Source organism: Triticum aestivum, chromosome 5A (assembly GCF_018294505.1).
Source record: "Triticum aestivum cultivar Chinese Spring chromosome 5A, IWGSC CS RefSeq v2.1, whole genome shotgun sequence".
In the NCBI taxonomy this organism is placed as follows: domain Eukaryota; kingdom Viridiplantae; phylum Streptophyta; class Magnoliopsida; order Poales; family Poaceae; genus Triticum; species Triticum aestivum.
In genome coordinates, this window is record NC_057806.1 from 55,585,946 (window position 1) to 55,730,124 (window position 144,179).

Sequence of the window (144,179 nt, forward strand, 5' to 3'; positions counted from 1 at the left end):
TGGTAAAACAAGTCCAGCAACACCACCCACTGTGCCGACAAATCCTGATAGGAGCTGCACATATCTCGTTCTCAGGGCACACCGGATAAGCTAAGCGTACGGGAGCCAACGTAACCCAAGTTGCCAAGGGACGGCCCCGCACGGTGCTCTAGGTTGGACCAACACTCAGCGGAGCACTGGCCCCGGGGGGGGGGGGGGGCTTAAAATAAGATGACCCTTGAGTCCGCGAAACCCAAGGGAAAAGGCTAGGTGGCAAATGGTAAAACCAAGGTTGGGCATTGCTGGAGGAGTTTTATTCAAGGCGGACTGTCAAGGGGTTCCCATTATAACCCAACCGCGTAAGGAACGCAAAATCCGGGAACATAACACCGATATGACGGAAACTAGGGCGGCAAGAGTGGAACAAAACACTAGGCGAGAGGCCGAGCCTTCCACCCTTTACCAAGTATATAGATGCATTAAGATAACAAGATAATATATGATATCCCAACAAGTAAATAATGTTCCAACAAGGAACGGCCTCCAATCTTCACCTGCAACTAGCAACGCTATAAGAGGGGCTGAGCAAAGCGGTAACATAGCCAATCAACGGTTTGCTAGGACATGGTGGGTTAGAGGTTTGACATGGCAATTTGGGAGGCTTGAAAGCAAGTGGTAGGCATCGTAGCATTGGCATAGCAAAAGAGCGAGCATCTAGCAAAGCAAAGAGAGTAGTGATTTCGAGGGTATGATCATCTTGCCTGCAAAGTTGTCAGCGTTGACTGGATCCTCGAAAGCAAACTCAACAGGCTCTTCGTTAGCGAACTCATCTCCCAGCTCTACCCAAACAAGACAAACAAGCAACAAGGACGCAATCAATCACGTGCACAACTCAAACAACATGATGCAAAGATGGTATGCTATGCGGGATGCGATGCGAGATGCATATGCAAGATTTGACAAGGTATGCATGAACCTGGCCTCAACTTGGGAATCCAAGTGTGCCACTGGAAAGATGAGATGAAATCGCTTGAAAACGATATAAAGAACGCCGGGATCGGAGTTACGGTTTGGAAATGGCAAGCAATTCAAATATGACCACGATCTGCGATTTACAGCAAGTAGCCATCTAAATGCAATGAGATGAACAAGCTACATCACCCAAAAATGGCAACAAAATATATGACAGGGATGCATTCATGATGCTTAACAAAAGTCTAGCACTGAGCTACGGCCAATTCATCCCTTAACAGGTTCAAACAAGCATGGCAAAAATGCATATGGCAAACAGATTTTAGACAGTGAAATTAACACTTGTCTGGGATTTCAGATCAGGTAGCACTCTTCGGAGCAACAAAACTACATGCTACATGACCTGAACATGACAAAGTAAAGCATGGAATGGAGCTACTCAAAGAGCTTAAAAAAAGTCCCTTAGTGACCTTGAGCCAAAAGGGATCAGAAAATACAATTGCAAGCATGTGAACATGGCAAAAACATAATCAGATCACAGACTTAGTGAAAACTGGAGCATGCTGAAAACATATATCAAGTAGGCATGTTTACGAGCTCGACGCACTCACTACGGAGCAAGTCATGATAATCTAAGCATAAACCCATCAAGAATACACAAAATTCAAGCTAGACATGGCAAGAACAATAGCATAGCATGCGTGGATCAACTACAACATTCTCGGCAAAATTGCTAACAAGTAGACAATCTGCCCAGATTCACGAAGTAGCAAAAGTAGAGCTCGACTGACTCAAGCTAGGGTGCTCCATAATTTCAAACAAAGACATGGATGGATAGAGCACTACAAGATTAACAAAACATCCTTACTGATCATCCTCAAAAGAGGCACGGATCACTAGGAAACAACATGAACATATGACCATATGAGATAAACAGGTCAAGGACTTGGTGGAATTGCTAAGTCCCTGAAATCAGCATTACCAAGTGCCTCACTTTGCAAGCTCGTGCTAGTCACCACACATATCACAAAAATACATGGGTTGCACCTCTGGAAAGATGGCAAAACCCTTAACAAAACATATGTAGAGCTCATGGGCATATCATGCACACAATAAACATGGAAAAAAAGACAAATATCTAAATAGAGTAGCAGATCTGACAATTATCTCAAGTAGCCTCCTTATAATAGCATTTCGGGCATCAAGATGAACTCAAATGAAAATGATGCAATGGAATGAAATGATGTGCTCTCTGAGATGAATATTTTGATATGCTATATGCCCAAAACGGAGTTACGGATGAGGAGTTATATCATGATGAAATATGCAAATTATTAAGGTTTCAGGGATAAAAGTCAACCCGAGAGGAAACTGGATGTGGATCAGCGCGGATTACGAGGTTGGCCGGAGAGGACGTCGGCGGACTTGTCGGGGCGGTGGTGGTGCGTCGGGATGACGCCGGGCGGTGGAGAGGCGGCGCTCGCCGGAGCTGCGCCGGCCGGTGGAGAGGCGGCGGGGCGCGGGCGGTCGCCGGAGCCGGCATGGAGGCAAGGTCCCGGCGAGGGCGCTTGCGCCGGAGGTCACCGGCAATGGAGTACGCGGCAGCCGCAGCAGGGCGGCTTGGGCGCGCTCGGCCCGCGCGGGAGGAAGACGAAGGCGGGCGGCGGCGCGGTTGACTGGGCCTTGGGGGCCGGATGCGGGCTCCCCGCGGGCCGCGGTGGAGGCGCGCGGTGGCGATGTGGGCGTGGGGCGCGGACCAACGGCGTGGTGACACGTGGCGGAAGGGGGTGGAGATTCGGACGTGTCCGTCGGTGGCGCTGTGTCCGGCGGCGCACGATGATGATTTGGATCTAGGTTTTTTTATCCGGGGGAAGGAGAAGGAGATTTTCGGGGGTGGTCTTTAAATAGGCATAGAGGGAGCTAGGAGAGTCCAAATGAGGTGCAGTTTTCGGCCACGCGATCATGATCGAACGCTCTAGATGATGGAGCAGGTTTTGGTGGGTTTTGGGCCAAATTGGAGGGGTGTTGAGCTGCAACACACACGAGGCCTTTTCGGTCCCTCGGTTAACCGTTGGAGTAACAAACGAGATCCAAATGGTACGAAACTTGACAGGCGGTCTACCGGTAGTAAACCAAGGCCGCTTGGCAAGTCTTGGTCCAATCCGGAAATGTTTAATCTCCACACACGAAAGAAAGGTAGAAATGACCACCGGAGGAGAACGAAGCGCCGGAATGCAAAACGGACAACGGGGAAAATGCTCGAATGCATGAGATGAACACGTATGCAAATGCAATGCACATGATGACATGATATGAGATGCATGACAACGACCACAACACACAGAGAAGAAAACCCGAACCCGAGAAAATAAAATAACTTAACGCCGGAAACGGCAAGAGTTGGAGTACAAATTGGGAAAGTTACATCCGGGGTGTAACAAGTATAGTGCCCCGCCCCCTACATTATGACAAATATTTAGACCTGAGCTGCAAAAGCCACACATTAGCCCAAATTATGATCAATGTTCTATATGTTATACGTAGTACTAGCAAGATGCCCATGCGTTCCACAGAACATCAACATGATCAAGGGGAGTCCTAATTTACAAATATGGAGAGGGGTGTGGGTATCTTTTCTGAAAATTGCCATAGTTTCCTTCCTATCCGTCAGATATAAATCAGACGGCCTATATTGCAGGATGGCACCATCATCAACAACTCCATTTTTTATAAGAGTAGAGATAAAATATAGTATATGTAGTATAACATGTTCATGACCACACCATGTGTATCATCGTTATATATATTCACACATTCGTCGGTTTAAAACACTATGATAAATTCTTAAAATATCCGAATTCGCCTTTTATAATGAAGTATGACCCTCTATTCGTCTTTTACGCCCACACAATCCTCTTATCTTTGTAGCTAGCTAGCGCTAACTTTCTCTCGTGCATGCAGACGCCCGCATCCCTCTAACCCCCCCTCAGCATTCTATAGCTCCATCGTGCAAAGTCGTCTTTTCACTTTAGGTCGTTCACCCACGGTGTGTGTAGGCCCCCCAGCTCCTTCTTTACGGCACACATCGATCGATATGCCTCTCTAGCCAGGTGTGCCTAGCACAAAACACAAGCTTTCCCTCTTATCTTATCACCGTCCATGCCTCACTCCCACCACTCTTTTCATCGATCTCGTACTCGCACACTTCTCCCCCCTCGATATAGTATGACTCTCGCACCACCTCCTAGATGCACCCCTCTCTCTCTATCCTTCTCCCCGTGCCTCATTTTCTTCTAACACACACATCCATGTATACCGACCGATCTCCCAACATATACCTAGGTCGACTATAACTATTCCCCCCCCCCCATCGATCGACGTACCTCACAAGTTATGTCTCTCCTTTCTCTAACAAAGGACGATTGATCTTCCTATGTAGTTATGTCTGCTTACCACATCCATATCGCCCCCACTCATCATTCATGCATGCCTCCTGGCCCGTCTCTCACACGCATGTGCACAGACAGACAGCCATCCCCTCTCTTATTGATATTGCAGGCGTGCCCTTCGGTTGTCTAGCAAGCCTATCCCACCATTTGTTAGAAGCAACTCCACTACCACCCCCTCCAACACTCTAGCTCTGTCTCTCTCCCAACCTTATTCCTCTCCTACACATATGCATGGATGCCGATCGATCTCCCTTAATACATGAGGTAGATCGATCTCCCTTAATACATGAGGTAGGCCTCTCTCCTCCTCCACAAAAGTACCAGCCATTGTACCTCTATAGTTAATTAGGCCTCCCTCCCCCCACCACACACCGATAGTCGAGTGCTGTAGGTAGGTATCCATGCCACAGAGACAAACTGCACCTGTCCCCTCTCACGTTCTAGTAGACCAGCCACTCTATATCTTTGACGTGGTCACACACAAATTCGATGGCACTCTTTATCGATCGCGCGCGCACACACACACACATCATCCCTCTCTTCGATTCTATGGACACCTCAAGCCGATGATACCTCCACTCTCTTCTCGTGGATCGCCCCCTATATATATGATATATCCAGGACTCTATTTCACACACATTGCATATGTTACATTTTTTGATTGACCCCACCCCCCCAAAAAAACTCTCACGAACCCACACACTATATCTCTCTACGTTTGTATCTGTCTCACACAACCCCACGTAGGTGGTGTACGTATACAAGAAGAGAGTAGGTGCATCGTGCATGTACTCACGCTTCGTGCCCAGCCACACCCGGGCGGGTACATGGTGGAGCTCATTTCTATTCGAAATGGCAGCCCACGTGCTAATTTGAACGCGTGTAGCGGTTGTTTACCTACAGAGGTCATGTACCACGCGTGGTTTGTCTCTCTTCAGAGTATCTCACAATGGAGCCTGCCTGCCTGGTTTGTCTCTCTTCAGTGTATCTCACACAAGGCTGGGTGGCCTCTCTCTCTCACCGTTGGTCACTGATCTGGCCACATCCCGTCCGCCAGCGGAAAGGGAGGACGTGCATCGTTTCTCTATTCGACGGTGCCGAGGCAGCACGTCCCGATCTACGGTACACGCCGTTCTCTCTGACCAAGCTCCGGCGTGGCAGGGCCTACGCCACCTGCTCACTGGCGCAGTATGGGCAGATTCCGCCCACCGCTGCTCACCTAGTTACATCCCGATGACCTCCAGGTATCCCCTCCGGCCTTGCTCCACTGCCCGTCTTCCCATGTCGCTACATGTGGATCTTCCATAGTTCTTTGCCCAAAACTTAGCTCGTCCGACGAACTTTCCATATTGCATTCTCGTCCTCACACCGTTTTAAGCAAACACAACCGTGTTGTTATCTTCCCTTAGGACAAGGAATATGCTTCTTTTTGTCGTCGCATGTGTCATCAACTGTTATTGGCCAGTAATTGTTTCCTTTCTACCTATTTTTTGCAAACAGGGCTATCCATTTCACCTCGTTGCTATTGCGACCTTTTGGTGAACTGCACAAATCACTTTTTTCTTAAGAGTGTTTTGTGCAGTTCTGCCAAAATGTCACATGGGCAATGTCTCTACATTTCATTGCGACTGCACAAAGGGAGATTGGTTTTGCTCTATCCTCCTCATCCAACTCCGAGCCTAATCTTCTCCAACTAGTTAGTCTTAAGAGAGACTGCAAAGTTGACCGGCTTCTATTTGTGTGTTTATTGTTTCATCAGCATTCCTCTATTATCGTAATCACACTTAATATCTTTGGAATAGGGACGCTCAGCTCTATTTTAGTGGAACTGCACAAAATGATCGGAATGTTGCATGCTCCAGACAGCTACTTTTTTCCCAACATGCCTTGTTGATTTAGATAGAGCTGGGGGGGCGTTGCTGCCAATGAAAGCATGGATCAATTTTAATTAAACACCTTCTCACAACTTTGTCTTCAGTTTTGATGTAAATATTAGCTCTGATTAGCAAGGAACTTAGTTTTTTATTATTTCCGAAAGAGCATCGATGGCAAGACACATGAAACAAAAGCTGGAAGCTCACACCATTGTACAGTTGCATGTCGCTGGAAAATTATTTGTATAGTACGTCAATTATGTAAACAAATGCGGGAAGCTTGATAGCATTGCCAGAAGCCTCTTCGTTATCCAGGTCCATGTGCCATGCACAAAATTATACTCCTTCATTCCTAAATATTTGTCTTTTTACAAATTTCAAATGGGCATATTTTAGAGTGTGGATTCACTCATTTTGCTTCGTATGTGTACTCCCTCCATTCCCAAATATTTGTCTTTCTAGAGATTTCAACAAGTGACTACATACGGAGCAAAATGAGTGAATCTACACTCTAAAATATGTCTATATACTTCCGTATGTAGAAGTCCATTTGAATCTCTAAAAAGACAAATATTTGAGTAGTCACTCGTTGAAATCTCTAGAAAGACAAATACTCTGGAGTATATTTAAGAACCGAGGGGGTAGTGCACAGCCGCATGGGAGACTCAGACCGGTCGTTGCGCCGCATTAATAGTGAATAATGAGCAGTCAAATCATAAGCCCCACCTTTCCCACTGTAAGTTGCTCGGAAGAAGCAACCATCAATACACTCTTCTTTGAATCGGCTCATACTACTCCATACGTCACTGTTTATAGAGTGCACTTCAGAAAAAGAGAAAATCTCTGGGACCAAGGCGACTAGCGATCGGCCTGAAAAATAGCATTGGTAGTTATAGCACGGCGTCTATTACTAGAGGAAATAATGCATACACACATGCATGCAGTGCTTCCACCCTGGGTACACACATGCATGCACGTACTCCACTCCGTAGTACTACATCGAGAGAAAATTTTGGTTACCACACCCTAATTAATTGAGCATTAAACCAAACGCGTCTAAAGTCTCTCTGGTGGTGTAAATGCATTGAGAGAAATGCATCATAATGAATCGCGCTCTGTAAACTGTGACAGAGGGAGGAGTAGTATGAAGGTGCAAAACCAAGTACGCGTATGGCCAGTCAATCAACACACCTCCTCTTGGCATATCATTGACACGTGGGACCGGAGTGTGAGCAAACCGATCTCAATTGACGGCAAAATGGCCAACCGGCCGTTCCTTGAGAGAGACGAGGAGCGAGAACACACAAACCGGCTAGCACGGAGGCCAAGATATATTCGAGCATGGTTGATCAATATCATCATTACATGTTGGGCTGCCATTTTCCGCCCTTCTCCGGAATAAATGTGTACTTTATCAGAATTAAAAAAAAGAGTATAGAGGCTCCACCATGCGGTTCTAGTAGTAGTACTACTTGTAGTACTAAACCTTGCGCTTGGTTCTTCGCCTCTTCATGAAGTTGAACAATGATGGTACTCTGCATGTTTAGTACTACAGTGTATGCCTCTAGCAATCTGACACCGAATGAACTAATGCATGTCCACCGCCTAGGCAAGGGTACGTTGCATTAGTCAAAACGCATAAGCAAGCTTCACCTCGTTCTGCGAGTTGACATGACACACCAACAAGTAGTACTAGTCCATACTCCCTCCTTTCCGTTTAATATGGCTTAATCTTTTTTGCGGGTAAATAAGAGAGCTCTATTCATATATAAGCATTCTTAGGACGATTAGCCAAGACACTGGTCACTAGGAAGCGAGGTACCCCACAAAAACAGAAGTAGGAAGCGAGGTGTTTCATCAAGCTAGCTCTCAGCCACATTCAAAGTGCAGCAAGCACGGTTCGCACAAAGATGCGCCACAAGGTTTGCTGACCTGTTTAGATGCTGAATAACAAAAACAGAGGAAATATTACTGAGCGCTCCTATTTGTAACAGGATATGAGCCAGAATTAAGCAAGAATTGTGGCAAGTGTTCCATGCAATCAACTTCCATTATCACATGGGAGAACCCTCAAAGAGAATTAAATGTGTTGAAGATTGCTTTATCACATTTTAAAAATACAATGAGAGTGCAGACGCTCCTCCATCCGGTTCCTAGTACTACCTCTATAGACTATAGTAGTAGTACTAGTACTAGTAAACTTTGCGCTTGGCTGTTCGCCTCTTCGGGAAGTGCAACAATAATAGTACTACTAGTATAGTGTATGCTTCTGGCAATCTGATACCGAATTAACTGTTGCACGTCCATCGCATGAGCAAAGGAAAACATGCATTAGTCAAAAGTTTCTCCTTGTACTACGAGCCACCGCGCGCAAGCTTCTCCCGTCCTGTAAGCTTCTCCTTGTTCGGCAAGTTGACGGGACACAACAAAGTAATGCTAGTCCATACTGCCTCCTCTCCAGTTAATATGGCTTAATTTCAAACAAGATAAATACTTTGTCTTGCTACCTCTTGAGCACTGTGTTGGTTTTCCCTTGAAGAGGAAAGGGTGATGCAGCAAAGTAGCGTAAGTATTTCCCTCAGTTTTTGAGAACCAAGAGGTATCAATACAGTAGGAGGCCACACACGAGTCCCTTGCACCTACACAAACAAATAAACTCCTCGCAACCAACACAATAAAGGGGTTGTCAATCCCTTCACGGTCACTTACAAAAGTGCGATCTGATAGATATGATAAGATAATATTTTTGGTATTTTTATGATAAAGATGCAAAGTAAAGAAAGCAAAATAAACAGAAAAAGAAATAGCTTGTTGATGGAAGATTAATATGATGGAAAATAAACCCGGGGGCCATAGGTTTCACTAGTGGCTTCTCTCGAGAGCATAAGTATTACGGTGGGTAAACAAATTACTATTGAGCAGTTGACAGAATTGAGCATAGTTATGAGAATATCTATGTATGATCATGTATATAGGCATCATGTCCGATTCAAGTAGACCGACTCCTGCCTGCATCTACTACTATTACTCCACACATTGACCGCTATCCAACATATCCAACATGCATCTAGAGTATTAAGTTCAAAAGAATAGAGTAACGCTTTAAGCAAGATGACATGATGTAGAGGGATAAACTCATGCAATATGAAATAAACCCCATCTTGTTATCCTCGATGGCAACAATACAATACGTGCCTTGCTGCCCCTACTGTCACTGGGAAAGGACACCGCAAGATTGAACCCAAAGCTAAGCATTTTTCGCATTGCAAGAAAGATCAATCTAGCTAGTAGGCCAAACCAAACTGATGATTCGAAGAGACTTGCAAAGATAACCAATCATACATAAAAGAATTCGGAGAAGATTCAAATATTGTTCATAGATAAACTTGATCATAAACCCACAATTCATCGGTCTCAACAAACACACTGCAAAATAAGATTAAATCGAATAGATCTCCACAAGAGAGGGGTAGAAATTTGTATTGATATCCAAAAAGAGAGAAGAAGCCATCTAGATAATAACTATGGACCCGAAGGTCTGAAGGAAACTACTCACACTTCATCGCAGAGGCTATGGTGTTGATGTATAAGCCCTCCATGATCGATTCCCCCTCCGGCGGAGCTCCGGAAAAGGCCTCAAGATGGGATCTCACGGATACAGAAAGTTACGGCGGTGGAATTAGGGTTTTGGCTCCGTATCTGGTAGTTTGGGGGTACGTAGGTATATATAGGAGGAAGAAGTACGTCGGTGGAGCAACATGGGCCCCACAAGTGTGGAGGGCATGCCCGGGGGGGGGGGGGGGGTAGGCGCGCCCCTACCTCGTGCCTTCCTGGTTCCAAAAATCACGTTCCCGTAGGTTTCATTCCGTTTGGACTCCGTTTGATATTCTTTTTCTGCGAAACTCTGAAATAGGCAAAAAACAGCAATTCTGGGCTGGGCCTCCGGTTAATAGGTTAGTCCCAAAAATAATATAAAAGTGTATAACTAATCCCAATAATGTACAAAACATGATATAATATAGCATGGAACAATCAAAAATTATAGATACGTTGGAGACGTATCAAGCATCCCCAAGCTTAATTCCTGCTCGTCCTCGAGTAGGTAAATGATAAAAACAGAATTTTTGATGTGGAATGCTACTTGGCATAATTTCAATGTAATTCTCTTAATTGTGGTATGAATATTCAGATCCGAAAGATTCAAGACAAAAGTTCAATATTGACATACAAATAATAATACTTCAAGCATACTAACTAAGCAATTATGTCTCTTTAAAATAACATGGCCAAAGAAAGTTATCCCTACAAAATCATATAGTCTGGCTATGCTCCATCTTCACCACACAAAATATTTAAATCATGCACAACCCCGATGACAAGCCAAGCAATTGTTTCATACTTTTGGTGTTCTCAATCTTTTTTAATCTTCACGCAATACATGAGCGTGAGCCATGGACATAGCACTATATGTGGAATAGAATGGTGGTTGTGGAGAATACAAAAAGGGAGAAGATAGTCTCACATCAACTAGGCATATCAACGGGCTATGGAGATGCCCATTAATAGATATCAATGTAAGTGAGTAGGGATTGCCATGCAACGGATGCACTAGAGCTATAAGTATATGAAAGCTCAACAAAAAGAACTAAGTGGGTGTGCATCCAACTTGCTTGCTCATGAAGACCTAGGGAATTTTGAGGAAGCCCATCATTGGAATATACAAGCCAAGTTATATAATGAAAAATTCCCACTAGTATATGAAAGTGATAACATAGGAGACTCTCTATCATGAAGATCGTGGTGCTACTTTAAAGCACAAGTGTGGTAAAAGGATAGTAGTATTGTCCCTTCTCTCTTTTTCTCTCATTTTTTTTATTTGTGCCTTTTCTCTCTGTTTTTTCTATGGCCTCTTTTTTTCGTCCGGAGTATCATCCCGACTTGTGGGGGAATCATAGTCTCCATCATCCTATACTCACTTGGGACAATGCTGTAATAATGATGATCATGACACTTTATTTACTTACAACTCAAGAATTACAACTCAATACTAAGAACAAGATATGACTCTATGTGAATGCTCCAACGCTGTACCGGGATATGCAATGAATCAAGAGTGACATGTATGAAAGAATTATGAACGGTGGCTTTGCCACAAATACAATGTAAACTACATGATCATGCAAAGCAATATGATCATGATGGAGCATGTCATAGTAAAAGGAATGGTGGAAAGTTTCATGGCAATATATCTCGGAATGGCTATGGAAATGCCATGATAGGTAGGTATGGTGGCTGTTTTGAGGAAGGTATATGGTGGGTGTATGATACCGGTGAAAGGTGCGCGGTATTAGAGAGGCTAGCAATGGTGGAAGGGTGAGAGTGCGTATAATCCATGGACTCAACATTAGTCATAAAGGAACCCACATACTTATTGCAAAAATCTATTAGTTATCGAAGCAAAGTACTATGCGCATGCTCCTAGGTGGATAGATTGGTAGAAAAGACCATCGCTCCTCCCCGACCGCCACTCATAAGTAATATAACCAATAAATAATTCATGCTCCAACTTCTTTACTTAACGGTTCACCATACACGCATGCTACGGGAATCACAAACTTCAACACAAGCATTTCTCAAACTCACAACTACTCAACTAGCACGACTCTAATATCACCATCTCCATATCTCAAAACAATTATCAAGTATCAAACTTCTCATAGTATTCAACACACTCATAAGAATTTTTTTATTAATCTTGAATGCCTAACATAATTAAAGCAAATTACCATGCTGTTTTGTAGGACTCTCAAAATAATCTAAGTGAAGCATGAGAGAACAATAGTTTCTATAAAACAAATCCACCACCGTGCCCTAAAAGATATAAGTGAAGCACTAGAGCAAAAACAATATAACTCAAAAGATATAAGTGAAGCACATAGAGTATTCTAACAATTTCTGAATCATGTGTGTATCTCTCAAAAGGTGTGTACAGCAAGGACGATTGTGGAAAACTAACAAATAAAGATTCAAATAATACAAGACGCTCCAAGCAAAACACATATCATGTGGTAAATAAAAATATAGCTCCAAGTAAAGTTACCGATGGAAGTAGACGAAAGAGGGGATGCCTTCCAGGGCATCCCCAAGATTGGGCTTTTAGGTGTCCTTAGATTATATTGGGGTGCCATGGGAATCCCCAAGCTTAGGCTCTTGCCACTCCTTGTTCCATAATCCATCAAATATTTCACCCAAAACTTGAAAACTTCACAACACAAAACTTAAAGTAGAAAATCTCGTGAGCTCCGTTAGCGAAAGAAAACAAAACACCACTTCAAGGTACTGTAATGAACTGAGTATTCATTTATATTGGTGTTAAACCTACTGTATTCCAACTTCTCTATGGTTTATAAACTATTTTACTAGCCATAGATTCATCAAAATAAGCAAACAACACACGAAGAACAGAATCTGTCAAAAACAGAATAGTGTGTAGTAATCTGTACCTAACGCAAATTCTGGAACTCCAAAAATTCTAAAATAAATTGATGGACGTGAGGAATTTGTCTATTAATCATCTTCAAAAATAATTAACTAAATAGCACTTTCCAAATAAAAATGGCAGCAATTCTCGTGAGCGCTAAAGTTTCTGTTTTTTTACAGCAAGATTAAAAAGATTTTCCCCAAGTCTTCCCAACTGTTCTACTTGGCACAAAAACTAATTGAACACAAAAGCCACAACCAAAACATAGGCTAGATAAATTATTTATTACTAAACAGGAGCAAAAGGCGAGGAATAAAAATAAAATTGGGTTTCCTCCCAACAAGCGCTATCGTTTAACGCCCCTAGCTAGGCATAATATTTCAATGATGCTCACATGAAAGACAAGAATTGAAGCACAAAGAGAGCATCATAGAACACGTGACAAAGACATCTAAGTCTAAGATACTTCCTATGCATAGGCATCTTATAGGCAAACAAATTATCAAGGAAAGCAAAAACTAGCATCTGCAAGAAAGCGGAAAGAAACAATAGCAATCTCAACATATTGTGAGGTAATCTAGTAACATGAAAATTTCTACAACCATATTTTCCTTCTCATAATAATTACATGTAGGATCATAAGCAAATTCAACAGTATAGCTATCACAAAACGTATTCTTAACAAGATCCACATGTATGCAAGGTTGACACTCTTCCAAAATAGTGGGATTAACATTAACTAAAGTCATGACCTCTCGAAACCCACTTTTATCAAAAACTTCATAAGATTGAACATTCTCCAAATATGTGGGATCTAAAGTTGACACTCTTCCAAACCAACTTTCAATAATATTGCAAACACTATTATCAATCTCATATTCATCATGGGGCTTAAATAAATTTTCAAGATCAAAAGAAGAATCACCCCAATCATGATCATTGCAACAAATAGTAGTCATAGAAAAACTAGCATCCCCAAGCTTAGGGTTTTGCATATCATTAACACAATTGACATTAAGAGAATTTATAATAACATCATTGCAATCATGCTTTTCATTGAAGGAACTATCAAATATGGGTGCAATAGCAACGATCTCATGTTTAACATAAGGAACTATAGCAAATTCATCTTCATAAATATTGGCATCATGGCCACAAGAATAGCAAGCATCATGTTCATCAAGGGATATTTCAATCAAATCATTGGAATCATAATTATCGATAGATTCATGCATATCATTATTTTCTTCCGAAGCAACGGTCATTCTTTCAATAAATTCTTTGACATAGACATTATGAGCATAGTTTTCATAGAAATATTTAAGTATGTCAAAATTTTCAGATTTGTAGAGAGTAATATCATAGTTTTCAATCAAAGAAGCAACTTCATAAGCACCCTTAAAAGCAACAAATTCTTTAGTTCGTTCAATATCGTAGTAACTATAAACAACCTTTGCATAAGAAGATAAGATTTCAATATCATTAAACTCACATATGTAGGGGAGGTGTTTTTTTGGGTTCTTAGAGCAACAAGTAAAATCACAAATTTCACAAAGATTCCAAGCATAACACAGTAATCTGTTTATTTGATTCCATAAGAGTCTCCCTTTTTCAGACAAACGGCGACGCACAAAATGAGCATGCTCATCTAAAGATTTCCCATCAACTAGGCTAGTTGGGGTATCAGCACGAGCGCATAAGGATCGAAGATGATCTAAGTAGAACACTTTAAGTGGATCCATATCAATAGATTTTTAGCAAGCAAAGATGCAAGCAAATAGAAGGCACATGGAAACACAAACAAGGATACATACGGGAAGAAGGCAAACAAAAGAAGAGGGAAATAGGGAAAGAGAAGGAGGACGAAGAGAGAGGGTGAATAAAACAGCAAGGGTGAAGTGGGGGAGAGGAAAATGAGAGGCAAATGGCAAATAATGTAATGCGGGAGATAAGGGTTTGTGATGGGTACTTGGTATGTTGATTTTTGCGTAGACTCCCCGGCAACGGCGCCAGAAATCCTTCTTGCTACCTCTTGAGCACTGCGTTGGTTTCCCTTGAAGAGGAAAGGGTGATGCAGCAAAGTAGCGTAAGTATTTCCCTCAGTTTTTGAGAACCAAGGTATCAATCTAGTAGGAGGCCACGCACGAGTCCCTTGCACCTACACAAACAAATAAACTCCTCGCAACCAACGCAATAAAGGGATTGTCAATCCCTTCACGGTCACTTACGAAAGTTTGATCTGATAGATATGATAAGATACATTTTTTGGTATTTTTATGATAAAGATGCAAAGTAAAGAAAGCAAAATAAACGGAAAAAGAAATAGCTTGTTGATGGAAGATTAATATGATGTAAAATAAACCCGGGGGACATAGGTTTCACTAGTGGCTTCTCTCGAGAGCATAAGTATTACGGTGGGTAAAAAAATTACTATTGAGCAATTGACAGAATTGAGCATAGTTATGAGAATATCTAGGTATGATCATGTATATAGGCATCACGTCCGAGACAAGTAGACTGACTCCTGCCTACATCTACTACTATTACTCCACACATCGATCGCTATCCAGCATGCATCTAGAGTATTAAGTTCAAAAGAACAGAGTAACGCTTTAAGCAAGATGACATGATGTAGAGGGATAAACTCATGCAATATGAAATAAACCCCATCCTGTTATCCTCGATGGCAACAATACAATACATGCCTTGCTGCCCCTACTATCACTGTGAAAGGACACCGCAAGATTGAACCCAAAGCTAAGCACTTCTCCTATTGCAAGAAAGATCAATCTAGTAGGCCAAACCAAACTGATAATTCGAAGAGACTTGCGAAGATAACCAATCATACATAAAACAATTCAGAGAAGATTCAAATATTGTTCATAGATAAACTTGATCATAAACCCACAATTCATCGGTCTCAACAAACACACCACAAAAGAATATTACATCGAATAGATCTCCACAAGAGAGGGTGGACTTTGTATTGAGATCCAAGTAGAGAGAAGAAGCCATCTAGCTAATAACTATGGACCTGAAGGTCTGAAGGAAACTACTCACACATCATCGGAGATGCTATGGTGTTGATGTAGAAGCCCTCCGTGATCGATGCCCCCTCCGACGGAGCTCCGGAAAAGGCCCCAAGATGGGATCTCACTGATAAAGAAAGTTACAGTGGTGGAATTAGGGTTTTGGCTCCGTATCTGGTAGTTTGGGGGTACGTAGGTATATATAGGAGGAAGAAGTATGTCGGTGGAGCAACATGGGCCCCACGAGGGTGGAGGGCGCGCCTGGGGGGGGGGGGTAGGCGCGCTCCCTACCTCGTGCCTTCCCGGTTGCTTTCTTGACGTAGGGTCCAAGTTCTCTGGATCACGTTCGTTCCGAAAATCACGTTCCCGAAGGTTTCATTCCGTTTGGACTCCATTTGATATTCTTTTTCTGGGAAACTCTGATAGGTTAGTCCCAACAATAATATAAAAATGTATAATAAAGCCCAATAATGTACAAAACAGGATATAATATAACATGGAACAATAAAAAATTATACGTATCATGTCTGTCACTATATATTTGTAAAAATACAGTCAGTGGACTTCATAATATGCTCATTGCGCTCAATATATACATTTTCCGGTGTTTATACGGTCACTAGCTCACCCTGGCTGAGTATGTGTGTGCATGCACATGTAGGTTGAGCACTTGACCGTGACCGTGTGTGTTCCGTCATGTGCTCGGACATGCATGCATTAGGGCATCACACGCGTTTTTGCATCCATGTGTACGTGTGACCGTTGCATACACGTAGGGGGAGTACGTGTAGGGGCCACTAAAGGAGCAGTCAAATCACACAGTAAGTTAGTCGGAAGAAGCAACCATCATTTCACTCTTCAATGACACGTACGCAATATAAAATGGTTGATATGGAGAGAAAAAGAAAACCACTATATATACACTAGCAGGAGCCTAAGTGATACGGGACGCCTCGGAAATGATCTTTCACAGTGCCAAAGAACTCACAAGGAGCAGCAACAAACTCACTCGAAACTTGTTTCAACAAACTTTTTTTCTCTCAAGTGGCAAGAACAAGAGGAAACATTCTCAGATAAATTGCAGCGGATAACTAGCTTGGTTTACAAGGATGCAACCCAAACCATGAAGCTTGTGAACCTATGAAGAATCACAAGTGGGAACCACAAGGATCCTATATGAATTGAGGACAAGCCCTCCAATCCACACACACGAGCTAACACTCAACGATACTAGTGCTCACAGCACAACACAACCTCACCGGCTGTCTACAAACATAAACTCAGAAATCTCATCCCCCCTTCACATGGAGCAGCTGGGGAGTATTTATACTAGAAGCACCCACTAGTTAGGTGTGAAAAAAACTCAAAATGAAGGGTAAATTCGTGAGCCCCAAGCTGTAGCGGGAGGAAACTTGTTGAGCCTCGCGCTGTAATAAATTCCTGGACAGCTTGCATGGAAACTTGCACAACTTTTGACTCAAGACCTCAAATGATGCACCATTTTTTTGAATGAAAGTTGTAACGCCCTCGATGCGTCTATATCTCCTACGTGTTGAAGCACGACTTAGAGGCATAATCGCATTGAAAGCAATGTCACAAGTAAGGTAATCTTCACAACATCCCATGTAAATAAATAAAAGGGGAAAGGATACATAGTTGGCTTACACTCGCCACGTCACACAAATACATGAATAACATTACAATCATCCAATACACTCATGGTCCGACTACGGTACCAAAATAAAGATCAACCCCCACATGCGGCAAAGTCCCCGATCGCCCCAACTGGGCACCACTACTGATCATCTGGGAAAGACACATAGTAACGGCGAGAGTCTTCATCGAACTCCCACTCGAGCTCAAGCGCATCGTCTGGAACTGTATCATCGGTCCCTGCATCTGGTTTTGGAAGTAAACTATGAGTCACGGGGACTCAGCAATCTCGCACCCTCGCGATCAAGACTATTTAAGCTTATAGGTAAGACAAGGTATGATGTGGAGCTGCAGTAAGCGACTAGCATATATGGTGGCTAACATACGCAAATGAGAGCGAGAAGAGAAGACAAAAGCACGGTCGAACAACTGTGATCAATAAGTGATACTAGAACAACCTACGTTAAACATTACTCCAACACCGTGTTCACTTCCCGGACTCCGCCGAGAAGAGACCATCACGGTTACACAAGCGGTTGATTCATTTTAATTAAGTTAAGATTCAAGTTATCTACAACCGGACATTAACAAATTCCCATCTGCCCATAACTGCGGGCACGACTTTCGAAAGTTCAAATACCTGCAGGGGAGTCCCAACTTAGCCCATCACAAGCTCTCACGGTCAACGGAGGATATTCCTTCTCCCGAGACATTCCGATCAGGCTCGGCATCCCGGTTACAAGACATCCTCGACAATGGTAAAGCAAGTCCAGCAACACCGCCCGAATGTGCCGACAAATCCCGATAGGAGCTGCACGTATCTCGTTCTCAGGGCACACTCAGATGAACACTATGTACAACTAAAACCAACCCTCAAGTTTCCCCGAGGTGGCACTGCAAGTGGCTCTGTTTGGACCAACACTCAGAGGAGCACTGGCCCGGGGGGGATGAGGTTAAATAAAGATGACCCTCGGGCTCCGGAAACCCAAGGGAAAAAGAGGCTAGGTGGTGAATGGTAAAACCAAGGTTGGGCATTACTGGAGGAGTTTTATTCAAGGAGAACTGTCAAGGGGTTCCCATTATAACCCAACCGCGTAAGGAATGCAAAATCCGGAAACATAACACCGATATGACGGAAACTAGGGCGGCAAGAGTGGAACAAAACACTAGGAAAAAGGCCGAGCCTTCCACCATTTACCAAGTATATAGGTGCATTAAGATAACAAGATAATAAGGTGATATCCCAACAATAAACAATGTTCCAACAAGGAATGATCTCCAATCTTCACCTGCAACTAGCAACGCTATAAGAGGGGCTGAGCAAAGCGGTAACATAGCCAATCAACGGTTTGCTAGGACATGGAGGGTTAGAGGTTTGACATGGCAATTTGAGAGGCATGATAAGCAAGTTGTAGGTATCGTAGCATAGGCATAGCAAAAGAGCGAGCATCTAGCAGGCAAAGATAGAAGTGATTTCGAGGGTATGATCATCTTGCCTGCAAAGTTGTCAGAGTTGACTTGATCCTCGTAAGCGAACTCAATGGGCTCCTTGTTCACGAACTCGTCTCCCGGCTCTACCTAAACAAGAACAACTAGCAAAAGGAACACAATCAACCATGTGCAATGCTCAAACAACATGATGCAAACATGGTATGATATGCGGGATGCGGTATGTGATGCATATGCAAGATTTGACAAAGAATGATTGAACCTGGCCTCAACTTGTAAATTCAAGAGTGCCACTGGAAATGTGAGGTGATTTCGGTTGAAATCGATATAAAGATCACCGGAATCGGATGCACGGTTTGAAATGGCAAGCAAAACAAATATGGCACCGGTCTGTGATAATCAGCAAGTGACTAACTAAATGCATCAAGATAAATAAGCTACAGCACTCAAACATGACAACAAAATACATGACAGGGATCCACTCATGATGCTTGACAAAAGATGAACACTGAGCTACAGCTAAATCATCCATTAACAGGATCAAACAAGCATGGCAAAAGAGCAAATGATAACAGGTTTCAGACTTAGTGAAACTAACACAAGTCTGGAATTTATCATCAGGATGCACACTTTAGAGCATGAAAACTACATGCTACAGGAACTTAACATGGCAAAGCAAGGCATGGCATGAAGCTACTCAAATCACTTAACAAAAGTCCCTTAGTGATCTTGAGCCAAAAGGGGTCAGAAAATACAATTGCAATCATGTGAACATAGCAAAAACATAAACATATTCAGACTTGGTGAAAAATTGGAGCATGCAAAACAGTTAACGAGTAGGCATGACAAACAAAGCATACACCCATGAAGAAGACATGGCATAGAAGCTAGACATGGCAAGAACATCATCGTAGCATGCACGGATCAATAGCAACATCCTCGGCAAAATCGCTAAACATGTCAACAATTTGCCAGGATCATTTTATAGCAAAAGTAGAGCTCGATTGACTCAAGCTAGGGTGCTCCATAATTTCAAACAAAGACATGGATGGATAGAGCACCACAATGTTAACAAAACATACTTACCGATCATACTCAAAAGAGGCACGAATCACTAGGAAACAACATGAACATATGGCATAACAACAAAATCATGACAAGGACTTAGAGAAATTCTAAGTCCCTGAAATCAGCATTACCGCTTACGCTACTTTGCAAGCTTGTGCTAGTCACCACAAATATCACAAAAATACATGGCAAGCACCTCTGTAAAGATGGCATGGCATATAACAAAACACATTTAGAGCTCAGGATCATAGCATGCACACATTAATCATGGCAAAAATAACAAAATGCCATTTGCTGAAACAGATCTGACAAATTCATCACATAGCCCTCTTCCAATAGCATTTCGGGCATCAAGATGAGCTCAAGTGAAAATGATGCAATGCGATGAAATTATTTACTCGCTGAGACGAACATTTTGATATGCTACACGCACGAATCGGAGCTACAGATGCAGAGTTATGGCATGATGAAGATTGCAAAAAAAAATACTGGGAGGAAGTAAAAGTCAACCGGATCTAGGGTTTTCCAGATCTGGCGGTACTGTAGCTGCACGTAGATCGAGGATGGCTAGCTGAAGTCGCCGGAGTGTCGCCGGATTCGTCGGGAAGAGGAAGCAGCGACCGGCAGGAGGACGGGGGCGGCGCGCGGCGGTGGTCGGCGCCGGCTACGGTGTGGAAGACGGCGGTGGTCGGCGCCGGCCTTGGAGCGGCTGACGGCGGTGGTCGGCGCCGGCCTGGGGCAGATGTGGTGGCGGCGCACCGGCATCGAGGCGCGTCGGCGGCAGAGCGCGAGGCCGGCGCGGGCGGGGCGGCTCCCCGCGCGGGGCGCAGGCGGCGGGAAGGTGCGGGCCGGGGAGGGCCTGCCCTGGGCCACACGGGCCGGCGGGGAACTGGCGGCGAAGTGGGGGCATGCGGGGACACATGGCGCACCCTGGTTGGCGGTGGCGATCTTGTCCGGCACGGGCGGACGTGTCCGCGCCGCGGAGAGGGATTTTCTAGGGTTTTTGGAAGGAGGGGATCCGGGATTTCGAGAGGGGATGCCTTTTTATAGGTAGGAGGAGCTAGGAAGCTCCAAATGAGGTGCGGTTTTCGTCCACGCGATCATGATCGAACGCTCTAGATGATGGAGAGGGTTTAGGTGGTTTTTTGGGCAACTTTGGAGAGGTGTTGGGCTGCAACACACACGAGGCCTTTTTGGTCCCTCGGTTAACCGTTGGAGTATCAAACGAAGTCCAAATGGCACGAAACTTGACAGGCGGTCTACCGGTAGTAAATCAAGGCCGCATGGCAAGTATCGGTCCAATCCGGAAATGTTTAACCCCCACACACGAAAAGAGGTAGAAAGGACCACCGGAGGACATAGGAGCGCCGGAATGCAAAACGGACAACAGGGAAAATGCTCGAATGCATGAGACGAACACGTATGCAAATGCAATGTACATGATGACATGATATGAGATGCATGACAAAGACAAACAACACACGGAGACAAAAACCCGACACCGAGGAAAATAAAATAACTTAGGCCAGAAACGGCAAGAGTTGGGATACAGATAAGGTAAATTACATCCGGGGTGTTACAACACTCCACCACTACAAAAGGATCTCGTCCCGAGATCTAGGACTAGAAAAACGCCGGGTACTCAGAATAGAGGTGATCCTCGCGTTCCTAGGTGGCTTCATGGTCGGAATGGTGTGACCACTTGACTTTGAGAAATTTGATTGACTTGTTGCGAGTCTTGCGCTCAGTTTCTACAAGAATAGCAACTGGGCGCTCATGATAAGAAAGGTCTTCTTGGAGATCAATGTCTTTGAAGTTGACTGTGCGGTCAGGGGTCTTGAAGCACTTGCGGAGCTGAGAGACATGGAACACGTCGTGCATGTTTGCAAAGTTGGAGGGAAGCTCAAGTTGATAGGCGAGATCGCCTCTCTTGCTGACGATCTTGAAAGGACCCACGTATCTAGGGGCAAGCTTCCCTTTGATACTGAAGCGATGAATACCTTTCATTGGAGAGACGTGGAGGTAAACATGGTCTCCTTTCTCGAAAGCCAAATCACGATGCTTACTATCATAGTAGCTCTTCTGGCGCGATTACGCAGCTTTGAGGTTATCATGAATGACTTTACACATCTCTTCTACCTCTGTGATCAATTCATTTCCAAGAAGTTGACGTTCACCAGTCTCTGACCAGTTAAGAGGAGTGCGGCACTTCCTGCCATAGAGAATTTCAAATGGGGCCTTGCCCGAACTCGCTTGAAAGATGTTGTTGTAGGAGAACTCGGCATATGGAAGACAATCTTCCCATTTCATACCGAAAGAGATAACGCAAGCCCTGAGCATATCTTCAAGAATCTGATTGACATGCTCGACTTGGCCGCTAGTTTGAGGATGAAAAGTTGTGCTGAAACGGATGTTGGTGCCCATGGCCTTCTGAAAAGAATCCCAAAACTTGGAGGTAAAGATGCTGCCACGATCTGAAGAAATCAACTGCGGAATGCTGTGCACAGAGACAATCCGAGAGGTATAAAGCTTTGCCAATTGAGCTGCTGTGATAGACTCTTTGATAGGCAGAAAGTGAGCCACTTTGGTGAGTTTGTCGATGACACGAATATAGCATCATTGCCATGCTTGGACTTTGGAAATCCCATCACGAAGTCCATCTCAATGTGGTCAAACTTCCATTTTGGAATGGCAAGAGGTTGGAGGAGACCAGCTGGTCGTTGGCGTTCTGCCTTCACTCTTCTGCAGACATCACATTCATTCACGAACTGAGCAATCTCATGCTTCATTCGAGTCCACCAATACGCCTGCTTGAGGTCCTGGTACATCTTCATACTCCCAGGGTGGATGGAGAGGAGTGAATTGTGAGCCTCGTTCATAATGACTTTACGAAGGTCACCTTTAGGCACAACAATGCGATCCTCGAAGAAGAGAGTATCCTTGTCATCAAGGCGATAGCACTTGTACTTGGGTTGACTCTTGGCTATCCCAATCTTCACCTTCTTCACCATAGCATCAAGAAGTTGAGCCTCGCGAATCTGATCTTCCAAAGTAGGAGAGACTTGGAGGTTGGCGAGGAAACCTTGAGGAACAACTTGTAGATTGAGTTTGCGGAAAGCTTCACAAAGCTCGGGTTGGTAAGGCTTGAGAATCAGACTGTTGCAGTAAGCCTTTCTGCTCAATGCGTCAGCAATTACATTGGCCTTGCCTGGAGTATATTCGATGCTCGGATTATACTCTTGAATCATTTCGACCCAACGAGTCTGCCTGAGGTTGAGATTAGGCTGAGTGAAGATGTACTTGAGACTCTTGTGGTCAGTGAAGATGTCCACTTTTCTTCCCAATAAGAGATGTCTCCAAGTCAAAAGAGCATGCACAACTGCCGCCAACTCGAGGTCGTGAGTGGGGTAGTTCTTCTCATTGGGCTTCAGCTGGCGAGAGGTATAAGCCACAACTTTCTTCTCTTGCATCAACACTGCACCAAGACCTTGAAGAGAGGCATCACAGAAGACCTCGAATGGTTTGGATTCATCAGGAGGAGTCAGAACTGGAGCAGTGACTAATTTCTCTTTCAGGGTGCTGAAAGCGATGTCACATTCAGGAGACCAAACGTACTTGACGTGCTTCTGGAGGAGGTTGGAAAGAGGCTTCGCGATCTTTGAGAAGTTCTCAACGAACCTTCGACAATAGCTTGCGAGCCCAAGGAAGCTGCGGAGTTGCTTCACGTTCTGAGGTGGTTCCCAATTCACAATTGCAGACACCTTCTCAGGATTCACCGCTATGCCCTTGGCAGAGATGATATGCCCAAGATAGAGAACCTCATCGAGCCAAAACTCGCACTTTGAAAACTTGGCGTAGAACTGATGTTCTCTGAGCTTATCGAGCACCAAACGCAAGTGCTTGGCATGATCTTCCTTGTTCTTGGAAAATACCAAAATGTCATCGAGGTAGACCAAGATGAAGTCATTTGTGTAGGGGTTGAAGATGAAGTTCATCATGCGAGAGAAAGTCGGTGGAGCGTTGACGAGGCCAAAAGACATGACAGTGTATTCATATGAACCATATCTTGTTCTGAATGCTGTCTTGGGGATATCTTGCTCACGAATTCGAATCTGGTGATAGCCCATAAGGAGATCAAGCTTGGAGAATACTTGAGCACCTTTGAGTTGTTCAAACAGCTCGTTGATGTTGGGAAGTGGGTACTTGTTCTTTATAGTCTTCTTGTTCAATGGACGGTAGTCAACACAAAGTCGGTCCGTTCCATCCTTCTTCTTCACAAAAAGAACTCCACAACCCCACGGAGAAGAACTAGGTCGGATGAGACCCATACGCTCTTGTTCATCCAGTTGTTTCTTCAGCTCCTTCAACTCTTTGGGTCCTAGCTTGTAAGGACGTTTGCAAACAGGTTCCGTGCCAGGCTCAAGATCGATGACAAATTCAACTGGCCGGTGCGGAGGCATTCCTGGAAGCTCTTCTGGAAAGACATCTTGATATTTGCAAATGACTAGAATTTGAGAGATGGCATCCAGTTCACCCTTCTCATTGAGAGAAAACAGACAGATGGTATCGTCATTAGCGGCAAAGACAATTACATCCTCAGACGAATGAGTCAATTGAATCTGCCTGCAGCACAATCAAGCTGAGCCTTATGCTTAGAAAGCCAGTCCATTCCGAGAATAAGATCAATATCCGAGTTACCAAGGACCACTGGATAGGATAGAAACTTATAGTCACCCAACATGATAGTAACATCCGGGACGCAATTGTTAGATGTCATTTGCTTGCCCAGGGACACAATCTTCAACTGGAAATGAATCCTTTCGGTCACAAAATCATGCTTGGCAACAAATTGTCTTGAAATAAAAGAAAGCGATGCACCAGTGTCAAAAAGAACTTTTGCAGGAACATCGTTAATAGGAAGGTTACCCATAATCACATCTGGCGAGTCCTCTGCCTGAGCTGCGTTCAACAAGTTGACCTTGGCGTGCTTGGGGTTATGCTTGACCACTGCAGTACTTGCCAATCTCATAGGAGGAGGAGGAGGGAGACGCCTCTGATTGAAGAATTTGTTGGCATAGTGACCCTTCCGTTGGCACTTGTTGCACGTGACCTCCGAGAGCGGACGGTGATACGGAGCACTTGATCTTGGAGCTTGAGACGAAGTCTTGTTCTAAAAGCCAGGGTTGGGTGGGTGGGAAGATCCACTGCCACCTTTGCTCTTCTGCTGACAAGGCCGACGGAACGGAGGAGGAGGAAGCCAATACTTTTGCTGCTTAGCCACTTGAGTTGAGGAAGAAGGAGTTACATCTCTGACTCCCTTATTGGAAGCATCGCACTTCAGTTGAGTAGTCTCTTGCTTCATTGCCATGTTGTAAAACTCATCGTACTTCTTGGGCTCAAAGAGGATGAGAGCTAGCTGGATTTCTTCTCTGAGACCACCCCTGAATTGGTATATCATGCTCTTCTCGTCAGGGACGTCTTGCTTAGCAAAATGGGCGAGCTTCTGAAACATGATGTTGTACTGGTAAACAGACATAGTGCCTTGCTTCAGGTTGCAGAATTCCTCACGCTTGCTCTCAGCCACACTCTAAGGAATATGATGAGGTTTGAAGTCTTGACGGAATTCATCCCAGGTTATCACACAGCCTCCTCTGGAATCTTTGTACTGCTGAAACCATTCTGCAGCTTGGTCTTTGAGTTGGAAGGAGGCGAACTTGACAAAGTCCTCAGGCCTGACGTTACTGCACTCGAAATGCTTGCATATGTCCACGAGCCAATCATTAGTGTTTGTTGCCTCAACACAATTGCTGAAGGTCTTTGGCTGGTTAGCAAGGAACTGGTTGAGTGTAGCAAACTGATTTTGATTGTTGCCATGACCCTGGTTCCCTTGATTGCGCTCTTGAAGAAGTTGCATGATCAACTGCGTGTTCGCATTGGTAGTGGCCATCAAAGCTTGCCATGCCTTCGGAGGTGGAGGTGGTGGTGGTAGATCAGGATTCGGAGTCGTGCTCGTTGGAGGAGCCATCCTGAAGAGGCCGACATCCGTTAGCAACTTGACAGACAAATATTGAAGCTAAATCAAACGGGTTGAAATTGCAACATAAAATCTTCACATCCGAACAAAATGAACGAATGCATTCCAATTGAAATGGTCACATTTCCATAAATTGAGAAGCCACTTAGAATTGAGGTAGAAGAAAAACAACAAGGTACGGACAAGAACGAATACTTGGTGAGGATTACCCAATCCCAAACCAAATATCCGCGGAAGAAGAACTAGAGCTACAAGAATTCCCACCTATGAAACTCCCGAACCTTTTCGGTTATGCAATCAGGTGTTGGGGATACAGGGGAAGCATAATATCTTACCCAAATCTAGCAAATCCTACATCCAACTGTATCCATCCTTCAACACATAACCGAGAAAAACTTCGGAAATCATTTACCTCAACCTTCGAAAAGCATCTGTTATACGAGTTATGGCAATACTCCCGAACTCCCGCCCCAGTACTGGGTGGCGTCGAGGTTATCTCACCAACAACTGCATAAAAGAGATATTCGATGACGGCGAAATTCATGTATTCCAGAATCTCAACGATAAAATTGTGACTACAACACCTCGGAGCTCAACTCCCCGGGACACTGCCACAACCGCTAAATGACAGGAGGCACCAAGAACAATGTTCTCGTCACAAATCGATCGGAATGATTCCAAGATACCCGCTTGATCCTAAATTTTTTTTAGTGAAATTTGAGAAGAGAAAAGTCAAAACTCTACGTCAGGATGCCTCACTAGAGCGATGAAGGGACTGGGGAGTAAAAAGAATTCCTAACTCTCCGATATATAATTCCTAAATGACTCAAAACATTTTTTAGACTCAACAACGCCAACGATTCGATCAAGAAGGGGGCTCCTAAGGTCGGGGAAGGCTCTGATTACCAACTAGTAATGCCCTCGATGCGGCTATATGTCCTACGTGTCGAAGCACGGCTTAGAGGCATAACCGCATTGAAAGCAATTTCGCAAGTAAGGTAATCTTCACAACATCCCATGTAAATAAATAAAAGGGAAAGGATACATAGTTGGCTTACACTCGCCACGTCACACAAATACATGAATAACATTACAATTATCAATACACTCATGGTCCGACTATGGTACCAAAATAAAGATCAACCCCCACATGTGACAAAGTCCCCGATCGCCCCAACTGGGCACCACTACTGATCATCTAGGAAAGACACATAGTAACGGTGAGTCTTCATCGAACTCCCACTTGAGCTCAAGTGCATCGTCTGGAACTGTATCATCGGTCCCTGCATCTGGTTTTGGAAGTAAACTGTGAGTCACGGGGACTCAACAATCTCGCACCCTCGTGATCAAGACTATTTAAGCTTATAGGTAAGACAAGGTATGATGTGGAGCTGCAGCAAGCGACTAGCATATATGGTGGCTAACATACACAAATGAGAGCGAGAAGAGAAGGCAAAAGCACGGTCGAACAACTATGATCAAGAAGTGATCATAGAACAACCTACGTCAATCATTACTCCAACACCGTGTTCACTTCCCGGACTCCGCCGAGAAGAGACCATCATGGTTACACACGCGGTTGATTCATTTTAATTAAGTTAAGCTTCAAGTTATCTAAAACCGGACATTAACAAATTCCCATCTTCCCATAACCGCGGGCACGACTTTCGAAAGTTCAAATCCCTGCAGGGGAGTCCCAACTTAGCCCATCACAAGCTCTCACGATCAACGAAGGATATTCCTTCTCCCGAGACATTCCGATCAGGCTCGGCATCCCGGTTACAATACATCCTCGACAATGGTAAAACAAGTCCAGCAACACCGCCCGAATGTGCCGTCAAATCCCGATAGGAGCTGCACATATCTCGTTCTCAGGGCACACTCAGATGAACACTACGTACAACTAAAACCAACCCTCAAGTTTCCCCGAGGTGGCGCTGGAGGAGTTTTATTCAAGGCATTGCTGGAGGAGTTTTATTCAAGGCGAACTGTCAAGGGGTTCCCATTATAACCCAACCGCGTAAGGAACGCAAAATCCGGGAACATAACACCGATATGACAGAAATTAGGGTGGCAAGAGTGGAACAAAACACTCGGCAAAAGGCCGAGCCTTCCACACTTTACCAAGTATATAGGTGCATTAAGATAACAAGATAATAAGGTGATATCCCAACAATAAACAATGTTCCAACAAGGAACGATCTCCAATCTTCACCTGCAACTAGCAACGCTATAAGAGGGGCTGAGCAAAGCGGTAACATAGCCAATCAACGGTTTTCTAGGACATGGAGGGTTAGAGGTTTGACATGGCAATTTTGGAGGCATGATAAGAAAGTGGTAGGTATCGTAGCATAGGCATAGCAAAAGAGCGAGCATCTAGCAAGCAAAGATAGAAGTGATTTCAAGGGTATGATCATCTTGCCTGCAAAGTTGTCAGAGTTGACTTGATCCTCGTAAGCGAACCCAACGGGCTCCTCATTCACGAACTCATCTCTCGGATCTACCCAAACAAGAACAACAAGCAAAAGGAACACAATCAACCATGTGCAATGCTCAAACAACATGACGCGAACATGGTATCATATGCGGGATGTGGTATGTGATGCATATGCAAGATTTGACAAAGAATGATTGAACCTGGCCTCAACATGGAAATACAAGAGTGCCACTGGAAAGGTGAGGTTATTTCGGTTGAAATCGATATAAAGATCACCGGAATCGGATGCATGGTTTGGAAATGGCAAGTAAAACAAATATGGCACCGGTCTGCGATAATCAGCAAGTGACCAACTAAATGCATCAAGATAAATAAGCTACAACACTCAAACATGACAACAAAATACATGACAAGGATCCACTCATGATGCTAGACAAAAGATGAACACTGACCTACGGCTAAATTATCCATTAACAGGATCAAACAAGCATGGCAAAAGAGCAAATGATAACAGGTTTCAGACTTAGTGAAATTAACACAAGTCTGGAATTTATCATCAAGAAGCACACTTTAGAGCATGAATACTACATGCTACAGGAACTTAACATGGAAAAGCAAGGCATGGAATGAAGCTACTCAAAGCACTTAACAAAAGTCCCTTAGTGACCTTGAGCCAAAAGGGATCATAAAATACAATTGCAAGCATGTGAACATAGCAAAAACATAAACAGATTCAGACTTAATGAAAAGCTGGAGCATGCAAAACAGTTAACGAGTAGGCATGCTTACGAGCTCGATGCACTCACTACAGAGCATGGCATGACAAACTAAGCATACACCCATGAAGAAGACATGGCATAGAAGCTATACATGGCAAGAACATCATCATAGCATGCACGGATCAATAGCAACTTCCTCGCCAAAATCGCTAAACATGTCAACAATCTGCCAGGATCATTTTATAGCAAAAGTAGACCTCGATTGACGCAAGCTAGGGTGCTCCATAATTTCAAACAAAGACATGGATGGATAGAGCACCACAATGTTAACAAAACATCCTTACTGATCATCCTCAAAAGAGGCACGGATCACTAGGAAACAACATGAACATATGGCATAACAACAAAATCATGACAAGGACTTAGAGAAATTCTAAGTCCCTGAAATCAGCATTACCGCTTACGCTACTTTGAAAGCTTGTGCTAGTCACCACAAATATCACAAAAATACATGGCAAGCACCTCTATAAAGATGGCATGGCATATAACAAAACACATGTAGAGCTCAGGATCATAGCATGCACACATTAATCATGGCAAAAATAACAAAATGCCATTTTCTGAAACAGATCTGACAAATTCATCACATAGCCCTCTTCCAACAGCATTTTGGGCATCAAGATGAGCTCAAATTAAAATGACGCAATGAGATGAAATGATTTACTCGTCGAGGCGAACATTTTGATATGCTACACGCACGAATCGGAGCTATGGATGCAGAGTTATGGCATGATGAAGATTGCAAAAAAAATTTGGGAGGAAGTAAAAGTCAACTGGATCTAGGGTTTTCCAGATTTGGCGGTACTGTAGCTGCACGCAGATCGAGGATGGCCGGCCAAAGTCGCCGGAGTGTCGCTGGATTCGGTGGGGAAGAGGAAGCAGCGACCGGCAGGAGGACGGGGGCGGCGCGTGACGGTGGTCGGCGCCGGCGTCGGTGCGGAAGACGGCAGTGGTCGGCGCTGGCCTTGGAGCGGCTGACGGTGGTGGTCGGAGCCGGCCTTGGACCGAATGGTGGCGGCGGGCGGCACCGGCGTCGAGGCGCATCGGCGGCGGAGCGGGAGGCCGGCGCGGGCGGTGCGGATCCCTCGCGCGGGGCGGAGGCGGCGGGAAGGCGCGGGCCGGGGAGGGCCTGCCCTGGGCCGCGCGGGCCAGCGGGGAACTGGCGGCGAAGTGGGGGTGCGCGGGGACATGTGGCGCACCCTGGTTGGCGGCGGCGATCTCGTCCGGCGCGGGCGGACGTGTCCGCGCGCGGAGAGGGATTTTCTAGGGTTTTTGGAAGGAGGTGATCCGGGATTTCGAGAGGGGATGCCTTTTTATAGGTAGGAGGAGCTCAGAAGCTCCAAATGAGGTGCGGTTTTCGGCCACGCGGTCGTGATCGAACGCTCTAGATGATGGAGAGGGTTTAGGTGAGTTTTGGGCCACTTTGGAGAGGTGTTGGGCTGCAACACACACGAGGCCTTTTCGGTCCCTTGATTAACCGTTGGAGTATCAAACGAAGTCCAAATGTCACGAAACTTGACAGGCGGTCTACCGGTAGTAAACCAAGGACGCATGGCAAGTCTCGGTCCAATCCGGAAATGTTTAACCCCCACACACGAAAAGAGGTAGAAAGGACCACCGGAGGACATAGGAACGCCGGAATGCAAAACGGACAACGGGGAAAATGCTCGAATGCATGAGACGAACACATATGCAAATGCAATGTACATGATGACATGATATGAGATGCATGACAAAGACAAACAACACACGGAGACAAAAACTCGACACAGAGGAAAATAAAATAACTTAGGACGGAAACGGCAAGAGTTGGGATACAGATAAGGTAAATTACATCCGGGGTGTTACAAAATCTGACTTCAAAGACCATCTTTTCCAGCCTCTATGAAGTGCTAGACACTTCCAGAATTAATTAGGTTTAGGTGGGAAGTTGCAGGTAAATTTGATGTGTCATTTCTCCCAAAATAGGCACCGGAAGCTTCCCAACTAAGATAATGGTTTTGCCCTTGTCTTACTTTGGATGCTCTAATGGTTCAGCATTTGTGCTAGCATTAACCTCACTTTTGGATGCCTTGGTCATGATCTGGTCCACATCACTAAGTTACAATCCTGCTTGCTTGGGTTACTCTCTTCACAAGCATAGAACGACGGTGGCCACACCGCTAGTCACATATCCGGCCTGATCCCGCAGCTAGGGGAAGGGAACAATGTTGTGCGTAGACGTGGTCGACATCGGCGAGGGAGAAAATCCATAGTCGGTGCGTCCCAATCGGGGGTCACCGCGGTATGGGCCGATGCCGCGTCCCAACCACCCTTCTAGCTATAGCTCGACGTCCTAGGTAGTCCATCTTCCTTTTAGAGCCGGCTTGCTCCACTGCCGCAGCTCCACATGTAGCTCCATCTCCATGTCGCTTTGTTGGTCGAAAATGAATGAAAATGGAGTGGAAAGTTTCCGTTTTTTCGGAGGAAAATTTGAAACGGAGAGAAACCAACGTTTCGTTTGGATCGTGCCATCGAGCAAAACCAATGTTTAAATCATGTCTATCGCATTCGTGTCTCACCCTCCTCCAGGGCTCGACCCCACACGGTCGCTCGTCATGCCACTCACCACAAACCGAGTATACGATAACTTTCCCGCCTGCTTGTCGATTGATTACGCCATGAAGTATTAGTACTATTGGAAGAGATTGATAAGTTGGGGAGGACAGCTAGCTGTAGCACGGACTCCCAAGAACTTTTTACATGGATGTTGTGGCTAGCTATTGCAACCTTTGAACGCGGAGCAGTCGTGTGCACCAAGAAGCGGCGCGCGCGACGCTCTCTCGGCTGGCGCGCCGCTTCAATGCCGGCGCCAGTGAGAGGTCGCGTCCGCTCTGGCCGGACATCCGCAAACAAGAGATGTTGTACGTTAATATTGCGCCGTATATAATTAAAAACGTAAATAATGTGCCAGTTGGACAAATATGATTGGAGATGGGGATGGAAATGGAATTTTATGTAAACGCGGATATGCATGTCTATGTCTATGTGTGTGTGCGCAACAACTCTCGTGACCTGGAAGCGGGGGCGTGTTTTTGATCGAGTTTTCTTTCTTGGTACGTTAAAAAAATTTCCGCCAGTTTTCGTTTCTTTTTTCCGGGAACGCGCGTATTCCATTTAAAACCACTGCTATGGAGATATTGTTTTACTCCATTATAGCCTCTTGTTTGATAGAATTTCTCGTGTCTCGCTCTCTCACCTTCTCCATATCAAAACAAGATGACAGTGTCCACACTATCTCTCTCCTCACCGGTGGTCACAGATCCGGCCGAATCCCGTCAGCTGCGGGAGGTGAGGAGGTGCAGCGTTGACGATTTCGCCATCAGCGATGGAGGAAGCCGATGCGCACCGTCCTCTCGGAGCCGGCACTGGCGCGGACGAAGGTCCTCCGCGCCCTTGTTCACCGCCGTCGTGTGGGCAGATCCCGCCTGCCCCCCTAAGCGACATCTCGCCCACTTGAGGTATAACTTCTTGTACTGGTCTAGCTCCCCAGGTCGCTGCATGCGGGTTTTCTTCTATGCGACTACTCCCCAGCTCCCCATGTATAGTAGCTAGGGTTCGTCGGCTGGTCCAACATCACCTACTATTATAGAGGAAATGCCACTCGAAAAGTTGTCCTGATTTATACCTCGGTGGAGGTATACATTTTGTTTCGACAAAAAGTACATGGTGGTTGTGCGGTCATTGTCCATATGCTCCTATTGCTGCTGCTAATCTAATACTATCACTGGTTAAATGAAGAAATGCTTTTTTTTCTCGGGTATCCTGGTTTAGTTCCCATCAAGATAATCATGATGCTTCTGTTTGTTGGTGTACTTTTCATAATTCTTATTGACAATTGAGATGTCGTTGTTAATCTTGTAAAACAAATTAACAACACTATATCCCTTTTTTATATTTTTGGAAACAGCGATGCGTATCTCCATACCCGGGCATGTCTTCCTCAATTTTAGTGGAACTGCACAAAATTGGATGGCCATTGTTGTTCTGCCTCATTGTCCTATGCCACATGGTGCTTCCTTCCTCGAGCTTGACTACTAAGAAGAAACAGAGCACAGTGAGGATTTGTCGAACTTCGTAGGTGCCTCACCCAAACTTGATGCCAAATGGATGATGCATCACCATGATGACCTATCGATGCTCATGGTTGCGCCTCATGGTTGCGTCGCCTGGTGAAGCTGATCGATTTTCAATGAAAAACAAGTTGTCTTCCATCAGTGCTCTTTGCTTGTTACCTACAAAGATGATATCCTTCATCAGTTCACCTTGGTTGCAATCCACTACTGGCTGCGCTTTTCCCTTTCACCAGTGCCTATGCGGGAGGGCCACCGACCCCTTCTTCCTTGTTGCCGTACGTAGTGTGGGCAGATCCGACCTCCCACCGCACGCCTTGCCACATCCCGACGAACCTAAGGTATAAGTTTCTTTGAAACCGTCATTGGTCTAGCTGCATGCTGATCTTTTTTGATTCTGTAGTCGAATCTAGGTCTTGGTTCAAAGAGGAAAGAAGGGTGCGGTGGGGTGGAGCATGAATCTAGGACGTGGTTCAATGAGGAAAGGAGGGAGGGAAAGTAGTATAGACTAGCTATCCAGCCGCTTTGTTGGTCGAAAAGGGAAAAAGGGGGTAACCCAGTACACACATCTATAAGGAACCCAACTCTTTGTTGAAAAGGGAAAGAAACTGGGGTGTCAGGTAGTTTGTGCAGGACTAGATTTGCTGCCCTCACATCGGAAAAAGTTTCAAAGAGAACAAATATGGGACCAACGCAGATATGCTGCTTGGCTACATACTCTGCATCACCCATTTATACGTGTGGACGCACATGGTGCTGGCATGTCCCATGTCCCATCCACATGATCGTGCAGTGTGTTTTGAGATGTTGTGCTACTTGTATTGGTACTATTTTAAATAAATGTTGAATTGAAGCTATTGTATTTTAAGCAATGCCACTCTCAGAATTAACTACTGAACTATTTTAAGAGAATTTCTCTGTTAATATGAATGAATGCAACCGTTTTAGAAATGCTACTGTCCTATACTTTGTTTTCCATCAAGATAAGGTAGATGCTTCTTTTTGTGGCCGCATGTTTCATCCTCCTTTATTGGCAGTAATTGTTTCCTTTTTTGCCTCTGTTAAATCAGGGATATCTATTCAACTTGTTGCTATAGCAAACTTAAATGTCTCACCGGCGACTTTACTTGATTTCAGAGTAACTGCACAAAACGAGATTGGATTTCCTATTCGTGTTGGCAGATTCGTACGTGATCTTGTGTGCGTCATGACAGGTTGGTACTTGCGTTCATCCACATGATCGTGCAGTGTGTTTTGAGATGCTGTGCTACTTGTATTGGTACTATTTTAAATAAATGTTGAACTGAAGCTATTGTATTGCTGTCTTTTCCCATTAAGTAGTGAACAAAAATGGGACCAACCCAGACATTATGCTTGTTGCTTTGTTACAACAAACTCTGCATCACCCCCTTTATAAGTAGATGGAAGCACATGTTGTTGTTGCGCCCACTCTCCCCTGGAACTGTTTATGCTTTTTGTTAATCTAATGCCGCTGGTAAAATTAAGCAATGCCACTCTCAGAATTAACTACTGAATCTTATTTCAAAACTGCAACACTTGTTAGGGATTGGCGGGATTACCATTTTTGTGGCCGCATGTTTCATCCTCCTTTATTGGCCAGTAATTTATTCCTTTTTGCCTCTGTTAAAACAGGGATATCTATTCAACTTGTTGCTATTGCGACATTTTGCTTCGCTTAATTTTGGTGGAACTGCACAAAATGAGACCGGATTTCCATATATGTGTTGAGATCTCTTTTAGATCCACCTTAGGTGTTGTTTCAAATCTTGGTCTTGAAAGGTCAGTACCTACTTTCCTCAGAATTAACTACTGAATCTTAGTTCAAAACTGCAACACTTGTTAGGGATCGGCGGGAGTACCATTTCTGTTAGGGATCGGCCGGAGTACATGTTTAAGAAATGTATTGTTCAGATAATGTCTCTGTTATTATATATCAGTTACAGTGTTTTACAAATGGTACTATCCTGCTTTGTAGTTCTTTCTACATGTTTAACCAAGGTATTGTTAAGATAATGTCTCTGTTAAAATGAATCAGTCGCATTGTTTTAGGAATGATACTTTTCTTTGTCGTTCTTTATACATGTTGAAACAAGGCATTGTTAAGATAATGTCTCAGTTAATATGAATGAATCACACTGATTGAGAATTGCTACTCTCCTGCTTTGTTTCCCATTAAGATAAGGTAGATCAGTAGATGTTTTTCTTCTGGGAGTACAAGTCATCAACCGTTATTTCTCAGTAATTGTTTCCCTTATACCTTTTGTTGCTTACAGGGATATCAAAATTAAAGCTCGGTTTTATTCCGACTTTGATTTTAGTTGAACTGCACAAAAGGAGCCAATGTGTCTAAGGCAAACTGCTGCATTAGTGGGTCCAGTTGGTCTTACCACTTTGCAGAAAGAAGCAGTCACTGTTTGCGCTACATTACACAAGGAATGATCGAGAAGCTTTACAGAGTATTAGTAGACGCTGGTGACATGACTAGTCTGTAGAGATGGCTGCTTTACTTGTGGTTCGGAGGAACACTGGGCAAACAAGTGCCCAAACAAGTACCAAGAAGCCAGGACAGGACTCCAAGTCTGTCAATGTCACTCTAAGCAACAATGATGGGGCATCTGGGTATGGTAATCTGTTTACCGTACTTTCAGTTTGTTAGTCCACCGATTGGTGGGTTGACACTGGGGCCAATATTCATGTGTGTGCTGATGTGTCTTTGTTTTCTGGCAGCATATAAATACGAAATCCACAGGGGATGCTCAGCTTGATTTTAGTGGAACTGCACAAAATGTTCAGATGGTTCGTGTCCTCCATAATAATACTTCATCATGCACAATACATCGAATGGTTCTCTAATCATTCGTCGTCACCTTGAGCCACTGGACTATCAGATGACAAACTGATGACAAACCCTGCCCGTTCCACAATCATAGGCATTACATATTTTGAATGGGAAAAGCTTGTCAAAGTTGACATTAGTTTAATATATTGGAATTGGAAAACCTTGTCAATTTTTGCTGATTGATGTTAGCCAGAAGACATGCATTTGATATTTTTGAGTGGGACGCCCTTTGCTGTGAGCAACATCGATCATTTTTTCCTATTCCTGTCTTCAGTTCAGAAGTAAATATTTACTCTGCTGAGATGCATAGTCACATGAATGTTGACTTATGTAAGATATTTTAAGAGTTTGTTCTGAATATTGTCTATGTAATGCCAGGCCTTGTGTTTGATTGCAAAGTTGAGCTTGGAATGTTGTGGCATGCGGCATCACGAGCTGTTCACCGTGCCTCCTGAGAATAATGCTTCGTATTGTTTTGCATGTCGATCTAATGCCAGTGATTTTCTTGTTAGGAAGATCATCCTCTTCTGTTGTTTCCGTGCTTAAGAAGTTCATCGTCTTATGTTTCATTCATAGCCTATACGACAAGTCGGGTAGGTTAGACGTGAAACCATATGATCTTCCGACCAACTCATCATCTTAGGCCGTGATTGGATCGTCGTTTTCCAACCAAAACCGCTTGTAAAACTGACGCTTGTAATAAAAGCAGATGGTCTCGGGCGAAGCACTTGGTTGGTCGATTTCGACTAGTAAAATATACACCGGTCTCTCAAATTACACGCGTAACCTCGCCGGTTTTACTTACAGACCTCGGGCCCTCGGTTTCATTACGCCTGTAGTTGACGCGTTGTTTCCGATGACCAGTAAATTACATTTCAATCTTAATATAGTTGTGAAATAAACCAGAGCTCCCAAGCGCGACCTTACCGTTTCATGCCATCTCAGTCCCTCGAAGGTGCTCATAGATGCCCGATGATCCTGGCTTCCTGAATGAGCAACGGGCACTGTATCAGACCATCCGTAGGGCCCGCAAGGCCCTCTCCATCGTCCTTCGAGTTGTTGCTCTCGCCGTGGCACCGAGCATTGTTAACATGGTCAATGAACATGAGGATTCAGGAGATGACTTTATTTTGACTGGTTGACAGTACGGACCCACTAGGGCCATAGCCATACGTACGCAAGTGCCTCCTTATTATGTACAACTATATTTTTTTTTGCTTCCTCCTGGTTTCCTGACATCACAGTCCGACACCATTGTCAACCTATGTAGTCAATAAATGAGAGAATTGCACAAGATGCGGCCGATAGCTGGGACCAAGCAGCTCGAGCAGTATTTCTGTTTTTGAGGCGTGAGCACTGCAGAGTTTTTCTTGGCGATGTTTTCATTGTTATTCAGAGGAGAGGAGGGTATTAATTGGGCGGGTTGTGGCCCATCTAGCCCAGGACAAATATCCAGCCCAAATATTTTTTTTTCAAGATATTAATTTTTTAAGCCCTAAAAAAGATATTATTTTTTTTCAAGATGAAAATGGCTATCCCAGCTATACATTTTTTGAGGAATACCCAGGGAAGGTCAACTTGTTATTCTCTGCCCCGCTGGGCTGAAAATCTTTCCTTGGAGGGATGCATTAGGCTTAATAGGAAAATGGGCTTTAAAACATAATAAATGTGATGTAATTATAAAAACTGGGCAGTAACTATAAAAAAATGCACCAAGCATAGAATTAGTTTATAAAATATTATTTATGGATTTTGAAAATCTTAACTTTTAATTGTTGCGTGCGCAATGTTTTGTTAGATTTTTACATAATACAAATTTATATTTAATCTCACTAGAAATTTCGGGATAAAAATATTTCGGATCCCATCAAAATGTGGGAAATTTTATTGAGTTTTGTCTTGAACGGTTGGTTGAAATTATTAATCGTTGTCTAGCTAGAAAATGGGTTGTACTTTTAACAAACTGTACATGGGCTGTAGTAAATTCCATTATAATTGAAAAATGGGTTGTACATTCTTACAAATCGCAAATGGGCTATAAGTTCTTTCCCACACACTTGTGGGCCTACTAAGTTGACGCGTCTCCTAAAAAAGAGAAGTTGACACGTATGCAAGGCTTTGTGAACTTATTATAGTCAACACACGGTTCTAGCAGCAGTGCCGTTGGATGTCCATCCAATGGATGCCGTGCTTCATTCAATCTCGGATATTCTAGCTTCACCCGCCCAAAAAATGATTCCTCCCCCTGACATCTGGGGCGCACCGTTTCGGAAGCTGACCTGTGGGCCTACTAAGTTGACGCGTACCAAGGGCTTTTTCAACTTAGTCAATATGAATGATACTAGCTGCAGTGACTGTACGATGTCCATCCAACGGCCATAGTGCTTCTTCAACCTCTGATCTTCTTGCTCCAGCCGCCCAAAGCAACACCGGTCGTGCCGCGTGCTCCTGCCTCTTGCGGCCGGCTGTGATGCCGCGGAGGCCTCACCGCCCCTACTACTCCCACCGCTGGCCAGTCCATCCCTCTACTCACCCACACCCCCTGTTATTCCGCAGCGACGGCAGCCTCACACCGCAGCCGAACCAGTGAACCCTCGTACTCCTCTCTGCGTGGGCTTTCACTGCCGCGTCTTCCCTGGCTCCGCGTCGTCCCCTTCCTAGGCCATGCCGTCGTCCACCGCCCTGGTTCTCTCGGCATGGCGTGGTCAACGTGGTCAAGGAACGGCTTCCATCGGACGTGGACTGTACGTGGAGAGGCTGATAGCTGGGTCCACGACGGCAGCAAGGATGTGCCTCCTTATTACGCAGAAAATAATGAGTCCTCCACCTTACAGTAGGGACCCACCGGACGGGCCACCATATTTCACGAAAAAAAGTTTGCCCCTTGATTGCTGGGACCCATCGGACGGGCCACCGTGTTGCACGAAAAAAATGTTCCCCCCGCTGTTAGCTTGGACCCACCGGAAGTGCCTCCTGATTACGCACAAAAAAATGAATACTCCCCTGCTGGTTGGGACCCACCTTGGTGGGAGGCTGACTTGTGGGCCTTCTAAGTTGACGAGGATGGAGTGCTTTGTCAACTTAGTCAATATGAATGATTCTAGCTCTAGTGACCGTACAATGTCCATCCAGTGGCCGTAGTGCTTCTTCAACCTTTGGTCTTGTTGCTCCAGCCGCCCAAAGCAGCGCTGGTCATGCCGCATGCTCCTGCCTCCTGTGGCCAGCTGTGCTGCCGCGGAGGCCTCACCGCTCCCTACTATTCCCACCGCTGGCCAGGCCATCCCTCTGCTCACCCACACCCCTTGTTATTCTGTAGCGACGACAGCCTCACACTGCAGCGAACCAGTGAACCCTCGTACTCCTCTACGCGTGGGCATCCACGGTCGCGTCTTCCCCGGCTCCGCGTCATCCCCTTCCTAGGCCTCGCCGTCGTCCACGGCCCTAGTGCTCTCGGAACGGCATGGTCATCATGGTCAAGGAACAGCTTCCATCAGACGTGGACTGTACATGGAGAGGCTGATAGGTGGGTCCACGGCCGCAGCAAGGAAGTGCCTGCTTATTACGCGCAAAATAATTATTCCTCCACCTGACAGCGGGGACCCACCGGACGGGCCACCGTATTTCATGAAAAAAACATTTCCCCCTGACTGCTGGGACCCACCAGCTACATCTTCGCACACAAAGAAATGCGTCCGGGCAAAAAAAAACGATTCGCCCCCTGACTGCTGGGACCCACCAGCTATATCTTCGCACGCAAGGAAGTGCCTGACAGTCGGGATCCACCTGGTCGAAGCATACGTAGCATTGTCATTCTGGTCGCGAACATGTACGTACATACTGGTCGATGTAGAGGCGCGCACGTGTCGTAGTAGAGGCACGCACGTAGCATGTACACGTACATACAGCGGCAAGGGGGCAAGAAAGTAAATACGGCCATGTACGTACATACGGGCGGGGTCTCGAACGCCTACTCGCGCGTACGTACGGCCAGGGCTCGTGTATATGGCTGGGTCAGAATGGAGAAACAGTGTCATCATCGTGTTCATGGGGAGCCAACCGGCTGGGTCGGAACGGAATGCGTCGTCATGTTCATCGGGAGGGCTTGGACGGAACAGCCAATGGAAACGAGGCTTGGCGTACCGCAGAACGGAGGAAACGGCCTTGTGTTCGACCGGGCACGTTCGAAACGGGATCCTGTTCATCGGAAGGGGTCTGGCGTACCGCAAAACGGAGGAAACGGACCTCCTACAGTCGAAACAGGGGTACTGTTGATCGGGAGGGGTGTGGTGTACCACAAAACGGAGGAAACATACTTGTGTTGGAGCGCTACGATCAAAACGAGGGTCCTGTTCATCGGGAGGGGTGTGGCGTACCGCAAAACGGGACTCCATGAGATACTGTTCATCTCCACCGTCGACCCCCTCCAGCCTCCACGGGCTACTATTCATCCACCGTCGACCTCCTCCAGCCTCCACCTGTGATTGTTCATCCACGGGCTCCTGTTCATCCAGCCTCCATCGTGCGCTACTCCATCGGCTACTGTTCAACTAGCCCTCTCCACGGGCTCCCGTTCAACCACCCCTCCACGGGGCTACTTCATCATGCCCTCCACCGTCTACTGTTCATCCTGCCCTCCACGGTGTGGTCCTGTTCATCCTGCCCTCCACGGGGTCCTGTTCATCTAGCCCCAACCGGCTCGATCGATCGGGGTACTGTTCATCCAGAGGCAACACCACAGGGTCTTGTTCATTCACCCCCACCGGGAACTGTTCATCCATCCCCCTGCAACGCTCACTGTTCATCTAGAGGTAGCATCGATCGGCTCCAGTTAGCACCAGTAGCGAAGGAATCGCCCGATCGGGTTCAGTTAACAGCCGTCAATCGATCACTCGGGTTCAGTAACGCGTAGCTTGCAGTGCAATCGCTCGGGTTCAGTTAGAGCCCAATGCCTCGCTCGGGTTCAGTTAGAGCCCAACGCCTCGCACACACGCGCATACGTACGAGAGAAACACGCATCGCTTGGCCCCGACCACCCACCGTAACCGGGGACTCACCGATATTTTCCGCGCCCTCGCTTCTACCACGGTTTTTTCCGTCTTGGACGGCCCAAAGAATGTCATGCAGCTGCGTCTCCGGCCCGCCCAGGATGAAAAGCCTATTTTCTATCATGTTTTTTTGTCATAGAAGTAGGACCCCACCACATCTATGATGATACCGGGTTTTGTCACAATTATCGTCATAGAAGTGTCATAAGTATGACAATTTTTTTCGTTCTCCCCAAAATGTCACGGATGTGTCTTTTTTTGTAGTGTGTGGCGCTTCTTCAGCGGAGCATTTGAAAACTCGGGGAGGTCTATGCAGACAGGGTCGGGTAGAGCGACGTCATCTATGTAGAACCATTCGGAAGACCACTCTTCGGGAGCTTTCTTCGGCGTGCCGGACAGATATCCGGTCTCGGCAATGCGCCACACTTCGGCTCCTCCCACTTCAAAGATTGATTCACCTTGATTGCGAGGGACGAGGCAGAATAGTCTTCTCCATAAATCAAAATGGGCCTCGCAACCCAGGAATAGTTCACATAGGGCGACATAACCCGCAATGTGGAGGATGGAGTGTCGTGGTTCTAAGTCTGACAGTAGAGTGGGGGGTAGGTATGGAGAGGCAAGGTCCTAGCTATGGAGAAGTTGTAAACACAAGAGATGTACGAGTTCAGGCCCTTCTCGGAGGAAGTAAAAGCCCTACGTCTCGGAGCCCGGAGGCGGTCGAGTGGATTATGTGTATATGGATTACAAGATGCCGAACCCTTCTGCCTATGGAGGGGGGTGGCTTATATAGAGTGCGCCAGGACCCCAGCCAGCCCACGTAATGAAGGGTTTAAGGTGTATTTAGTCCGGGGCGTTACTGGTAACGTCCCACATAAAGTGTCTTAACTATCATAAAGTCTACTTAACTACAGGCCGTTGCAGTGCAGAGTGCCTTTTGACCTCCTGGTAGTCGAGTGAGTCTTCGTGGTCGAGTCCTTCAAGTCAGTCGAGTGAGTCCCTCGTTGGTCGACTGGAAGGTGACCTCTTCTAAGGGTGTCCTTGGGCAGGGTACTTAGATCAGGTCTGTGACCCTACCCTAGGTACATGACCCCATCATTAGCCCCCGAATGGATTGAGGCTTTGAGTGACGGAGGAGTTGATGCTGTTTCCGATTAACCTTTGCACACTGGTCGTGCGTTGTTCTGAACCAGAGAATCTCTTCGTTGATAGTGAGCAACTTGTCTTCAGTCGACTCGATCCATTCTTTTCTTTCGTCGAGTGATCTTTCGGGCTTCGTCGATTTCCGAGCGACGGATCGCAGGAAATCCCGCGCCTGACAGACCGATCTGCCGTTCGCGGATTCCGCGGGATGCGAAATTTGGGGAAACGCGCGAAGCGGAGCGGACCGCGGCGTTCGGATGGGACGGGACATAGACGCCTCGATCCCCGCGCCGCTTTCTTCGCCACGTATCCCGCCCGCGTAACAGTTCCAGGATATGATTAGATCTGACCGGGCCCACCTGTCATCCACTCGGAAGGGATCTTATAAATGCGCCCGGCGAGGGTTTTTTGAACAGTGCCTCAGCATTCTCTCTCTGCCTCCTTCGTCTCCGCCCAACGCGCTCGCTCTCGCCTCCGCACCACTTCTCCTCACGCGCCCCGCCGGAAGCCATGGTCAAGGAGAAGACGGCGGCGCTGGAGCGCGCGAAGAAGGCGTCGGCGACGGAGAAGGCGAAGGGGAGATCCACCAGCCGCGGTGGGTCTTCGTCTAGATCCCGCCTGCCGAAAGGCTGGGTCCAGGGAGATTGGATCCAGTCGACCATCACGGAGAAGGATCTCCTCGACATGGCCAACGAGGGCCTGATCCCCCATGGAGCTGCGAGGCTTCCGGGGAAAGAGTGGCAGCCCCAGCCGGAAGAGGGTGAGTGCGTGCTTCTGGCTACCCATGTCGACCGCGGATTCTCTTTGCCGCCGAGCATTTTCTTCCGTGGTTTCTTGAACTTTTTTGGAGCGCAACTCCACCACTTCACCCCGAATTCTATCGCCTATCTTGCCGCGTTTGTGTCCATGTGTGGAGTTTTCTGGGCTGTCGACTGCACTGGGGCTTGTTCAAGCACATATTCACATGTCGCTCTCAAACCGTGAAGAAGGCGAGTCCAGGCGACGAAAGAACCCGAGTGGTCCAAATGTGTGGAGGTCTGGGGATCCAGGTGAGAAACAAGAGCACCTTCCCAGCCATGACATTTCCCGAGTCAGTCAGAGGCTGGCAGTCGACCTGGTTCAACTGCCAGGACGAGTCGACGCCGGGGCAGTCGAGTGGACTCCCTCCATTTACCATGGACCGAGTGAACAAGCCCTCCTCTCTGAAGCTGATTCCGGAGGAGAAAGCTGACGTGAAGATGCTGATGGAGCGCGTAGTTCAGTTGGTTCGGGAGGGAGTGACGGGCATGGATCTCCTGGAAGTTTTCCTTAGGCGCCGAATCCAGCCTCTTCAGTTCCGGAGCCATTGCATGTGGTTGTACTATGGGACTGAGGATGTGACTTGGGTCAATCCAGAAACAGTCGACGATGCCACTCTGGAAAGGTGGATGGCCGCTGTTACTGGGAACAAGGAGAACCCTCGCGGGGCCAGAAGGATTCCTCCACTCGACTGCCACAGTGACCCAAACAAGGCATGTCTGCTCCACTTCCCATTGTATTCTCTTCATATTTATTTCTGCTTTCTCTGCCGATCGGTCGACTGATCTTTGTCTTTTTGTCCCTCAGGCCCTCACTGAACTGTACTCGATGCCCAACGGAGCGCAAGCTCCGACTGAGGAGGGAGAAGCGAGCGGGGGCGAGAGCCAGGAGGAGGAGTGGGACTCGGACGCCGCCGAGGCTGATGATGATGACGATGACGATGATGATGATGACGATGAGGACGAGGAAGAGGAGGAGGAGGAGGAGGTCGCACCACCGCGCTCGGAAAGGCGGTCGAAACTTGTCCATGACCCTGCGACTGAACGCGGCGAGGGGGTTGCGACTGTTACACAGTCGACCAAGCGCCCTCGGACCACCTCTCCGGCGCCGACTGAAAAGGCGCCGAAGCAGCCCAGGGCGGCCCCGTCGAAGCCGACCAAGCACCTGCCGAAGATGAAGGTGTCCATCCCCACCATATCAGGGTAATCATGTTGCTTAAGTCTTCTTGTTTTGTGTGAACTTTATCTCTGGTTGGCGCTGGAGTTAGTCGACTGACTCTTTGGAGTTGCAGTGCTGCTACTTCTGAGACCTCGGCCCGGGCTGACGACCATGAGATGGAGGACGCAGCAACCTCAAAACCTGGTACTATATTCTTAACACTGTCTTTAGTCGACTGACTCATGATCTAATCCTGATTCTTTTCTGTAGCTCCATCCAATGTTGTAATCACTCTCCCTGATGATGATGAAGATGAGGAACCGCTGAAGTACAGAAGGAGTAGGAAAGCGTCTGCCAGTAGGGTGACCCAGGATGTGACGGTGCCTGAGGCTCTGGTCGCGGAGGAGGGGAACACCACTCGACACACCGTGTCCTTCGCAGATCCACTGACGAGTGCTCCGCATCCCTCCCTCTTCACGATGCACCACGTCCCAGAGGACCAAGCTGGCGCAGCGAAGGAGGCAATACGCCAGGCAGGGATCATGATGGAGCAGTTGAAGACCATCCGGGATGCGAGCCAGGCAGCTTATGACGCCAGTTCCGCCCTCCAATGCAATGTTCAGGTCAGTCGACCACCATTTGTTCTGTTAGGATATGCTATCAGAAACTTTTCTTTCCAGAATTTATAGTAGTCACCCAGTGGGTGTGTCGAGTTAAACTCCGTGTTAGCGGGGGCACGCTGAGTGCACCCGCTGGGTGTAGTCCCCAAGGCTAAGGTTGACTGCGGGCAGTCGGCCTTAGGCTTTATAATTTCAGTCTTTCCGTCATTCGACTATGTCGAATGGATTTCGCAAACCGGTGGGGGCACGCTGAGTGCACCCACTGGGTGTAGTCCCCGAGACTGTGGTCGACCGCTGGCAGTCGATTACAGTCTTAAAGAATATATATCTTTTTTTTTTGAGGTCGACTGGTCGACTCTGTCTTCAAATAGGATTAGTGGGGGCACGCTGAGTGCACCCACTGGGTGTAGTCCCCAAGGCTAAGGTCGACTGCGGGCAGTCGGCCTTAGGCTTTATAATTTCAGTCTTTCGACTAAGGCGATTGGATTTCGCAAACCGGTCGACTGGTTGACTCTGTCTTCGATAGGATTAGTGGGGGCACGCTGAGTGCACCCACTGGGTGTAGTCCCCGAGACTACAGTCGAATGCTTGTATTCGGCTGTAGTCTTAGAAACGCGTGATTTTTCCTTTTTCACTCGGAAGTGAATTATATTTGACATTTAGTCGATTGGTTCTTCGCAGAACTCCTGTGATCTTGTGGCTCGCTACTCTGAGCTGGAAAACAAGCACATTCAGCTCGAGCTGAATTTGAAGCTGGTTCAGGAGAATCTGACGAAGGCAAAGGAGGAGACCGAAGGTATGTTTGGTGAGACCTTGACGACTGCCTTTTCCCTTTATTTGTTTCAAAATCTGATCTTGCTGTAACTTGCAGGTAAGGTGAGGGAGGCCCAACGGAAGAAGGACCTTGAACTAGCTGAGAAGATCAAGCTTGTTGACGAGAAGTTAGCTTCAGTCGCCATGCTTGAGCAAGAAAATGCCAATCTGAAAGCTGCTCTTGGGAAGAAAAAAGATCTGGAGGCCTTCCTGAATGGTCTTGCCAAGAAGCTGTTTCTTATGCTTGAAGGTAAATCTCTATGCTCAGCGATCATTTCCAACCGTGGTTTTTCCATTCGACCATCGCCTTGACTCGGTGATCGTCCTTGCAGAATTTTGTCAAAACTTTGAAGAAGAAACTAGCCGGCTGGAACTAAACCTTGACCCCGTCAATTCTCCGATGGACGACGAAGTTGCCATGAATGTGTTCCGACTGGAGTCCCGTGTTGCAGCTGTCGTGGACTATCTTGCAAGGCTGAAGGTCGCCACATCTCGCATCGACTCGACGCTCTGGCCCGGGGAGACACTTCAGAACGACCTCGAGTCGCTGATGGCTCGCTTGAACACGATCCCTGGTCGAGTGCAGGAGTGGAAAAAGTCCTCGGCTCGGTGCGGTGCAGATGTTGCTCTGTGTCTGGCCCGAGTCCACTGCAAAGATGCGCGAGAAGACAAGCTGGCGGCCCTCCGGGTGGCCAACACCAAGAAACACGACTTCAGGTCCTTTATGGAAACTTTCCTTGCGGCTGCCACTCGGATCGCAGATGGAATTGATCTTGATGAGTTTGTTGCACCTTCCAGCCCTCCACAGGAGGGGTAAAAAACTTCTTCTAAACTCGACGCTTTAAATTTGCCTCGGTATGCCGAGTGGAGTTGTAACCGATAAACCTTAACGGGCTTAGCACCTGAGCACTTTCGGTTCCTTTAGGTATCGATCCGAACTTGAATTTGGTGTTTGAATATGATTGCTTTTGGCTCGAAATGTCTTTTGCAGGTTCAAAGCGGGGCGCTTACTGCAATCGACTTATTCCTTAGTCCACTTAGGTGAGCGCTGGGCTGCAGCTAAGCCTCCCGAGTGAGAGGTTTGCTTTTCACTCGGTAGGATTTCTATATCTTAGGCGAGCACTGGGCTGCAGCTAAGCCCCCGAGTGAGAGGTTTGCTCTTCACTCGGTAGGATTTCTGATAACTTAGGCGAGCGCTGGGCTGCAGCTAAGCCCCCGAGTGAGAGGTTTGCTCTTCATTCGGTAGGAATTTTGATAACTTAGGCGAGCACTGGGCTGCAGCTAAGCCTCCGAGTGAGAGGTTTGCTCTTCACTCGGTAGGATTTTTGATAACTTAGGCGAGCACTGGGCTGCAGCTAAGCCTCCGAGTGAGAGGTTTGCTCTTCACTCGGTAGGATTTTTGATAACTTAGGCGAGCACTGGGCTGCAGCTAAGCCCCCGAGTGAGAGGTTTGCTCTTCACTCGGTAGGATTTTTGACAACTTAGGCGAGCACTGGGCTGCAGCTAAGCCCCCGAGTGAGAGGTTTGCTCTTCACTCGGTAGGATTTTGATAACTTAGGCGAGTACTTGGACTGCAGCTAAGCCCCCGAGTGAGAGGTTTGCTCTTCACTCGGTAGGATTTTTGATAAATTAGGCGAGTACTTGGACTGCAGCTAAGCCCCCGAGTGAGAGGTTTGCTCTTCACTCGGTAGGATTTTTGATAACTTAGGTGAGTACTTGGACTGCAGCTAAGCCCCCGAGTGAGAGGTTTGCTCTTCACTCGGTAGGATTTTCATAACTTAGGCGAGTACTTGGACTGCAGCTAAGCCTCTGAGTGGAAGTCTGGCTTACCACTCGGTAGGATTTTATTTAATCTTAGGCGAAACGGATTCGCAGCTAAGCCTCCGAGTGGGAGTCTGACTCACCACTCGGTAGGATTTTATTTAATCTTAGGCGAAACGGATTCGCAGCTAAGCCTCCGAGTGGGAGTCTGACTCACCACTCGGAGGATTTTTACAAACTTAGGCGAAACGGATTCGCGGCTAAGTCACCCACTGAGGGGAAATTTTATTGGACAAAATAAAAAGTGACAAAAATTATGGAGGAACTATGACACTATTATTTTGAGGTCCATGGACTACAGAAGTACTTTATTGCAACTCATCCGAGTGATTAAACTTAAGTGTAAAATGGGCGGAGTAGTTCCGCGTTCCAAGCTCGGGGCTCGTCGATATTATGCTCGACGTTGTAAAGACGGTACGCCCCGTTGTGGAGAACTTTGGTGACGATGAAGGGTCCTTCCCAAGAAGGAGCAAGCTTGTGTTGTTTCTTCTGATCCACTCGGAGAACTAAATCTCCTTCCTGGAAGGCTCGACCCCTCACATTTCTGGCGTGGAAACGACGCAAATCTTGTTGGTAGATGGTCGACCGGATCAGAGCCATCTCCCTTTCTTCCTCTAAAAGGTCGACTGCGTCCTGCCGCGCTTGTTCAGCTTCTGCTTCGTTGTAGATTTCAACTCGAGGAGCATTGTGGAGAAGATCACTCGGCAAGACTGCTTCAGCTCCGTAGACCAAGAAGAATGGGGTTCTTCCGGTCGACCGATTAGGTGTGGTCCGCAGTCCCCAAAGCACCGAGGGAAGTTCGTCGACCCAAGCTCCAGCTGCATGCTTGAGATCACGCATCAGTCGGGGTTTCAATCCCTTGAGAATCAGGCCATTGGCTCGCTCTGCTTGTCCATTCGACTGCGGATGAGCGACTGAAGCGTAGTCGACTCGTGTGCCTTGAGAGTTACAGAAATCTCTGAATTCCTCCGAGTCAAAGTTCGACCCATTATCCGTAATGATGCTGTGCGGGACTCCATATCTGAATATTAGTTCCCTGATGAAGCTAACAGCAGCACCGGCGTCAAGGTTCTTGATTGGTTTAGCCTCAATCCACTTGGTGAATTTGTCGACTGCCACCAGTACATGCGTGAAGCCACTTCGCCCTGTTCTCAAAGGACCGACCATGTCCAACCCCCATACTGCGAAAGGCCAGACGAGTGGGATGGTCTTCAGAGCCGATGCAGGCTTGTGCGACATATTCGAGTAGAACTGACATCCCTCGCACTTATCCACTATTTCCTTTGCCATCTCATTCGCCTTTGGCCAGTAAAATCCGGCTCGGTATGCTTTGGCCACGATGGTCCGAGAGGACGCATGATGACCACAGGTTCCCGAGTGGATATCATTGAGGATGATTCGACCTTCTTCTGGTGTTATGCACTTCTGACCAACTCCAGTCGCGCTTTCTCTGTATAATTGTCCTTTGATTACGGTAAAGGCCTTAGATCGACGGACGATCTGTCGAGCCTCTTCCTCATCCTCCGGGAGCTCTTTTCTCAGGATATACGCGATATATGGAACTGTCCAGTCGGGAATGACCACCAAGACCTCCATGACCAAGTCGACCACTGCTGGGACTTCAACCTCAGTCGGATCTGTGGCACTCTTGGGCTGTGGAGCTTCTTCGGTGAAAGGATCTTCTTTGACTGACGGAGTGTGTATATGCTCCAAGAACACACCACTCGGAATGGCTTCTCTCTTGGAACCTATCTTTGCTAGATCATCAGCTGCTTGATTTTTCAGTCGGGGTATATGATGGAGCTCCAACCCCTCGAACTTCTTTTCCAGCTTCCTCACTGCACTGCAGTATCCAGTCATGGCTGGGCTTCTCACGTCCCACTCCTTCATCACTTGGTTGACCACTAAATCCGAGTCGCCATAGACCATCAGGCGACGGACGCCGAGTGAAATGGCCATGCGCAATCCGTATAAGAGGGCCTCATATTCTGCCTCATTGTTGGAGGAATCAAAGTGAATCTGGAGCACATATCTGAGCTTATCTCCTCTGGGGGAAACCAGGACAACCCCAGCACCGGAACCATTCAACATCTTAGAGCCATCAAAGAACATGGTCCAATGCTCCGAGTGAACTTCAGTCGGCTGCTGCTGTTCAATCCACTCGGCGAGGAAATCTGCTATTGCCTGGGACTTAATGGCTTTCTTTGCCTCAAACTTGATATCAAGGGGAAGAAGTTCAATCGCCCATTTAGCCACTCGACCAGTTGCATCTCTGTTGTGCAAAATCTCTGATAGTGGAGCGTCGCTGACGACTGTGATGGAATGATCAGAGAAATAATGAGCAACCTTCTTTGTGGTCATGTATATTCCATACACAAGCTTCTGATAATGAGGATATCTCTGCTTGGATGGAGTCAAGACTTCAGACAAATAATACACTGGGCGCTGAACTTTGAGAGCTTTTCCTTCTTCTTCCCGCTCGACCGTAAGCACAGTACTGACGACTTGTCCTGTGGCTGCGATATAGAGCAACAGAGGCTCTTTGCTGATTGGAGCAGCAAGCACCGGCTGGGTGGAGAGCAGAGCTTTTAGCTCGGCAAACGCTGCATCAGCTTCTGGAGTCCACTCGAACTTGTCTGCCTTCTTCATCAGTCGGTAAAGAGGCAATGCCTTTTCACCGAGTCGTGAGATGAATCGACTTAATGCGGCCAAGCATCCAGTAAGCTTCTGGACATCGTGCACTCGCACAGGGCGTTTCATTCGGAGAATAGTGCCGATCTTCTCTGGATTAGCGTCGATTCCTCGCTCGGAAACGAGAAAACCGAGTAACTTGCCACCAGGAACTCCAAATGTGCACTTTGATGGATTGAGCTTGATATCATACCTTCTGAGGTTGGCAAATGTTTCGGCGAGGTCAGCGAGCAGGTCGGAACCTTTTCGTGACTTGACGACGATATCATCCATATACGCTTCCACATTCCGACTGATTTGAGTGAGAAGACACTTCTGAATCATTCGCATAAATGTGGCTCCGGCATTCTTGAGGCCGAATGGCATGGTGATATAGCAGAAGCACCCGAATGGAGTGATGAAAGCTGTTTTTACCTCGTCGGGTCCGTACAGACGGATCTGGTGGTACCCGGAGTAGGCGTCTAGAAAAGACAGTCTCTCGCATCCCGCGGTCGAGTCAACAATTTGATCTATGCGAGGGAGAGGAAAATGATCTTTCGGGCAGGCCCGGTTGATGTGCTTGAAATCAATGCACATTCGGAGCGATTTGTCCTTCTTAGGAACCATGACGACATTAGCGAGCCACTCGGAGTGGTATATCTCTCGGATAAATCCTGCCGCCAACAGTCGAGCCACTTCCTCACCAATGGCTTTTCTCTTCTGGACGGCGGACCGCCGAAGATGCTCTTTGACTGGTTTTGCAGATGAGTCGACTCTTAGGCGATGCTCAGCCAGTCCCCTGGGAACACCTGGCATGTCAGCGGGCTTCCATGCAAAAATGTCCCAGTTCTCACGGAGGAACTGGATGAGCGCTTCTTCCTATTTCGGGTCGAGTGTTGTGGAGATGTGGGTCGGAGCTGCATCGGGGTCGGTCGGGTGAATGTGAACAGGCTTTGTCTCACCGGACGACTGAAATGCAGATTCTGTGGCGGGTTTCTTGGATCGCAGCAAATCACTCGGATCTGCGTTTTGCTTGTATTCTTCGAACTCGACCGCTGTCACCTGGGAATCGGCAATCTTTGAGCCCTTCTGAAAGCACTCTTCTGCCTTTTTCCGATCACCGGTGACAGTGATCACTCCTTTGGGGCCGGGCATCTTCAATTTGAGGTACACGTAACATGGTCGAGCCATGAACCGTGCATAAGCTGGTCTCCCCAAAATGGCATGATATGCACTCTGAAAATCCACGACCTCAAACGTCAACTTCTCTTTGCGAAAATGTTTCGAATCACCAAACACCACGTCCAGAGCTATTTGGCCGAGTGACTCGGCTTTCTTCCCTGGTATAACTCCATGAAAGCTCATGTTACTGGTGCTCAGTCGGGACATCGGAATGCCCATTCCTTTCAGCGTGTCTGCATACAACAAATTCAGCCCACTACCACCGTCCATCAGCACTTTTGTCAGTCGAGTGCCTTCGACAACTGGATCGACCACCAAAGCTTGCCTCCCAGGGGTGGCAATATGAGTCGGGTGATCAGATTGGTCGAATGTGATGGGTGTTTGGGACCATCTCAGATAATTTGCTTTTGCTGGGGCGACCATGTTCACCTCTCGGTTAATGACTTTCAATCGACTCTTGCTTTCCACATCTGCAAAGATCATCAGAGTGGAGTTGATATGCGGATATCCTTCCTCACTGTCCTCCTTGTCTGCGGCCTTGTCCGACTCCTTCTCCTTGTCCTTAGACTGTTTTCCCTGAAACTGCTGGATCAGGAGTCGACATTGGCGAGTGGTATGCTTCGGGTAGATGATATTCCCCTCTTCGTCTTTCTTCGTGTGGATGTGACACGGCATATCCATCACGTCGTTCCCTTCTTTATCCTTTACCTTCTTAGGGTTCCAGGATCCTTTTGGTTTCCCTTTAAACTTTCCCTGAGTCACGGCCAGAGCCTCTCCAGGAGCTGCCGGTTCAGCCTTCCGCTTCTGTTTCCGACTGGTGTTTCCCTTTTCCGACTGACTCGGCTTGTGCTTGCCGCTTCGGAGTCGGTCTTCTTCTTCGCCGTTGGCGTACTTGGTAGCAATCTCCATCATCCGACTCAAGGTCATGTCACCGGTTCGACCAAATTTCAAACTCAATTCTCTGTTCTTGACACCATCCTTAAAGGCGCAGACTGCCTGATGATCAGACACATTCTCCACAGTATGGTGCAAAGTGATCCATCTCTGAATATACTCCCTGAGAGTCTCATTGGTCTTCTGCACGCAGACTTGCAGCTCCGTCAATCCAGCCGGTCGCTTGCAAGTTCCTTCAAACGTTCTGATGAACACTCGGGACAGATCTTCCCAAGTGTAAATGCTGCTAGGAGGTAATTGAGTCAACCATGCCCTGGCAGAACCTTCCAGCATGAGGGGCAAATGCTTCATGGCCACCTCGTCGTTCCCACCACCAATCTGAACCGCCACTCGGTAGTCCTCAAGCCAAGTTTCAGGCTTAGACTCACCAGTGAACTTGCTGACTCCTGTTGCCAACCTGAAATTGGGAGGGATAACTGCGGCTCTGATAGCTCTGCTGAAACATTCAGGACCAGAAACATGCACTCGACTGCTTGTGGGCGCATCTCTGTCGAGTCCACCTCGATGGGCTCTGTTCCGGTCGACTAAGCCTTGCACGATAATGGATCGCGCGTCGAAGCCTGGTTCTCTGGGGTCGACTGGAACTCTTCGCCCCGCACTGAGCTGACGTCTGTCATCTTGCTGCCGAGGAGCGTAAGACCCACCCCTCGGAGGGGAATTGGGCACTCGACGCCTATCATCTCGGTCGAGTCGGTCACCATATTGGTCTCGCCGATTCTCGCGCCCTTCACGCCGCGGAGGCGATCTGGGGCTGTGAGCCGACTGAACCGTATTCGCAGCGACGGATCGACTGTGAATTCTGTTGCGCGACTGCGACACGGCCGAATTCTGATCTCCTGCTGCCCGGAGCAGATCCCTGATCTGCATCAAGCCTCTGCCAGCTTCCGACTGAGAGGGCTGGATGGACTCTGCTATACGGGTCGCAGCTGCTAAATTCTGGATTGGGGTTCGATATACCTGAGTCGGCGGGAAGAGTTGACGTCGACTGGTGTCGGGAACTCGTTGCCGCGCGCGCTCGTCGAGTGCTCGCTGAAGATTCTCCAGTCGAGTGCGTTCGGCCAAATTGGCCAAACGTGCCTCCTCCAAGGCGCGAGCCTCGGGGGTTTCTCCTGCGATGGGAGTACGCAGGGCATCCACGTTCCTGCGGCGAAGTTCCTCTCTTTGCAGAGAGTCGAGTGGCTCGGGCTGGTACTCTTCGTGGTCTCGTGCGGGGTCGCCTCCGTCGCCTGCCCCACCATCACGGGCGAAGCCAGGGGGACTGCGGGGCCCGTCGACCATCAGGATTTCCGCCGCTGGATCACTGCTATCGCACTCGGATGCAGTCTCTACGGAGCCAGTCGACAGATCGAACAGGCCGTAGAGAGATTCGTCGGGCTCGATTGCCGCAACTTGGGTGGTGGCCGTCTGGCGAGCCACCGCGTGCCTCACCCACCGCTGAAGCCTCGACCGGCCCGAGCGCTTGCGCTGGCGGGAGACCGGGAGGGTGGCCGATGGGGGAGTCGACCGATACGGGGTCGACGGTTGCCGCAGCAGAACGCCGCGGACACATGCGCGAAAATGCGTCGCACCGCGGACGGGGAGCGCATCGACGTCGAGTGGAGCCTCCTGGAGCCAGGCGGAGTCGTCGGCGACGAAGGTGAGAGCACCGAGACGGATCTCTCGACCCTCAACCAAAACTCCAGCAGTCACCATGATGAAAGTACTCGGAAGAACCGCAACTTCTCCACAAAATCGCTAAAACACCTGCCCCACGGTGGGCGCCAACTGTCGTGGTTCTAAGTCTGACAGTAGAGTGGGGGGTAGGTATGGAGAGGCAAGGTCCTAGCTATGGAGAGGTTGTAAACACAAGAGATGTACGAGTTCAGGCCCTTCTCGGAGGAAGTAAAAGCCCTACGTCTCGGAGCCCGGAGGCGGTCGAGTGGATTATGTGTATATGGATTACAAGATGCCGAACCCTTCTGCCTGTGGAGGGGGGTGGCTTATATAGAGTGCGCCAGGACCCCAGCCAGCCCACGTAATGAAGGGTTTAAGGTGTATTTAGTCCGGGGCGTTACTGGTAACGTCCCACATAAAGTGTCTTAACTATCATAAAGTCTACTTAACTACAGGCCGTTGCAGTGCAGAGTGCCTTTTGACCTCCTGGTAGTCAAGCGAGTCTTCGTGGTCGAGTCCTTCAAGTCAGTTGAGTGAGTCCCTCGTTGGTCGACCGGAAGGTGACCTCTTCTAAGGGTGTCCTTGGGCAGGGTACTTAGATCAGGTCTGTGACCCTACCCTAGGTACATGACCCCATCATGGAGCCGGGGGTAAAATTGTGCAGCTGGAGGTCGTAGTACTCAACAGCCCTCGGAGGAATGGGTGAATTGGAAACCCCATGCCACTCAGCAGATAGGGGACGAAGCATACCCGTTCTCCCGCAGACGGATTGGTAGAATCCTCCGCCTGGGTTTTTCCGTTGAAGGAGGCCAACCCTGCTTGAATAGGGACCATATCTGCTAGAGGGAGAAATCCTTGCGTTTGCAGCTATGCCAATTGGCTATGGGGCACAGAGCACCTCTCCCACTTGCTTCTCTTTAGGTTGGAACGGGAAGAGGAGTTGGGGTTGTTGGCCATGTTGGAATGGTCCTGCCTGGCGGTCTTTGAGGATTTTCTCCACTTGGTGCCAAAGGGATCTGAGATCCAATCTCTTTAAATAGATACCCTTCCTTACAGGGCTGGGGTGTTATTTGCAAAAATACACTGACTGTCCGCATTCGCTCGACATGTGGAAAACGAGGGCATTAAGCGCGCAGAAGCCGAGGGGAGACATCGAATCTACGGATGAATACACTACTTAAGGGAGGAACCCGCCTTGCAATACCGAAGATAATCCGTGTGCCGAACACCTCGCTATTGAAGACTGGTTCGGGGGCTATTAAGGGAGTCCTGGACTAAGGGGTCCTCGGGCGTCTGGCCTGTTATCTATGGACCGGACTGATGGGCTGTGAAGATATGAAGACCAAAGACGGTGCCCTTGTCCGGATGGGACTCTCCTTGGCGAACAACTATGAAGATTCCATATTATGTAACCGACTCTATGTAACCCTAGATTCCCCCGATGTCTTTATAAACCGGAGGGTGTAGTCCGAATAGGGGATAGGCAATACCTTAGTCATACATGCTAGACTTCTAGGGTTTAGCCATTACGATCTCGTGGTAGATCAACTCTTGTAATACTCGTATTCATCAATATCAATCAAGCAGGACATAGGGTATTACCTCCATCAAGAGGGCCTGAACCTGGGTAAAGCCTCTGAAGGAAATATGCCCTAGAGGAAATAATAAAGTTATTATTTATTTCCTTATATCATGATAAATGTTTATTATTCATGCTAGAATTGTATTAACCGGAAACATAATACACGTGTGAATACATAGACAAACAGAGTGTCACTAGTATGCCTCTACTTGACTAGCTTGTTGATCAAAGATGGTTAAGTTTCCTGACCATAGACATGATTTGTCATTTGATTAATGGGATCACATCATTAGGAGAATGATGTGATTGACTTGACCCATTCCGTTAGCATAGCACTTGATCGTTTAGTTTGTTGCTATTGCTTTCTTCATGACTTATACATGTTCCTATGACTATGAGATTATGCAACTCCCGTTTACCGGAGGAACACTTTGTGTGCTACCAAACATCACAACGTAACTGGGTGATTATAAAGGTGATCTACAGGTGTCTCCGAAGGTACATGTTGGGTTGGTGTATTTCGAGATTAGGATTTGTTACTCCGATTGTCGGAGAGGTATCTCTGGGCCCTCTCGGTAATGCACATCACTTAAGCCTTGCAAGCATTGCAACTAATGAGTTAGTTGCGGGATGATGTATTACGGAGCGAGTAAAGAGACTTGCTGGTAACGAGATTGAACTAGGTATTGAGATACCGACGATCGAATCTCGGGCAAGTAACATACCGATGACAAAGGGAACAACGTATGTTGTTATGCGGTCTGACCGATAATGATCTTCGTAGAATATGTAGGAGCCAATATGAGCATCCAGGTTCCGCTATTGGTTATTGACCGGAGACGTGTCTCGGTCATGTCTATATAGTTCTCGAACCCGTAGGTTCCGCACGCTTAACGTTGCGATGATAGTTATATTATGAGTTTTATATTTTGATGTACCGAAGGTTGTTCGGAGTCCCGGATGTGATCACGGACATGATGAGGAGTCTCGAAATGGTCGAGACATGAAGATTGATATATTGGAAGCCTATGTTTGGATATCGGAAGTGTTTCGGGTAAAATCAGGATTTTACCGGAGTACGGGAGGTTACCGGAAACCCCCGGGGGCTTAATGGGCCTACATGGGCCTTAGTGGAAAAGGAGGGAAGCAAGGGAAGTGTGGGGCGCACCCCCAAGGCCCAAACTGAATTGGTTTAGGGCAAAGGGGGCCGGCCTCCCTCTTTCCTTCTTCCCCCCTCCCAAGTCCTAATCCAACTACGAAAAGGGGGGGAGTCCTACTCCCGGTGGGGGTAGGACTCCTCAGGCATGCCTATCCTCTTGGCCGGCCGCACCCCCCTTGCTCCTTTATATACTGGGGCAGGAGGGCACCTCTAGACACACAATTTGATCAAGTTGATCGTCTCTTAGCCGTGTGCGGTGCCCCCCTCCACCATAGTCCACCTCGATAATACTGTAGCGGTGCTTAGGCGAAGCCCTGCGTAGGTAGAACATCAACATCGTCACCACGCCGTCGTGCTGACAAAACTCTCCCTCAACACTCGGCTGGATCGGAGTTAGAGGGACATCATCGGGCTGAACATGTGCTGAACTCAGAGGTGCCGTGTGCTCGGTACTTGATCGGTCGGATCGTGAAGATGTATGACTACATCAACCGCGTTGTGCTAATGCTTTCGCTTTCGGTCTACGAGGGTACATGGACAACACTATCAACTCTCGTTCCCATGCATCACCATGATCTTGCGTGTGCGTAGGAAATTTTTGAAATTACTACGTTCCCCAACAGTGGCATCCGAGCCTGGTTTTATGCGTAGATGTCATATGCACGAGTAGAACACAAGTGAGTTGTGTGTGATATAAGTCATACTGCTTACCAGCATGTCATACTTTGGTTCAGCGGTATTGTTGGATGAAGTGGCCCGGACCAACATTACGCGTACGCTTATGCGAGACTGGTTCTACCGACGTGCTTTGCACACATGTGGCTGGCGGGTGTCGGTTTCTCCAACTTTAGTTGAACCGAGTGTGGCTATGCCCGGTCCTTGCGAAGGTTAAAACATCATCAACTTGACAAACTATCGTTGTGGTTTTGATGCATAGGTAAGAACGGTTCTTGCTAAGCCTGTAGTAGCCACGTAAAACTTGCAACAACAAAGTAGAGGACGTCTAACTTGTTTTTGCAGGGCATGTTGTGATGTGATATGGTCAAGACATGATGCTAAATTTTATTGTATGAGATGATCATGTTTTGTAACCAAAGTTATCGGCAACTGGCAGGAGCCATATGGTTGTCGCTTTATTGTATGCAATGCAATCACCCTGTAATGGTTTACTTTATCACTGAGCGGTAGTGATAGTCGTGGAAGCATAAGATTGGCGAGACAACAACGATGCTACGATGGAGATCAAGGTGTCGCGCCGTTGACGATGGTGATCATGACGGTGCTTCAGAGATGGAGATCACAAGCACAGGATGATGATGGCCATATCATATCACTTATATTAATTGCTTGTGATGTTTATCTTTTATGCATCTTATCTTGCTTTGATTGACGGTAGCATTATAAGATGATCCCTCACTAAATTATCAAAGTATAAGTGTTCTCCCTGAGTATGCACCGTTGCGAAAGTTCTTCATGCTGAGACACCACGTGATGATCGGGTGTGATAGGCTCTACGTTCAAATACAACTGGTGCAAAACAGTTGCACACGCGGAATACTCAGGTTAAACTTGACGAGCCTAGCATATAACAGATATGGCCTCGGAACACGGAGACCGAAAGGTCGAGCGTGAATCATATAGTAGATATGATCAACATGGTGATGTTCACCATTGAAACTACTCCATCTCACGTGATGATCGGACATGGTTTAGTTGATTTGGATCACATGATCACTTAGAGGATTAGAGGGATGTCTATCTAAGTGGGAGTTCTTAAGTAATATGATTAATTGAACTTAAATTTGTCATGAACTTAGTACCTGATAGTATCTTGCTTGTCTATGTTGATTGTAGATAGATGGCCCGTGCTGTTGTTTCGTTGAATTTTAATGCGTTCCTTGAGAAAGAAAAGTTGAAAGGTGATGGTAGCAATTAAACGGACTGGGTCCGTAACTTGAGGATTATCCTCATTGCTGCACAGAAGAGTTATGTCCTGGAAGCACTGCTAGGTGTACCTCCTGCGCCAGCAACTACAGACATTGTGAATGCCTGGCAGTTGCGTGTTGATGACTACTTGATAGTTCAGTGTGCCATGCTTTACGGCTTAGAATCGGGACTTCAACAACGTTTTGAACGTCATGGGGCATATGAGATGTTCCAGGAGATGAAGTTAATATTTCAAGCAAATTCCCATATTGAGAGATATGAAGTCTCCAATAAGTTCTATAGCTGCAAGATGGAGGAGAATAGTTCTGTCAGTGAACATATACTCAGAATGTCTGGGTACCATAATCACTTGACTCAGCTGGGAGTTAATGTTCCGGTTGATAGTGTCATTGACAGAGTTCTTCAATCACTGCCACCAAGCTACAAGAGCTTCGTGATGAACTATAATATGCAAGGGATGCATAAAAAAATTCCCGAGATCTTCGCAATGCTAAAGGCTGCGGAGGTAGAAATCAAGAAGGAGCATCAAGTGTTGATGGTCAACAAGACCACTAGTTTCAAGAAAAAGGGCAAAGGGAAGAAGAAGGGGAACTTCAAGAAGAACAGCAAGCAAGTTGCTGCTCAAGAGAAGAAACCCAAGTCTGGACCTAAGCCTGAAACTAAGTGCTTCTACTACAAGCAGACTGTTCACTGGAAGCGGAACTGCCCCAAGTATTTGGCGGATAAGAAGGATGGAAAGGTGAACAAAGGTATATGTGATATACATGTTATTGATGTGTACCTTACTAATGCTCGCAGTAGCACCTGGGTATTTGATACTAGTTCTGTTGCTAATATTTGCAACTTGAAACAGGGGCTACAGATTAAGCGAAGATTGGCTAAGGACGAGGTGATGATGCGCGTGGGAAATGGTTCCAAAGTGGATGTGATCGCGGTCGGCACGCTACCTGTACATCTACCTTCGGGATTAGTATTAGACCTAAATAATTGTTATTTGGTGCCAGCGTTGAGCATGAACATTATATCTGGATCTTGTTTGATGCGAGACGGTTATTCATTTAAATCAGAGAATAATGGTTGTTCTATTTATATGAGTAATATCTTTTATGGTCATGCACCCATGAAGAGTGGTCTATTATTACTGAATCTCGATAGTAGTGACACACATATTCATAACGTTGAAGCGAAAAGATGCAGAGTTGATAATGATAGTGCAACTTATTTGTGGCACTGCCGTTTAGGTCATATCGGTGTAAAGTGCATGAAGAAACTCCATACTGATGGACTTTTGGAACCACTTGATTATGAATCACTTGGTACTTGCGAACCGTGCCTCATGGGCAAGATGACTAAAACGCCATTCTCCGGAACTATGGAGAGAGCAATAGATTTGTTGGAAATCATACATACAAATGTATGTGGTCCGATGACTATTGAGGCTCGTGGCGGATATCGTTATTTTCTCACCTTCACAGATGATTTAAGCAGATATGGGCATATCTACTTAATGACGCATAAGTCTGAAACATTTGAAAAGTTCAAAGAACTTCAGAGTGAAGTTGAAAATCATCGTAACAAGAAAATAAAGTTTCTATGATCTGATCATGGAGGAGAATATTTGAGTTACGAGTTTGGTCTACATTTGAAACAATGCGGAATAGTTTCACAACTCACGTCACCCGGAACACCACAGCGTAATGGTGTGTCCGAACGTCGTAATCGTACTTTACTAGATATGGTGCGATGTATGATGTCTCTTACAGATTTACCGCTATCGTTTTGGGGTTATGCTTTAGAGACGGCCGCATTCACGTTAAATAGGGCACCATCGAAATCTGTTGAGACGACGCCTTATGAACTGTGGATTGGTAAGAAACCAAAGTTGTCGTTTCTGAAAGTTTGGGGCTGCGATGCTTATGTGAAAAAGCTTCAACCTGATAAGCTCGAACCAAAATCGGAGAAATGTGTTTTCATAGGATACCCAAAGGAGACTGTTGGGTACACCTTCTATCACAGATCCGAAGGCAAGACTTTTGTTGCTAAATTCAGAGTGTTTCTAGAGAAGGAGTTTCTCTCAAAAGAAGTGAGTGGGAGGAAAGTAGAACTTGATGAGGTAACTGTACCTGCTCCCTTATTGGAAAGTAGTTCACAAAAAACGGTTTCTGCGACACCTACACCAATTAGTGAGAAAGTTAATGATGATGATCATGAAACTTTAGATCAAGTTGTTACTGAACCTGTAGGTCAACCAGAGTAAGATCTGTACCATAGTGGTACGGTAATCCTGTTCTGGAAGTTATGTTACTAGAACATGACGAACCTACGAACTATGAAGAAGCGATGGTGAGCCCAGATTAATTCTGCAAAATGGCTTGAGGCCATGAAATTTGAGATGGGATCCATGTATGAGAACAAAGTGTGGACTTTGGTTGACTTGCCCGTTGATCGGCAAGCAATTGAGAATAAATGGATCTTCAAGAAGAAGACTGACACTAACGGTAATGTTACTGTCTATAAAGCTCGACTTGTTGCGAAAGGTTTTCGACAAGTTCAAGGGATTGACTACGATGAGACCTTCTCACCCGTAGAGATGCTTAAGTCTGTCTGAATCATGTTAGCAATTGCCGTGTTTTATGATTATGAAATATGGTAGATCGATGTCAAACTGCATTCTTGAATGGATTTCTGGAAGAAGAGTTTTATATGATGCAACCGGAAGGTTTTGTCGATCCAAAGGGAGCTAACAAAGTGTGCAAGCTCCAGCAATCCATTTAAGGACTGGTGCAAGCCTCTCGGAGTTGGAATAAACGCTTTGATAGTGTGATCAAAGCATTTGGTTTTATACAGACTTTTGGAGAAGCCTATATTTACAAGAAAGTAAGTGGGAGCTCTGTAGCATTTCTGATATTATATGTGGATGACATATTACTGATTGGAAATGATATAGAATTTCTGGATAGCATAAAGGGATACTTGAATAAGAGTTTTTCAATGAAAGACCTCGGTGAAGCTGCTTACATATTGGGCATTATGATCTATAGAGATACATCAAGACGCTTAATTGGACTTCAACAAAGCACATACCTTGACAAAGTTTTGAAGAAGTTTAAAATGGATCAAGCAAAGAAAGGGTTCTTGCCTGTGTTACAAGGTGTGAAGTTGAGTAAGACCCAATGCCCGACCACTTCAGAAGATAGAGAGAAAATGAAAGATGTTCCCTATGCTTCAGCCATAGGATCTATCATGTATGCAATGCTATGTACCAGACCTGATGTGTGCCTTGCTATAAGTCTAGCAGGGAGGTACCAAAGTAATCCAGGCGTGGATCACTGGACAGCGGTCAAGAACATCATGAAATACCTGAAAAGGACTAAGGATATTTTTCTCGTTTATGGAGGTGACAAAGAGCTCATCGTAAACGGTTACGTTGATGCAAGCTTTGACACTGATCCGGACGATTCTAAATCGCAAACCGGATACGTGTTTACATTGAACGGTGGAGCTGTCAGTTGGTGCAGTTCTAAACAAAGCGTCATGGCGGGATCTACATGTGAAGCGGAGTACATAGCTGCTTCGGAAGCAGCAAATGAAGGAGTCTGGATGAAGGAGTTCATATCCGATCTAGGTGTCATACCTAGTGCATCGGGTCCAATGAAAATCTTTTGTGACAATACTGGTGCAATTGCCTTGGCAAAGGAATCCAGATTTCACAAGAGAACCAAGCACATCAAGAAATGCTTCAATTCCATCTGGGATCTAGTCCAGGTGGAGACATAGAAATTTGCAAGATACATACGGATTTGAATGTTGCAGACACGTTGACTAAGCCTCTTCCACGAGCAAAACATGATCATCACCAAGGCTCCATGGTTGTTAGAATCATTACTGTGTAATCTAGATTATTGACTCTAGTGCAATTGGGAGACTGAAGTAAATATGCCCTAGAGGCAATAATAAAGTTATTATTTATTTCCTTATATCATGATAAATGCTTATTATTCATGCTAGAATTGTATTAACTGGAAACATAATACATGTGTGAATACATAGACAAACAGAGTGTCACTAGTATGCCTCTACTTGACTAGCTTGTTGATCAAAGATGGTTAAGTTTCCTGACCATAGACATGAGTTGTCATTTGATTAACGGGATCACATCATTAGGAGAATGATGTGATTGACTTGACCCATTCCGTTAGCATAGCACTTGATCGTTTAGTTTGTTGCTATTGCTTTCTTCATGACTTATACATGTTCCTATGACTAGGAGATTATGCAACTCCCGTTTATCGGAGGAACACTTTGTGTGCTACCAAACGTCACAACGTAACTGGGTGATTATAAAGGTGCTCTACAGGTGTTTTCGAAGGTACTTGTTGGGTTGGCGTATTTCGAGATTAGGATTTGTCACTCCGATTGTCAGAGAGGTATCTCTGGGCCCTCTCGGTAATGCACATCACTTAAGCCTTGCAAGCATTGCAACTAATGAGTTAGTTGCGGGATGATGTATTACGGAACGAGTAAAGAGACTTGCTGGTAACGAGATTGAACTAGGTATTGAGATACCAACGATCGAATCTCGGGCAAGTAACATATCGATGACAAAGGGAACAACGTATGTTGTTATGCGGTCTGACCGATAAAGATCTTCATAGAATATGTAGGAGCCAATATGAGCATCCAGGTTCTTCTATTGGTTATTGACCGGAGACGTGTCTCGGTCATGTCTACATAGTTATCGAACCCGTAGGGTCCGCACACTTAACACTACGATGACAGTTATATTATGAGTTTTATGTTTTGATGTACCGAAGGTGGTTTGGAGTCCTGGATGTGATCACGGACATGACGAGGAGTCTCGAAATGGTCGAGACATGAAGATTGATATATTGGAAGCCTATGTTTGGATATCGGAAGTGTTCCGGGTAAAATCGGGATTTTACCGGAGTACCGGGAGGTTACCGGAAACCCCCGGGGGCTTAATGGGCCTACATGGGCCTTAGTGGAAAAGGAGGGAAGCATGGGAAGTGTGGGGCGCCCCCCCAAGGCCCAAACCGAATTGGTTTAGGGCAAAGGGGGCCGGCCCCCCTCTTTCCTTCTTCCCCCTCCCAAGTCCTAATCCAACTAGGAAAAGGGGGGGGGTCCTACTCCCGGTGGGAGTAGGACTCCTCCGGCGTGCCTCTCCCCTTGGCCGGCCGCACCCCCCTTGCTCCTTTATATATAGGGGCAGTGGGGCACCTCTAGACACACAAGTTGATCAAGTTGATCGTCTCTTAGCCATGTGCGGTGCCCCCCTCCGCCATAGTCCACCTCGATAATACTGTAGCGGTGCTTAGGCGAAGCCCTGCGTCGGTAGAACATCAACATCGCCACCACGCCGTCATGCTGACGAAACTCTCCCTCAACACTCGGCTGGATCAGAGTTAGAGGGACGTCATCTGAACGTGTGCTGAACTTGGAGGTGCCGTGCGTTCGGTACTTGATCGGTCGGATCGTGAAGATGTACGACTACATCAATCGCGTCGTGCTAATGCTTCCGCTTTCGGTCTACGAGGGTACGTGGACAACACTCTCCCCTCTCATTGCTATGCATCACCATGATCTTGCGTGTGCGTAGGAAAATTTTGAAATTACTATGTTCCCCAACAGCTTCGTGTCCCCTGTCTCCTATTACCATCAACCTTAGACGCACAGTTCGGGACCCCCTACCCGAGATCCACCGGTTTTGACACCGACACCTGTCATATACAATTCCTTCAGCCCTGCATCATCAGTGATAGTAGCAATGTCCTCAGATGAGGATTTAGTGATAGCAGAGACAGTTGAAGAATTTGCAGCAATGGAAGCATTTGAGCATTCAGGTGAAGAATTATCAGATTCACGTTCAATGCACTTCAAACATGGAGGAATAAATTCCTCCTGAGTAGCACTGATTTTTTAAGCAAGTAATGAATCACGCTCCTTCTTAAGATCTTCATAACTCACTCTTAACTGCTCAAGATCTTGCTTTCTTTGAAGAAATTCATAAGAAAGTTTCTCATGATCAGATAAGAGAGTGTTATGATGACCTTGAAGATTGTCAAACTTGGACTGAAGTCCTTCAAGACTTTTAGCCAAGGCTTTAGAATGATCCATTTCTTCACCCAATATATCGTTGCTCTCATTCAGCATGTTTTGAACTTTCTCCAAAGCTCTTTGTTGTTTAGTGGCAAGGGAAGCAAGTTTGACATAACTGGGTCCAAATTCATCACCAGATTCATCATCACTATACTCAAATAAGTAGCATTCAGTTACATTGACAACTTTTTCCATAAGACATGGTGCAGAGGATGATGATTCTGGATTGAAAGTCATAGCCTTGTACGATTCCATGAATTCTTTGAACCAGGGTTCATGGTGAGATCGATGACTTTCATAGACCTTAGAGAGTCGGTCCCAGATGAGTTTTGCATGGCTGAGATGCATAATGTTCCTGAACTGATTTTGTGACAAGCTGGAGAAGATGATGTCCTTCTCCATGAGGTTGAGTAGCGTGTATTTGCGAATATCATCAGCCTCCGCCATCTTGCATAGGTCAGTAAGACCAATCTCGGTGACGGTCCAGAGTTCGTTGTTCATCGCCATGAGGCGCTTCTTCATCATGGCCTTCCACTTGGGATAATCATGACCGTCAAAGATGGGGCATGTCACAGTCTTCATTCCTATGGTTGACATAACTAAAACTCTAGGCGGTTAAACCAAATCACACAGAACAAGGGAGTACCTTGCTCTGATACCAATTGAAAGTGTGTTAAGTCGACTAGAGGGGGGTGAATAGGCGATTTTTATGAATTCTTCACTAAGGAATTTTAGGGTGAGGAAATTCCTGAGTGAAGAACTACTTGCAGCGGAATAAGTACTCAGATGCAAACATGACAGAACATAAGCATGGTCCTCATGATGAAATGAAAATGAGCACAGAGTACAAAAAGCGTAAACACATGATAAACAGTATGAAGACAAACAGAGTGAAGAAATTGAACTGAGGAAATTGAGAAAGTCTTCAGTCAAAGTCTTCAAACAGATATGAACATGCACACAACACATAAATGAGGAAATGAAAGGGTTGAGGAAATAGAACCAGTTAGCTCATTGAAGACAATGATTTGGTAGACCAGTTCCAACTTCAATGATAGTTGTACGTCTGGTTAGGGCGGCTAGGTATTCAAACCTGAGGACACACAGTCCCGGACACCCAGTCCTGAAAACACAGCTCAGGACACTTAGTCCTCACCATATTCCCCTTGAGCTAAGGTCACACAGACCTCGCTCAATCGCTCGTGGTAAGTCTTCAGGTGACTTCCAAACCTTCACAGACTCGGTCACTCGGTGATCCACAATTTCCTCTTGGATGCTCTAGACCATGGCACCTAACCATCTGGAAGATGCACAGTCTTCAAAGGTAACAAGCATCGGATCCATGCAGGATCAATCTCTTCAGTGATGCTCAATCACTTTGGGTTTGTAGGTGTTTGTGTTTGGGTTGTCCTCACTTGATGATTTTCGCTCAAAGTCCTCAGAGGATGGGATGCTCTCAAATGACAAGTGTCAGTTTCTCTTGGAGCAGCCAACCAGCTAGTGGTTGTAGGGGGCGGCTATTTATAGCCTAGGGAGCAGCCCGACATGATAAGACATAAATGCCCTTCAATGATATGACCGTTAGGTGGAAGAATATTTGGGACAGCTAGCGCGTAGCACAGCAATGGTTGGAAATTTGACTATCAAATTCCTCAAGGCTATCATGTTCCTCACTTGTAGGCAATCCGCACTGGCGAATTCCTAACTCCTCAATCAAAACAAATTCCTTAGAGACCAGAAGAACTTCGTCTCTGTCACTGAAGAAGTTGACTGAACTGTATGAGATTTCCAATGGCTTCACTCGAAGGGATTGGTAGGTATTTGATTTTGAGTTGAGCATCACTTGGAAACTTTTCCTTAGTATTTCCTCGACCCCCTTTAACAGTACGGTGTTTCCTATGACTCAAGAAAGAGAAAATGAAACTACAAAAACAAAAGTCTTCACGCTTCATGTTCCTTGAATGAATACCAAGTCTTCATGGTCACACTAATTTCTTCACTTTCAAAGTCTTCAGAAATCCAAAGTCTTAAGTTGAAGAACTTCATTTTTAGGGGTCGACTTTATCGGTAAATATCAAACTCCTCATAGACTTATAGTCCTGTGTACACTCACAGACGCATCAGTCCCTTAACCTATAAGTCTTCAATACACCAAAATCACTAAGGGGCACTAGATGCACTTACAATCCCTAGCCCATCATGCTCAATCATTGATCCATTCATGAAACACACTCGCATATTAGCTACACCCAATGCTCAAGTACGATCATAGTGCCCCCTAGTTGGTGCTTTATAAGAGAAGATGGAGACTCAAATTAAAAATGAAAATTGCATAAAGTAAAAGAGAGGCCCTTCGCGGAGGGAAGTAGAGATTTGTAGAGGTGCCAGAGCTCAAAGTGAAGAACATAGAGATAAAAACATTTTGAGAGGCATACTTCTCCCACCAATGAAAACGACTAAGTGTTCCCCACACTTTCCATGCTAGATATATCATAGGCGGTTCCCAAATAGAAATTAAAGTTTATTCCTTTTCCACCAAACTTTCACTTTCCATGGCTGGCCGTATCCACGGGTGCCTTCCATACCAACACTTTCCAAGAAATTTATTATTTGACAACATAAAGTAAATTCATTTTTCATTTCGGAACTGGGCATCCCTAATACCTTTGCCTTACTCTCGTGCAATGACAAGTGAATGAACACTCACCGTGAGAATAACACATCTAGCATGGAAAATATGGGCCACCCCTCACCGCCTGGCGAGCGGTACGAGCACACAAAAGAGAAATTTATTTTGAAAATTAGAGGTGGCACATACAAATCTTCTTAAAACGGCAAAGGAATACCACATATATGTAGGTATAGTGGACTCATGTGGCAAAACTGGTTTAAAGGATTTTGGATGCACAAGTAGTGATCGTACTTAGTGCAAAATGAAGGCTAGCAAAAGATTGAGAAGCGACCAACCAAGAAACGAATAATCTCATGAGCGAGCATTAAGCATAATTAACACAGAATAATGCACCACAAGTAGGATGTAATTTCATTGCACAACTATTGACTTTCGTGCCTGCATAGGGAATCACAAACCTTAACACCAATATTCTTACTAAAGCATAATTACTAATCAACATGACTCACATATCACATCATCATATCTCAAAACTATTACAAGGAATCAAGTTTATTTTGTCCAATGATCTTCATGAAAGTTTATATTATATCCTTCTAAGAAATGTATCACTTTGGGAATAATTTTCATGTGTTTCTTTTGAAAACCTCAAACAAATATAAGTGAAGATAATGAGCATAATATTTCTTTCTCTCAAATTAATTTAAGTGAAGCAAGAGAGAATTTCCTAAAAACTTTACTAACTCTCAAATAAATCTAAGTGAAGAAAGAGATAATTTCTTCAAAAATACTAATCACACTGTGCTCAAAAAGATATAAGTGAAGCACTAGAGCAAGTCCATAGCTCATAAAGATTTAAGTGAAGCATAGAGAGCATTTCTAACAAGTCATGGCATAATTTTGGCTCTCTCAAATAGGTGTGTCCAGCAAGGATTCAATACTTAAAACAAAAAGCTAAACAAGCAAATACTCAAATCATACAAGACTCTCCAAGCAAAACTCATAGTATGTACGAACAAAAATATAGCTTCAAGTAAAATACCGATGGTCATTAGAAGAAAGAGGGGATGCCACTTGGTGCATCCCAAGCTTAGTTTCTTGCTTCTCTTTGGATAATAGCTTGGGATGCCATGGGCATCCCCAAGCTTAGGCTCTTCTTACTCCTTATTCCTTCATCCATCGTAACATCACCCAAAACTTGAAAACTTCAATCACACAAAACTCAACAAAATCTTCGTGAGATCCGTTAGTATAACAAAACAAACCACTACTATAAGTACTGTTGCAAAACAATTCATATTTTACTCCGGCATGATATCTACTATATTCCAACTTTTCTATGGCAAAATTTATCAAAGAAAACCGTAGAATCATCAAAAGAAGCACACAATACAAAGAAAACAGAATCTGTCAAAAACAGAATAGTGTGCAGCAATCTGGATATTTCGAATACTTCTGTAACTCCAACAATTCTGAAAAATTAGGAACACGTGAGAAATTTGTATTTTAATCTTCTTCAAAAAGAATTGGCATTTTATCATGCTCCTGTTGAAAATGAGAATTATTTTCGTGAGCGCAAAAGTTTCTGTTTTTCAGCAAGATCAAATCAACTATCACCCAACATAATCCTAAAGGCTTTACTTGGCACAAACACTAATTAAAACACAAAAAACACAATCATAACAGTAGAATAATTGTGCAAACACTCAAGAATAGGAAGAAAAAAGAAAAAATAAATTTTATTCATTGAGTTGCCTCCCAACAAGTGCTATCATTTTACGCCCCAAGCTAGGCATAAATCAAGGAATTAAGTATTGTCATCTTTGTTTCTAGATCCATAAGATGGCCTCATGATTGATTCATATGGTGGACTAATTCTTGTTCTAGGGAAGTGTTCCATACCCTTCCTTAGTGGAAATTGAAATTTAATATTTCCTTCTTTCATATCAACCACGGCACCAATAGTGCGTAAAAATGGCCTACCAAAAATAATTGGACAAGACGGATTGCAATCAATATCAAGAACAATAAAATCTATGGGCACATAATTCCTATATGCAAGAATAAGAACATCATTAATTCTTCTCATAGGCTTTTTAATAGTAGAATCCACCAAGTGCAAATTTAAAGAACATTCTTCAATATCGGTAAGACCAAGCACATGACACAAAGATTTTGGAATTGTAGAAACACTAGCACCCAAGTCACATAAAGCAAAACACTCATAATTTTTTATCTTGACTTTGATAGTAGGTTCCCACTTATCATGCAATTTTCTAGGAATTGAAACTTCTAATTCCAACTTTCCTTCCAAAGCTTTCATCATAGCATCAACAATATGTTTAGTAAAAGCTTCATTTTGTTCATAGGCATGGGGTGAATTTATCATGGATTGCAAAAAAGAAATACAATCAATCAACGAGCAACTATCATAATTAAAGTATTTTTAATCCAAAAGAGTGGGCACATCACTAGTTAAAGTTTTGATATCTTCAAACCCACTTTTATTAATTTTCTCAACAAGATTTTCACCCTCCGAATTATTGGGACGCCTTCTAGCTAAAGTTGACTCTTATCCAGTCTCTTTATCATCAATCTTAATTTTACTAAACAAGGAATCAATAGAAGAAACACCAATCATTTTAAGATCTTCATCACTTTTGTCTTCTAACGAGATTGGTTTAGCGACCATTTGATTTATTAGGGTAGCTTGTGCTTCAGATATTTTACCTAGCAAACTTTCAGCAAAATCGTACTTAGATTGGAGATTGCAAACTCCTCTACTAACATCATCAAGTTGTTTTGTTATAGCATCTAGCACAGTGGAGTGCTCCTTAAGTTCTTCGGTAAAATACTTATTATACTCAAATTGTGTAGTAATATATTCCTTAGTACTTTTCTCAATTTCAAGCAAGATATTGGGGTAAGGAATATCATAATTTTTTCTTTGAGGCATCATGATTATGCAAACAAGAATGCATGCAAAAACAGATCCGACAAGAAAACGGCGAACGAAAAAGAGGGTGAATAAAACGACAAATTTTTGTGAAGTGGGGGAGAGGAAAATGAGAATAAAATGGAAAATAATGTAAATTGCGAGGAGATGATATTTGTGATTAGGAACCTGGTAGATGTTGATGATGTCTCCCCGTCAACGGCGCCATGAGTTCCTTTTGATGTCTGCTAGACTACGTCGGTATTTCCCCAAAGAGGAAGGGATGATGCAGCACAACGACGGTAGGTATTTCCCTCGGTGATGAGACCAAGGTAATCGAACCAGTAGGAGAACCAAGCAACACTATGTTAAGAGCACCTGCGCACAAATAACAAATACTCGCAACCCGACGTGTCGAAGGGGTTGTCAATCCCTTTCGGTTAACGGTGCCAAAAATTGGCAAACGGACGTGATAAAAATATGATAGATGGGATAAATAGATCTCGAATAAAATAAATTGCAGCAAGGTATTTTTGTATTTTTGGTTTAATAGATCTGAAAATAAAATGAAAGGAAAATAGATCGCAAAGGCAAATATAATGAAGAAGAGACCCGGGGGCCATAGGTTTCACTAGTGGCTTCTCTCGAGAAAAATAGCAAACGGTGGGCGAAGAAATTACCGTTGGGCAATTGATAGAACTTCAAATAATCATGACGATATCCAGGCAATGATCATTATATAGGCATCACGTCCAAGATTAGTAGACCGTCTCCTGCCTGCATCTACTACTATTACTCCACACATCAACCGCTATCCAGCATGCATCTAGTGTATTAAGTTCATGGAGAAACGGAGTAATGCAATAAGAACAAGGACATGATGTAGACAAGATCTATTTATGTAGAAATAGACCCCATCTTCTTATCCTTAATAGCAACGATACATACGTGTCGGTTCCCCTTCTGTCACTGGGATCAAGCACCATAAGATCGAACCCATTACAAAGCACCTCTTTCCATTGCAAGATAAATAGATCAAGTTGGCCAAACAAAACCCAAATATGTGAGAAGAAATACGAGGCTATAAGCAATCATGCATATAAGAGATCAAAAGACTGAAATAACTTTCATGGATAAAAAGATAGATCTGCTCATAAACTCAAAGTTCATCGGATCCCAACGAACACATCGCAAAAAGAGTTACATCGTATGGATCTCCAAGAGACCATTGTATTGAGAATCAAACGAGAGAGAGGAAGCCATCTATCTACTATCTACGGACCCGAAGGTCTACAAAGAACTACTCACGCATCATCGGAGGGGCACCAATGGACATGATGCACCCCTTCATGATGGTGTCTAGATTGGATCTGGTGGTTCTGGAACTTGCAACGGCTGGAATTGATTTTTGTCGACTCCTCTAGGGTTTATGGAATATTGGGGTATTTATAGAGTAAAGAGGCGCACCGTGGTGGGTTGTGCTCCCCTCGGAGCACCCCCCGGTGCTCTCCGTCCCATTGGATTTCTTCTGGTCCAAAAAAATCCACAAAAAGTTTCGCTGCGTTTGGACTCACTTTGGTATTGATTCCCTGCGATGTAAAAAACTTGCAAAAAAAACAGCAACAGGCACTTGGCAGTATGTCAATAGGTTAGAACCAAAAAATGATATAAAATGACTATAAAATGATTATGAAACATCCAAGAATGATAATATAATAGCGTGCAACAATCAAAAATTATAGATACATTGGAGACATATCAGGGGGCTGTGGAGGGGCTGGGTGGGCGGGGTGGTGTTTGAGGATACGCCGCGGCTACTAAATTTTTTAGTAATGGCGGGTGGAGATGGTGGTGGACAAGGGAGGGCGATGGTTCATATGCCTCGGCTAGTGCAATTTTACTATAAGGTCGGTGCTGGAGGAGTGGGGGTGACAGTAGAAGTACGCCGGCTACTAAAATTTGTGTAAAGGAATTGATGCGGGGCAGGAGTGTTGGGAATCATTGCATGGAAAACAAAAAATTCTATGCACACGCAAAGATCTATCCATGGAGATGCATAGCAACGAGGGGAAGAGTATGTCTAAGTACCCTCGTAGAGTGTCAGCGGAAGCATTTCACAGCGCAGTTGATGGAGTCAAACTTTCTTCACGCTCCAACCGATCTAGTACCGAACGCACTGCAGCTCCGTGTTCTGCACACATTCAGCTCAGTGGTATCCTCTGCCTTTTTGATCCAGCAAGACGATGAGGTAGTGGATGAGTTCCGACAGCATGACGACGTGGTGATGGTGATGGTGAAGCTATATCTGCAGGGGCGTAAGCACTACAAAAATATGACCGGGGTTGTAAATGGTGGAGGGGGGCACCGCACACAGATAGGAAATTGTCTGTTATGTGCTAGGCGACCCCCTCCCACATATATATACGTGGTAGGGAAGGAGGAGCAGCCAAAGGAGGCACCCAAGCCGCGCCCCTTTCCTTATTTGGAGTTTGGGGAAAGGCTGGGGAGGGTGCCCCCCTTTCCTTTGTCCTATGAGAGGGAAAGGTTGGGGAGGGTGGCACCCCTTCCTTTCTCCCATGAGAGGGAAAGGCAGCAGGGGCTAGTGTCGGTGTCAAAACCGGCGGATCTCGGGTAGGGGGTCCTGAACTGTGCGTCTAAGGTCGATGGTAACAGGAGACAGGGGACACGATGTTTACCCAGGTTCGGGCCCTTTCTATGGAGGTAATGCCCTATGTCCTGCTTGATTGATATTGATGAATACGAGTATTACAAGAGTTGATCTACCACGAGATCGTAATGGCTAAACCCTAGAGGTCTAGATTGTATGGCTATGGTAATGAGTATCTCCCATATCCGGACTAAGTCCTCTGGTTTATATAGACACCGGAGGATCTAGGGTTACACAAGGTCGGTTATAGAGAAAGGAATCTACATATTTGGTCGCCAAGCTTGTCCTCCATGCCAAGGAGAGTCCCATCCGGACACGGGTGTAGTCTTCGGTCTTCGTATCTTCACAGCCCACCAGTCCGGCCCATGGCTAGCAGGCCGGACGCCCGAGGACCCCTTAGTCCAGGACTCCCTTAGTAGGCCCTGAACCTTGCTTCAATGACAAGGTATCTGGCGCGTAGATCTGACTTCGGCATTGCAAGGCGGATTCCTCCTTCCGAACTCCAATATAGTCTTTGGACGAAATAAAAGTGTTCGGATCTGTAACACACATCCATAGAGAGTATAACATTCACAAATATAATCTGCTGACAACTTTAGTAATGCGACGTCACGCTTGTCCGGTCATTATTTTGAACCGTTTCTCGTCCCGCCGTTCCACGTCTTGGGGCGTGGTTTTTATTGGCAAGTCCTGTCGAAGCAGAGATCATGTCCCCTTATCGCAGGATTCTCATCAATACGAGCGAGGGTAACCCAACCGTCCTGCGGGAAAGATTCCTTAGGAATAGGCAGGTTCTTAGGCTTAGGAGGGGGCATTCAATACCCGCTGCCTTTATAAAGGAACAAAGGGTCGTCTCTTTTATGCCAAACCTCTCCTTAGCCTTCCCAACCTCGAGTTCTAGCACCCAAGGTTCGACTTCATTGCTTCCAGCCTCCCCATCATGTCCGGACCCAGCTCTCAAGGCCGATGGGTGGCTTCCTCCGCTACAGAGGAGGATATTGTAAAGCTTCGGGTGGCCAGATATTTTGCCATGGAGGTCCATTGATACGTGTCCAACGTATCTATAATTTTTGATTGTTCCATGCTATTATATTATCTATTTTGGATGTTAATGGGATTTATTTTACACTTTTATATTATTTTTGGGACTAACCTATTAACCGGAGGCCGAGCCCAAATTGCTGATTTTTTGCCTATTTTAGTGTTTCGTAGAAAAAGAATATCAAATGGAGTCCAAACTGAATGAAACCTTCGGGAACGTGATTTTTGGAACAAACATGATCCAGAGGACTTGGAGTGGACGTCAAGCAATCAATGAGGCGGCCACGAGGCAGGGGGCGCGCCTACCCCCTAGGCACGCCCTCCACCCTCATGGGCCCCTCATTGCTCCACCGACGTACTTCTTCCTCCTATATATATCCATATACCCTGATAACATCTAGGAGCACCACGAAACCCTATTTCCACTGCCGCAACCTTCTGTACCCAAGAGATCCCATCTTGGGGCCTTTTCTGGAGCTCCGCCGGAGGGGGCATTGATCACGGAGGGCTTCTACATCAACTCCATGGCCCCTCCGATGATGTGTGAGTAGTTTCCCTTAGACCTTCGGGTCTATAGTTATTAGCTAGAGGGCTTCTTCTCTCTCTTTGGATCTCAATACAAAGTTCTACTAGATTCTCTTGGATATCTATTCGATGTAACTCTTCTTTTTGCGGTGTGTTTGTCGAGATCCGATGAATTGTGGGTTTATGATCCAGATTATCTATGAACAATATTTGAATCTTCTCTGATTCTTTTATGTATGATTGGTTTATCTTTGCAAGTCTCTTCGAATTATCAGTTTGGTTTGGCCTACTAGATTGATCTTTCTTGCAATGGGAGAAGTGCTTAGCTTCGGGTTCAATCTTGCGGTGCTCGATCCCAGTGATAGAAAGGGAAACGACATGTATTGTATTGTTGCCATCAAGGATAAAAAGATGGGGTTTATATCATATTGCATGAGTTTATCCCTCTACATCATGTCATCTTGCTTAAGGCGTTACTCTATTCTTATGAACTTAATACTCTAGATGCATGCTAGATAGCGGTCGATGTGTGGAGTAATAGTAGTAGATGCAGGCAAGAGTCAGTCTACTTGTCATAGACGTGATGCCTATATACATGATCATGCCTAGATATTCTCATAATCATTCGCTTTTCTATCAATTGCTCGACAGTAATTTGTTCACCCACCATAATACTTATGCTATCTTGAGAGAATCCACTAGTGAAACCCATGGCCCCTGGGTCTATTTTCCATCATACAAGTTTCCAATCTATTTTATTTTGCAAACTTCACTTTCAATCTATATCATAAAAATACCAAAAATACTTATCTTATTATTATCATCTCTATCAGATCTCACTCTTGCATGTGGCCGTGAAGGGATTGACAACCCCTTTATAGTGTTGGTTGCGAGGTTAGTTGTTTGTGTAGGTACGAGGTGACTCACGCGTGGTCCCCTACTAGATTGATACCTTCATTCTCAAAAACTGAGGGAAATACTTACGCTGCTTTACTGCACCACACATTCCTCTTCAAGGGAAAACCAACGCAGTGCTCAAGAGGTAGCAATAAGGATTTCTAGCGCCATTGCCAGGGAGATCTACGCCGGAAGTACCCATCACAACTCTTATCCTTCGCGTTACATTATTTGCCATTTGCCTCTCATTTTCCTGTCCCCCACTTCACCCTTGCCGTTTTATTTGCCCTCTCTTTTCCGTTCCCCTTCTCCTTTTCAATTTGCCTCTTTTGCTTCTTCGCTTGTTTGCTTGTGTGTTGGATTGCTTTCTTGTCACGATAGCTCAAGATAATACTAAATTGTGTGACTTTTCTAATACCAACAATAATGATTTTATTAGCACTCTGATTGCTCCTCTTACCGATGCTGAATCTTGTGAAATTAATACTGCTTTGCTGAATCTTGTCATGAAAGATCCTTTTTCTGGCCTTCCTAGTGAAGATGCCGCTACCCATCTAAACAACTTTGTTGATTTGTGTGATATGCAAAAGAAGAAAGATGTGGACAACAATATTGTTAAACTTAAGCTATTTTCGTTTTCGCTTAGAGATCATGCTATAGCTTGGTTTTCGTCTTTGCCTAAAAATAGTATTCATTCATGGAATAAGTGCAAAGATGCTTTTATCTCTAAGTATTTTCCTCCCACTAAGATCATCTCTCTTAGAAACGATATTATGAATTTTAAGCAACTTGATCATGAACATGTTTCACAATCTTGGGAGAGGATGAAATTAATGATACGTAATTGCCCTACACATGGTTTGAATTTATGGATGATTATACAATTTTTTTACGCCAGATTGAATTTTGCTTCTAGAAATCTTTTAGGTTCGGCCACAGGAGGCACTTTTATGGGAATCACTTTAGGAGAAGCTACCAAACTCGTAGATAATATTATGGTTAATTATTCTCAATTGCACATTGAAAGATCTACTAGTAAAAAGGAGCATGCAATTAAAGAGATTAATGTTTTGAGTGCAAAGATGGATAAACTTATGAAATTGTTTGCTAATAAGAGTGCTCCTACTGATCCTAATTATATGCCTTTGTCTACTTTGATTGAGAATAATAATGTATCTATGGATGTGAATTTTGTTGGTAGGAACAATTTTGGTAATAACGCGTATAGAGGTAATTTTAATTCTAGGCCATTTCCTAGTAATTCCTCTAATAATTATGGTAATTCCTACAACAATTCTTATGGAAATTATAATAAGATGACCTTTGATATTGAATCTAGTATTAAAGAATTTATTACTTCGCAAAAGAGTTTCAATGCTTTGATTAAAGAAAAAATGCTTAAGATTGATGAGTTGGCTAGGAATGTGGATAGAATTTCTCTTGATGTTGATTATTTGAAACTTAGATCTATTCCACCTAAGCATGATATCAATGAGTCTCTCAAAGCCACGAGAATTTCCATTGATGAGTGCAAAGAAAGAACCGCTAGGATGCGTTCTAAGAAAGATTGCTCTGTGAAAGCGTGTTCTTCTAGTTTTTATGACAATAAAGATGAAGATCTAAAATTAATTGATGTGTCCCCTATTAAATCCATGTTTTGCAATATGAATCTTGATAATGATGGGACTGGAGATGAGTCAACTTTAGTTAAAAGGCGTCCCAAAAATTCGGAGTTTTGAGATCTTGATGCAAAAATTGGTAAAAGTGGGATTGAAGAGGTGAAAACTTTAGATAGCAATGAACCCACTATCTTGGATTTCAAGGAATTTAATTATGATAATTGCTCTTTGATATATTGTATTTCCTTGTTGCAATCCGTGCTAAATTCTCCTCATGCTTATAGTCAAAATAAAGCTTTTACTAAACATATCGTTGATGCTTTGATGCAATCTTTTGAGGAAAAACTTGAGTTGGAAGTTTCTATCCCTAGAAACCTTTATGATAAGTGGGAACCGACAATTAAAATTAAAATTAAAGATCATGAATGCTATGCTTTGTGTGATTTAGGTGCTAGTGTTTCCATGATTCCAAAAACTTTGCGTGATTTGCTAGGTTTCCATGAATTTGATGATTGTTCTTTAAACTTGCACCTTGCGGATTCCACTATTAAGAAACCTATGGGAAAGATTAATAATGTTCTTATTGTTGCAAACATGAATTATGTGCCCGTGGATTTCATTATTCTTGATATAGATTGCAATCCTTCATGTCATATTATTCTTGGTAGACCTTTCCTTAGAACGATTGGTGCAACTATTGATATGAAGGAAGGGAATAGTAGATTCCAATTTCCGTTAAGGAAGGGCATGGAACACTTTACTAGAAATAAAATTAAATTATCTTATGAGTCTACTATGAGAGCCACTTATGAATTTCATACCAAAGATGACAATACCTAGATCTATCCTTGCTTTTATGCCTAGCTAAGGGCGTTAAACGATAGCGCTTGTTGGGAGGCAACCCAATTTTATATTTATTCCTTGCTTTTTTCTTCTATTTAGTAATAAATAATTTATCTAGCCTCTATTTTGGTTGTGTTTTTTGTGTTTAATTAGTGTTTGTGCCAAGTAGAACCGTTGGGAAGACTTGGGGAAAGTCTTTCTGATCTTGCTGTAAAAAACAGAAACTTTAGTGCTCACGAGAATTGCTGCCATTTTTAATTGGAGAGTGATATTTAGTTAATTCTTTTTTCAGATTATTAATAGATAAATTCCTCACGTCCACAAATTTGTTCAGAATTTTTGGGGTTCCAGAAGTTTGCGTTAGTTACATATTACTACAGACTGTTCTGTTTTTGACAGATTCTGTTTTTCATGTGTTGTTTGCTTATTTTGATGAATCTATGGCTAGTAAACGAGTTTATAAATAATAAAGAAGTTGTAATAAGTAGGTTTAAACCAATATAAGTAAATAATGATTTAATTAGAGTTCCTTGAAGTGGTGTTTTGTTTTCTGTCGCTAACGGAGCTCATGAGATTTTTCTGTTAAGTTTTGTGTTGTGAAGTTTTCAAGTTTTGGGTAAAGATTTGATAGATTATGGAACAATGAGTGGAAAGAGGCTAAGCTTGGGGATTCCCATGGCACCCCAAGGTAAAATACAAGGACATGAAAAAGCCTAAGCTTGGGGATGCCCCGGAAGGCATCTCCTCTTTTGTCTCCGTTCATCGGTAACTTTACTTGGAGCTATATTTTTATTCGCCACATGATATGTGTTTTGCTTGGAGCGTCTTGTATGATTTGAGTCTTTGCTTTTTAGTTTACCACAATCATCCTTGCTGTACACACCTATTGAGAGACACACACATGAATTAAAATTTATTAGGAACTCTATGTGCTTCACTTATATCTTTTGAGCTATATAGTTTTTGCTCTAGTGCTTCACTTATATCTTTTAGAGCACGGTGGTGGTTTTATTTTATAGAACTAATTGATCTCTCATGATTCACTTATATTATTTTGGGAGTCCTTTAGAACAACATGGCAATTTGCTTTTAGGCATAATAAAAACTTTCATACAAGTGCATTGAATACTAAGAGAAGTTTGATACTTGATGATTGTTTTGAGATATGGAGATGGTGATATTAGAGTCATGCTAGTAGAGTAGTTGTGAATTTGAGAAATACTTGTGTTGAAGTTTGTGATTCCCGTAACATGCACGTATGGTGAACCGTTATGTGATGAAGTCGGGGCATGATTTATTTATTTATTGCCTTCCTTATGAGTGGTGGTCGGGGACAAGCGATGGTCTTTTCCAACCAATCTATCCCCCTAGGAGCATGCACGTAGTACTTTGTTTCGATAACTAATAGATTTTTGCAATAAGTATGTGTGTTCTTTATGACTAATGTTGAGTCCATGGATTATACGCACCCTCACCCTTCCACATTTGCTAGCCTCTCTAGTACCGCGCAACTTTCGCCGGTACCATAAACCCATATACCTTCCTCAAAACAGCCACCATACCTACCTATTATGGCATTTCCATAGCCATTCCGAGATATAGTGCCATGCAACTTTCCACCGTTCTGTTTGCTATGACACGCTTCATCATTATCATATTGCTTTGCATGATCATGTAGTTGACATCAAATTTGTGGCAAAGAAACGGTTCATAATTCTTTCATACATGTCACTCTTGATTCATTGCATATCCCTGTACACCACTGGAGGCATTCACATAGAGTCATATTTTGTTCTAAGTATTGAGTTGTAAGTAAAAAGAAGTGTGATGATCATCATTATTAGAACATTGTCCCAGTGAGGAAAGGATGATGGAGACTATGATTCCCCCACAAGTCAGGATGAGACTCCGGATGAAAAATTTAAAAAAAGAAAAAGAAAAGAAAAAGAGGCCAAAAAAAAGAAGGCCCAAAAAAATAGAGAAAAAGAGAGAAGGGACAATGTTACTATCCTTTTTCCACACTTGTGCTTCAAAGTAGCACCATGATCTTCATGATAGAGAGTCTCCTATGTTGTCACTTTCATAAACTAGTGGGAATTTTACATTATAGAACTTTGCTTGTATATTCCAATGATGGGCTTCCTCAAATTGCCCTAGGTCTTCATGAACAAGCAAGTTGGATGCACAACCACTTAGTTTCTTTTGTTGAGCTTTCATACACTTATAGCTCTAGTTCATCCGTTGCATGGCAATCCCTACTCACTCACATTGATATCTATTGATGGGCATCTCCATAGCCCATTGATACGCCTAGTTGATGTGAGACTATCTTCTCCTTTTTGTCTTCTCCACAACCACCATTCTATTCCACCATTGTGCTATATCCATGGCTCACGCTCATATATTGCGTGAAGATTGAAAAAGTTTGAGAACATCAAAAGTATGAAACAATTGCTTGGCTTGTCATCGGGGTTGTGCATGATTTAATATTTTCTGTGATGAAGATAGAGCATAGCCAGACTATATGATTTTGTAGGGATAACTTTCTTTGGCCATGTTATTTTGAGAAGACATGATTGCTTAGTTAGTATGCTTGAAGTATTATATTTCTATGTCAATATTAAACTTTTATCTTGAATCTTTTGGATTTGAACATTCATGCCACAATAAAGAAAAATTACATTGAGAAGTATGTTAGGAAGCATTCCACATCAAAAATTCTGATTTTATCATTTACCTACTCAAGGACGAGCATGAATTAAGCTTGGCGATGCTTGATATGTCTCCAACTTATCTATAATTTTTGATTGTTCCATGCTATTATATTATCTGTTTTGGATGTTAATGGCTTTATTTTATACTTTTATATTATTTTTGGGACTAACCTATTAACCGGAGGCCCAACCCAAATTGCTGTTTTTTGCCTATTTTAGTGTTTCGTAGAAAAGGAATATCAAACGTGGTCCAAACGGAATGAAACCTTCGGGGATGTTATTTTTGGAACAAACGTGATCCAGAGGACTTGGAGTGGACTTTAAGCAATCAACGAGGCGGCCACGAGGCAGGGGGCGCGCCAACCCCCTGGGCGCGCCTTCCACCCTCGTGGGCCCCTCGTTGCTCCACCGATGTACTTCTTCCTCCTATATATATCCATATACCCTGAGAACATCTAGTAGCACCACGAAACCCTATTTCCACTGCCGCAACCATCTATACCAAAGAGATCCCATCTTGGGGCCTTTTTCGGACCTCCGATGATGTGTCTTGATCACGGAGGGCCTCTACATCAACTCCATGGCCCCTCCGATGATGTGTGAGTAGTTTACCTCAGACCTTCGGGTCCATAGTTATTAGCTAGATGGCTTCTTCTCTCTCTTTGGATCTCAATAGAAAGTTCTCCTTGATTCTCTTGGAAATCTATTCGATGTAACTCTTATTTTTGCGATGTTTATGATCCAGATTATCTATGAACAATATTTGAATCTTCTCTGAATTCTTTTATGTATGATTGGTTTATCTTTGCAAGTCTCTTCGAATTATCAATTTGGTTTGGCCTACTAGATTGATCTTTCTTGCAATGGGAGAAGTGCTTAGCTTTGGGTTCAATCTTGTGGTGCTCGATCCTAGTGACAGAAAGGGAAACGACATGTATTGTATTGTTGCCATCGAGGATAAAAAGATGGGGTTTATATCATATTGTGTGAGTTTATCCCTCTACATCATGTCATCTTGCTTAAGGCATTACTCTGTTCTTATGAACTTAATACTCTAGATGCATGCTGGATAGCGGTCGATGTGTGGAGTAATAGTAGTAGATGCAGGCAGGAGTCGGTCTAATTGTCATGGATGTGATGCATATATACATGATCATGTCTAGATATTCTCGTAATTATTCGCTTTTCTATCAATTGCTCGACAGTAATTTGTTCACCCACCATAATACTTATGCTATCTTGAGAGAAGCCACTAGTGAAACCTATGGCCCCCGGGTCTATTTTCCATCATACAAGTTTCCAATCTATTTTATTTTGCATTGTTTACTTTCAATCTATACCACCAAAAATACTTATCTTATTATTATCATCTCTATCAGATCTCACTCTTGCAAGTGACCATGAAGAGATTGACAACCCCTTTATCACGTTGGTTGCGAGGTTCTTATTTGTTTGTGTAGGTACGAGGTGAATCACGCATGGTCTCCTACTAGATTGATACCTTGGTACTCAAAAACTGAGGGAAATACTTACGCTGCTTTACTGCACCACCCTTTCCTCTTCAAGGGAAAATCAACGCGGTGCTCAAGAGGTAGCATCCACCACAGGCTTTCTGCTCAAGGACAGGTTATTCCGACCCCCAGATCTGGCGAGAGGGTCGTATTCATCTCCCACTTCCTCCGGGGGCTAGGGTTCGCTCTTCACCCCTTCGTCCGGGGGCTAATGTTTTATTACGGACTAGATTTTCATGATCTAGCCCCGGACTATATCCTCCACGTCTCGGCGTTTTATTGTTACATGCGAGGCCTTCCTCCATATCCCCCCACACTTCGGCTTATGGCTGAAGACATTCAGTGTGAAGCCAAAGGTAGTTGACGGGGAAAAGGCGGAGTGCGGTGGTGCTGTAGTGAGCAAGCTTACCAAGACTCTCTGGCCAAAAGGCTCTTTCACTGAAACCTCCTACCAATGGCAGCGAGAGTGGTTTTATGTCACGAAACCCTGTAGCACTAAGTGGGCAGCTATACCTGCATTCCGTTCAGGCCCTCCGCCCCATCTTGCATCATGGATTAACGAGGGGCTGGACTAGGGATCAGTTGATGAAGTGCAAACTCTACAGAGTCGCACCCGAACCCTCTGTCGGTGTCAAAACCGGCGGATCTCGGGTAGGGTGTCCTGAACTGTGCGTCTAAGGTTGATGGTAACAGGAGACAGGGGACACGATGTTTACCCAGGTTCTGGCCCTCTCTATGGAGGTAAAACCCTACTTCCTGCTTGATTGATCTTGATGAATATGAGTGTTACAAGAGTTGATCTACCACGAGATCGTAATAGCTAAACCCCAGAAGTCTAGCCTGTATGACTACGGTATTGAGTATCCCCTATCCGGACTAAGTCCTCCTGTTTATATAGACACCGGGTGGATCTAGGGTTACATAGAGTCTGTTACATAATATGGAATCTTCATGGTTGTTCGCCAAGCTTGCCTTCCACGCCAAGGAGAGTCCCAACCGGACACGGGCACCGTCTTCGGTCTTCCTATCTTCACAACCCATCAGTCCGGCCCATAGATAACATGCCGGACGCCCGAGGACCCCTTAGTCCAGGACTCCCTCAGTAGCCCCCGAACCAGTCATCAATAGCGAGGTGTTCGGCACACGAATTATCTTCGGTATTGCAAGGTGGGTTCCTCCCTTAAGTAGTGTATTCTTTCGTAGATTCGAAGTCTCCCCTCGGCTTCTGTGCGCTTAATGTCCTTGTTTTCCATGTGTCGAGCGAATGCGGACAGTCAGGGTATTTTTTGCAAATAACACCCCAGCCCTGTAAGGAAGAGTATCTATTTAAAGAGATTGGATCTCAGATCCTTTTGGCACCAAGCGGAGAAAATCCTCAGAGACCGCCTAGCAGGACCATTTCAACATGGCCAACAACCCTAGCTCCTCTTCCCATTCCAACCTAGAGAGAGGCGAGTGGGAGAGGTGCTCTGTGTCCCATAGCTGATTGGCAAAGCTGCGAACGCAGGGATTTCTCCCTCCAGCAGATCTGGTTCCTGTTTGATCAGGGTTGGCCTCCTTCGACGGCAAAACCTAGGGAGAGGATTCTCCCAATCCGTCTATGGGAGAACGGGTATGCTTCGTCCCCTATCTACTGAGGGGGTGGGGTTTCCAATTCACCCATTCCTCCGAGGGCTGCTGGAGTACTATGGCCTCCAGCTGCACAATTTTACCCCCGGCTCCATCCTCCACATTGCGGGTTATGTCGCCCTATGCGAATTATTCCTTGGTTGCGAGGCCCATTTTGATTTATGGAGAAGACTATTCTGCCTTGTCCCTCGCAATCAAGGTGGATCAATCTTTGAAGTGGGAGGAGTCGAAGTGTGGCGCATTGCCGTGACCGGATATCTGTTTGGCACGCCGAAGAAAGCTCCCGAAGTGTGGTCTTCCGAATGGTTCTACATTGACGATGTCGCTCTACCCGACCCCGTCCGCATAGGCCTTCCCGAGTTTTCAAATGCTCAGCTGAAGAAGCACCACAGCTAGCATCCTCGGAGCCTCGAGGAAGAGGATAGCGCGGAAATCAGCTTGCTACTGGGCAAGATTAAAACACTTGCCCAGTCCGGATTGCCAATAGTTGAAGTGATGGCAATTTCCAGAACGCGGGGGGTCCAGCCACTCCAATACCAAGGACTGCCCATGTGGCATTATAACAGTGAAGAAGACGCCTCATGTTATGGCCGAAAAGGCCCGAAGACCCCCGCTGCTCTAGCCAAGATCCTGGCCAAGCTGTATAAAGGGGAGAAGGAGGAGTTCAGCCGTCTCCAACATCGAGACGGACTTTCCATGTACAATCCTCCCAGCTGGGTAAGGTTTGGCTTCACTTAATTTATCTTGTCCTTGGATCATTCATTGACAGGAAGCATCTTATCTGCTCATAATAGGAATGGCGAAAGGCTATCGAGGGGATCCATGACCCTGCCCCTCAGCCGGAGAATCGCAACCGGGATCTTGACCCCGGATATGAAGAAGACCCGGACATATTCGTGGAGCTTGAGGAGGGAAATTTCTATCAGATGAGCTACGACGGTACATATGTACCTATTATCGCCGATTACCCCGGCCTCCTTCCAGCTTCACACGTAAGTAATCCGAAGACACCTTATTCAAAAGAAATTGCTCCTTCCTTCTTACCCACTGCACTATCCTGTGCTCAAAATGGGAAGGGTTCGGCTTGCCGTACCGCTCCAAGGGCACCTCTGAAGAGGGCATGCCCTACTCCGGGCGAGTCTTCCAAGAGGAAAGCAAACGCAGACACGGCCGTACCTTCATCAAAGAGGTATGAACTCGTGAACATGCACCTGAGCAGTCACGTCCAACCATGGCCTTCCCGTTTTCCATGTGTCAGGAGAAAGGTGCGCTGAACTATATCCGGAGGTTCGAGCGGCCGTACTTCTCGCAGCTAGGATTCAAACCCTGCCGTGAAGACGAGGGCTGATGCGGGGCGACATCGGACTGTTCTCCAGCCGAGGACTCGGACGATGTGTCCATCACCAACTCGGAAGTGGAGAGTGCCATGAATCATCGGTGCCACCAGGCCATTTTACAAGACCCTGGCTTTTCAGAAGAGTCGTGTAACGCATTCAGCTCGGCCGATGCATACATCCGAGCTGCTTGAGATGGAATTAACAGGGCCACAAAGCAACATTTGAAAGATGTGCAGGTAAATTTGTTTTTTCTGACTATGCATGATAACCATATGCCAGTAGTCCTCGAGACTTAAAGGAGTTGAAACAACTGATTTAAGGATCAATGTACAACCAGGTGCTTACGGAGAAGAACACCCACTAGCTCAGGAACTAGAAAAGTGTCAGCACCAGCTGCTTGCTGCCAATGCCAAACTAGAGAAACACAAGGCATCTCCCGGTAATATTTCCCTCTATCAAAAATTCATAATGATACACCGATAGTGTGAATCTGGGTACTTATCTTTGTGTTGGGTCGTTAGACCAAGTACGGGAGCAGCTGGACGCCGCTCGAAGCGAAGAACACGAAGCCAAAAAGCTACTAGTAGCGGGCGAGTGCGTATTGACAAAAGTCGTTCAGGAGAAAAAGAAACTCCAGGATTCGAACGCCAAACTGGGCGAGAAACTGAAAGATGTGCGAGCTCAGCTAGTGGACTCTGTGAAGGAGAACAAGAAGCTACAAGGTGGCATATTCAGTACGTGGCCACTTTTTATCTTATAACAGTTTGGAGGTAACAGTAGCTGACATAGCTATAATTGCAGGTGTATTGATGAACCGCCCCGAAGAGGAGGTGTCCGGATCATCAAGTGATCTTCTGCAAGGGTTGTCGCAGTTGCACGAGCAAGCTCGGTACGCGATGCAGAGTGTAGCCAAGGCCTTACGGCCATCCGACTCCCCTCCAGGAAGCATGGAGAAGCTGGTAGAGCTGTTCAAGGGAGTGCGGCGACGTGTCCGGCTGTGGAAGATATCGTCCTGCCAAGAGGGTGCACGAGAGGCCTGGGCCATGGTGAAGACGCGATATACCAAGCTGGATCCTAATCACATGGCTCGTGTTGGACCGCTAGGGCCGAATGGGGAAGAAATTCCCGTTAGTTTAGTATATGACCAAGTAGAGGTGGCCGCCAAATATTCCCAACAGGATTGTAAATAAGAACGCCTTTTGGACGGTATAGAGGAGGAAGTGTTTGAGTCGTGAGCGACTATGTACTTTCCTTCTAGCTGGATAATAAAGACAATTGTAATCACCGACCTTTTCGCTTCAACCTCTTGACCCGAAGGTTCGGAGTGTTTCCAAATACCGTAACGGTAGAATATACCGGGGTATGTGTGGAAACCAGGTGTAGGGGTCATAATTGCTCAAAGAGACAATGTGTATCCAGCTAGTTATGTTATATTACATTATGTAAGAAAGATCTTCCAGAGAGAATAGTTCCATTAAGGGTTCATTTCCCTGGGTGTGCATGCATGTTAATGTGCATGTCCGAACAGTGATGATAAAATTGTAGAGTAAGTAACATCTGGGGTTCACAATGGAGTGAATTCGGAAACACCTTTAATTCGCCTACCGAATATTCCCTTAAGAATGCTAGCTTTCGGCTTCACCCAGTCTGAGGTACACATCCGGATTACCCAACAGTAATAATCGCAGAGGTGCTCCCTTTATGCCCTAGCCAAACTAACGGGAACGTAGGGTATAAGCACAGGAGCCAGGCAACCCAGCTTGGCCAAAGCTTAAGTCATATCGGTGCATATAGTGGCGAAGAAAAGGTACATATGGAAAAAAAGGAATGCATATGTGCTGAGCTTGATTCTCGAAGAATAGTCGCAAGCTTCTGTACGAGAAGCCCCCAGGTATAATTAGTGTACATATTTAGAGATGTACGTGTCAGGTAGGGATGCTCTAGCCGGACTAAAGCCGTAAGGCTAAAGAGAAAACAAAAAAGGTAAAAGAAGAAAAGAGGGAAAACATAAATAATGGTAATAACAAGAGGGAGGAAACGAACACGGAGTTCGGCGTTAGGCATAAAATCGTCGTAGTCTGGCCGCATTCCATGGGTTTGGCTCCAGGTGATTATCTGACGCATCACGTAGGCGGTACGTTCCTCCGGTGAGAACTTCGTCAATGGTGAAGGGACCCTCCCACTTGGGCTTGAGTTTGACCTTTTTCTTCTCCGGCAAGCATAGAACGAGTTCACCAACATTAAACGTCTTGGCCTGCACTTCTCTGCTTTGATACCTGCGAGCCTGCTGTTGATAAAATGCGGAACAAGCTCTGGCGACGTCGCGCTCCTCTGCTATCTCTTGAGCATTGCGTTGGTTTTCCCTTGAAGAGGAAAGGGTGATGCATCAAAGTAGCGTAAGTATTTCCCTCAGTTTTTGAGAACCAAGGTATCAATCTAGTAGGAGGCTACGCGCGAGTCCCTCGCACCTACACAAAACAAATAAATCCTTGCAACCAATGCGATAAGGGGTTGTCAATCCCTACACGGTCACTTACGAGAGTGAGATCTGATAGATATAAGATAATATTTTTGGTATTTTTATGATAAAGATGCAAAGTAAAATAAAAGGCAATGAAAATAACTAAGTGTTGGAAGATTAATATGATGGAAGATAGACCCAGGGGCCATAGGTTTCACTAGTGGCTTCTCTCAAGAGCATAAGTATTTTACGGTGGGTGAACAAATTACCATTGAGCAATTGACAAAATTGAGCATAGTTATGAGAATATCTAGGTATGATCATGTATATAGGCATCACGTCTGAGACAAGTAGACCGACTCCTGCCTGCATCTACTACTATTACTCCACACATCGACCGCTATCCAGCATGCATCTAGAGTATTAAGTTCATAAGAACAGAGTAACGCTTTAAGCGAGATGACATGATGTAGAGGGATTAATTCATGCAATATGATAAAAAAACCATCTTGTTATCCTCGATGGCAACAATACAATACGTGCCTTGCTGCCCCTACTGTCACTGGGAAAGGACACCGCAAGATTGAACCCAAAGCTAAGCACTTCTCCCATTGCAAGAAAGATCAATTTAGTAGGCCAAACCAAACTGATAATTCGAAGAGACTTGCACATATAACCAATCATACATAAAAGAATTCATAGGATCCAAATATTGTTCATAGATAAACTTGATCATAAACCCACAATTTATCGGTCTCAACAAACACACCGCAAAAGAAAATTACATCGAATAGATCTCCATGAGAGAGGGGAGAACATTGTATTGAGATCCAAAAAGAGAGAAGAAGCCATCTAGCTAATAACTATGGACCTGAAGGTCTGAGGTAAACTACTCACACATCATCGGAGAGGCTATGGTGTTGATGTAGAAGCCCTCCGTGATCGATGCCCCCTCCGGTAGAGCTTCGGAACAGGCCCCAAGATGGGATCTCATGGATGCAGAAAGTTACGACAGTGGAATTAGGGTTTTGGCTCCATTTCTGATTGTTTGGGGGTACGTAGGTATATATAGGAGGAAGGAGTACGTCGGTGGAGCAACAGGGGGCCCCACGAGGGTGGAGGGCGCGCTTGGGGGGGGGGGTAGGCGCGCCCCTACCTCATGGCTTCCTTGTTGGTTGCTTGACATAGGGTCCAAGTCTCCTAGATCATGTTCGTTCCGAAAATCACGTTCCCGAAGGTTTCATTCCGTTTGGAGTCCGTTTGATATTCTCTTTTTGTGAAACTCTGAAATAGGCAAAAAACAACAATTCTGGGCTGGGCCTCCGGTTAATAGGTTAGTCCCAAAAATAATATAAAAGTGAATAATAAAGCCCAATAATGTCCAAAACAAAAGATAATATAGCATGGAGCAATCAAAAATTATAGATATGTTGGAGACGTATCAAGCATCCCCAAGCTTAATTCCTGCTCGTCCTCGAGTAGGTAAATGATAAAAACAGAATTTTTGACGTGGAATGCTACTAGGCATAATTTCAATGTAATTCTTCTTAATTGTGGCATGAATATTCAGATCTGAAAGATTCAAGATAAAAGTTTAATATTGACATAGAAATAATAATACTTCAATCATACTAACTAAGCAATTATGTCTTCTCAAAATAACATGGCCAAAGAAAGTTCATCCCTACAAAATCATATAGTTTAGTCATGCTCCATTTTCGTCACACAAGAATGCTCTCATCATGCACAACCTCGATGACAAGACAAGCAATTGTTTCATACTTCAGTAATCTCAAACTTTATAAAACTTCACGCAATACATGAGTGTGAGCCATGGATATAGCACTATGGGTGGAATAGAGTATAATGATGGGGGTTATATGGAGAAGACAAAAATGGAGAAAGTCTCACATCAACGAGGCTAATCAATGAGCTATGGAGATGCCCATCGATTGATGTTAATGCAAGGAGTAGGGATTGCCATGCAACGGATGCACTAGAGCTATAAATGTATGAAAGCTCAACAAAAGAAACTAGTGGGTGTGCATCCAACTTGCTTGCTCACGAAGACCTAGGTCACTTGAGGAGGCACATTGTTGGAATATACAAGCCAAGTTCTATAATGAAAAATTCCCACTAGTATATGAAAGTGACAAAACAAGAGACTCTCTATCATGAAGATCATGGTGCTACTTTGAAGCACAAGTGTGGAAAAAAGGATAGTAGCATTGTCCCTACTTCGAGGTGTCGTCGCGGTGGGTCTCCCCCGACCAACAGGTGGTGCGAGGAATGATGAAGATATTACCCGAAGGTGACACTTCGGTGGCTGAGGGTCCAGGGACCAGCAATGAAGGCCCCGAACAATCCGGTATACAGCCAGATACGAATAAACGGATCCCTTCAAAGGGTGGCCGTACTCCTAGGGCAGCCTCCAGAGACCCAGAGGTGCCAGATATACTGACGAACATGCTGCGGCAGGTGTCCGTCTCAGAGGAACATCGTACCTTGATGGGCACGATGGTTAAAAAGGTCCTATCCGCAAAGAGCGGATTGAATGAGGCCTTTGCGAGCCTACTAAGAGGCTTTGAGGTTTGTACGGTAATATGTGCAATTGTGTTTTATTCACAAAATACACTTGTGTATAGATAGTAGCCCCTGAGACTCTGATTGGCTTCCCGAAGGAGGCGATCAGAGGATCAAAATAAATGCCCAGGGACTGACCTGATTAATTGGAACACAGGCGGTGACTTCTCCGGTGACTGCCCGAACTATAGAAGTTGCAGATTTGCAACATAAGATTGATGATGCGGATAATGATATCGCGCTTATTAACATGCGACTTGACGAGGTGTAAGGTATGATTTTGGGGCAGTCATACTGTGCATATGTTTAAAATATAAGCAATATGCGAATAATTGTGTAATAAGGTGTACATATCTATAGATGGTGATGTTGCAGTCGAGATCCTTCAAGCTGAGCTAGCCCAGGCCAAGGAACATGCCCGGATTAGTAATGCGGCTGCCAAAAAGGCATCGGCTGAGTTAAAAGCCGAACAAGCTGCTAGGCGCCAAGACGAGGAGAAGATATTCACGATGGCACTCGAACTAAATATGCTGCTAGCCGCTGTGAACTTCTTGAGAAGGAGAATGAAGCCAAAACGGCTGAACTTGACAAGGCCTTATGAGAGGCGAGAGAAGCGCGGTCTGAATCCAGAGCAGCCCGTGAGGAGATCTAGCAAGCTGGGGAGATTTCGGCTGGGAAGCCCTTTTTGCTACGGACTAAGTTCGGCGATCCGAGCTATGCTCAGCTTAACCAAGTGTGGAGTTCTCCGGACTAGTTTTTAGACTTGCCGAAGAGTTCTTCCGATGCGGCGCAGTTTTACCAGGCACGAGAGGGGTATGCAACGGAGAAGCTTTTCTCGTCACAATTTGGCGCGTCGAACCGCCCTCTGTTGCTGAATGAACAGATGTCCCAATGGGCCGAGCTTCATAGGATATTCGACGCTGCCATGAAGAACGTCATAATCCAGTTGTGGCCAACTGAGTCTGTTCCGAATAGCTACTTCGGCTTGGGACAGCAGGTTGTTGATGTGGTGCCACATATCGACGCTGTGAAGCGGTCGATGTGCATTGAGGGTCCACGGATGGCCTTTGCTCGAGTCAAGACATTCTGGGGGAAGATGAAGGCCATCGATGTTGCGGCGAAGAGTCCACCCAAGGGCAAGGACCGTTACGAACCAGAGCATTATTTTGAAGATGTCCTAGAGGCCGCCCGCTTGATAGAGGGTCAATGCTCGAAATACGTAACATTCGAGTGAGGTGTATGAGAATTGTAGAAGACAATTTTATAGTTAATCTATTTATATGTTTTGCTCGAAAGCTTGTGTTCCTCCTGTGCAGCCATTTTAATATGATCTGAAAGTTTTCCAATTGCCGGCTTCAGCCCCCTCGTAGGAAGTACGGGGGCGTTCGGAAAAGCATTTAATCACTCTTGATCCAATGTCTTGGTCCATGAAGGAGGTGATAATACGACAAACCAGGCAATCAGACTATAGGGTGTTAACACTTTCACTTAGCCATAGGAGTTTTATAGGGGGGCTACGGCATAGCCCCTGGTATGTGTACGGCTTATTCCAATATGGTGCGTTACATATATGGCCTGAAATAAAGGTCCTTCGTGTGATATGGAGGGAATCGCGACAGATTCTGATAAGTCATCGAGTGGTTGACTAGCTCACGCAGCATCATGACATTCGGTTTTCGGATTTCTCTACTGAGGTGCTTGACCAGATGAACTGGAAGCACAATCGCAGCAGTTCTCCCTTTACCACCCTAGATGATAGAGCGGAACGTAAGGTAGCAAGCACAGGAGCCGGGCAACCCAACCATTGACCCAAGACATGATTCGGAGCTGATGCATATAAGGCCAAACTCGCGACGCCGAAGTACGCCATAAAGCTGTTTGGAGTTTGTTGGCAACTCATTTGTTCCCATACCGAGCCCCTGGCAGGTTATACCAAGGTATATCTGTGAAATGACCATAGGAGTCATATTCATTTGCGAAAAGACGCGAATGATTAATTCGGATAATGTTTAGTGGGACCTGGGTGATATGCCAATGGTTACTTTATATATAAAAAGACCTCAACCCCCGCTATTTGACATGCCCGGGGTCGAAGGCGGAGGAAAAGACATATTATAGGCTCAAAATAAAGAGTGCGGTATGCAAAAAGTTTATTTTGGACCTCATGTCGCACGTCTGCGCTGCTTGTCCTTGGCGAGGGGAATCCTTGATGGAAGTAGCCTCTTAGGTCAGTGTACGGATCAGAACTCCGATGGAGTCAATTTAGATGTTTGTCCTTTGCATCACCTGTTTTTAAGAGATAATGAAGAAAGAAAAAAGGAAAATAGATGAAAATGTTACGGGAATGCTTGCCGGCTTGTCCGTATTGTGCCTCCGCCAATGCCCATGGTATCTTAAGTGCGTAGTGATGTATGCGCGGTACAAATTTTGCGGGTATATGAGGTGGGCGGCGGAAGCCGAACTGCTATTTCTGCTCTGGGGTTGATCGATCCTCGAGGGGAAATTGCTTCTGACCCCCGGTATTTGGTTGGTGAACCTCTCCGTCGTCCCTATCGCCTGGCGGCCTCCTCCCCTTGTGTTCGGCGTTGAGCTTGCCGGCCTGCTTGAAGACCCAACAACTTCTGTTGGTATGATTAGCTGGTTTATCATGGTGGACGTGACTCTGGCAGGGTCGGTCCAGTATCCTGTCTAGGTTGGATGGTCCATCTCGGTTCGCCTTGAATGGCTTTTTCCGTTGACCGGGTTTTGGATTTATGAATCCGGTGTTGACCGCTGTGTCGCGTGATCTTTCATCATCATTTGCGACCGTTGTGTTTGCTTCGTCATGGCTTGCCATTGCCGTCTCGGATTTAAGAAGTGCCTGAGTCACTGGCGCCGCTGCTTCTATGAGTGAGCCAGCTGTCTTCTCCCACGCAAAAGTGGGTCATTAGAGCGGCAAGGGCTTTCATTAGAGTGTGCAAGCCATTCATCCTAGACGCTGTGTTTGAAGGCCGCAAGGGCTTCTACATCCGGACAGTCGACAATTTAGTTCTTTTTAACTAAGAACCTAGTCCAGAGCTTCCTGGCTGACTCTCCGGGCTGCTGGACAATGTGACTTAAGTCATCGGCGTCCGGTGGCCGACATATGTTCCTTGGAAGTTGTCGCAAAAGGCGTCTTCCAAATCTTCCCAGTTGCCAATAGAATTTTCCGGCAGATTGTTTAACCAGTATCGAGCTGATCCTTTGAGTTTTAGTGGTAGGTATTTGATGGCATGAAGGTCATCTCCGCGGGCCATGTGGATATGGAGGAGGAAGTCCTCAATCCATACCGCAGGATCCGTTGTTCCATCGTATGATTTGCTATTCATGGGTTTGAACCCGCCTGGGAATTCATGCTCCATTACTTCGTCTGTGAAGAAAAGATGGTGTGCGGTGCCTCTATGTTGGGCCACACTGCGACGTACCTCCGATGGAGTCCATTTGCGGTTTTCGGTCCAGGCGTGGCTAGGTTTGTCACGTCCGAATAGAAGGCCGTCGTCGCGTGTCGAGGCATGTCCTCGCGATCTGTAGATCGACCTTGCGTCTCCTGCTCTACTATCCAAGTCCTGTTGAAGGTCGTATTTACAACCCCGAGCTGTTTTATTCTTGCCTTTACGGTGAGGTGGGGCGGTCTGGTGTTCGGCTTGAGTTGCCGCTTTATCCGGACCAAGTTGTGGTCGACCTGCCGCATTGTGCGATGATGGTACGGGCTCCAGCGCCTTGCCGTCGCACTGTGGTAGCAATCTACGCTTCGGATTGCTTTTGGTTGGGCCACTAAGGCCGTATTCTTTGGTGGCTAGGACTTCGGTCCATCTATCATTAAGCAGATCTTGGTCCGCTTGAAGCTGTAGCTGCTTCTTTCTCAGGCTCCTTGCAGTGGCTATTAGCTGGCGTTTGAAGCGCTCCTGCTCGAGAGGTTCATCAGGCACGATGGAATCCTCGTTGTCGAGGCTCTCCTCTCTCTCGGAGAGCGAAAGATAATTACTGTCCTCCGAGTCTCCATGTATGGCCTGTTCATCAGGGCTAACTTGCCCATTATCCCGTTCCCCCTGTTCGGAGGTTACCTTGGCGGGGTCTTCATTATTTTTGGCATCATCCGGAGTATTATTTTTTCCAGTGCCCGTACTGCAGTCTTTGGAATGACATGACTTAGAGCGGCGTCAAGGAAGTTGGCGCTTGGGCTGTCTCTCAGGAGGTTTATCCTCAATTGGATCCTCTTTGTCATCGTTGTTAGTTTTTCCAGGCGTGTCCACCATGTATACGTTGTAGGAAGAAGAGGCCTTCTGTCGTCCAGTGAATGGCGGGTTTTGGCCTTGCTCCTTGTCGGCATCATCGTCCGTACTTGCGATGTCTTCGGAGCCATAGTCAAGCATGTCGGTTAAATCCTTGAGAGTGGCTATGAAGTGGGTGGCGGGTGGGAAGCAAAATTCCCCATAATCAGCCTCCAGTTTGAATCAGACATAGTTCGGCTGCGAGTCCCCCGCCAAGGAGAAGTTCTTTAATGAGTTCAATACATCGCCCAAGGGCGAGTGCTGGAAGATGTCTTCAGCATTGAATTCGAAGATTGATGAACGATCAAGTTCGGCGTCCACGGGCTCATATGGTTTGGAACTTATAACCAGAGACGAGTCCGGAATTCCGATGACACAGATATTGTGAGGTTAAGTCCATGTGTGGCTCCAACGCCGGGGATTCTGTGGCCTCCATGGTGGGGTTGTGCCTCCAATCCTTGGGTGCCGCAGTGTGCTCTGGATCTAAGGACCGAGTGGTCACAGGAGCTATCTCCGGGGTGCATAGTAGACAATGTCCTATTGACTACTACAGTTTGTCCATCAGTTTGGAGGTGACAAGTAGTACTAAAAAGCAGTTTAGTCCCCAACTTAGCCCATAAACATCTCCAAAAATGGCTAAGAAATTTAGTATCACGATCTGAAACAATAGTATTTGGCACACCATGCAAGCGAATAATTTCACGAAAGAACAAATCAGCAACATTAACATCATTATTGCTTTTATGACATGGTATAAAGTGTGCCATTTTCGAGAACCTATCCACGACAACAAATATGCTATCCCTCCCCTTCTTTGTTCGAAGTAAACCTAAAACAAAGTCCATAGATATATCCTCCCAAGGAATACTAGGTACAGGAAAAGGCATATATAAACCATAAGGATTGAGTCGTGACTTAGCTTTTTGACATGTAGTGCAGCGAGCAACAAAATGCTCAACATCCCATCTCATCTTTGGCCAAAAGAAATGTGTAGCAAGTATGTCCTCCGTCTTCTTCACGCCGAAGTGTCCCATTAATCCTCCTCCATGCTCCTCCTGCAACAACAAAAGACGAACGGAGCTAGCTGGAATGCATAGCTTGTTAGCACGAAACACAAATCCATCGTTAAGAACGAACTTGTTCCAAGTTCTCCCTTCCTTATAATTCTGCAGTACATCTTTAAATTCAGCATCATGCACATATTGATCTTTGATGGTCTCCAAACCAAATATTTTACAATCAAGTTGCGAAAGCATAGTATAACAACGAGACAATGCATCAGTAGTAACATCTTCTTTACCCTTCTTGTGTTTAATGACATAAGGGAAAGTCTCAATGAATTCAACCCATTTGGCATGTTTACGGTTCAGTTTTGCTTGACTTTTAATGTGTTTCAAAGATTCATGATCAGAATGTATAAAAAATTCCATGGGCCATAAATAATGTTGCCATGTTCCTAAGGTCCGAACAAGAGCATATAATTCTTTATCATAAGTAGAATAGTTCAGACTAGCCCACTCAATTTGTCAGAAAAGTATGCAACAGGTTTGCCATCTTGTAATTACACACCTCCTAATCCAATTCCACTAGCATCACATTCAAGCTCAAAAGTCTTATTAAAATCAGGAAGTTGGAGTAAAGGAGCATGTGTCAACTTATCTTTCAATACTGTGAAGGCTTCTTCCTGTGCGGTACCCCAAACAAAAGGCACATCCTTCTTTGTAAGCTCGTTGAGAGGTGTAGCAATGGTGCTGAAATCTCTCACAAAACGTCTATAGAAACCAGCGAGGCCAAGGAAACTCCTCACTTGTGTGACCGTTTTGGGCTGCGGCCAACACTCAATAGCTTCAATCTTGGCTTTATCAACTTCAATTCCCTATGGAGTAACAACATAGCCAACAAAAGATATTCGGTCAGTGCAAAAGGTGCACTTCCCAAGGTTACCAAACAAACGTGCATCATGTAGAGCAATAGAAACAACACGTAAATGTTCCAAATGTTTCTCCAAAGATTTTCTATAAATCAATATGTCATCAAAGTAAACTACCACAAATCGTCCAATGAAAGCACGTAAAACTTCGTTCATTAATATCATGAAAGTAGTAGGTGCATTAGTTAACCCAAAAGGCATGACTAACCACTCATATAATCCAAACTTAGTTTTAAATGTTGTTTTCCATTCATCTCCCAATTTCATACGAATTTGATGGTATCCACTACGCAAATCAACTTTGGAGAATATTGTAGAGCCACTCAATTCATTAAGCATATCATCTAGCCTAGGAATAGGATGACGATAACGAATAGTAATATTATTAATGCCTCTACAATCAACGCACATACGCGATGTACCATCCTTTTTCGGCACTAAAATGACAGGAACAGCACAAGGACTAAGGGATTCACGTATATAACCTTTGTCGAGCAGTTCTTGTACTTGACGCATAATCTCCTTCGTCTCCTCTGGATTGGTATGGTATGGTGCACGGTTGGGTAATGATGCACCGGGAATTAAGTCAATTTGATGCTCAATCCCTCGAATAGGTGGTAATCCCAATGGCACGTCTTGTGGAAAGACGTCAGCGAACTCCTGCAAAATGTTAGTGACAGCAGGAGGCAAAGAAGAAGGCACGTCCTCGAATGAAAATAATGCCTCTTTGCACACAAAAGCATAGAAAACCGATTTGCTAAAATCTAGATCATCAATATCAGATTTGGTGGCAAGTAAACATGCACTTTTCAATTTAATTTCAGAAGCAACACTACATGGTTTATTATTAGGCTTCATTTGTTGCTCAAATTCTATTGCCACAATCTGATTTTCACTCTTATTTTTCTCCCATTTTGCTTTATTAGCTCTATCAATATCATCTTTCAAAATGGAATCAGGAGTCATAGGAAGCAAAGTATTATTTTGATCCTTATGAACAAGAGTATACTGATTATTTCTACCATGGTGTACAAATTTTTTATCAAATTGCCATGGTCTACCAAGTAATAAGGAACATGGTTGCATAGGTACCACATCACAATCAACATAATCAGCATATGTAGAGATACTAAAATGCACATGAACAATACGTGCTACCTTAACCTTGCTGCTGTTGTTGAACCATTGGATGTAGTAAGGATGTGGATGTGGTCTTGTGGTGAGAGATAGCTTCTCCACCATCTCCATGCTAGCCAAGTTATCGCAGCTCCCTACATCTATGATGACGCGAATAGAAGGTTCCTTCACAACTCCCTTTGTATGGAACAAATTATGCCTCTGATTTTGCTCAGCTTGTGTAACCTGCACACTCAAAACATGTTGAGCAACTAAACATTCATACATGTCAGCATCTTCAGCTGCCATGTATTGCGTCTCATGATCAGAATCATCTCCACCGTGTTCTTCATGTGTAATAAGAGCCAAAGTCTCCTCATCATAGTCACTAGCGGACTCATACCCACCATCCTCAGTAGTAATCATCACACGCCGAGATTTGCATTCTCTCGCAAAATGTCCTCTTTCCTTCCAACAACGACAAATAATATCACTTATGTGCCCTGCTGATGCCATGGAAGAAGAAGAGTTGTGCGCAGGCCCGACAGGTGTGCTCTTGGCAGATAGTGGTGGTTGTGCCTGCTTTCTTGTATCACGGCTAGAGGTGGCACCTGATGGAGGTCCTGGAGTAGTGGAAGTAGAGGATGCATGTGGTGTCCATGATGAAGATCGATCTGCAGAAAAGTTAGTTCACGCCAATCGTGTCGATCCTGCACTTCACGTTCAGTTTTACAAGAAAGATGGAATAAACAAGTGATATTGGTATACTCCTTATACTCTAGAATGGTCTGAATGTCTCTATTTAATCCACCCATAAAATGTGCAAGCATAGCTTCATTCTCCTCAACAATACCACATCTAATCATGCCAGTTTGTAATTCCTGATAATATTCTTCTACATAATTTTTTCCTTGTCTTAAACACTGTAATTTTTGAAGTAATTCACGTTGATAATATGGAGGAACACAACGAGTATGCATAGCAATTTTCAAAGCAGCCCAAGTAGTTGGAATAGGATATAATCTACAATGTTCAGACCACCAAACAGATGCGAAGCTAGTGAAAGCACAAACAGCAGCAGGAACACGTCTCTCCTCAGGATATTGTAAACATGTAAAACGTTGTTCAGTTTCTAACTCCCAGGTAAGATATATATCAGGAACATATCTACCCTCAAATGGTGGAATATTCAATTTTAGTTTAGGAAGATGGTCATGGTCTCGTACCTCATATGGTGGTGCAGCCCTACCGTTGCGATGATATACCTGAGGACGACCTGGTGGTGGTGCTGCTGGTGGTTGCACGTAGTTCTGATTTTGATCAACCTCATCCTCGTAATGGTCCTCCACCTCTGCAGTAGCAGCAGGAGCTACAGAAGCATCAACAACGGCACCGAAATTTTGCCCAGGGTCAATGGGAACGCGTTGTGCTCGTCCCACTTGATTTGGAAAGCGACGTTGTTGTTGTTGTTGTTGTTGTAGAGGTGCGTTAGGTGAAGCCGGTGGTGGTGGTGGAAGACATGCGAGCAATTCATTAAACTTGTTATCAAGCTTTGTTTCGAATGTCTTCTCCATGTCATCTATCTTCTCCATGGCCTCTTCAAATCTATTTAGCAGATCTTCCACCTGTGTTGGGGATATTACTATCAGCCAAAACCCGCCCAGGAGGGGCCGGGTCAGCCTTAATGGCGGGTTACGTAAGAAGCCCAATATACAATCAAGATGATAGTTTATTAGTATATATAGAAAGACCAAAGGCCTCGGTCCGGCTCAAAGCCCGTTCTTGTAAACCGCCATATGTGTGGAAAGACTTGGAAGGAAAGGCATGTAAAGGAAGTCACCGAGCCGGGCAAGATTATGAGCCGGCCGGGACTCTGTAAGCCACCAGGCGTCAACCCGTGTATATAAGGGGACGACCCGGTGGCGGCTTAGGACAAGAAACAATCAAGTCGATCACCAAGTCGGCGAGTTGAGCCTCTTGGAGATTGAAACCTCAGCAATACCAATCCCAAGTAGACATAGGCTTTTACCTTCATCGTAAGGGGCCGAACTAGTATAAAACCCTCTCTCGTGTCCTTTGTCCCGATTAACCCCTTTAAGCTTCCTAGTGCGATGGCCCTACGACTAAGTCCTTGCTCTAGGACATCTGCCGTGACAATTCCATGACAGTTGGCGCCCACCGTGGGGCCAGCGCACGGTGGATTTGAGTTCTTGAAGGGCAACTTTGAAGGGCTCAAGGGATACACTGTGGGCCAGATGACCAAGAGTCATCGCAGCAAGATCTACATCGACGATGAAGGCTCGGGCCCCGAAGCCAGCTCAATCGAGTACGGGTATCGGGTCCCCTTCGGTGGAATTCACGTCTTCATCGGCCGGATCGGCGAGTCAGGCCCTAGGCCGGATGACCACACTGACCTCATCGAAACGGCTCAGCGTGCCGGATCCGCCCATGTTCAATCTGTCGTGAAGCATGCCTTCATAGGCTTCATCCACGGCGGTGAATACTCCGAAGGATCGATGAAGGGTGGAGAGACGGCCATCTGCTCTGATACTGCATCATCAACAGGTGAGACGGACTCGTTGTACCAATTGCAAGATGGCGTGCTCGGGGCTGTTCTGATGGCAGTAGTATTCTGGACCCCCTTGAGCCGCCGAATTGGGCTGGAGTCTTCATGGCAGGGACACAACCCGGGCAGAACTCCATTGCGGCGACAGCGGCGGCCACCGGATCGGTAGCTGCCGGGTCAGGAGACCCCGCGCTCCCTCCGGCTCAGGTTCTCATGGACCTCATGGATAAATTGACGACTCTGTTAACCGCTACGGTAGAGCCGGCGGATAAAACCCAACATGCCACGGAAGTGGCACGCGTGCGGGAGGAGATGGTGCAAGCTAAGGAAAATCTAGCCGCGGAGGAAACCCGGATGGCAGCAGAGCGGGCCGCTTTGGATGCTCGTGCTCAGCAGCTTCACGCAGAAACCTTTCGGCTCGCGGTAGATCTTGATGCATGAAACGAGGTCATGAGGAGGAGGCGTCAGAAAACTCAGTCACGTCTGCCTCTAACGCTGGATCCAAGGAATATGTTCCATACACCCGGAGCCGGAGGGAGCAACCCGCCAGAGGCAAACCGGGTCACGACGCCTGGTGCACCAGTTCAGCCACGCACCATGGAGCCACCGCGCATGAATACAGCTCCTCGTTATATAGCAACGCCCCCGGGTCACTTTTCCAACCCCATGAGAACCTCATTGCAGCGTCGGCTCGTTTGGCAGCTCTCCCAATGGAAGGAGACTCGCCAGCAGCAATTGAGACCCGGAGGGTAAGAGAACTGCTTCAGACAGCTTTGGCCCAGCAGGATGCGTACTCCTACAGTCGAGACATGATTCATTCAACTCCTCGCCCAAGCCGGAGCCCGAGTTACAGTAGACATATGGAGTCTGCAGGGATGTCAAGTAATGCTCAACATCACAACCGGCCATATAGGCATGAGCCGGTGCGAGCTGGAGCCCTTAACTTGGCGGATCAGGAGAGGATTCGTCAAGAAGCAAAACGGGCGGCTCAGATAGCAGCAGAGCAGGAACCTCACCAAACATTTCCGGCTTATCCAGCAACCTCGGTTGAGGCAGGAGTGGTTACAAGAACCGGAGGCGTACCTTGCCTGGTCCCAGCCATACGCAATGAGCGGTTGCCTAAGGATTTCAAGGGACCTCGTAAGGTACCTAACTACACGGCTGACTTACAGCCGGGGGCTTGGATTGAGAGTTATGAGATGGCTATGGAGCTGTTGGAGGTTAGTGATGCGGCAATGGCCAAGTATTTTACCATGATGTGGGATGGAACGGCTCGGACCTGGTTGAAAGGATTACCACCCAATTCCATCGGCTCATGGGTAGAGTTGAAGGCGTGGTTTATCCAGAACTTTAAAGACACATGTAAGCAGCCAATGTCAATTGTGGACCTGACCAATTGCAAGCAAGAGGATGGAGAATCTACGACCCATTGGGTGCGCCGGGTCAAGGAGATAATACATTCGTCTGATAAAATGAACGCCGACTCAGCAGTGTTGATGTTGGAGAAGAATTGTCGTTTTGAACCTCTGAAGCAGAAGTTGGGGCGGCTCAAACGAGATTGTAATGACATGGGAACATTGATGGCGGCTCTTGTCAAGTATGCCGATTCTGATACCACCAAAGACCCGGTGTCTGATGAAGAAAAGGCAACAAAGGAAAAGAAGAACGGCAATGGCAAGGGTCACCAGCATAACCCGGCAAACCAAGGAGGTAATAAGCGTAAGGCTGATGAGTTTATTGCTAATACTAATGCGCAGGGTGGTAATCAGTGGCGCAAGGGCAGACAACCCCCTCGATCGGGCGGGTCAGGCCCCACCCTTGAGCAGCTGTTGAATGAACCTTGTCCAAGACACGGCACCAGGGAGAAACCAGCTACCCACTTGTGGAAGGATTGCACGATCATGAAGGCGTTTAAAAATTCAAACGCATTTGATGGGGGTCATGGTCCGGGTGGCGACTCAGGCGGCTTTCAGGGCCCGGGCACCGGTTCAAGCGGAGGAGGTTTTCATGGTCATCCTGGTCACCAGGGAGGATATAATCAGCAACACGACCAAGGGAATCAACAGCAGCAACAATCCGGCTATCAGAGCAACCCGAAGCAGTTGAGTAGTTGACAGTATCATGTCTTTACTACCAGTTTATGTAAGAGAGACCAGAAACTCCACAAGAGGGCCGTCAATGCTGTTGAGCCGGCAGTTCCACGTTACTTACGTTGGTCGGAGCAGCCCATTGTATGGAGTAGAGAGGACCACCCGCCCCGGGTTGATAATCCGGGTCACTTGGCGTTAGTAGTGGCACCTCAGGTTGGTGGGTACAAGTTTACTAAAGTACTCATGGATGGAGGCACCAGAATCAACATCCTTTATTATGAGACGTTTCGCCGGATGGGATTGACGGACAAAAATCTTAAACAATCCAACACTGTGTTTCATGGTGTGGTACCTGGTAAATCGGCATACCTAGTTGGTAAGATCAAGCTGGAAGTAGCCTTTGGAGATGAGTATGACTCCAGAGCAGAAAAATTAACCTTTGAAGTGGTTAAGATCAAAAGCCCGTATCATGCTCTGTTTGGGCGGCCGGCTTATGCCAAGTTCATGGCTCGGCCGTGTTACGTATATTTGCAGCTCAAGATGCCGGGTCACAAGGGCACCATTACAGTCCATGGGAGCCGGAAGATAGCCTTGGAATGTGAAGAAGGGGATGCTGCCTATGCTGAATCTGTTTGTGCGACAGAGGAATTGAAATTCTACAAGGATCATGTTGACCCGGTGGACATGACATCATTAAAGAAACCAACAACAGAGCATGAGCCGGAGTTAAAGTTCAAATCAGCTAATGACACTAAGATGGTTGACTTTGTGCCCGGCGATTCATACAAATAGTTCATCATCAGCGCAAATTTGGATCCAAAATAGGAAAGCGCGCTCATCGAGTTCATCTGTGAGAACCGGGACATCTTTGCATGGAAACCTTCAGACATGCCGGGTGTCTCGAGGGAACTCACTGAGCACACTCTTAATATCGATCCAAAGTTCAAACCTATCAGACAGTTTCTTCGGTGGTTCAATGAAGAAAGGCACAAGGCCATTGGAGAAGAGGTGGCCCGACTCTTGGCGGCTGGGTTCATTGTGGAGGTCTTTCACACAGAATGGTTAGCTAACCCAGTGCTCATGCTCAAGAAGAACGACACCTGGCGTATGTGCGTGGATTACACAGATCTAAACAAGGCCTGTCCAGCTGATCCGTTTGTTCTTCCCCGTATTGATCAGATCATTGATGCTACGGCGGGTTGCGCGCGGTTGAGTTTCTTTGATGCTTACTTCGGATATCATCAGATTAAGATGGCAGTCAAGGATCAAGAAAAAACAGCGTTTATAACACCTTTTGGAGCTTTCTGCTATGTGTCTATGCCTTTTGGGCTCAAGAGTGCTCAGGCGACTTATCAACGGTGTGTGCAGAATTGTCTTCATGATCAAATTGGGCGCAATGTTCATGCCTATGTGGATGATATAGTAGTGAAGTCTAGAGAAGAGGAAACCTTGGTCACAGACCTGAAAGAGACTTTTGATAATCTTCGGGTTTACAAGATGATGCTTAACCCGACCAAGTGTGTTCTTGGAGTACCAGCCGGAAAACTCTTGGGTTTTCTGGTGTCTAACCGAGGTATTGAAGCTAATCCGGAGAAGATCAAAGCAACTACATCTCTGGCCAAGCCAACCTGCATTAATGATGTTCAGCGACAGGCGGGTCGTGTGGCTGCTTTGAGCCGGTTCATAAGCCGGTTAGGGGAAAAGGCTATGCCTCTATATCAGTTGATGAAGAAAACAGAGGTGTTTGTTTGGAATGATGTTGCGAATGCCACTGTTGAGGATCTGAAGGCACAACTGGTTGAGCCGCCGGTCCTAGCCGCTCCAATTGAGAAAGAGCCGCTATTATTATATGTAGCTGCCAACTCACGGGCTGTGAGTGTGGCTATGGTGGTAGAGCGCAAGGAGGCTGGCAAAGAGCATCCGGTTCAGCGGCCGGTTTATTATGTCACTGAAGTGTTAATTGAGTCTAAGCAACAATATCCGCATTGGTAGAAGCTTGTTTATGGGGTGTTCATGGCAAGCCGGAAGCTTAAGCATTACTTTCAGGGACATCCGATCACTTTGGTAAGCTGTGCTCCTTTGGGAGACATTATTCAAAATAGACAAGCTACAGGGCGAGTTGCCAAGTGGGCAATTGAGCTTGGGTCTCATGGGCTGAAGTATGTTCCACGCACTGCGATTAAGTCTCAAGCTTTGGTTGACTTCATCAATGACTGGACAGAGATGCAGGTGCTAGAAGAAAAGCCGGACAACACATATTGGACTATTCATTTTGATGGGTCCAGGCAATTGGAAGGCTTGGGGGCTGGAGTTGTATTAACTTCCCCACGAGGTGATAAATTTTGTTATGTGTTACGATTGATGTTTCCGTGCACTAACAACGCAACAGAGTATGAGGTATTTCTCCATGGTCTTCAAGTGGTAAAGGAGATGAGCTTGAGCCGGGTTAGATGTCTTGGTGGCTCAGATCTAGTGGCTTAGCAGGTGTCTGGAAAATGGGATTCCAAGGACCCTCTCATGGTGGCTTATCACCGAGAGGTCGATGCGGTGGCAGGATATTTTAAAGGTTATCAGGTGGAACATATTGATCGTCGAAAAAACGAAGCAGCTGATGCTTTAAGCCGGCTGGGGTCTCAACGTAAGCCGGTACCACCTAACACCTTTTTAGATGTTTTGCATCACCCCTCTGTCAAGTTGCCCACAGAAGAAGATTTAGCTATTCCTGACCCGGAGGTGCAGTTGGTGGCGGCTCTTCATGTCATCCTAGACTGGACGGTGCCGTTTTTGGCTTACATGACCCGGGGAGAATGGCCAGCGGATGAGACTCTGGCCCGACAGAAACCCGGCAGTCTAAGTCCATTACGATTTCGGATGGAGAATTATTTGATCGCAGTGTTTCCGGAGCATTTCAACGGTGTGTCTCCCCCGAAGAAGGTCAAGAAATACTTCATGATATTCATGAAGGTGATTGTGGTCATCACGCCGGGTCAAAATCCTTAGTGGTCAAGGCGTTTCATCACGGTTTTTACCGGTTGACCACTCATGCTGATGTAGAAGATCTGGTCAGTAGATGTGATGGTTGTCAGAAATTCGCGCGACGAGCGCATGTGCCGGCTCAAGAGCTCCGGATGATTCCAATAACTTGGCCATTTGCAGTCTCGGGGCTTGACATGGTGGGACCATTCAAAAGGTCTAAAGATAAAAAGACACATCTCTTAGTGGCTGTTGATAAGTTCACTAAATGGGTTGAGGCGAAGCCTGTGAGTAAGTGTGATGCGGCCACGACGGTTCAGTTCATGAAGAAAATAATCTTCCGCTTCGGTTTTCCACACAGTATTATCACATACAATGGCACTAATCTATCCCAAGGGGCTATGGAAGAGTTTTGTCAGCGAGAGCACATCCGGCTTGATGTTTCTTCTGTAGCTCATCCTCAATCCAATGGTCAAGCTGAGAGGGCCAATCAGGAAATTCTGAAAGGACTAAAGCCCCGGCTTATGGTTCCTTTACAACGAACGCCGGGTTGTTGGGTAGAGGAGTTGCCTTCAGTGTTATGGAGCATCAATACTACACCCAACAGGTCTACGGGTTACACACCCTTCTTCATGGTTTATGGGGCAGAAGCAGTATTGCCCAGTGACATCCGTCATGACTCGCCCTGTGTGGCAGCTTATGTTGAAGCTAACAATGAAAAAGCCAGACAGGATGCGATTGACTTATTGGATGAAGAAAGAGACTTAGCAACAGCACAGTCAGCAATCTATCAACAGGACCTGCGTCGTTATCACAGCTGCCGGGTTAAGACCAGAACTTTTCAGGAAGGCGACTTGGTGCTCTGGCTCATCCAAGATCTTTCAGATGTGCACAAGTTATCCCCACCTTGGGAAGGACCCTTTGTGGTCAGTAAAAATTTAAACAACGGGTCTTACTACCTCATTAACGTTCGAGAGCATGCAGACTCGCGTAAGTCGGAAGAGGAGACCCGCCGGCCGTGGAACATTGCTCAACTTCGGCCTTACTATACCTGAGCCACCGGTTCTCATAATGTACATAAGTTCACATTGTATATACGATGATAAGCAATAAAGTAAGACCATCAGACTCTTTTATTTTCAAAGATTATGCATCTTTATTATTTTCTACAAATGACTACTAAGGATTTGATCATATTTGAATCAAGTTTAACCTTTTCTAGTCCGGCTTATGATCGTATTCGAATCTAGCTGTAAATCTCATGGTCACTTGGGGGCTTCCTATTCAAACATAGGTCGTATTCAAACCAAAGAGAACATAGCTTTCGTAACCCTCTTGATCGGCTCAAGGCCAAACTCACTTGGGGGCTTCTTGTTCGTATCCGAATCATAGCTTAACCCCTTTTGAGCCGACTTGGATCATATTCGAATCATGGTCGTTAAAAACCTCTCAAGGTCATTTGGGGGCTTCCTTTTCAAACATAGGTCATATTCGAACAAAAGAGAACATAGTTGTCGGTACCGTTTTGATCGGCGCAACGCCAAAGCCATTGGGGGCTATATGGTCGTATTCGAACCTTAGCTTAACCCCTTTGGTCCGGTTTACTGATCGTATTCGAATCAGAAACCCCCAATATTTTGAATACAGAGTGAAAATTATGTTTATTATCTATTGTTTGCTTTTGAGTTTTTTATTGTTTCAAGATTACAAATGAGATAGCCTGGTTTTCTTTGCCGGCTCAATTATTGGACAACACAACCGCCTGGCTTATTCAAGCCGGTGGTCTAAGGAACCAAAGGTACGAGCTACTAAGATATGATGATTATTGAATATTCAAGGAATATTAACTTTTATACATATTAAGTTATCAATTCATCACCCGGGTTATTTAAGCCGGTGATCTAAGGATCAACAAGGATAAGGTATGGTTTTAACTTATACGTGCTTACCTTCTGCGTTAACTCAAGAGTTAGTATTAAACCTTATCCTTTGTTTACATTGGTCTCTATTTTTTCTTATTGAGGTAAAATTGTGGATTGTATATTAGGTGTTTAAGCCTAGTTGGTTCTAAACCGTCTTGCCAGGTTTTGTTCTTATTTTCATAGGAATAGAGTTCAGACATTCCAGAGACAAGCATTAAACGATGCATAAGAAAGAATTAAACATTGGCATCTAGAAGCACAGATTCACATAAGAAATCTTTTGTGCACGATGGCATAAGCAAACATGCGGTGTTTTTACTAAATTTATTACAAGGCTTTATAAGCCTGTGAAGATGATCACCGTCCCTCCCTCACCGGTTCACCACTGTTTGGTTGCGGGAAGTTAAACTTTGTCTAATCAAAGCCGTTCATGGCGACGAATTCGGCTTCATCGTTAATCAGACCGACCGGGTCAATCTCCGGAGCAAAGGTATCTTCTCTCACAGGTGGGATTAGATCTGCTACTTTACATGAAGGAGTGGCTGTCGGTGTCAAAACCGGCGGATCTCGGGTAGGGGGTCCCGAACTATGCTTCTAGGCCGGATGGTAACAGGAGGTAGGGGACACAATGTTTTACCCAGGTTCGGGCCCTCTTGATGGAGGTAAAACCCTACGTCCTGCTTGATTAATATTGATGATATGGGTAGTACAAGAGTAGATCTACCACGAGATCGGAGAGGCTAAACCCTAGAAGCTAGCTATGGTATGATTGTATATTCGTCCTATGGACTAAAACCCTCCGGTTTATATAGACACCGGAGAGGTCTAGGGTTACACAAAGTTGGTTACAATGGGAGGAGATCTAAATATTCGTATTGCCAAGCTTGCCTTCCACGCCAAGGAAGTCCCATCCGGACACGGGATGAAGTCTTCAATCTTGTATCTTCATAGTCCAAGAGTCTGGCTAAAGGTTATAGTCCGGCTATCCGGACACCCCCTAATCCAGGACTCCCTCAGTAACCCCTGAACCATGCTTCATTGACGACGAGTCCGATGCGCAGTATTGTCTTCGGCATTGCAAGGCGAGTTCCTCCTCCGAATACACCACATAAGAATTTGAATACAAGGATAGTGTCCGACCCTACAAAATAAGTTCCACATACCACCGCAGAGAGAATAATATTTTCGCAAATCTAATTTGCTAACTTGTTTTGACAGCATGACGTTATGTCATGGCTCGGTGATTATTCGAACAGTTTCCTTTAACTAGCTCCGCACATAACGCGAGGCAGTTTTTTGACACGTCTTGTCAAAGCAGAGATTGTGTCCGCTTATTATGGGATTCTCATCAATACGAGCGTGGGTAACCCAACCGCGCCATCGATTACGGTGCTTGGGCGATAAGCGAATTTTACCAGGCTAGTGGGGGGCGCATAGTTTCGTCCGCCCATATAAAGGGATAAGGATTCACCTTTTCATCCACGCATTCTTCCTCCTTTGCTCATCCATTTTCGCACACTCGAGCACTAGCGCCCAAGTCCACACTTCCCACCTCAACCTTCCCCCACCATGTCCGGAGCGGGAGGCCGGTGGATGGTCTCCTCCATCACGGAGGGAGACATCAAGAAGCTGCGCGGAGCCGGATACTTAGCCGCGAATATCGCGCATCGGCTGCCCGCCGTGGGGCAGATCGTCCCTACCCCGGAACCTCACGAGAGGGTAGTTTTCCTCCACCACTTCCTCCGCGGACTAGGGTTTTCCCTCCATCCATTCGTCCGTGGTCTCATGTTCTACTATGGGCTTGACTTTCATGATCTGGCCCTGAACTTCGTCCTCAACATTTCAGCGTTCATCGTCGTGTGTGAGGCTTTCCTCCGCATCCGACCCCACTTCGGCCTGTGGTTAAAGACCTTCAATATCAAGCCGAAGGTGGTACGAGGCCAACAAGCAGAATGCGGCGGAGCCATGGTGGGCAAGATGCCCAACATTATATGGCTTGAAGGCTCCTTCGTGGAGACAATAAAGGGATGGCAATCGGCGTGGTTCTACATCACCGAGCCGCGTGACGCCAAATGGGCGGCAGCCCCCAAGTTTTGATCCGGATTCCCTACACGGCTCACTTCTTGGAAAGAGAAGGGCTTGTCATGGGGTTCATCAGTGGAGCTGGGTGGACTCCAGAAATGTATCCGGAGTATGGCAAGCAAGAAGCTCAAGCTTGTCAACATAGTCCAGGTTATGCTCATCCGCCAGATCCTCCGGTGTCAACAACGGGATTTTAACTTGTGGGAGTTCGACCCGGCCCGGCACCAGACTATGAGCGAGCTCTTTGATACGACGCACAAGGACGTCTAGAAGGTGCTGTTCAAGGGCGCCGAGGTCCCTCCTTCTCTTGCCGAGGACCGCGGACTAAGCGCAAAGCGCCTAGCGCGTTCGGTGAATTCAATACGTCCCGTAAGAAATTTATTTCCCCTAGCTTAATTATATGCGGGGTCTAATCTCCATGCCTTTGACAGGACTGGGTGGAGAGGTTGGGGCAGATTAACTGTCCGGACCCTTTGCCTGAAGACACTGCTGGCGCTCTCCTGACGGAGATGCTGACTCCGGCTTCTTACAAGGTGCCGGAGAAGACCAAGAAGGCCAAGGGAACCTGTCGTGGAATTGTCACGGCAGATGTCCTCAGGAAAGGACTTAGTCGTGGAGCCATCGCTACGGGTTAGCTTGAAGGGGTTAAACCGGACAAGGGGACACGAGAGTTTTATACTAGTTCGGCCCCTTCGATGAAGGTAAAAGCCTACATCTAGTTGTGATTGCTATTGCTAGGGTTTCGAAGGCCAGGGAGCGAATCCGCTTTGTCTGGCTCTCGAGCTGTTGTTCTCTGTTCCTAAACCGCCGTCGGGTCACCCCTTTATTTACTCAGGAGGACCCCGGCCGGTCTATAGAGTCCCGAGGCTGGCTCATACAAGTGTCCGCCTCGGTCTCTTCTTTCCTATCTTACAATGCAAGTTTATACAATCATGGCGGTTTACTATCATGGGCCCCAAATCGCCTGCGGGCTCCGGGCCTCTAAGCCTCATCCGTAAAGCGCCATCTTCTGGGTTCCCTTGGCTTTCAGTATAGGTGAAGGTGAACCGGCCCCTCCTGGGCGGTTTACCCTTAGTGGTTATATCCTCAACATTAGGCCCCAGATTGATTTGAACCTATTTATGTCAATCTTCAATCCTTGAATTTCTGGCAATTCTTGTAAACCGCCATATTGTCTTCTCCATGTGAACTTTGATGAATCGCCATGATGTCATCTTCTGTTACTGTAGTAAATCATTGTGACGTCATCCCTGTATATAAATTTTTTATAAAGATTCCCTTCTCTTTAATTAATTCTCGAAGATCGAGGCGACAGCTGCATCCTCTTTTGCCGCTTCCAACTCCTCAATTTTTGTGCTTGCTGTTTTATCCTACTTCCCTTATAAATAAGACCGGGGCGCCTTCCATTTCCCCCCTTTCCAAACCGCATTGTCTTCCTCCTCGCGACCTGAAGACCTCAAGTATCGCTGCCACCGCCGTCGTTGATCTTCCAGTCCGCACCAACCAGGCCGCCGCATCACCCTGTTCATACCAGATCTCTGAAAATACTCCGCCGCTGCGTGTCCCTGGTACATACTCCTTCCCTGCTATTTGTTGAATCTGCGTTAGGGTTTCGAGACTTCTTTAGTGTTCGTCAATGTTCATCGGTCCTTCCTCTGCTTTTCCTTTAGCATCATATTGAATCTAGATAAACTTGATAATTTCCCCTTGCGGCCGGATCTATAGCTTTAATCTGCCATACTACAACATCTTACTATTCCTGTATAAATCCTTATCTGAATCTTCTCTGTTCTGTTAAACACCATTGTACAGCTCAGAAAAATTTGTCTGTTGAACAACGGTAGATCGAAAATTATATCACCATCTTATGAAACTTGTTTCCGCAATACTTAACAAATTCTCAGTTTGGGGTTCTGCCTCCAAAGGGCGGTTTATCCTTTAGTGTTGATTATCCGTCGTATGTCATTAGCCCTCCCTTAAACCGCCATCTATATTTTGAACAGCCATGCCCGGTTCACCTTATACATATACCTTGAATTGCCGGTTTAATATTTGACAAACATGTACGAACCGCCAATCGTAAACCGTCCATTTCCTTTTACAGACTATGTAAGATGACGAAACAATTTGCTGCTTGCAACTGGGTTCCGTCTTGGATCACCAAGACGCAAATCAATGAATATGTCACCACCGGCGCTTTAGCTTCAAAAAATGTCCTCCATTGGCGAGTTCCTGGCCCTGAGTGCCCCCCTGAACCTCAAGACGGAGAACTGATTGTATTCTTGCAACATTTAGCTCGAGGTTTCAGTCCTCCCAGATCAAAAAAATTCTGGGATGTTCTTGCCAGGTTCCAACTTCATCCTCAAGATATTGGACCAAATTCTATGTCCAACATATGCAATTTCCAAGTATTCCGCGAGGTTTATCTGCAAGAAGAACCAACTGTCGACCTCTTTCAAGATCTCTTTCACTTAAACCGCCGGACGGAATTTTATGATGGACCTAATACCGAACTTGGCGGTGTGTCAATCCAAAAGAGGAAAGAGGTTGATTTTCCTCACGCCAAACTTCATAGCCATCCAAAAGACTGGAACCAAACTTGGTTCTACTGTCAGAATACTGCCCTTGCTCAAGAGAATCCCTTACCGGGCTACGGTCCGCACCGGCTCAGCAATAATCACCCTTTACCTCAGCGATTGCCTGCCAAAGACCGACAAGCCTATGCACCTCAACTCGCCAAACTCCGGGCTCTCCTTGCCAACGGTTTAACTGGTGTTGATCTCGTCCGGTGCTGGATTTCATGGTGCATTCTTCCTTTAAGCCGCCGGCCTGGATTGATGTTTGAATATACCGGAAACACCAATGATCCACAATGGTTTAATGAAATAGAACTGACTGAAGATGAAGTCTGTGAAAGTGTAAATAAAATACTTGACGAACCGCTCACCGTATGTACTCAAATTGGTCTGCGTCCTTTTTACACCTCCAACAAACCGCCAGTGATAAAGAATTTAACCTTATACTTTCCTGATCCTTCTTTGCTTTGACACTGCTATAATAATCCTTTTGTGCAATCTCATAGGCCAGTAGCTCCTTTTGGAAAAGGAAATCTCAAGACAAAGTAGCTAAGGCTCCTCGTGGTAAGACCAAGGTCATCAAGAGAGCTGCCAAAAAGAAAACTGTTGAGTCTTCGGAACCGCCAGAAGATGTCGATGACTCGGCTGAAGAGGTAAAGTTTGACTCCCTTGACTTCTATCCATATATTTTACTGATAATGATTACTCCCAGGATGATGCGGAGGCCAGCCATGCAGATCATGTTGAGGTAATTTGTCTTTTCTGACTCAGAACTTGTGCCGGTTCAACGATTTCTTCCTGCAGTTCGGAAAGTGAAATGCTCTCACCCTGTTGCTCATTTGGATCAAAAACTTTCTTTGAAGACACAGCAAACCGAAGGGTGTCGCACAACTCGGCACAGTGGTCAACATGTCACTTCTTCCGGTTTACCTCATACCCCAAACCGGAAATGTCGTCCAGAGGTTGCTTGTTCTCCTGAAAAACGTTATCTTTTGAAAGGTTTCTTCTGATGCCCTCTCAATTCATCTGATTCAAATTATCAGGCATCTTCTAATTCGTCTGGCGGTTCATCAACCACTCAGCTGCCTCCACTGAAAACCGTCCCTGGGTAAGTGTGTAGTCTTCCCTTCTCTTTCATAACTCAGTTGATCATGCTAATCTTTGTTTTAATATTAGTGCTCAAGCTCGTTTGAGTAAGAAGGCCAAGACCAGTGCCCCTACCGGTGAAGTTGAACCGGAGAAAGCTCCTGAGAATCTTGATAAAAATCTTGATAATCTCATGGATGATTTTGTCCCGCCAGAGCCAACTATCAATGCTAATCCGCCGGAAGCTGATCCGGCCATACATGAGGATACCTCAAGTCCACATGCTATGCCTGCAAGTCCGGTTGCTGATCCACTGAAGTCAAGTGCTAATCCGACAAGCCCAGCCAAAGACAATGACGTTATTGTTACTGGCACTGCTTATACTGCTCCGGGCGATCCAGTTATCTTGGAAAAACATACCGCCAAGGATGATTTTATTTCAATAGGCAAGAGGAAGACGGAAACTGATATGTCAAAATATGCTAATCTTTCTGCTCAGGATCTTCATTCTGGATTCTTGAACCGGCTTTATACAAGCCGAGACAATGAGGCTGACTTGGTAAATCTGATGAAGGAACGTTATGAGGTAAACATTTTCCTCCTTATCTTTGTATTTTAACTGCCTTGTATTCTGTAGCCCCCAAGGGACGGTTTAGCTTGTAAAAACAAACCGGGACTTTGAATTTCCAAACTGCACATTGTTGACTTTTAAGTAGTTTGAACAAATACACATTAGCCCCCAAGTGCCAGGATTGAAACTTGTATGAATCCTTGGGACTTTGAATAAGTAGTAAGAAAGAAGTAATCCGCATTAGCCCCCAAGTACTAGGATTGAAACTTGTATGAATCCTTGGGACTTTGAATAAGCAATAAGAAAGAAGCAATCCGCATTAGCCCCCAAGTGCCAAGTGTAGAACCAGTTGTATGCTTGGGACTTTTGATAAAATATTGAATGCTCCTCTTGATTTTGGCAGGCTGACATAAACCATCAACGGACGCAGATTGCTGATCTTCAAGAGAGTATCAAATCTCATCAAGAAGAATCGTCCAAAGCCAAAGATGAACTTCGAGCCGCTTTAACTTCCATAGAACGACTGAAGGAAGAATTCAAGACGGAACGTGCCAATTGGGACACTGAGAAGGGCACATTGCTGAAACGGGCTGAAGATGCCGAATCTGCTCTTAAACCGGTGGCAGAAGAACTTTCTGGGTTGAAGCGTCAAGTGAACGCCATGACCTCCGCAGTATTTGGTAAGTACTCCTGGCAAGGTATCTGAAATATCCATCTTGTAAGGTGCCGGTTGAAATATGAAATTCTTAAACCGTTGCAGGTAGCCGCATTACTCATCTGGGCTCAGATGTACGGATGAAGCTGAAAGCAGCATATACTCTTCTTGAACAACTATACACCGGTGCTCAACGGGTTATCTGCGCAGCATCCTATGACAATCCGGCCCCAACACTGATCAAGGACACTCTGACAAGGCTATCCATGGTACCAGCACAGCTAGAAGAGGTGAAGCGATCTGCTGCTAGGGCCGGCGCTTTGTTGGCACTTACCCGAGCCAAAGCATGGATAGCTGACTTGGATCCGGTTGACCTTGCCAAAGGCTTTCCAAGCACACAAGAAAACGGAGCATATTTTGATGATGCAGCCCTTAAAAGAGTAACTAGGGAAATGCGTCCTCTGGCGAGTCAGCTGGCAGAAGATGCTAACTTGACGGTTCACCGGTCTTATTATGACGCCAACAACAAACGGATTAACCCTGTCATTCCGGAGGCGCAAAATGTTATTCCAGGAATCTGTAAGCACACTTATGCCCCTGACATTGATCCGTCAGAACTTATTAGTGAAGAAGCTATCTTTCAGGCCTTAACCCGGATTGACTGGACCACTACAAACTTCCAGCCACTAGGTGGGGAGGAGGAGGCTGAGCCAACGCCAGATGACCCATCAACTTCGCATCAACATGGTAATGAGACTTGATCTGGCAATCAGAGTGATGCTCCATAAACCTTGTTCTGCTGGAAACACCATATTTTGGGCCTTCAAGCGTCTTGTAATAAGCTAGTGAAAATACTTTGATCCGTTGCCCTCGTGCACCGGGATACACTTTGCGTTGATTTGTCATGAGAATTTCAGTACTGGCTTATGTATTTTTACAATATTATGCAATCCCTGTGCCTGCATAAGGAAAAGCTGTCCAGGCGGTTTACCATCGGACAGGTCAAAATACCCAACACAACTTGGTAAGCAACTACGGTTGCAGCAATAATAAATCATACCTATGATATAAAACATTGTTGTTGGTTTACCAATGGTGATTTGAAGAAGGGTGAAACCCCAACTTCCACCATGCCATGTTGGTATATATACATGATATAGAACCGGGTTGTGATGAACACCGGCCGATTGCTGGAGACAAAGTGTCAAAGCCAGACCGGTTTTGAAGGATGCCGGATTACCTCTAATTGTATACTTTAACATAAGATCCGTAAGCCATGCTGGGTTAAAAAAACTCCGGTTTAATGTAGACCTTACAAAAAACAAAAACTTGGCAGAAAAGCAAACAAAAAACCATAGTCGAGGCTTTTCAAGGGCTGCCAGGCCCAAATCGAGGCTTTTCATGGGCTGCCAGGCCACTGAGTTAAACCATTTTGACAAAGCCTTTTAAGATGGCCCTCCAACTAACCAATCATCGTTTTAACTTTGACAAGTTCAGGGTCTCAATAAGAGTAACTGTCAAACGTTCGATGGGTCATGCCAGGATTACCAGGATAGGAGTGGCTTACTTGATGAAGGCAGGTTAACCCGGGGTTTTAGGTGAATACACCAGGCTTCCAAGCCGTGGGTCGATACCCAGCTACAAGGGTCCTTTCAAACTCTTTGGTATTTGACACAAAGAGCCCCCAAGTAACTTTGTGAGCTGTGCTCAATGGGTGCCTATGTTTGAGTTGTGCTTTGCGCAATCAATCCCTCTTTGGCCCCTTGGGTGTGAAGCTCCCCAGCTAGATGGTGGCATGGTAGCCGGGCTAACAGGTAGTACTTCGTGTTATTAGCTGAAGCCCCCAAGTTAACAGATATTTGAAGGAAAAAACAGCGGAGACCCTGCTTGATAGCAAGGATTCCGGTTTATTATATTGATCATAATATATACATTGTTGAAATATGTACATATGAAAAGCCTGTGGCTTCAAGTGTAATAAGGCCGTAGGAGAGCTATGTTCCATGGCTGCCGGGTCTCCTCCTCAGAGCTACACGAGTCTTCTCAAACGTCAATGAGGTAGTATGATCCGTTGTGCAGATTTTTGCTGACCACAAAAGGCCCTTCCCAAGGTGGGGATAACTTGTGCATATCAGTCTGGTCTTGAGTGAGCCGAAGTACCAAATCGCCTTCTTGAAAGGTTCTTGTCTTAACCCGGTGGCTGTGATAACGTCGCAGGTCTTGTTGATAAACCACCGATCGAGCCAAAGCCATGTCTTGCTTCTCATCTAATAGGTCCAGCGCCTCTTAGTGTGCTTGCTCGTTGTCCGCTTCAACATAATTCGCGACCCGGGGCGAGTCGTGACGAATATCACTTGGGAGGACAGCCTCAGCCCCATAGACCAGGAAAAAGGGTGTATATCCCGTAGATCGGTTTGGGGTGGTATTTATGCTCCATAACACAGATGGTAATTCTTCCACCCAACAACCCGGCGTCCGCTTCAAAGGGACCATGAGCCGAGGCTTGATACCCTTCAGGATTTCTTGATTCGCCCTCTCAGCTTGACCATTAGACTGGGGGTGAGCCACGGACGCTACATCAAGCCGGATGTGCTCTCGTTGGCAGAACTCCTCCATCTCACCTTTAGAAAGGTTCGTACCATTATCTGTGATGATGCTATGTGGAAAGCCGAAACGGAAAATAATCTTTTTGAGAAATTGAACCGCCGTGGCTGCATCACATTTACTGACGGGCTCCGCTTCAACCCATTTGGTGAACTTGTCAACCGCCACCAACAGGTGGGTCTTCTTGTCCTTAGAACGCTTAAAGGGTCCAACCATATCAAGCCCCCAAGTAGCAAACGGCCAAGTGATGGGGATCATGCGTAACTCTTGAGCAGGAACATGAGCTCGACGTGAAAATTTCTGACAAGCGTCACACCGCTTTACCAAGTCTTCCGCATCAGAATGAGCTGTCAACCAGTAGAACCCGTGTCGGAAAGCCTTAGCAACCAAGGACTTTGAGCCGGCATGGTGACCGCAATCCCCTTCATGGATTTCCCGTAGAATCTCTTGTCCTTCTTCAGGAGAAACACAACGTTGGAATACGCCTGAAACGCTAGAACGGTGCAACTCACCATTGTGAACAACCATAGACTTGGACCGCCGGACTATCTGCCTGGCGAAAAGTTCGTCTTCTGGTAATTCGCCCCGGTTCAGATACGCCAAATATGGAACCGTCCAATCCGGAGTGGCATGTAAAACGGCTACCAACTGGGCCTCCGGATCAGGAACAGCTAAATCCTCCTCTGTAGGCAACTTTACAGATGGGTTATGCAAGATATCTAGAAAGGTATTAGGTGGTACCGGCTTACGCTGAGATCCCAGCCGGCTTAGAGCATCTGCTACTTCATTCTTGCGCCGGTCGATGTGCTCCAGCTGATAACCCTTAAAGTGACCTGCCACAATATCCACCTCGCGCCTATAAGCCGCCATGAGCGGGTCCTTAGAATCCCAAGTACCAGAAACTTGCTGAGCCACCAGATCAGAATCTCCAAAGCATCGAACCCGGCTTAAGTTCATTTCCTTAGCTACACGAAGGCCGTGGAGCAAGGCCTCGTACTCCGCTGCATTGTTAGTACAAGGAAACATTAAGCGGAGAACATAACAAATCTTATCTCCTCGAGGGGAAGTGAGGACAACTCCAGCCCCCGAGCCTTCCAGCTGCCTGGATCCATCAAAGTGAATGGTCCAGTATGTATTATCCGGTTTGTCTTCTGGTGCCTGTAACTCGGTCCAATCATTGATGAAGTCCACAAGCGCCTGAGATTTGATGGCTGTTCGGGGTGTATACTTCAAACCATGGGGACCAAGCTCGATCGCCCACTTCGCAACCCGGCCAGTTGCCTCTCTATTCTGGATTATATCGCCCAAGGGAGCAGAACTAACCACTGTAATAGGATGGCCTTGAAAATATTGCTTGAGTTTCCTACTTGCCATAAAAACTCCATACACTAGCTTCTGCCAATGCGGATATCTTTGCTTTGATTCGATCAGTACTTCACTGATATAATAAACTGGTCGTTGAACCGGATATTCTTTTCCGGCCTCCTTACGCTCAACCACAATCGCCACACTGACCGCTCGGGCATTGGCAGCCACGTACAACAATAGAGGTTCATTATCAACTGGAGCAGCGAGGACTGGCGGTTCAGCTAGCTGCCGCTTCAATTCCTAGAATGCCGCATTGGCGGCGTCACTCCAGACGAATTTATCTGTTTTCTTCAACATCTGATATAGGGGAATCGCCTTCTGTCCCAAACGGCTGATAAATCGGCTGAGGGCTGCAATCTGACCCGCCAGACGCTGAACATCATTGATACACGCCGGTTTAGCCAAGGATGTGATTGCTTTGATCTTTTCCGGATTTGCCTCAATACCTCTGTTAGACACAAGAAAACCCAAGAGTTTGCCTGCCGGAACACCAAAAACGCATTTGTCCGGGTTGACCATCATTTTGTAAACCCAAAGATTGTCGAATGTCTCCTTGAGATTAGTTATCAGGGTTTCCTACTTCCTGGATTTCACCACAATATCATCCACATAGGCATGAATATTACGCCTGATCTGTTTGTGAAGATAATTTTGCACACAATGCTGGTAGGTTGCTTGGGCACTCTTGAGCCCAAAGGGCATAGAAACATAGCAGAAGGCTCCAAAGGGAGTGATGAAGGCTGTCTTCTCCTGGTCCTTAACTGCCATCTTAATCTGATGATAACCTGAATAAGCATCCAGAAAACTCAGGCGCTCACAACCCGCCTTTGCATCAATGATCTGATCAATACGCGGAAGAGCGAAAGGATCTGCCGGGCAAGCTTTATTCAAATCAGTATAGTCCACACACATACGCCAAGTGCCATTTTTCTTAAGAACAAGCACCGGATTAGCCAACCATTCGGGATGAAACACTTCGACAATAAACCCAGCTGCCAGTAGCCGGGCTACCTCTTCGCCGATGGCCTTGCGTCTTTCTTCGTTAAAGCGGCGAAGGTACTGCTTGACCGGTTTAAACTTAGGATCAATATTTAGAGTGTGCTCAGCGAGTTCCCTCGGTACACCTGGCATGTCAGAAGGTTTCCATGCAAAGATGTCCCGGTTCTCACGGATGAACTCGATGAGCGCGCTTTCCTATTTCGGATCCAGATTTGTACTGATACTAAACTGCTTGGATGAATCACCAGGGACGAAGTCAACGAGTTTAGTCTCATTAGCCGGTTTGAACGTCAGGGCCGGGTCATGCTCAGTCGTAGGTTTCTTCAGAGGGGTCATGTCCGCCGGATCAACATTGTCTTTATAGAATTTCAGCTCCTCTGTTGCACAAACCGATTCAGCATAGGCCGCTTCACCTTCCTCGCAATCCAAGGCAATCTTTCGACTCCCATGTACTGTGATCGTCCCCTTATAACCCGGCATTTTGAGCTGTAGATAAACATAACAGGGTCTCGCCATGAACTTCGCGTAAGCCGGCCGTCCAAATAGCGCGTGATATGGACTCTGGATTTTCACCACCTCAAAGGTCAACGTCTCAGACCTAGAATCAAGCTCATCTCCAAACACGACTTCCAAAGCGATCTTTCCCACAGGGTATGCCGATTTACCTGGTACTACACCATGAAAAATAGTGTTTGACGGTTTAAGACTCTTATCTGTCAATCCCATGCGACGGAAAGTCTCATAGTACAGGACGTTGATACTGCTCCCTCCATCCATCAGAACCTTGGTAAACTTATAGCCCCCCACCTGAGGTGCTACCACCAAGGCTAGTTGGCCCGGATTGTCAACCCGGGGCGGGTGATCCTCTCTGCTCCACACAATAGGCTGCTCCGACCATCGTAGATAATGTGGTACGGCCGGTTCAACAGTATTGACTGCCCTCTTGTGAAGTTTCTGATCCCGCTTGCACAGGCTGGTAGTGAACACATGATACTATCCGCTGTTCAACTGCTTGGGGTGACTCTGGTAACCCGACTGTTGCTGATTCCCTTGGTTATTCTGCTGGTTATTACCATGGTTGTTCTGATGGCCCTGGTTGTTCTGAAATCCAGAGCTTGAACCGCCGCCCCCATGGAAACCTGGGCCTGAACCGCCCGGTGGATCCTGATCATACCGGTATAAATCAGAATTTTTGAACTCCCTCATTATGTGACAATCCTTCCAAAGATGTGTTGAAGGGGCCTCCTTGGTTCCATGCTTCGGGCAGGGCTGGTTTAACAAACGCTCCAGATTCATCCCTCCACCGCGCTGGGGCGGTTTACCTTTGCGACGCTGCATATTTGTGTTAGCCACCAAATCTGAATTATCCGCTTTACGCTTACTGTTATTCCCATGGCCCCCTTGGTTGTGGTGCTGCCCTTTTGCACCGCCGTTCTTCTTTCCCTTCTCCGGTTTGTCCTCCTCTGAATCCGGATCCTTGGTATTATCTGAATCGGCATACTTAACTAAAGCGGCCATGAGTGTTGACATGTCGTTGCAATGACGTTTGAGCCTTCCCAACTTCTGTTTCAACGGCTTGAAACGGCAATTGCCCTCTAACGTTAATACTGCGGTGTCTGCATTAATACGATCTGATGAATGCAAAATCGTCGAGACCCGTTTAACCCAATGGGTCGTGGACTCCCCTTCCTCTTGGACACAAGCGGCCAGATCTACAATTGACATCGGCTGCTTGCACGTATCCTTGAAGTTCTGGATAAACCGGCGCTTTAATTTGGCCCATGAATCGATAGAGTTGGTTGGCAAGCTCTTCAACCAAGTGCGAGCTGTTCTTTCCAGCATCATGGTGAAATATTTAGCACATACCGCCTCATCCACATCTAACATCTCCATTGCCATCTCATAGCTCTCCACCCACGCCTCTGGCTGCAAATCGGCGGTGTAATTTGGTACCTTACGAGGTCCCTTGAAATCCTTGGGCAATCGCACATTACGCAATGCGGGAGTTAAACATGGTACCCCTAGGGAACTGAACATTATCCCTGGCTCCACGGAGGCAGTGGGGTGAACCGGCGTATGTTGTCGTGCTTCGTGTCGAGCTGTCAACTCGGCCTCCCGTGGTGCGCGGCCGTGGTCCACAACATCTTGCGCATTAGCACCTCCCCCGGCCGGGTTGTTCCCCCGTGGCGAATCTCGGTGGCGCGCACTACTAGACACGGCCGGTTCGTCTTTCACGCGTCTGCTGTAACTCCGGCTTGGACGGGGAGTGGAATGAATCCTCTCACGGCTGTGTGAATACGCTTGCTGTTGATCCAGTGCTGTCTGAAGGAGATCCCTGGCCCGACGCGCTTCCACTACAACTGGTGATTCTCCATCGGTTGGGAGAGCCGCCAGGCGTGAAGCGGCGGCCACAATATTATCCAACGGGTTGGAATAATGCCCGGGCGGCATTGATGATACAACGTTGTTCTGGCGAGGCAGGTCTGTTGCGCGTGGCTGAACGGGCGCTCCTGCTTCCGGTGCCCCCGCCCAGTTTGGCGCGGGTTCGTTACCAGCTCCTGCACCTGGCGTGTTGAAAAGATTCTGCGGCTCATAAACCGACGGGAGACGTGATCAGTACCTTCTTATCATGACCTCTTCTGAAGCATTCTGATCCAGTCTAATCTGATAAGCCTGTGCTTCCAACTCGGCCCACTCTGTGGCCATCCTGGCGTTCTCTGCTGCCAGGTCCGCTTTAGCCTGGGCTATCTGATCTTTCACCTTTAGAATCTCCGCATCGTGCTGATCCCTGGCTGCTGCGTCTACCTCCGCGGACATCAGTGCCGCTAGAGCGTCAAACAAATCAGACAAGACTTGGGCCAGAGGCGGCGCCGAGCTTCCTGCCCCCGCTGGCGTGGCCATTGTTGAACCGGAGAGCATTGCTGCGGTGGTAGATGAATGAGGCGCTGGTCGTGTGCCGGCCATGAAGACGGCGGCCCGGTTTGGCAGACCGGGGGAATCCGAAATACTGTTGCTCTCGGATCCTTCCTCAATCCAGCCGTCCTGCAACTGGTAAAGCGATTCGGTTTCTCCAGAAGACTCGTCACCACTGCGGACTATGGTTTCTCTGTCGGAGACCAGTTCCTCCTCGTACCCCGGACCATGGACGACACCTATGAAAACATGCCTTGCCTCAGGCCGAAACAGTGAAGAACTTCCACGCCGAGCCGTTTCGATGATGTCGGTGCAGGTGCCCGGCTCGGGGGCCGGTTCACCGATCTTGCCGGTGAAGACGTGAACCCACCAAAGGGGACCCGGTACCCGTATTCGATTGAATCGGCCTCGGGACCCCATCCTGCGTTGTTGATGTAGAGCTTTCCACGGCGACTTTTCGTCATCCGGCCCATGGCGTATCCCTTGAGTCCATCGAAGCTGCCCTTCAAGAACTCTAAACCACCGTGTGACAGCCCCACGGTGGGCGCCAACTGTCGTGGAATTGTCACGGCAGATGTCCTCAGGAAAGGACTTAGTCGTGGAGCCATCGCTACGGGTTAGCTTGAAGGGGTTAAACCGGACAAGGGGACACGAGAGTTTTATACTAGTTCGGCCCCTTCGATGAAGGTAAAAGCCTACGTCTAGTTGTGATTGGTATTGCTAGGGTTTCGAAGGCCAGGGAGCGAATCCGCTTTGTCTGGCTTCGAGTTGTTGTTCTCTGTTCCTAAACCGCCACCGAGTCACCCCTTTATATACTCGGGAGGACCCCGGCCGGTCTACAGAGTCCCAAGGCTGGCTCATACAAGTGTCCGCCTCGGTCTCTTCTTTCCTATCTTACAATGCAAGTTTACACAATCATGGTGGTTTACTATCATGGGCCCTAAATCGCCTGCGGGCTCCGGGCCTCTAAGCCTCATCCGTAAAGCGCCATCTTCTGGGTTCCCTTGGGCTTCAGTATAGGTGAAGGTGAACCGACCCCTCCTGGGCGGTTTACCCTTAGTGGTTATATCCTCAACAGAACCCGAAAGAGTTCCCGGCGCCAGGTGTTTTTCGGACTCATCGTCCGATAACTCTGTGGCACACTCTTCCCCCGAGGGCGAGGAGGAAGAAGAAGATGCTCCCCCTCCAGGCGGGGGAGACAAGAAAAGGAAGGCCATCCCAACTGGGGGGGGCAAAGGGTCCAAGAAGGGAAGGATTCCCCTTCCGAACAGCTCCACCGCCGCCGATGAAGGCGAAGACGAGTGGTTGCCCAGGGCCAAGCCCCTGGGGAGATCGTAAGTACTCGGATACCAGAGTAACTCGTAGCATTCCTTTGTCGTACTGCTTTCCCTAACGCCGAACATGATTATGCAGGCCACCACGAGCCAGTATCGATGTATCATCGGACGGCTCCCTGGGCTTGTCGGACATGGATAGCGATCCAGTCCCAACCGCCACCTCCCCTCATCCCGCGGACGACACCGAGGTGCTGTCTCATGAGGCACCGGGTCGAGGGGAGACAGTCCCGGAGGTGCCTCAAGGCGACCGTCCGGACTTCGGGAGACGAGGGGATGGGGCCCCTAAGAGCTCCGAGTTCGGCCCTCAGCCGGACACCGCGCGGGAACCTCCAGTGGTTCCGGGCTCGCGCAGGCGGCCTCCTTCTAACAAGGGCAAGACGCCTGTGCCGGTGACCTCTGTCCATCCAGAGGCGCCGGGCGATCTGATGGAAGCGCTTCATAGCGCTTTCATCGACGAGGAGCACCGTACTGTTATGAGTGCGGTAGTCTAGAAGGTTCAGTCTGCCAAGAGCGGATTGACTGAAGCATGTGCTAGCCTTCTAACAAGCTTTGAGGTAAGTGTTTTAAAATATAGGAAAAATATTAACGCATAGACAGTAGCCCCTGATGCTTTGTTCGGTGTTCACAAAGAAAAGCCGAACAGAGGATCAAATAATATCGCAGGAGTCTAATATAAGTATGTCAATATGCGTATGCAGGCCTCGATGCTGGCGTCCGCCGCACTGACTGCGGAGGTCGCCGTACTGAAGCAGGACCTCAAGGGGTCCATGAAAGAGCTCGGCCTTGCAAAGAGGCAGCTCGAGGAGAACAAGGGCAAGTAATACCCTGTCTATAGATATGTATATATAAAAGAAGATGCGGTTGCAAAATGACAGGATCATCGTACATTTGCCAGGGGCCATGACCGAGGTGGCGACCCTGAAGCAAGCGCTAACCAAGGCCAAAGATAATGCGGCCAAGGAGCGCACCGAGCGGGAAAAACAAGAGGCTCGGGTGGGCGAGGTGCAACAAGAGCTCCAGGCTCTCGTGACGAAGCACGAGGCGTTGGAGCTTGACTCGAAGACGCAAGAGTCTGAGCTTGCCGCGGCCCTCGAGGGCGCAAAAAGTGCCAAGGCTGAAGCCCAAAAGGCCCTCCAGGAGATCAACGCAATGAAGAAGATAACGGTGGGTAAGGTATTCTATATACAGAGCAAGCATGTAAAAGTAAATTTCCGATTACTTACCCGGATTCGGAGCTCTCTAGGAGCATTCGCAGATTTGCCCCGTAGCGTGTCGGATGCCGCACAATTTTACCAGGCCGAGGAGGGAAGCTCAACGGAGAAGCTGTTCTGGTCTCAGTATACTAGGACCGAACACCCGATGCCTCAGAGCGACCAGCTAAAGCAGCTGGTCGAGCTGCACAATTCGGCCGAACATGCCATGAAGGGCCTTATAGGCCGGCTATGGCCTGGCGACGCCCTTTCGAACAGATACTTCAGCCTGGTGAGGCGGCTTGTAGATGCCTACCCACGGCTGGAGGTCATCAAGCGGTCCGTCTGCATCGAAGGTGCACACCGGGCTTTCGCCCGTGGGAAGGTGCAGTGGGCCAAGCTAGACACCGTGAAGCTGATCAAGGAAGGGCCGCCGCAGGGCAAGGAGCATCGCACCCCCGAAATTTATTATGAGAGTGTCCTGAAGGGTGCCCGTCTTATGGCGGACGAATGTTCAAAGGATGTAATATTTGAGTAAACTTGCTCATGTGATCCTGTATGATGAAAACTTGTTTCATATGCGCTATGCAATGCTTGTGTGAATTTAAAATATTATCTTCTGTTTGGGCGTTTATCCAATCTGAGAGATGGCTAGTCCTCGGCTTCTGCCCCCATGCCACGAGTGCTGGGGTGTTCTGGATAAACCCGAGCACTCTTATTACCATGTTTGGGTCCTTCGAGGGAGGTGCTCAGCACAACGAACAAGGCAACCAGACTAATAGTGCTTTATCACTCTCACTTAGCCATAGAATTCTATAATTTTAAATTTCGGTGAAGCCCTTGGTATTCGGAAGGCCAAATTCGGGGCGCGATACACGCCTTTAAGCTGGACAAGGCCGGCCCCTCGCCCTAAGAGGCATAAGTCTTTAGGAACTCGAAAACCTCGCCGAACAGCGACCAGTCTCTCGCCTTATCATGACAGTCAGTTTTAGCTTTCTCTACTGAGGTGCTAAGCCCAGCAGAATCGGGGCACAATCGCAGTAGTTCTTCTAGCGCTACCTTAGCCGATAGAGCGGAACGTAAGGTACCAAAACATAGGAGCCGGGCAAACCCAACATTTGACCAAAGACATGATTTGGAGAAGATGCATATAATGCTATAAGTTCGGGGTGCCGCACTTGTGAAAGTGTTCGTACTTTTCACACCATATTGTGGGGTGCTTGAGCCCCTGGCGTATGGACCGTACCAAAGTGTATGGGTGCTAAATGTCATAACTGAACATATGTATTGAAAAAGAAATGAATAGAGAATGCAATAATAAGCTGAAGCTAAGCATTGTTTATTCAAAAAGGTGCATTAAAGCAGAATGATAGAGATAGTGTGATAAGCGAAGAGTGGGACTATGTCCCTTCCAAGGGCAAGCTGAGTAATAGTATTAAATCAAATATTTCACTCGTTATTGTAATCCACCTGGGAATTCCGTGGTGTGACGTAGCTTTCTGCCTCCTTGGTTGCTGCATCATGTGTTCGGCAATAGTGCTGCCGGACAGGGTTTCCAGAGATTAAGGTCCTGAAAAAAGAGAAAAATAACCAAATGGGAACCCCCTAGTGTGGTTTAAGCCGCGTCTTGGGGCGTGCCGCAGTGTGCCCCCCTCCCCACCTGTGCCCATAGTATTTTTAATGTGTAATTATGTACGCGTGGCACGAGCTTCGCCGTTTGGCTGGGACTGAGGTGGGGGCTGCATTGCTACGCGAGCTCAGATCGCGCCTGGCGGTCTATTTGCCGATTGCTCTGAGCGCGCTTGAAGGTGTCCGGTTTTGAAACGCCGAACTGATGGATTGCCTTGAGAGGCTGTTTTGTGCTTCTGCTGCGAGGGCCGCAGTGTGCTCCTCTATTCGGAGAGAGCGCTATGTGTTTCCATTGATTGTAATAACCCCGCGAGGTCCTGGCATCTTGAGCTTGAGGTATGCATAATGCGGTACCGCATTGAATTTCGCAAATGCGGTTCGCCCGAGCAGTGCATGATAACCACTGCAGAACGGGACTATATCAAAGATTAACTCTTCGCTTCGGAAGTTATCCGGGGATCCGAAGACCACTTCCAGTGTAATTGAGCCTGTGCAATGGGCCTCTACGCTTGGAATGACGCCCTTGAAGGTCGTTTTCGTGGGTTTGATCCTTGAGGGGTCTATACCCATTTTGCGCATTGTGTCCTGATAAAGCAAGTTCAGGCTGCTGCCGCCATCCATAAGGACTCAAGTGAGGTGAAATCTGTCAATGATTGGGTCCAGAACCAGTGCGGCAAATCCGCCATGATGGATACTAGTGGGATGGTCCCTACTATCGAAAGTGTTCGGATAGGAGCACCACGTGTTGAACTTTGGGGCGACTGGCTCCAATGCATATACGTCCCTGAGCGCATGCTTCCGCTCCCTCTTGGGGATATGGGTTGCGTATATCATGTTCACCGTCCGCACTTGTGGGGGAAACCTCTTCTATCCTCCGGTGTGTGGCTGCCAGGGCTCCTCCTCGTCATCGCTATGTGGCCCCTTGTCCTTGTTTTCGGCAATTAACTTGCCGGCCTGCTTGAACAACCAACAATCCTTGTTGGTGTGATTGGCTGGCTTTTCTGGGGTGCCGTGTATTTGATATGAGCGATCGAGTATACGGTCCAAGCTGGACGGTCCCGGTGTACTTTGTTTGAATGGCTTTTTCTGCTGTGTTTAGAGCCTTTGAATCCGGCATTACTGCCGTATCCTCGTTATTATCGCTGTTAATGTGGCGCTTATTAGGGCTACCTCCGAGTCAGACGAATCATCAAGCTTCATTAAATCTTCAGCAGAAGTTTTCTTCTTTTTCTTTGATTTCTGGGTCATCTTCTTAGTGTTCATAGCGGCGGCTCTCGCCTTCTTGGCAGCTTCGTGGTCATATTTCACCTTCCAGAAGTCAGAATTGGCCTGTAAAGACAAGAAGAAAGATCAGTATTAAGTGCTGATAGCTGGGCAAAACACAAAGAAAAAGAGATATACTTACTTCTGGCACCGGATTAATCTTCCAGAAGGGACTTAACCCAACAATACTTCAATCTTCGTACTTCCCATTTACCAAAAGGGTTGACATCAAAACAATGTCGTCTTCGGTGAGTTCAACTGGGCTGTGACGAAGAGGGTGGTCCGGGCTTCCATCATATTCATACATCAGTTGAGATCGACGACTTAATGGGATAACCTGCCATGAGATCCAGCAACGAGTCAGATCTACTCTGGTTAGACCATTACCCAATAAGCCATTGATTCTTCTAATAGAGGGAAGAAGCTTCCTACGCTCAACAACGGTAAGCTTATCCGGAAGGGTGAACTTGGAGTCAAGACGGCTAGGGCGGTAACCCGACAGAGGCTTCTCACTTGCTGGAGAAGTATCCTGACAATAAAACCAAGTTTGGTTCCAATCTTTTGGGTGGCTCGGTAAGACGATGAGAGGGAAAATAGCACCCTGACAGCGCTGAATCGAGATGCCTCCAAGTTCTATGCTAGAACCGTTGGTGCATTCATTCTGGCGATTCAGATAAAAGTACTCTATAAACAATTCTACGGTGGGCTCTTGCTGAAGATATGCCTCACAAAGCACTTGGAAGTTACAAATATTGGAAATAGAGTTGGGTTCAAGGTCCTGAGGATGGAGTTTGAAAAAATGAAGGACCTCTCTGAAGAATTTTGAACCGGGTGGTGAAAATCCCCGGTTCATGTGGTCAGTGAAGATAATCACTTCTCCATCTTTCGGATTGGGACGTTCTTCCTCCGGGTCAGGAGCACGATAAGACATGACATTCTTTGAAGGCAGAAACCTAACGATGAAGAACTCTTTTAACCGTTCCTCAGTTACGGATGAAGGGACCCAGTTACAGACGGTCGGTGACTTCGACGGCATGATGAGCAACGAACTGAAAAATAAATAATACTATGCCGGTTCAGTCTATGGTCAATTATAAAGCAAGTAATGGCGGTTTAACTAAGGGATAATGGTATATAAGGAAAAGAAAGCCGGAGTGGTAAGCCTCCATGACTACAGATTTTCTCAGAAGGCAGAATTCAGTTAAGTGTTGGCATAAACAAGTTTCACCAAGTTTTTATTATCATTTTGGATCAAAGGACTGTTTCAAAAATAGAAATAATCTAGACCTAAAAAACATAGTGCAGAGGAGTTCATCGACTATAACGAAGCATCTGTACAGGTAAAAGGGATCTATTGATATCAAAAACGAAAGCCAAACAGCTACCGCGCGAGTTATATCTCTTTTCTGGATCAAAATAAGTTGCGGAGAAGATCTACAAGATGGCCCGTGACGAACACATGAAGAACACTGAAGAACTCGTAAAACCTAGAAACAGATCTAGGTGCGAGAGAGAGAAGAAAGCTTACAAGAAGCAGGCCTACTGCGAAGAGTTGCCACGTTCTTTGGACGAACTCAGGGTGATGCAGTTGCCAAGCTTGACGACGACGATGAGAGTTGCAATGACGGCAGAGCTCAAGCAGCGACGGAGGTCGCGAGAGGAAGAACATGAGGAAGAAAGGAGAATGAGAAATACCTAAGTTATGCCTATTTATAAGGGAATGCGCAAACTGGCGGGTGTGAAAATCAAGGAGACCCAGTAATGATTATCCAACCGAACAGACGCCTTGATTCCCGGAAGACATTAAAAATGAAGGATCCGTTGGAAGGTGACGTCATGAAAGTTTCTTGTATTTCGAAAAGATGATGTCACAGTGGGTTAAGGAAATTTTCAGACAAAGGATGGATTCTACCTAAGTATTGAAGATTGACAAAGAACAAAGTTCAAAGTCAACCTGGGGCCTAATGTTGGGGATATTACTATCAGCTAAAACCCGCTCAGGAGGGGCCGGGTCAGCCTTAATGGCGGGTTACGTAAGAAGCCCAATATACAATCAAGATGATAGTTTATTAGTATATATTCAAAGCCCAAAGACCTCGGGCCGGCTCAAAGCCCGTTATTGTTAACCGCCATATGTGCGGAAAGACTTGTAAGGAAAGGCATGTAAAGGAAGTCACCGAGCCAGACACGATTATGAGCCAGCCGGGACTCTGTAAGCCACCAGGCGTCAACCCGTGTATATAACGGGATGACCCGGTGGCGGCTTAGGACAAGAAACAATCAAGTCGATCACCAAGCCGGCGAGTTGAGCCTCTTGGAGGTCGAAACCTCAGCAATACCAATCCCAACTAGACGTAGGCTTTTACCTTCATCATAAGGGGCCGAACTAGTATAAAACCCTCTCTTGTGTCCTTTGTCCCGATTAACCCCTTTAAGCTTCCTAGTGCGATGGCCCTACGACTAAGTCCTTGCTCTAGGACATCTGCCATGACAATTCCACGACAACCTGTCCACTCATCATTTGCTGAAACTTATCATGTAACTCTTTGTTTGTCATATTCTCCCAGTCAGTCTCGTCGGCTTGTGATCCTGCCATGGTTAGCAGCAATAGAAACACACAAGAATATGATCCTACAGACTACTAGGAAGAGGTGGTGGTGGGTGTCACAAATCCGTCAAGCAAATCTCAAATTCTTACCAGTTCTTACCTAGCAGCAGGCGGTGATCGGCAACCGTCGTAGTCAAAACTCTCAAAGCTTGGGTAGAGCGATTACCAGGGAGAGTCAAACGCACGACGTAGATGTATGTGGAGCTAGGAAGGCTGATAATATGGTAGAAAAAGGGTTAGCAATAATCAATTCAGAGATGCAAAGTTGAATAAACGCTCAACGACCGTACTGTGCTGGTCCTAGGCTAGACCGTGCTAGAGACGCGAGCCTAGAACACTAACAAAATCACGGCGCTGCACGTAAACAAGGGAGGAGCACACTCTGAATTTTTTTTCTCTCTTTTTTCTTTTTTTGCACTTTTTTCCTCTTTTTTGCTCTGCAACAATATTTTTTCGAATAAGTCTACAAATGGTCTAAAAACTGCCTAGCCAGAATTTTCCAGACTTAGTTTTTTTTTTGAGTTTGGAACTATTTTTCTACTGTGGGTAGCACGGAATCTCTGGAGTCCTACTCTATCATGACTCGAAGTATCGCATGATCTGGAACCGAAAACAAAGCAACAATGACTGAACTCGAACTAGGACTAGTGGCAGAGATGAAACTGGTGGAAACTCGAACTAGTGGTGGAGGTGAATCTGGTGGAACTCAGACTGGTGGCGGATATATCTTGCCGGTGGACTCAGATTGGCGTGATGGCGACTGATATTTGGTGGCATATATGGACTCGGATTGGCAGTGAATATGTTCTGGTGGTGTATGGCAGCGGCGATGAAGTTGGTGCGGGGGTGGTATATGGCAGCAGCGATGATGATGATGCGGTGGTGATATATGGCAGCGATGATGTGACAACCTGTGAACAGAACTCGAAACTCTAAAGGACTAGACGCTAAGACCAACAACTTGACATGACGATGCAACTGCAAATTCAACAAAGCAAATACAGAAAAGATTATGCAAAGGCTCAGATTGGTTCGGATAGGATGAACTAACCCTAATTGTTTTTGGCTTTTTCGTGGACTATAGGTATGAAGAACAGACTCGATCTAAGCTATGAAAAGCTGTAAAATCTCACCGAGCAACCTGGAAATCTGATACGACTTGATAGAGGCGAAGTTGTCCCGATGTTTCGAGGAGATAGATATCATTTTCTGTGGGAGTCAACTTTGATGATCCAACTACGAACATGTGAAGACTTCGCGCCTTAGCAATCGCTAAACCAACTTCCGAGGGTTATTGACCACGCCGGAGCACGATCAACCTGACCACGAGGGTCTATTTCCTGTGAGCAAACGAAGAACAAGCAAGAAACTGAGATTGCAATCTGGATATTGCGAATTAAAGAGGAAATCTTTATTAATGATGGTGGGGTTCTGTGACGTCTTGGTCTGGTCGTTGGACACAAACGAAGTACGCGAACTTGCAACTATGGCGAACTTTTAATCTAAACAAAACCCAAAGTCTAAACGATGCCCTAAGGGTTGTATATATGGAGGAGAGGGGGGGGGATTTCGTGGCCCTTGGAGGAGGGGTCCGAAACCAACCCTAACTCTTGTTTCCCCACACATACAGACTCTAAAAACAACCTATAATCAAGTATTTCGAAATTACATGGGCCTGACCCAAAAATAAGGTGACGCAGCACCTAGAATAGCCTCTGGACGAAATTTATGAAGTGGCATCTTGTATATTTTGTCCAAGGCTTCATGCACTCATTATGGTGGCTTCAATGTCCTGGAATCATCACTTGTAACTCCATTCTTGTTCCCCTTGCGCATGCCATCATCTCCATGCTTGAACTTGCTCCAAGGTTCATCTTTATTGTCCAAGCTAGGCCCTTCATTTGTAAGCAAAACAAATGTATCCAGTTTAGGCAGCATCATATTCTCATGAACATAGAATCGTTACCAAGAAACGGAAGTAGCTGATAATTCAATTGGCGTGCGCGAGCTCTAGTAATTGGTCTAGTATGTATAGCAGCAGGGGCTGTGGGTATAACAATGGTATTGATGTCCTCATCATGCATGGTGGGGTTGAGCCTCCAATCCTTGGATGCCGCAGTGTGCTCTCGATCTAAGGCCAGAGTGGTCATAGGAGCTATCTCCGGGGTGCGGTCCGACGACAGAATTAGGTCATGTTCGTCAAGGTGACCAGGAGCGGTCGCCGCGGTCTTGAATCCAGCGACGATCAAATCTCCACGGATGTCCGCAACGTAATTCAGGCTCCCAAATCTGACCTGATGGCCAGGGGCATAGCTATCGATCTGCTCCAGGTGGCCAAATGAGTTGGCCCGCAGTGCAAAGCCGCCGAATACGAAGATCTGTCCGGGGAGGAAGATTTCTCCTAGGACAGCGTCACTATCGACAATTGAAGGGGCCATCGACCCTTTCATCGACGGCATAGTGGAACTCTCAATGAAAGCACCAATGTCGGTGTCAAAACCGGCGGATCTCGGGTAGGGGGTCCCGAACTGTGCGTCTAAGGTCGATGGTAACAGGAGACAGGGGGACATGATGTTTACCCAGGTTCGGGCCCTCTCTATGGAATTAATACCCTATGTCCTGCTTGATTGATATTGATGAATACGAGTATTACAAGAGTTGATCTACCACGAGATCGTAATGGCTAAACCCTAGAGGTCTAGCTTCTATGGCTATGGTAATGAATATCTCCCCTATCCGGACTAAGTCCTCCGGTTTATATAGACACCGGGAGGATCTAGGGTTACACAAGGCCTGTTATAGAGAAAGGAATGTACATATTTGGTCGCCTAGCTTGCCCTCCATGCCAAGGAGAGTCCCATCTGGACATGGGTGCAATCTTCGGTCTTCGTATCTTCACAGCCCATCAGTCCGACCCATGGATAGCAGGCCGGACGACCGAGGACTCCTTAGTCCAGGACTCCCTCAGCTAGCCCTCCCCATTTTTCATCCCTAGGGCTGGACAAACAAGGGAGGGGGTGCACCAGCCCCCTTGTGGACTGGTTTGTCCCCTCCTTTGGTCCATAAGGCCCATAAATTGCCACGGGGGTGCCCGGAACCCCTTCAAGTGACCCGATTCCTTCCCGGTACGTCCCGAAACACTTCCGGTGTCCAAATACCATCGTCCTATATATCAATCTTTACCTCTCGACCATTTCGAGAATTCTCGTCATGTCCGTGATCTCATCCGGGACTCTGAACAACATTCGGTCACCAAAACATATAACTCATATAACACTATATCATCAACGAATGTTAAGCGTGCAGACCGTACGGGTTCGACAACTATGTAGACATGACCGAGACACCTCTCCGGTCAATAACTAATAGCGGAACCTAGATGCCCATATTAGCTCCTACATATTCTACGAAGATCTTTATCGCTCGAACTGTTATGACAACATACGTAATTCCCTTTGTCCATCGGTACGTTACTTGCCCGAGATTCGATCGTCAGCATCTTCATCCCTAGTTCAATATCATACTGGCAAGTGTCTTTACTCGTTCTGTAATACATCACCTTGTGACTAACTAATTAGTCATTTGCTTGCAAGCTTACGATGTGTATTGCCGAGAGGGCCCAGAGATACCTGTCCGATACTCGGAGTGACAAATCCAAATCTCAATCTATGCCAACTCAACAAACACCTTCGGAGATACCTGTAGAGCATCTTTATGATCACCCAATTATGTTGTCATGTTTGATAGCACACAAGGTATTCCTCCGGTATCCGGGAGTTGCATAATCTCATAGACGAAGGAATATGTATTTGACATGAAGAAAGCAATAACAATCAACTGAACGATCATTATGCTAAGCTAACAGATGGGTCTTGTCCATCACATCATTCTCCTAATGATGTGATCCTGTTATCAAATGACAACACATGTCTATGGTTAGGAAACCTTAACCATCTTTGATCAACGAGCTAGTCTAGTAAAGGCTTACTAGGGACACAGTATTTGTTTATGTATTGACACATGTATTTAAGTTTCCGATCAATACAATTCTAGCATGAATAATAAACCTTTATCATGAATAAGGAAATATAATATAAAATAACAATTTTATTATTGCCTCTAGGGCATATTTCCTTCAGTCTCCCACTTGCACTAGAGTCAATAATCTAGTTTACATCACCATGTGATTTAACACCCATAGTTCACATCGCCATGTGACCAACACCCAAAGAGTTTACTAGAGTCAATTATCTAGTTCACATCGACATGTGATTAACACCCGAAGAGTATTAAGGAGTGATGATGTTTTGCTTGTGAGAGAAGTTTAGTCAACGGGTCTATTATATTCAGATCCGTATGTATTTTTGAAATTTTTATGTCTACAAAGCTCTATATGGAGTTACTCTAGCTAATTGCTCGCACTTTCAATATGTATCCATATTGAGACTTAGAGTCATTCGGATCGGTGTCAAAGCATGCATTGACGTAAGCCTTTATGCCGAATTCTTTATCACCTCCATAACCGAGAGACATTTCTTTAGTCCTCTTACGTAACTAAGGATAATTTTGACCGTTGTTCAGTGATCTACTCCTGGGTCACTATTGTACCCCCTTGCCAAATTCTTGGCAAGGTACACAATAGGTCTGGTACACAACATGGCATACTTTATAGAACATATCGCTGAGGCATAGGGAATGCCTTTCATTCTCTCTCTATCTTCTGTTGTGGTCGGGTTCTTGAGTCTTACTCAACTTCACACCTAGCTACACAGGCAAGAACCCTTTCTTCGACTGATCCATTTTGAACTTCTTCAAAATCCTATCAAGGTATCTGCTTTGTGAAATTCCTATTAAGTGTCTCGATCTATCCCTATAGATCTTGATGTCTCACCGAGGTCTTTTATTGAAAAATTATTATTCAAGTATCCTTTTTATGCTATTCAGAAATTCTATATCATTTCCAATAAATAACATGTCATCCACATATAATATCAGAAATGCTACAAAGCTCCCACTCACTTTCTTGTAAATACATGATTCACTTCAAGTCTGTATAAACCATATGCTTTGATCACCTTATCAAAGTGTATATTCCAACTCCGAGATGCTTGCACCAGTCCATAGATGGATCACTAGAGCTTGCACACTTTGTCGGCACCTTTAAGATCAAAAAAACCTTATAGTTGCATCATATACAACTCTTATTTAAGAAATACATTAAGGAATGCAGTTGTGACATCCATTCACAAGATTTCATAATTATAAAAATGCGGCAATTGCTAACATGATTCGGACTGACTTAAGCATCGCTACGAGTGAGAAGGTCTTATCATAGTCAACTCCTTGAACTTGTCGAAAACCTTTCACAACGAGTCGAGCTTTGCAGACAGTAACATTACCATCAGCGTCAGTCTTCTTCTTCTTGAAGATCCATTTATTCTCTATGGCTTGCCGGTCATTGGGAAAATCCACCAAAGTCCACACTTTGTTCTCATACATGGATCCTATCTCAGATTTCATGGCCTCAACCCATCTATCGAAATCTGGGCTCATCATAGCTTCTTCATAGTTTGTAGGTTCGCCTTGGTCTAATGATAAGACTTCCAGGACAAGATTACTGTACCACTCTAGTGATGATCTTGTTCTGGTTGACCTGCGAGGTTCGGTAGCAACTTGATCTGAAGCTTCATGATCATTATCATTTGCTTCCTCTCTAGTTGGTGTAGGCATCATGGGAATGGTTTTCTGTGATGTACTACTTTTCAATTCGAGAGAAGGTACAATTACCTCATCAAGTTCTACTTTCCTCACACTCACTTCTTTTGAGAGAAACTCCTTCGCTAAAAATGTTCCATTCTTGGCAACAAAAATCTTGCCTTCGGATTTGTGGTAGAATGTGTACCCAACTGTTTCCTTAGAGTATCCTATCAAGACGCACTTCTCCGATTTGGTTTTGAGCTTATCAGGCTGAATCCTTTTGACATAAGTGTCGCAACCCCAAACTTTAAGAGATGACAACTTAGGTTTCTTGCCAAACCATAATTCATACGGTGTCGTCTCAATGGATTTAGACGGTGCCCTATTTAACGTGAATGTGGCTGCCTCCAATGCATAACCCCAAAACGATAGTGGTAAATCGGTAAGAGACATCATAGAACGCACCATATCAATAAAGTATGGTTATGACATTCGTACACACCATTATGCTGTGGTGTTCCAGGTGGCGTGAGTTGTGAAATTATTCCACATTGTTTTAAATGAAGGCCAAACTCGTAACTCAAATATTTGCCTCCACGATCAGATCGTCGAAACTTTTTTTCTTGTTACAATAATTCTCCACTTCACTCCGAAATTCTTTGAACTTTTCAAATGTTTCAGACTTGTGTTTCATCAAGTAGATATACCCATACCTACTCAAATCATCTATGAAGGTCGGAAAATAACAATACCCGCCGCGTGCTTCAACACTCCTCAGACCGCATATATCGGTATGTCTTATTTCCAATAAGTCATTAGCTCGCTCCATTGTTCTGGAGAATGGAGTTTTAATCATCTTGCCCATGAGGCATGGTTCGCAAGTATCAAATGATTCATTATCAAGTGATTCCAAAATCCCATCTGCATGGAGTTTCTTCATGCTCTTTACACCAATATGACCTAAACTGCAGTGCCACAAGTATGTTGCACTATCATTATTAACTTCTCATCTTTTGGCATCAATATTATGAATATGTGTATCACTATGATCGAGATTCAATAAACCATTCACATTGGGTGTATGACCATAGAAGGTTTTATTCATGTAAATATTTGACTTAAATGAATAACCGTATTGCAATAAACATGATCAAATCACATTCATGCACAACCCAAACACCAAGTATCATTTATTTACGTTCAACACTAATCCCAATGGTAGAGGGAGTGTGCGATGGTGATCATATCAACCTTGGAATCACTTCCAACACACATCTTCACCTCGCCCTTAACTAGTCTCTGTTTATTCTGCAACTACTATTTCAAGTTAATAATCTTAGCAACTGAACCGGTATCAAATACCCAGGTGCTACTATTAATACTAGTAAGGTACACATCGATAACATGTATATCGAATATACCTTTGTTCACTTTGCCATCCTTCTTATCCGCCAAGTATTTTGGGCAGTTCCATTTCCAGTGACCATTTCCTTCGTAGTAGAGGCACTTAGTTTCAGGCTTGGTTCCAGCTTTGGGCTTCTTCATGGGAGCGGCAACTTGCTTTCCATTCTTCTTGAAGTTCCCTCTCTTTCCCTTGCCCTTTTTCTTGAAACTAGTGGTCTTGTTAACCATCAACACTTAATCCTATTTCTTGATTTCTACCATCGCTTATTTCAGCATCGCGAAGAGCTCGGGAATCATTTTCGTCATTCCTTGCATAGTATAGTTCATCACAAAGTTCTAGTAGCTTGGTGATAGTGACTAGAAAACTTTGTCAATCACTATCTTATCTGGAAGATTAATTCCCACTTGATTCAAGCGATTGTATTAACCAGACATTCTGAGCACATGCTCACTAGTTGAGCTATTCTCCTCCATCTTGTAGGCAAAGTACTTGTCAGAGGTCTCATACCTCTCCACATGGGCATGAGTCTGAAATACCGATTTCAGCTCTTGGAACATCTCATATGCTTTGTGGCATTCAAAACATTTTTGAAGTCCCGGTTCTAAGCCGTAAAGCATGGCACACTAAACTATTAAGTAGTCATCATATCGAGCTTGCCAAACGTTCATAATGTCTGCATCTACTCCTGCAATAGGTCTGTCACCTAGTGGTGCATCAAGGACATAATTCTTCTGTGCAGCAATGAGGATAATCCTTAGATCACGGACCCATTCCGCATCATTGCTACTATCATCTTTCAACTTATTTTTCTCTACGAACATATCAAAAATAGGGGAGTTGTATTGTGAGCTATTGATCTACAAGATAGATATGCAAAACTATTAAGACTAAGTTCATAATAAATTTAAGTTCAATTAATCAAATTACTAATGAACTCCCACTTAAATTAGCATACCTCAAGTTATTTAAGTGATACATGATCCAAATCAACTAACCCATGTCCGATCATCACGTGAGATGGGGTAGTCATCAATGGCGAACATCTTTATGTTGATCATATCTACTATATGACTCATGTTCGACCTTTCGGTCTCTAGTGTTCCGAGACCATGTCTGTACATGCTAGGCTCATAAGGTTTAACCCAAGTATTCTGCATGTGCAAAACTGTCCTACACCCGTTGTATGTGAACTTTGAATGTAGAGTCTATCACACCCGATCATCACGTGGTGTCTCGAAACAACGAACTATAGCAACTGTGCATACTAATACGTCTCCAACGTATCTATAATTTTTGATTGTTCCAAGCTATTATATTATCTGTTTTGGATGTTTTATATATATTAATATGCTATTTTATATGATTTTGGGACTAACCTATTAACCTAGAGCCAAGTGCCAGTTCCTGTTTTGTCCCTTATTTTAGAGTTTCGTAGAAAAGGAATACCAAACGGAGTCCAAACAGAATGAAACTTTCGCGATGATTTTTCTTGGACCAGAAGACACCTAGAGGACTTGGAGTGCACGTCAAGAAAGCTACGAGGCGGCCACAAGGACGGAGGGCGCGTCCTGGGGGTAGGGCGCGCCCCAACCGCTGTGGGCCCCTCATGACTTTATCGACCTATTTCTTCCGCCTATATATTCTCAAATATTCCAAAACCTATCAGGAGAGGCATGAAAACACTTTTCCACCACCACAACCTTATGTACCCATGAGATCCCATCTAGGGGCCTTTTCCGGCGTCATGCCGGCGGGGGATTCGATCACGGAGGGCCTCTACATCAACACCATTGCCTCTCCGATGAAGCGTGAGTAGTTTACCTCAGACCTACGGGTCCATAGCTAGTAGCTAGATGGCTTCTTCTATCTCTTTGATTCTCAATACCATGTTGTCCTCGATGTTCTTGGAGATCTATTCGATGTAATACTCTTTTTGTGGTATGTTTGCCGAGATCCGATGAATTGTGGATTTATGATCGGCTTATCTATGAATATTATTTGAGCCTCCTCTGAATTCTTATATGCATGATCTGCTATCTTTGCAAGTCTGTTCGAACTATCGATTTGGTTTGGCCAACTAGATTGGTTTTTATTGCAATGGGAGAAGTGCTGAGCTTTGGGTCCAATATTGCGGTGCTCGATCCCAGTGACAGAAGGGGAACCAATACTTATTGTATTTTTGCCATCGAGGATAACAAGATGGGGTTTTCATCATATTGCTTGAGTTTATCACTATACATCATGTCATCTTACTTAATGCGTTACTCTATTCTTATGAACTTAATACTCTAGATGCAGGCAGGAGTCGGTCGATGTGTGGAGTAATAGTAGTAGATGCAGGCAGGAGTCGGTCTACTTGCTACCTCTTGAGCATTGCGTTGGTTTTCCCTTGAAGAGGAAAGGGTGATGCAGTAAAGTAGCGTAAGTATGTCCCTCAGTTTTTGAGAACCAAGGTATCAATCCAGTAGGAGATCACGCTCGAGTCCCACGCACCTACACAAACAAATAAGAACCTCGCAACCAACGCGATAAAGGGGTTGTCAATCCCTTCACGGTCACTTACGAGAGTGAGATCTGGTAGATATGATAAGATAATATTTTTGATATTTTTATGATAAAGAGAAATAAAGATGCAAAGTAAAATAAACGACAATAGAAATAGCTAAGTGTTGGAAGATTAATATGATGGAAGATAGACCCGGGGGCCATAGGTTTCACTAGTGGATTCTCTCAAAAGCATAAGTATTACGGTGGGTAAATGAATTAGTATCGAGCAATTGATATAATTGAGCATAGTTATGAGAATATCTAGGTATGATCAGGTATATAGGCATCACGTCCGCGACAAGTAGACCGAAACAATTCTGCATCTACTACTATTACTGCACACATCGACCGCTATCCAACATGCATCTAGAGTATTAAGTTCATAAGAACAGAGTAATGCTTTAAGTAAGATGACATGATGTAGAGGGATAAACTCATGCAATATGATATAAACCCCATCTTTTTATCCTCGATGGCAATAATACAATACGTGTCGTTTCCCCTATTGTCACTCGGATCGAGCACCGCAAGATTGAACCCAAAGCTAAGCACTTCTCCCATTGCAAGAAAGATCAATCTAGTATGCCAAACCAAACTTATAATTCGAAGAGACTTGCAAAGATAAACCAATCATACATAAAATAATTCAGAGAAGAATCAAATATTGTCCATAGATAATCTGGATCATAAACCCACAATTCATCGGATCTCGACAAACACACCACAAAAGAAGAATACATCGAATAGATCTCCAAGAGAATCGAGGATAACTTTGTATTGAGATCCAAAGAGAGAGAAGAAGCCATCTAGCTACTAGCTATGGACGCGAAGGTTTGAAGTAAACTACTCGCACATCACCGGAGAGGCCATGGAGTTGATGTAGAGGCCCTCCGTGATCAATGCCCCCTCTGGCGGAGCTCCAGAAAAGGCCCCAAGATGGGATCTCTTGGGTACAGAAGGTTGCGGTGGTGGAATTAGGTTTTCGTGGTGCTCCTCGATGTTTGCGGGGTACGTGGACTTATATAGGAGGAAGAAGTAGGTCGGTGGAGCAACAAGGGGCCCACGAGGGTGGAGGGCGCGCCCAGGGGGGTAGGCGCCCCCTGCCTCGTGGCCTCCTCAATTGTTTCTTGACGCCCACTCCAATTCTCCTGGATCACGTTTGTTGAGAAAATCACGTTCCCGAAGGTTTCATTCCGTTTGGACTTTGTTTGATATTCCTTTTCTGGGAAAAACTGAAATAGGCAAAAAAACAGCAATTTGGGCTGGGCATCCGGTTAATAGGTTAGTCCCAAAAATGATATAAAAGTGTAAAATAAAGCCCATTAACATCCAAAACAGATAATATAATAGCATCGAGCAATCAAAAATTAAAGATACATTGGAGACGTATCAAGCATCCCCAAGCTTAATTCCTACTCGTCCTCGAGTAGGTAAATGATAAAAAAAGAATTTTTGATGTGGAATGCTTTCTAACATATTTCTCAATGTAATTTTTCTATATTGTTGCATGAATGTTCAGATCCGAAAGATTCAAGATAAAAGTTTAATATTCACATAAAAATAATAATACTTCAAGTATACTAACTAAGCAATCATGTCTTCTCAAAATAACATGTCCAAAGAAATTATCCCTATGAAATCATATAGTCTGGCTATGCTCTATCTTCACCACACAAAATATTTAAATCATGCACAATCCCGATGATAAGCCAAGCAATTGTTTCATACTTTTGATGTTCTCAAACTTTTTCAATCTTCACGCAATATATGAGCGTGAGCCATGGATATAGCACTATATATGTGGAATAGAATGGTTGTTGTGGAGAAGACAAAAAGGAGAAGATAGTCTCACATCAACTAGGCATATCAACGGGCTATGGAGATGCCCATCAATAGATATCAATGTGAGTGAGTAGGCATTGCCATGCAACGGATGCACTAGAGCTATAAGTGTATGAAAGCTCAACAAAAGAACTAAGTGGGTGTGCATCCAAATTTCTTGCTCATGAAGACCTAGGGCAATTTTGAGGAAGCCCATCATTGGAATATACATGCCAAGTTCTATAAAGAAAAATTCCCACTAGTATATGAAAGTGATATCATAGGAGACACTCTATCATGAAGATCATGGTGCTACTTTGAAGCACAAGTGTGGAAAAAGGATAATAGCATTGTCCCTTCTCTCTTTTTCTCTCATTTTTTGGGCCTTGTTTCTTTTTTCTTTTTATGGCCTTTTTTTCGTCCGTACTCTCATCCCGACTTGTGGGGGAATCATAGTCTCCATCATCCTTTCCTTACTTGGGACAATGCTCTAATAATGATGATCATCACACTTTATTAACTTACAACTCAAGAATTACAACTCAATACTTAGAACAAAATATGACTCTATGTGAATGCCTCGTGCGGTGTACCGGGATGTGCAATGATGCATGAGTGATATGTATGAAGAATTATGAATGGTGGCTTTGCCACAAATATGATGTCAACTATATGATCATGCAAAGCAATTATGACAATGATGAAGCATGTCATAGTAAACAAAATGGTGGAAAGCTGCATGGCAATATGTCTCGGAATGGCTATGGAAATGCCATAATAGGTAGGTATAGTAGCTGTTTTGGGGAAGGTATATGGTGGGTTTATGGTACCGGCGAAAGTTGCGCGATACTAGAGAGGCTAGCAATGGTGGAAGGGTGAGAGTGCGTATAATCCATGGACTCAACATTAGTCATAAAGAACACACATACTTATTGCAGAAATCTATTAGTTATCGAAACAAAGTATTATGCACATGCTCCTAGGGGGTAGATTGGTAGGAAAAGACCATCGCTCGTCCTCGACCGCCACTCATAAGGAAGACAATCAATAAATAAATCATGCTCCGACTTCATCACATAACGCTTCACCATACGTGCATGCTACGGGAATCACAAACTTCAACACAAGTATTTCTCAAATTCACAACTACTCAACTAGCATGACTCTAATATCACCATCTCCATATCTCAAAACAATTATCAAGTATCAAACTTCTCATAGTATTCAATGCACTTTTTATAGTATTCCTAAAAGAAAATTTCCATGTTGATCTAAAGGACTCTCAAAATAATATAAGTGAAGCATGAGAGGTCAATTATTTCTATAAAATAAAACCACCGCCGTGCTCTAAAAGATATAAGTGAAGCACTAGAGCAAAAACTATATAGCTCAAAAGATATAAGTGAAGCACATAGAGTATTCTAATAAATTTCAAATCATGTGAGTCTCTCTCAAAAGGTGTGTACAGCAAGGATGATTGTGGTAAACTAAAAAGAAAAGACTCAAATCATACAAGACGTGTGTAACACACCGGATGTAACTTACCATATTTGTACTCCAACTCTTGCCATTTTTGGCTCTAAGTTATGAGATTCGTGGTTGGGTTCTTGTCTTTTTTTTGCTTTTGTTCATCTCATGCATTTCATATTATGTGCATCTCATTTGCATACGTGTTCGTCTCATGCATCCGAGCATTTTCCTAGTTGTCCATTTTGCAATCCGTCACTCCTACGTCCTCCGGCGGCCCCTTTTGCCTCTTTTCGTGAGCGGGTGTGAAACATTCTTGGAATGGAACGAGATTTGCCAAGCGGCCATGGTACACCACTGGTAGACCGCCTGTCATGTTTCGTGCCATTTGGAGTCCGTTTGATACTCCAACGGTTAACCAGGGAACCGTAAAGGCCTCGTGTGTGTTGCAGCCCAACACCCCTCCAAAGTGGCACAATAACCCATCCAAACCTATCCCATGTCCACCGTCGTCGGATCACGATTGCGTGGCCGAAAAATACACCTCATTTGGTCACTCCCACCTCCTTCTATGTATAAATATCTGATTCCCGTCCAAATCTCACAGTCCAACCCTAGCCTTCTTCCACCCCGCCCCGCCGGACACGTCCGGTCCGGTCGGACGCGTCTGCCCCGCCGCCTCAGCCACTCCCATGCCGCCACGTCACCATCGCCGTTCCGCATGCCGCCGAGGCCCGCCGGCCCAGATCCGGCCCCCGCCGGGCACGAACCGGGCCGCGCCCGTGCGCCGCCGCTTGCCCGTGGCTCCCCCGCACCGCGTCGCCTCCACCGATGTGCCGCCGCCTCGCTCCGCTCCAGCGCGCCGCCTTGCACGCCCGTTCGCCGCCACCGTGCCGCCGAGGCCTGCCCTCGGCGGCGACCGCGCCTAGGAGCCGCCTCCACCGACATCCGGCCAAGATCCGGCCTCCCCGTCCCTCCTCGCTGGCGCCCCGCACTTCTCTGCGACGAACTCTGGCCACCGCGGCCTCCTTCTCCGGCGAACCTCGTGGCCCGCGCCTCGAACCCTAGACCTGTCTGGAAGGTTGACCCCGAGATTTTTTCCTAAGTCATTTATTTTTGCATTGTATTCCTCTGTTCATTGTGCCATAACTCCTCATCCGTAGATCCGTTTTGCATGCATGATATATCAAAATGTTCATCAGGATGTGATCTTCATTTTGTTCCATTGTTCCATGCTTGTTTGAG